Source organism: Odocoileus virginianus, chromosome 29 (genome assembly GCF_023699985.2).
Source record: "Odocoileus virginianus isolate 20LAN1187 ecotype Illinois chromosome 29, Ovbor_1.2, whole genome shotgun sequence".
NCBI classification, from domain to species: Eukaryota; Metazoa; Chordata; class Mammalia; order Artiodactyla; family Cervidae; genus Odocoileus; species Odocoileus virginianus.
Window position 1 is genome coordinate 4,312,615 of NC_069702.1, and position 144,179 is coordinate 4,456,793.

The following is a 144,179-nucleotide window of genomic DNA, read 5'->3' on the forward strand; positions in this document are numbered from 1 at the left end:
CAATTTGCCTTTTCCTCAAAAAGCAAAACACATAATTACTCAACAACCCAGCAATTTTCCTCCTAGGAATATACCCAGAGGAATTGAAAGCAGGGATTTGAATAGATGTCTGTACACCAATGTTCATTGCAGCATCATTCACAGTAGTCAGAAGATGAAAGCAGCCCAAGTATGCATCAACAAATGAATGGATAAACAAAATGTGGTATATTCACACAGTGGAATATTATTTTGCCATACAACATGGATGAATACTGAAAATATGTGAAGTGAAATAAGCCTGTCACAAAATGACAAATATTACATGATTCCACTTATATGAAATACCTAGAACAGGCAAAATTAGAGACAGAAATTAGGTTAGAGATTGTCAGGGGCTGGGAGGAAGAAGGAAGGGGATGTTACTGCTGAACAGTTATAGCGTTTCTTTTTGTGATGATGAAAAAGTTTTGGAGAGAGATGGTGGTAATGGTACACAACATTGTAAATGTAGTTAATGTTAATGAATTATATCTTTTAAAATGATTAAAATGGCTAATTTAGTGTTATACTTTAGTTTTTAGAAATAACAATGTAATGTGCTAAGAAAAATCCAATTATACACTTTAAATGGGTGAGTTTTATGGTGTGTGAATTACACATCAATAAAACTGTTAGAAAAAAAGAACTACTTTAAGTCTACTAGAAGAAAACATGGGTGAATTTTTTTTATAAACGAAGAGTGGGGGAAACTCCTAGCTATCAGTCAAATTCAGGAAAAAAAGAAAAAAATGATTAACCACATAAATCAAAACCAAACTGAGATGTCACTTCCCACCAGTTAGGATGACTACCAAAAAGACAGGAAATAGCAAGTGTTGAGGAGGATGTGAAGAAAAGGTAACCCTCATGCCCTGTTGGTGGGAATGTAAACTGGCACAAACATTATGGAAGTTTCTCAAAAAGCTAAAAATATAACCAACATATGATCCAGCAATTCCACTTCTGGACATTTAATTACCCAGAAAATGAAAACACAATCACAAAAAGATATATATACCCCCATGTTCACTGCAGCATTATTTGTAATAGTAAAGATATGAAAACAACTATCAATAAACGAATGGATAAAGAAAATGCAAATACATGCACACACACACACACACACAAGTGGAATATTATTCACATAAAAAAAGAGACGAAACCTTGCCATTTGCTACAACATGGATGGTTCTCAAGGGCATTATTCTCAGTGAAATAAATCAGACACAGAAAGACAGATACCAGATGATCTCTCTTATAGGTGGAATCTTAAAAAAGGAAGAAAGAAGATATAGAAAATAGATTGATGGTTGCCAGTGGTGTGGAGTGGCTGATAGTGGGAGAAATGGGTGAAGGGGGTCAAAGGTAAAAAGAAAAAATAATTACGATACAGTAGATAAAAATGAAAAGTTTATAAAATAAGATCAGCTTTCTGAGTCAGGTAAAGGGAAGGAAAACAAAGGGGAAAAAAATTTAAGGTATGCATGAAAGTGAAAGTGTTAGTTGCTGCTCATTTGTGTCCAACTCTTTTGAGACCCCATTTTGTATAATTTCTTGCCTTAATTGACTTTTTCAATTATATGGATAGCTGTGAAGAAAGGATCTGTCCCAGGCACCTCTCTTTGGGTTGTAGATAGCTGTCTTCTCCCTGTGTCTTCACATGATCGTCCCTCTTTGCATGTAACTCCATCCAAATTTCCTCTTTTTATGAAGATAACAGTCATATTGGGTTAGAGCCCACATTAATGACCTCATTTTAATTTGATTACCTCTATGAAGAGTTTGGGCTTCCCTGGTGGCTCAGACGCAAAGCGTCTGCCCACAATGCCAGAGACCTGGGTTCGATCCCTGGGTTGGGAAGACCTCCTGGAGAAGGGAATGGCAATCCACTCCAGTATTCTTGCCTGGAAAATCCCATGGACAGAGAACCCTGGTAGGTTACAGTCCTTGGGGTCGCAAAGAGTCGGACATGACTGAGTAACTTCACTTATGAAGAGTTTATCTCCAAGTAAGTCACTTTCTGACATACTGGGGGTTGGAACTTCAACACATGAGTTGGAGAAGGTGGCAGCAGGTGGGGGGGTCTGGGGCACAATTCAACCCATAACACTGAGGAGCTGACTGGAAGACACCTAAGGGGACATAACAACTAAATGCAATGTGCAGTCCTGGATTGGAAACTACAACAGAGAAAGGTTGTTGGTGGGAAAATTGAACAAAGCTAAATCAGATGAGTTAGCTGCATCTCACTCCCTGAAACCAGCTCAACTGTTCAGTTGTGTTTAAAATGGGAAATGCCCTATAGTTAGGACAACAGGGAAAAACACCTTTTATCAAAGTAGGCAGTTCAAATGACAACATGTTTGAAAAATCTCCATCCTATGCCAAGTCTTGCTTTGCCCTCTCCAACTAACAAAAAACTATCAATGTAGCTCATGTGTTTGCTTCTCAGGTAAAAAGTGCAGAATGTAGTCAACAAAAGTGACCGCTTCCCATATTGGAGTGATCTCTTTAATGATCTCTTTAAAGAGAGACTAAAAATAGTCTTATGTTTGGATTATACACTGCAGGCACTAAAGATTTGTTTTCTTGACATGTTATTCTTACTAAAGAAATCAGACCTTTTAGGTTCAGTTCAGTTCAGGTTCAGTTCATTCGCTCAGTTGTGTCCAACTCTTCATGACTCCATGGACCACAACACGCCAGGCCTCCCTGTCCATCACCAGCTCCCTAAGCCTGCTCAAACTCATCTCCATTTAGGCAGTGATGCCATCCAACCATCTCATCCTTTGTCGTTCTCTTCTCCTCTTGCCGTCAATCTTTTCCAGCATCAGGGTCTTTTCAAATAAGTCAGCTCTTCACATCGGGTGACCAAAGAACTGGAGTTTCAGCTTCAGCATCAGTCCTTCCAATGAACACTCAGGACTGATCTCATTTAGGATGGGCTGGTTGGATCTCCTTGCAGTACAAGGGACTCTCAAGAGTCTTCTGCAACACCACAGTTCAAAAGCATCAATTCTTCGGCGCTCAGCTTTCTTTATAGTCCAACTCTCACATCCATACATGACCACCGGAAAAATCATAGCCTTGATGAGGCAGATCTTTGTTGGCAAAGTAATGTCTCTGCTTTTTAATATGCTGTCTAGGTTGGTCATAACTTTCCTTCCAAGGAGTAAGCGTCTTTTAATTTCATGGCTACACTCACCATCTGCAGTGATTTTGGAGCCCAGAAAAATAAAGTCAGCCACTGTTTCCATTGTTCCCCCATTTTTTGCCATCAAGTGATGGGACCAGATGCCATGATCTTAATTTTCTGAATGTTGAGCTTTAAGCAAACTTTTTCTCTCTCCTCTTTCACTTTCATCAAGAGGCTCTTTAGTTCTTCTTCACTTTCTGCCATAAGGGTGGTGTCATCTGCATATCTGAGGTTATTGATATTTCTCCTGGCAATCTTGATTCCAGCTGTGCTTCCTCCAGCTCAGCATTTCTCATGATGTACTCTGCATATAAGTTAAATAAGCAGGGTGACAATATACAACCTTGATGTAATCCTTTTCCTATTTGGAACCAGTCTGTTGTTCCATGTCTAGTTCTAATTGCTGCTTCCTGACCAGCATACAGATTTCTCAAGAGGCAGATCAGGTGGTCTGATATTCCCATCTCTTGAACAATTTTCCACAGTTTATTGTGATCCACACAGTCAAAGGCTTTGGCATAGTCAATAAAGCAGAAATAGATGCTTTTCTGGAACTCTCTTGCTTCTTCAATGATCCAGTGAATGTTGGCAATTTGATCTCTGGTTCCTCTGCCTTTTCTAAAACCAGCTTGAACATCTGGAAGTTCACAGTTCATGTACAGCTGAAGCCTGGCTTGGAGAATTTTGAACATTACTTTACTAGCATGTGAGACGAGTGCAATTGTGTGGTAGTTTGAGCATTCTTTGGGATTGCCTTTCTTTGGGATTAGAAATTGACCTTTTCTAGTCCTGGGGCCACTGCTGAGTTTTCCAAATTTGCTGGCATATTGAGTGCAGCACGTTCACAGCATCGCCTTTTAGGATTTGAAATAGCTCAACTGGAATCCCATCACCTCCACTAGCTTTGTTTGTAGTGATGTTTCCTAAGGTCCACTTGACTTTACATTCCAGGATGTGTGGCTCTAGGTGAGTGATCACACCATCATGATTAACTGGGTTGTGGAGATCTTTTTTGTACAGTTCTTCTGTGTATTCTTGCCACCTCTTCTTAATATCTTCTGCTTCGATTAGGTCCATACCATATCTGTCTTTTATTGAGCCCATCTTGGCATGAAATATTCCCTTGGTATCTCTAATTTTTTTTGAAAGAGATCTCTAGTCTTTCCCATTCTATTGTTTTCCTCTATTTCTTTGCACTGATCACTGAGGAAGGCTTTCTCATCTCTCCTTGGTATTCTTTGGAACTCTGCATTCAAATGGGTATATCTTTCCTTTCCTCCTTTGCTTTTTACTTTTCTTCTTTTCACAGCTATTTGTAAGGCCTCCTCAGACAGCCATTTTGCTTTCTTGTGTTTCTTTTTCTTGGGGATGGTCTTGATCCCTGTCTCCTGTAAAATGTCATGAACCTCTCCCCATAGTTCATCAGGCACTCTGTCTATCAGATCTAGTCCCTTAAATCTATTTCTCACTTCCACTGTATAATTATAAGGGATTTGATTTAGGTCATATCTGAATGGACTAATGGTTTCCCCTGCTTTCTTCATTTTAAGTCTGAATTTGGCAATAAGAAGTTCATGATCTGAGCCATAGTCTTGTTTTTGCTGACTGTGGAAAGCATATCCATCTTCGGCTCCAAAGAATATAATCAATCTGATTTCAGTGTCGACCACCTGGTGATGTCTATGTGTAGAGTCTTCTCTTGTGTTGTTGGAAGAGGGTGTTTGCTCTGACCAGTTCGTTCTCTTGGCAGAACTCTGTTAGCCTTTGCCTGGCTTCATTCTGTACTCCAAGGCCAAATTTGCCTATTACTCCAGGTGTTTCTTGACTTCCTACTCTTGCATTCTAGTCCCATATAATGAAAAGGACATCTTTTTTGGGTGTTAGTTTTCAAAGGTCTTGTAGGTCTTCACGCTGCTGCTGCTGCTGCTAAGTCGCTTCAGTCGTGTCTGACTCTGTGGGACCCCATGGACGGCAGCCCACCAGGCTCCCACGTCCCCAGGATTCTCCAGGCAAGAACACTGGAGTGGGTTGCCATTTCCTTCTCCAGTAGGTCTTCCTAGAACCATTCAATTTCAGCTTCTTCAGCTAATGCTGAAGTAATCTGGTCGAGGAATAGACTTGGATTACCGTGATATTGAATGGTTTGCCTTGGAAACGAACAGAGATCATTCTGTCGTTTTTGAGATTGCATCCAAGTACTGCATTTCAGACTCTTTTGTTGACTATGATGGCTACTCCATTTCTTCTAAGGGATTCTTGCCCACAGTAGTAGATATAATGGTCATCTGAGTTAAATTCACCCATTCCAGCCCATTTTAGTTCACTGATACCTAAAATGTCAATGTTCACTCTTGCCATCTCCTGTTTGACCACTTCCAATTTGCCTTGATTCATGGACCTAACATTCCAGGTTTCTATGCAATATTGCTCTTTACAGCATTGAACCTTGCTTCTATCACCAGTCACATCCACAACTGGGTGTTGTTTTTGCTTTGGCTCCATCCCATCATTTTTTCTGGAGCTATTTCTCTACTGATCTCCAGTAGCATATTGAGCACCTACCGACCTGGGGAGTTCATCTTTCAGTGTCCTTTTTGCCTTTGCATACTGTTCATGGGGTTCTCAAGGCAAAAATACTGAAGTGGTTTGCCATTCCCTTTTCCAGTGGACCACATTTTGTCAGAACTCTCCACCATGACCCGTCCGTCTTGGATGGCCCCACACGGCATGGCTTAGCTTCATTGAGTTAGAGAAGGCTGTGGTCCATGTGATCAGATCGGTTAGTTTTCTGTGATTGTGGTTTCACTCTGTCTGCCCTCTGAAGTCCTCTCTCAGTGCCTACTGTCTTACTGGGATTTCTCTCACCTTGGACGTGGGGTATCTACTCAAGGCTGCCACTACTGACCTTGGACGTAGGGTATCTCCTCTGGGCTGCTTGCCACCTCTTTAGGTACTTACTGAAAATTGGATCACATTACCATTATGTTATGCTTCTTCTCTCTCTGCCTTTGCCTTCTCTTTTTTTCCCCTATTCTTTTAAAGTTTAATTCATCTTCAAGCCAAAATGTCTAGCTACTGCAGTTTGAAATTCCTAGCACCTAGTTGCCAATACTAGCAGAATCAGGCATCCAGGCATTCAAGTTGTATACCACACAGGAGGATCATATCTAAAAGATAAACCTTGAAAAAATTAACTGAGATGACAATTTACAGGTGAAATCCATAATTTGAGGTCACTCAGTTGTGGAATGACTGGGGAGAGCTCCCTCCTTCACGAACTTCTGTCTGCACTCATGGAGAGTACCAGTGAACTAGCATACACTCTAGCAATTGTCCACACTCCCACTGGACTACAGTCTGAGCATTTCTTTGTATCACCTGCCTATTTTCACAAAATGCCATGTAACAAACAACTCTGAGTGGCTTATAAACAACAAGCTTTTAGCTCTTGCTCATGTATCTTTAGGTTTGCTGGAATATGGTTGATCTAGGCTGAGCTGGGCGGACTGGGCTGGGCTAGGCTCCGAGCTTCCGATTGAATTCAGGTTTGCTCCACATCTCTCTTCCACCTTTAACCAGTTACTACTCAAATTCTTCATTCTTATGGTCAAATACAGGAACACAAAGGGCAAATCCGACCGTGCAAGCATATTTCAAACATCTGTCCACATCAGGTTCACTAACAACCCACTGGTCAAAATAAGTCACTACGCCAAGTCCAAAGGCAAAGTGCAGGGAAGTAGATTCCATGCACTGTGAAGTCTTATCAAGGATGTGAATGTGTATTAGGAACACAAGAGACCAACAACTCAGTCTGTTAACAACAAACTCCTCACGTTGCTTTTCTTGCTCTCCTGCTACTCTCAGGAGTCTGAGTCCTCTGACTTTGTCTCCTCACCTAGATGGAGCTGGGAGTTTGGCTGTCTGCCTAGGCTCTGGAAATCTCCCTTAGGGGGAGTTATTCAGGTTGTGTAATAATATACTACCAACTTTTTTTAACTTTAAAAAAGGCATGCTTCTTTAAAATTCATATCAAGGTATTGCATAGGCAAGGAATTGACAGCCCCACAGAGGGGATATGTCCACAGTCACCAGCTTTCATTCCAAGGTCCTCGATTGTATATTTACTAGTCAACCATAAAAGAGAAAGAAATATTGCTATTTGCAGCAACGTAGATGGACCTAGAGAATACTATACTAAGTAAATTAGACAAAGAAAGACAAATACTATATCACTTGCAGGTGTAATCTAAAAAAATAATACAAATGAATCTATGTACAAAACAGAAACAGACTCAGACATAGAAAAAATTTATGGTTACCAAAGGGAAAAGGGAGAAGAGGAGGAATAAATCAGGAGTATGGGATTAACAGAAACAAACTACTGTGCATAAAATAGATTAGCAACAAGGATTTACTGTATAGCACAGGGGACTATACTCAAAATCTTGTAATAAACTACAATGGGAAATAATCTAAAGATAGATAGATAGATAGATATAAAACTTCCATCTTTCAGTCCCTTGTAGCACATACTATAGTACCTGCCCTAATAGATGTCTTAGAAATATAAAGATGAGATGTTTAGCAGACCAGATTTTTTTTTGTAACAAAGAGAACTTTTAAGCAAGTAGCAAATGTGTCTATGATCCTATAAGCCCACTGACTCGCTGACCATGAAGTCTGGTTGTGGGAGAAGCTTACAAGCTTACAACCTGGGGATAAGCAGAGCCCAGTACTGATAAAGGAGAACTGATGGAACACAGACTAATTTTTTCCCCACAACCTCTGAGAAAAGCTTATTCGTGAGCCAAGAGCAACCATTTGTCCCTTCTTGGGGAAATTTGAGCCAAACAATTATAAATTCATTATTTCCCAGATACTATAGGGATGCTTAAAAACAATTTTTAAAAATCTTATGTGATGTCTTTTAATCATCTCATTCTCTACCCCTAAAATCCTACTTAAAGAAAACTTCACTGCAAGTAGTGTGGTGATTGTCAGGGACTGGGAGAGGGAAAATGAGGATTTATTGTTGAACAAGTTTCAGTTTTGCAACTTTTAATATTTTGCCTGAAGATTCTAGAGAAAAACAGGTAACAGGCTTATGCAGAAGTACCAGAGTTAATGCACAATTCTAGGGGGAAAAATAATCTTGGGGACTCTCCTAGAAAGCCCTTGACACTCAAGGACCTTCATCATTGGTACAAATTACTTATCTATACTGTTCGTCACTAAGTAACAGTAACACCAACGAAACCTTATCTTTGTACAGTCTAAATGCCACTTATCAGAAAGTTACTTACTGACTGGTGTTTGAACATTGATTTTCCATAAAAACAAACACAGTCAAGCTATTTAGTATTTATCTTGATTTGCTTACACTTGTAGGGTGCATGTCTAGGCTTGCCAACAGCATTGCTGCTAAATTCCTCAAGTGCAGAGAGGAGAGAAATATTGTGTCCAGGACCTGACCTGAGTATTAGCGAAGTCACCCTGAGCATCATTAACCTCTACTTCAAGCCAAAACATGTGGTGTATTTTTGTCCATAAAAGTGGTCAATTCCCAGAAGAGATTCCAAATTAGATGAGAGATATCTCTGCAGTTCTGAGAGAATCTCTGTGAATGTAAATAGGGAGCTTAGCCCTGTGCCTTTTATTTTAATATCACCCTATAATACATATGTTGAATAAGGCAACTGCATAAAAAAAGCTTGATGATACAATGTGATTCTGCAAGCCAACTTCTGCCTTCCTTATGGTATTTGTATGTCTTTTTTATTATTTTCCTATCTTGTTCAAATGTGCATCTATATCTGGTTAATACCTATTTTTAGTATTTATTTAATGAATGGCAATACAGATACCTACCATCCTCATTTAGTGTCTACCTGACTTCCTTCTCCAAGGCTGTAAAGAAGTGGAAAGTATCCTGTGGGGATACTTACATCTGTTTCTCATAAAAAAACAACACAAGCAGTGACTGCTTTTTGTGTATTCCAGCAGAAGCTCTTCTCTCACACTGTCACTGTTGAGGCCATTTATAAAGAAAGAAACTGGAAAATGGAGTGCTAGAATCCTCATTGCCCCAAAATAATTTTCTTGGTATTCTTTGTGTTAATACCAATGGTCTGACATCTCTGAAAAATTGTTCTTCCTTCATTAGACAGGTATGTGCATAATGAGCTACAAGAAAACAAAGCTAAGAAATAGAAAAGAGAAATATCAAAGTAACAGATGTAGTAAAAATCCCCAAAATTAGGAATAAGAAAAAAAAAATTACATAAACCCATATGATTTCTTCAAATGTATAAAGACTCCTTGACCTAATACCCAAAGTCAATAACTCAAATTAAGGGTCAGTTAGGACTGCAAAAGTGTATTATCCCTCAGTCTGCTTCTGTGAGATCTACGGAGTTTTCCACCAAAGTCCACAAAGCCCACCCATTTGTACTTCACCAGGCAGAGTCCTGGATTTAGCAGGACATGTCTTTCCTTCTTCCTCAGGGCTCACAACCTGAGAAAAAGGGGCTCCCCCTCTCCCACCAAAAGGGGTGAAATGAGTGCGGGTTACTCTGAGGGCTCTGAAATCAAGTCTCCACAAGCTTCATACCTCTGCTTTACTGGTGCAGATATTGAGAATGATTTCTCTGAGGAAATGATTAAATTTCTGCCAATATTATTAGGTAATTTTGCCTATATTGTTCAAATATCAATATTCACTTTTCTCAGAGACTTCCCTCGGAGTGCAGTGGCCAAGACTCTGTGTTCCTAATGCAGGGGTCCCAGGCTCCATCCCTGGTCAGGGAACTTGAACCTGCATGCTACAACAAAGATTGAAGTTTCTGCATGCTGTAACTAAGAACGGGTGCCGCCAAATAAATAAATACTTTTTTTAAAAAAGAAAATAAACTTGTAAAAAATATTTGCTACTCTTGATCATTTATAAAAAACTTTTCCCTTGGAACTCATTAACAACAAAAAGTTTATTTCATGCTATCCAAATACAAGATTGCATCCTACATGATCATGTTAATATATGTGGCCTTTGGCCTATGAAAGGGAAGCAGGACCTCAGGGCCTGAGGGACTATTTTTACGTCTTTTGAGAACATAAATCTACCCAATTTAATTTTCTAAACAACTTGAATGTAACTACCATTTGTTATGTGCCAAGTAAAGTGCAAGAGCTTTACATGAAATATATCTCAGCAAATTGTAGGACAGTCCAAAAAGATGGTGATTATTATCTTAAACTTACAGACAGTAAACTAAAGCTCAGAAGAGTTATTTGCCTGTTGTCACTGAACTAATAAAGACCAGATTGGAACCCAGGTCTGCATGACCCCAGCAACCATATACTTTCCACTATCTCATGATGCTTCCCAAATCTACTTTATGCAGAGGACTATAGCAATATGAAGAGAATATGAATATTCACTGATATATTACTATGTGTCCTTGGGCTAAATAATTAAACTTTGTCTTCATTTTCTAATCTTTAAAATAAGGATAATAAAGAGTCCTACCTCATTAATTATTACTAGTTATTACTTGTAAAGTGAGATGAGTGCAATTGTGCGGTAGTTTGAGCAGTCTTTGAGATTACCTTTCTTTGGGATTGGAATGAAAACTGACCTTTCCCAGTCCTGTGGCCACTGCTGAGTTTTCCAAATTTGCTGGCATAATGAGTGCAGCACATTCACAGCATCACCTTTTAGGATTTGAAATAGCTCAACTGGAATTCCATCATCTCCACTGGTTTTGTTCGTAGTGATTCTTCCTAAGGCCCACTTGACTTCACATTCCAAGATATCTGGCTCTAGGTGAATGATCACACCATCATGATTAACTGGGTTGTGGAGATCCTTTTTGTACAGTTCTTCTGTGTATTCTTGCCACCTCGTCTTAATATCTTCTGCTTCGGTTAGGTCCATACCATATCTGTCCTTTATTGAGCCCATCTTGGCATGAAATGTTCCCTTGGTATCTCTAATTTTCTTCAAGAGATCTGTAGTCTGTCCCATTCTGTTGTTTTCCTCTATTTCTTTGTACTGATCACTGAGGAAGGCTTTCTTATCTCTCCTTGCTATTCTTTGGAACTCTGCATTCAAATGGGTATATCTTTCCTTTCCTCCTTTGCTTTTCACTTTTCGTCTTTTCACAGCTATTTGTAAGGCCTCCTCAGACAGCCATTTTGCTTTCTTGCATTTCTTTTTCTTGGGGATGGTCTTGATCCCTGTCTCCTGTACAATATCACGAACCTCTGCTCGTGGTTCATCAGGCACTCTGTCTATCAGATCTAGTCCCTTAAATCTATTTCTCACTTCCACTGTATAATTATAAGGGATTTGATTTAGGTCATACCTGAATGGACTAGTGGTTTTCTCTGCTTTCTTCAATTTAAGTCTAAATTTGGCAATAAGGAGTTCATGATCTGAGCCACAGTCAGCTCCCAGTCTTGTTTTTTGCTGACTGTAGAGAGCTTATCCATCTTTGGCTCCAAAGAATTTAATCAATCTGATTTCAGTGTTGGCCATCTGGTGATGTCCATGTGTAGAGTATTCTCAAGTGTTATTGGAAGAGGGTGTTTGTTATGACCAGTGAGTTCTCTTGCACTCATCTCACACGCTAGTAAAGTAACGTTCAAAATTCTCCAAGTCAGGCTTCAGCAATATGTGAACCATGAACTTCCAGATGTTCAAGCTGGTTTGAGAAAAGGCAGAGGAACCAGAGATCAAATTGCCAACATCTGCTGGATCATTAAAAAAGCAAGAGAGTTCCAGAAAAACATCTATTTTTGCTTTATTGACTATGCTGAAGCGGTTGACTATGTGGATCACAATAAACTATGGAAAATTCTGACAGAGATGGGAGTAACAGACCACCTGACCTACCTTTTGAGAAATGTGAATGCAGGTCAGGAAGCAACAGTTAGAACTGGACATGGAAAAACAGATTGATTCCAAATAGGAAAAGGATTACATCAAGGCTGTATATTGTCACCCTGCTTATTTAACTTTTATGCAGAGTACATCATGAGAAATGCTGGGCTGGAGGAAGCACAAGCTGGAATCAGGATTGCCAGGAGAAATATCAATAAGCTCAGATATGCAGATGACACCACCCTTATGGCAGAAAGTGAAGAAGAACTAAAGAGCCTCTTGATGAAAGTGAAAGAGGAGAGTGAAAAAGTTGGCTTAAAGCTCAACATTCAGAAAACTAAGATCATGGCATCTGGTCCCATCACTTGATGGCAAAAAATGGGGGAGCAGTGGAAACAGTGGCTGACTTTATTTTTCTGGGCTCCAAGATCACTGCAGATGGTGACTGCAGCCATGAAATTAAAAGACGCTTACTCCTTGGAAGGAAAGTTATGACCAACCTAGACAGCATATTAAAAAGCAGAGACATTACTTTGCCAACAAAGATCCGTCTAGTCAAGGCTATTGTTTTTCCAGTGTTCATGTACGGATGTGAGAGTTGGACTGTGAAGAAAGCTGAGCACCAAAGAATTGATGCTTTTGAGCTGTGTTGTTGGAGAAGACTTTTGAGAATCCCTTGGACTGCAAGGAAATCCAACCAGTCCATCCTAAAGGAAGTGTGTTCATTGGAAGGCCCGATGCTGAAGCTGAAACTCCAATACTTTGGCCACCTGAAGAGCTGACTCGTTTGAAAAGACCCTGATGTTGGGAAAGATTGAAGGTGGGAGGAGAAAGGGATGACAGAGAATGAGATGGTTGGATGGCATCACTGGCTCAATGGACATGAGTTTCAGTAAACTCCAGGAGTTGGTGATGGACAGGGAGGCCTGGTGTGCTGCAGTCAATGGAGTCACAAAGAGTAAGACATGACTGAGGGACTAAACTGAACAGAATTGAACATGTAAACTACATATAATACTACATAGAACATAATAAGTGAGTTGATATGAGTACTAGGAACTGGAAATGTATCAGCAAATGAGACATAAATCCTTGTCTTCATAAAATTTCATTCTGGAGAAAGGGAAAGAACAAGTAGACAAATCAACAAATAACATGTATATATCTGATGTAATACCATAGTATTTCAGGATGTAACAAGAACCACAAAGAAATACTAAGGAAAAATGGGAGATACGAATACTAGATTGGAGCACTATTTTAAATAGGGCCTTCATGGAAGGCTTCGTTGAGGTAACCTTAAGCAGCAACATGAAAAGGATACAGTAGTTAGCCGTGCATATATTTAATGGTAAAATTTCCACGCAAGGGAAAAGCAAGAACAAAGGATCAGTTTGCCTGAACTTTTTTTAAACTTTTTATTTTATTTATTAAAAAATTTTTTATTTTGTATTGGGGTGTAGCTGAATAACAATGCTGTGATAGTTTCAGGCGAACAGCAAATAGATTCAGCCATACACATACATGTATCCATTCTTCCCCACACTCCCCTCCCATTGCCTGGACTTTTCAAGGAACAACAAGGAGGTCTAAGGAGCTAGAGAAGAGTGCCCAAGGAGAGTGGTAGAAGATGAAGTCCTGGTGAGTGGGGAAAGGGGGAGATTGTGCATGATTTCATAGGTCATTGTAAGAAATTTGAGGGTTCTGAGCAAGGGGTAACATTATATGGCTCATGTTTTTAAAAGGGTCCCTCAGGCAGCTGTGTTAGGAATACACCGTAGAGAAAGCAGCAGTAATTCAGGAGAGACAAGATCTTAACAATAATCAAGGAAAGACTACCAGTGGAGATGGTAAGCAGTGGTCAGATTCTGGAAATACTCTAAATGTAGAGCCCCGAAGATTTCTTGAGAGATTGAATGTAGAATGTGAGTGGAAGACAGGCGTCAAGGACTGGCCTAAGCAGCTGAGATGACAGAGATAACATTAACTCAAACGGAGAAAACTCGGGAGAAACTGTGTTTAGAAATCTTCTGCATATCATTTTAAATCCTTTCAGCCTCACCATAGTCCAGGTGTTGCTGCAGTGATCAATTTTGTGCAGGCATCAATCTGAAGATCATCTCTCAAGAGCACTATTCTATCCAGCATCTTCCTTCCCTCCCTTCCTGCCTCTAATGTGAGATACGGCAGAAACTAGCCCTCCATACACATGTGCAGTTAGAAGCATGCGGTGCTTCTGACCAATGGCAGACAGGAGCCAATGGATAAATGCTTCCTCTTTGTTCTTCTTCACTTTAGTAGAGTATTCTGAGACACGTTTCATAAGGATTCTCAGAAAATTCCACAGTATCAATCAACACATGGCATTTGTTAACTCAATAATGCGTCCTTGTATTGGCTTTTTGTGCCTTCTTTATTTTGTTTCCCCTGAGCCCCTTATTCTATTCCCTGGACTCATATTCCACAAGCAACCACCAACACATAAGCCTTTGTTTAGGGCTCTGCTTTCAGGGGAGCGCTTCCATGTGGCTCAGCTGGTAAAGAATCCGCCAGCAATGCGGGACACCTGGGTTTGATCCCTGGGTTGGGAAGATCCCCTGGAGAAGGGAAAGGGTACTCACTCCAGTATTCTGGCCAGGAGAATTCTATGGACTGTATAGTCTATGGGGTCTCAAAGAGTCAGACACGACTGAGAGACTTTCACTTTCATTTTCAGGGGAGCCCTGGGCATCAAAAGTAACCCCTAAAAGCAAAGCCTCAGTATGAGATTTTGGAGGCAGATATTACAACACTGATCACAAGACAATAAGGACCCCTGCTGGTGGTTAAGTGGTTGTTGATAAATTGCAAGTGGTGACAACTCCTGGCATAAGGTAGTAGCAAAGCTAATTACCAAGACTTTACTATAGTAGATTAGAATGAAGAGCAGACAGAAAATGAAGCATTGAATTACCGGTGGCTATGATACTTGGGCATTGTGGAAGCAATGATATCATCTATGGGCTAACAATGATAGGGCTGCTGCTGCTAAGTCACTTCAGTCATGTCTGACTCTGTGCGACCCCATAGATGGCAGCCCACCTGGCTCCCCCATCCCTGGGATTCTCCAGGCAAGAACACTGGAGTGGGTTGCCATTTCCTTCTCCAATGCATGAAAGTGGAAAGTGAAAGTGAAGTCGCTCAGTCGTGTCCAACTCTTCGCGACCCCATGGACTGCAGCCCACCAGGCTCCTCTGCCCATAGGATTTTCCAGGCAAGAGTACTGGAGTGGGTTGCCATTGCCTTCTCCGAATGATAGGGCTAACAATAATCAAATCATGGCCCATTGTGAAAGCCAGAAGCCTCTAGGGCACAGTAACCAGCAAGCAGACTGTGCTAAAAACAAGCTTCAGTATATAATCCTAAGGGTGGCAGAGCTGCAAAGCAGTCTAAATGCACAGCCTTGAAATATCACCCATGTCAAAACTACAGCCCTAGTAGGAAAACAATGAGGTCTTGAGATCTAGAATGGCAATATTTGTGTGCCGATGTCTTATAATCTTAAAATCTCAGATTTTTTTGTCATCATCTCTGTCAACAGTCTCCTTTCTTTTGATAAAGGAAAGCAGCCGCTCCTTGTCAGGAAATACCGCAAAGAGTATATCTGAGGCAAGTGCCTTATATATGACCTTATTTTCCCCAATATCCTCCCAACTGCCACTGCTTCAAGCCTGTAACCAGTGTCAGATCTCAGCACAACCTACATGGGGATTACAATCCCTGCTCCAGGGAGAATCAGACCACAATTATTCAATCTCGGTACTAGTGACATTTGGGGCTGGATAATTCTTTGTTGTGGAGGCTGTCCTGTGTATTGTAGATGTTTAGCAGCATCCCTGGCCTCTACTCATTAGATGTTAGTAGAACTCTCTCAGTAATGACAATCAAAAATGTTTCCAGACAGTACCAAATGTCCCTTGGGCATCAAAATCACCCCATGAGAATCACTGAGCTATAGATAAAGACCTGCAAAACTGTCTAATATAACCAATAGAAACCAGGGGATTATATGCAAGAGTAAATATTTAGAGTGTTAAAACACAGGAATCAAGTTTTAAGGCTAGGTAGGAGGGAATTTCGGAGAAGGCAATGGCACCCCACTCCAGTACTCTTGCCTGGAAAATCCCATGAACGGAGGAGCCTGGTGGGCTGCAGTCCATGGGGTCGCTCAGAGTCAGACACGACTGAGGGACTTCACTTTCACTTTTCACTTTTATGCATTGGAGAAGAAAATGGCAACCCACTCCAGTGTTGTTGCCTGGAGAATCCCAGGGATGGCAGAACCTGGTGGGCTGCCATCTATGGGGTCACAGAGAGTCAGACACGACTGAAGTGACTTAGCAGCAGCAGCAGCAGCAGCAGGAAAGAATTTATGACATGGGGCCATTTACTTGTGATTCTGGATTTAAAGTTTGACAAGGATGCCTGGAGTCAGTCCTAATACAATCCCTTCATGCCTCCTTAAAGCTTGGCTATGCTGATGGCCTGTGCTAAATGAGATGTTAGAACAACTCTGAATGAGTATTGAGAAAGGAATCAGAAGACTCAGGGGAGCAGGAGTGTTAGAATGAATTTATTATGTGAGACAAAAGAGCCACCAGAATATGTTTCCCAGAAGTAAGGATGTTGAAACAAACTTATTGTAAAACTAAAGTACCTATCAGCTGGCTATGTTGCCCAGAAGGGCCATGATGCACGTTGCCTAATGCTCCGACTATTTGTTCCTGCAGATCTAATGGTACTTGAGGGATCTGTGATGGATAAGAGCCCTGTGTGAAATTTCTGGAAAGCTCCCAGTAAGAGAGCTGCAGCACAGAACCTGAGTATTTTGAAAGGCCATGCGTGAGCCAGAAAACTATTCCCCACTGGGAACACTAGTGCTGTCTATCATGAGCTGGATGTTATCTGATCCACGAAGTCGTAAGTGCATGAGTACAGCCGCAATTCGTTGAAGAATATAAACAGTGTAGGACTGAGCCTGAACAGGTCCAGAAGACACAAGTCAATTACATGAAAGGGTGACTCAGACTTCCATGGAACTTCCATAGCACTGGCGCCTCTTCTTCAACGCACTCCTCTGCCCTCCTGGGGCTCCCTACAACTCCCCATCTCAAAATGAAAAGTTTAAGTGTGGTTCACAGATGTGTTGGTGTGTAGGAAAAACTGAACTGTGGCTGTGCAAAGCCCCACTCAGGGATGGCTTTAAAGAACAAAGGTGAAGGAAAATCTTGCCAGTTGGCAGACCTCAGGGCGGTATGCTTCATCGCACGTTTTTAGAGAGAAGTGGCCTGATGTACAAACATTCAGAGACTCCTAGGTTTGTCTTTCTTGCCTGAAGTGACTCTGCCAACTTTCACAATCACCAGAATTATAGCACTCCTGATTGCTACCCTAACCGAGGAATATATTTTACAGCCATAACAAAAAGTGACAATACACACATGACCATAGACTCCACTGATATGGTCATATCCCTCATCACTCAGAAGCAGCCAGCTTCTGATGTGGTAAATGCTTCCAATTAACCAATAAAGATATAGCTAAAGACATGGCTCTGGAAAGCCTGGAATGGGAGCAGGATTGGCCCATTTTATCATCACTCCCAGTGACTCACAGAATTTGTGTTTCCTGCCTCTCAAATCCAGGCTTTGCTGGATTATATTAATTAGCTCTCCAGGGGCTGGGTGGGGGCTTCCCTGGTGGCTCAGTGGTTAAGAATTCTCCTGCCAATGCAGGAGACGTGGGTTTGATCCCTGGGTCAGTAAGATCCCCTGGAGAAGGAAACAGCGACTCATTCTAGTATTCTTGCCAGGGAAATCCCACGGACAGAGGAGCCTGGTGGGCTAGAGTTTGCAAAAGAGTCACAAAACAGTTGGACACGACTTAGCAATTGAACACCAACACAAGCACGAGGGGCTGGGTGGAGGAGGCTTCACTGAACTTGAAACTCCCTATCATTTGGTTGCTTTGAGTTTCTCATGATAGTAGTCCAGCCAGCAACGGAGGAGTGACTGCTGGTGGGAGTAATCGACTATGACTAGCAAAGGATCTGGGATTGTTGCTATACAATAGCAGTAGGGAGGGTAAGTCTGGAATCCAAAGAGTTCAACAGAAGCAAAGGGCTTCCCTGGTGGCTCAGAGGTTAAAGCGTCTGCCTGCAGTGCAGGAGACCCGGGTTCAATCCCTGAGTCAGGAAGATCCCCTGGAGAAGGAAATGGCAACCCACTCCAGTATGCTTGCCCGGAGAATCCCATGGAGGGAGGAGCCTAGTAGGCTACAGTCCATGGAGTCGCAAAGAGTCGGACACGACTGAGTGACTTCACTTTATCTTGGGATAAGTTGAACAGGCAATCACACAATCATGGCCCAATAAGAGGGAGGGAAACAACGGCTGAAGGTTCCGCTTGCCTCACATCAGGTGATGTGCTGGCTAAGGGTGAAGGGAGGTAAGGATGGGGAGTAGAGCGGGGAGCCCATGAGAACAAGTACAGTCTTGGCATCAGCGAAGCAGCAAGGACTGAGGCTTATTCCACCAACTCTCTTATATTAAGTCTTGGCAGAGGTTGCAGGTATCCCTTACCTTGAAGGGGACTGTAAAGGACCGAACTTAACAAACGGCCAAGCAGATATGAATGGTACAAGGACTGGACTGAAATGGACACCATCTGTGTATCTTCTGTCACCGTATCACATCCTTCAACCTCTCATTCCAACCACTGCTGAAGCAACCTGCTCTAAACAGTCCGATGAACTGTGGGCAAGTACACCATGGCAGCGCATCTCCTCCTCCTTCCTGTCTCAGGACTTCTCTGCTGCGGGAGTCAGCCTGACCTTCACAACTGTGCATTTGGGAAGTGTGGAGTACTTAACGGCTAGGGGCCTTCATGTTTGATCAAAGGTAGACCGGAGCTGACAGATAAATGCTTCTCCCACTCTTGGTTTCAGTGGACAGTTTTGAGACTCACCTCATGACTTTTCCAGACAGACATGGTGGTGACCAACTGAACAAACATCCTTACACCGCCTCTCTCCCTTGTTTTACTTCCCCTCCCTCATCTCTCACTCTTGTTGCCTGGGATCAAAACCCCAGATAAAATACTGTGCCTCCACTCTGAGAGGACTCCAGGAGAGGAAGTGAGAAATGGCAATTCACTTCCCAACTCTGAAGAGAGCTGTAAACATACAAGTTAAAATAATAATAATAATAGGACAAAATAGCACGTGCAATTATCACATAAAGAGTGATCACAGAGTAAGTGTTCTGGGCCTGAACAGGAAGGACCCAAGAGGCCTTTTTAAAGATGAGATCCTGCTCTTAAAAGGGAAGTCATTCAATGAAACTGAAAAGTATTTCAAGTAGTATTGACCAGAGTATATTGATCTCAGTAGCAAACAGGTCCCTACTATTTCTGCAGACTTTTCCACCAAATTATATCTTCAGATTCACACTGAAAGATACTTTGCATATCTCATTTTGTCTCTTTCTCAGTGAACCCATCTTTAAAGAGTGAGTTACACACTCTTTTGCATTTCCATGGTGTTTCATCTTTTTTTTCTACTTTTATTGTTTGGTTTACCACACTAGACTGTAATTTATCCATCTATTTAATTCTGTCTCTCCCATGACAGTGGGAGAGACAGGCCCCCTTCTCAGTGGGATCCCCGACTTTGTATCTCCAATCCCTGGCACTTAGGTGTCTCTGTTTCTCAAATAAACAAATGCTTGCACCAAAGGGTTCCTGCAGAACCCTTGCAAAGGATGGTACTGAGCTGAAGTAAAGAAATCACTCCTTTGAAATACCAACACGTATCTGGCCTGTATCTCTCCTTGGTCATTTATTTTATGTGTATTTATATGTATATCTTATTTGGCCCTACCATACCATGAACCTCTTCAGGGTAAGAGTCATATCAAATCACCCCCACACCTCCATCAGAGTACCTGGCATAAAACAAGTGCTAGGAACATGAACTGAATAAATCACTTGCCTTGCAACCAACAACATTGGCATTATCTGTGCTTCCTAAACTTACACCTGCATAGGTGTCATCCTGTTAAGACACAGATTACCATTCAGTAGATCCGAAGTAAGCCTGAGAGCTGCATTTTCTAAAGAACTTCCAGATGATCCTCAAGAAGCTGCTCTACACACCAATTTTAAAATGTCAACATCACTACATCAGTGGATCTCTACAGCATATGAGACTCTTCCTGAAAGATATTAAATACGCTGGTGGGGACTTCCCTGGTGGTCCAGTGGTTAAGACTCCATGCTTCCACTCCAGGGGGTACAGGTTCCTTCCCGGATTGGAGAAGGAAGATCCTGCATACTGTGGGGCCTAAAAAAATTAAGAGAGAAAGAAGAAGAAAAAAGTGCTGGTATCTTGGCCCCAGCAAGATACGTCCTGCCCCCTCCCCCATTCTGATTTAACTCATTTAAACTCTCCATGCTATAATCTGCAAGTATATAGATTTAGATTTAAAGCAAGAGAATTTGAGGAAAACATCTACTTCTGCTTTATTGACTACACCAAAGCCTTTGACTGTGTGGATCCCAGCAAACTGGAAAATTCTTCGAGAGATGGGAATATCAAACCATGTTACCTGACTCCTGAAAACCTGTATACAGGTCAAGAAGCAACAGTTAGAACCGGACATAGAACAACAGACTGGTTCCAAATTGGGAAAGGAATGTGTCAAGTCTGTATATTATCACCCTGCTTATTTAACTTATATGCAGAGTAGATCATGCAAAATGCCAGGCTAGATGAAGCACAAGCTGGAATCAAGATTGTCAGGAGAAATATCAATAACCTCAGATATGCAGATGACACCACCCTTAAAGCAGAAAGTGAAGAACTAAAGAGCCTCTTGATGAAAGTGAAAGAGAAGAATGAAAAAAGCTGGCTTAAAGCTCAACATTCAGAAAACTAAGATCATGGCATCCAGTCCCATCACTTGATGGCACATAGATGGGGAAACAGTGGAAACAGTGGCTGACTTTATTTTTCTGGGCTCCAAAATCACTGCAGATGGTGACTGCAGCCATGAAATTAAAAGACACTTACTCCTTGGAAGGAAAGTTATGACCAGCCTAGACAGCATATTAAAAAGCAGAGACATTACTTTGTCAACAAAGATCCCTCTCATCAAGGCTATGGTTTTTCCAGTGGTCATGTATGGATGTGAGAGTTGGACTATAAAGAAAGCTGAGTGCTGAGGAATTGATGCTTTTGAACTGTGGTGTTGGAGAAGACTCTTGAGAGTCCCTTGGACTGCAAGGAGATCGCACCTAAAGGAAACCAGTCCTGAATGTTCAGTGGAAGGACTGATGTTGAAGCTGAAACTCCAGTACTTTGGCACCTGATGCGAGGAACTGACTCACTGGAAAAGACCCTGTTGCTGGGAGAGATTGAAGGCAGGAGAAGAAGGGGATGACAGAGGATGAGATGGTTGGATGGCATCACCGACTCGAAGGACATGCATTTGAGCAAGCTTATAGGAGTTGGTGATGGACAGGGAAGCCTGGTGAGCAGCAGTCCATGGGGTCGCAAAGTCCACAGGGACACGACTGAGCGGCTGAACTGATCTAGATTTAACTGAACTTTACGCGTGCAATAAAGAAAACATTTGATCAGATCTTTTCTTAAGTGAACTGTTGAAAATAGCTTAATAAATAAGTCTTCTAGAGAAAGGAATACGCACGCCAAATCCCCCAGGTCGGGAGTCATTCTCCAGCGACAAGGCCCGCCCCGGCCTGTCATAGACACGCCCCTCCGGGGAGACCTGACCACACCCCCTCGCCAAAGCCCACAGCCGCGACTGCTTCCGTCTCAGCCCAACCGACTTCCGGCGGGGAGGTGTGTCACGTGCCCGGATATGGGAAGTGGTGGCCGGACGGCTGCTTCCAGTTCACTGCTTAACTGGGGGGTTCATCCTAGTAACGGTGGCCGCCCCAGTCCTGTCCGGTCTCCGTCTTGGAGGACCCGCCTCGGCACAGCCGGGCTCGGTCCGGCCTTGCGGTAAGCCTTCGGCCGCGGCTGCCGGGCGGTCCTGGCGGCGGCGGACAAATGAACGGAGGAGGGGTGGACGCCAAGGTCTGAGGCGGCTCCTCAGTCCCGCTGCTGGCTCAGCGCCGGGGGCTGGGTACTGCTTCCTCCGCCGTCAAGGCCCCCTTCTCTTCCCAGCCTTTCTGGCTAAGGCGGAGAGGCCGGTGGGAGGATCCCGTTTACCCCTTGTTATCCTAGGGGCTGGGAGGGCAGCCCAGACATCCTTTTCCGGTTCCGCCCATGAAAATCAGATTTCATCGTAAGAAACGGTCTTCAACAGTTTGTTCTTTGGCTTGGACCAGGAGAGGAGGGCGTGGCAGTACCTTCCCCTTCTTTGTCTTCATTTTCTTCTAAGTCTCCTAAGTGCCTTTCCCTTTTGCCATGCAGTGGCGTGTTCTCTTCAGGGCTCCATGTACTAAGGTGTCTGGATAGCAGACACGGTACTGCCCACATACACTCACTCACGTGACACTGCTAGTTACAAGTTATCTGTCACATCCTGTAGTGATCCGGCTGCATTTAAGGAAACAAGGACTGAGATAGAGTATTGTGGCCGACTGCCTCTGGAACGTGGTCAGACATGGGTTCTTATACCTGGGAAATAGTTCTAAAGAACGTCCAATGATTTATTCACTGACTTAAGCAAAAAAGTACTATAAACACTGGAGAGTTACTCACGCCATCTTTATAAGGTAGATGCCGTGGAAGGCAAGAATCTTCCTGTCTTCGTGGATATGTCTGTCATATTCACCAATGTAACCTAGAATTTTGCCTGACACTTAGTAGACATCAGTGTTTGCTGAATGTGTAGTGCTTTTCATTCTGCCTAACTCCTTCATCAACTGTGCCTAGTTCCTCTCTTGTTTTTACCATTTACCATACTGTCAGTCCTTGCTTTTGACCAAAGAGGGGCTGGGTGATAGATGCTAACCACTAATAGTCATTCATTCATTTAACCAGTTTTTATAATTCAGCTGAGATTTCCTCAAGAGGTATTTGTTTAGTACCTACTAAGAAAGAACATGAAACTGTTAAAACACCTCCTCCCCCAGCCATCCCCCTGCCCCTGGATCTTGAGATCCAGGAATTTGTGACTATGAACCAGTTGGACAGTAAGTGCTAGATGTTTAACAAATGCAGTAAGTGGTATAGCAGTTGAGAGGAGAGATCAATTTGCATTAAGGTCTGTATTGAATCAGTTCAGTTTATTCGCTCAGTCCTGTTCAGCTCTGTGACCGCCATGGACTGCAGCATGCAAGGATTCCCTGTCCATCACCAACTCCCAGAGCTTGCTCAGACTTATCTCCATCAAGTCAGTGATGCCATCCAACCATCTCATCCTCTGTCATCCACTTCTCCCTTCAACCTTTCTCAGCATCAGGTCTTTTTCAAGGAGTTCTTTGCATCAGATGGCCAAAGTGTTGGAGTTTCAGCTTAGCATCAGCCCTTCCACTGAACATTCAGGACTGATTTCCTTTAGGATTGTCTGTATTGAATCAAGTTCATGTAAATTATGGAATGTAGTTAGGATTTGGGTAGATGATACCCTCTGCATAGAAAATCTCCTAAGCAAAGATTTAAAGGCTGGAATGATCAGAGGGCTTGGAGTGAAAGTTTTGTCTTTGGGAGTATTAGGAAAGGGTTGAGCAAGGGCATATTATGATGAAAGGTATGTTTTAATATTATTTGCCGAGTGTTTTGGGGTTATGGAAGCTTGCAAAGAGGTAACCAGATGCCATGGTGTTAAACAGATGTAGTTGGTGTGAACCTGGATTGTACCTTGCCAGTAGGACCAGAAAGGATAAATTATGTGTGAAGTGAAGTGAAGTTGCTCAGTCGTGTCTGACTCTTTGGGACCCCATGGACTGTAGCCTACTGGGCTCCGCCGTCCATGGGGTCCAGGCAAGAGTACTGGAGTGGGTAAATGATGTGTAGATGAAGGAAAATTAGCAAAATGCTTTAGCTGTCAGGTTATTTTGTGCCTTTATTTTGGTGAATTTATTAACTGTCTGCTATGTCTTTGCCAAGTTCTGGGAATATAAGGATGAATAAGACACAGGCCTTGCCTGCGAGGAAATGTTCTTGATGGGGAAAAGTATACAACTAACTGGACAATATGGTTTGTAAGTGCTGTGTTAGCAGACTAGAGGGGAAATGTTAGAGAAGTAGGAAAGGGATTTTTTTTTTTTTTTGGCGTGTGTGACTATTTCACAAAAGAGGTCATATTTTAGCAGAATGAATTGGAATTTCCCAGGGAGAAAAGAATTTGAGAAAAATGAAATTGCATGAACAAGAGCCTGGAGATAGAAAAGCAAACTGGTGGCTTTGGCAAAGGATAGAGTTGAGCTTTTAGCATATGTGTAGGATCTAGAACATGTGAAGAGATAGTAACGTAGACATTTTATAATGGGTGCAATGGAGGTTAAAATGGAATGTAGAAAGATGGAGAAGAAAGCAGTTGGGGAAACTTGCTCTTCATGGTTTTATATTCTCTCCAGGGTAGATGGTGAAGTCATCTGCAGAGAGGGAGTAGACTGACAGAGTTGGGGGTTGAAGGAGAAAAAGAAGGATTTGCAACACTGATGGAATAGGAGGAGAGATCATCAAAGGAAGTGTTAAGGAATTGCTGAGCAGCGTTGAAAGTTTAGCATTGGTTGGATTTAAAAGTTGTAATGAGTACAGTGGGCATGGATATGAGACCTTCTTAAGTGCTAGATGGTAGCCCAGGAGAAGGAGAGAAAAAAGACAGTTTATGGAGGTTGATGAGCAGGGTGAACTGGCCTACAAATGGAGCAAGATCATTGAAAGGAATGGTGTGGGTGTATGGAAATAAACACTGCCTCCAGGCTAGACTGGGAAGGAAATTAAGGTTGGAGAGGCCAGATGGTCTAAGAGAACAGGATGAAAGGGGAGATCAGAAGACTGGAGGCTGAGATGAGGGGGAATAGGGATGGAAGTGGGAAGATGTGGTTTTTCTGAGAAAAGCAGTTTTTTTGAGTTGGAGCAGAGATAGAAATGTTACAGATTGAGTAAAATAGAGGAGTTTTCAAAAGAGTCATTGTATTATAAAAATACATTTAAAGTCACTTATTTAAAACTCATAATTCCTTCATTTTCCCACAGAAACAGTGTTAGAAGTTAATTTCCTAAGCCAGCTCACATGTATTAAATACTATACACCTGCATTGGAAATAGTAATACACACATACATACACACAAATATGTATTCAGTACATTTAACAAATAAAATTAAAAATATTTAGATTGATATTTGAAAAAAGACACTGAATTAGATGAGAAAAGGAAGACGAGTGGAAAACTGTTTTCTAACAACAGCTTTTTAAAGATATAATTAATATACCATAAAATTCACCCTTTTTGAATATATAATTCAGTGGTTTTCAGTATATTCACAGTGTTATGCATCCATCAATACTGTCTGATTGAAGGACATATTCATTATCCCCAAAAGAAGCCCCTTACACATTAGCAGTCACTCCTTATGCCTGCTTGCCACCCACCCCTGGCAACCAGAAATCAGTCTGTCTGTGTGGATTTGTCTACTCTGGACATTTCATATAAATGGAATCATGAAATATGTGGCCCTTTGCAACTGATTTCTTTCACTTAACATAATGTCTTTAGGATTCATCTGTGTGTCGGTAGTATGTATCAGTACTTTGCTCCTTTTTATGGCCAAATAATATGCCACTATATGGATGTATTTCATTTTGCTGTTTCCCAGGACATTTGAGATGTTTCCACTTTTGGCTATTGTGAATAATGCTGCAGTGGATGTTTATGGGCATGTTTTTGTGTGGACAGACATTTTCAGTTCTCTTGAGTGTATACCTAGGAGTGGAATTACTGGGTCATGTGGTAAATTCACATTTAACTGTTTGAGGAACCACCAAATTATTTTCCAGAGCAGCTGCAGTATTTTACAATCATCAGGAGTATATGAGAGTTCCCTTACCAACACTTGCCTTTCTAATTTTAGCCATCTTAGCAGGTGTAAATTGGTAGGTATCTCATTGTTTTAATTTATGATTCCCTAATGGCTAATGATGTTGAGCATCTTTCCATGTCATTTTTAACCATTCATATGTCTTCTTGGAGAGATGTCTCCCAAACCCTTTGCTCAGTTTTTAATTGGGTTATTTGTTTTTTTGTTGTTGAGTTGTAAAAGTTATTTATATAGGAAATTTATATTTAAATATTGGGAATGGGCCTTTTAATTTTTCTTAAATCTTTTTAAAATATATTTAATATTTGGTGAGCACTTCCAAAGATCTTAGAGTGATAATACTGGTTCTCTAATTTCTTTTCCAAACACAGTGTCTTGTCTTTATGATGTTAGTGTACAAATGTATGAAATTACTCCCCCATGCTTATTAACCATAAATAAGGTCTTTGCCTAATCCTAAATGGAACAATATAAGAAGGATGATTTTGACAAGTGTACTATCTATACTCTGAATTTTTCAGCTGAGTAAAGATGACAGCAATCAAGCATGCATTACAAAGAGACATTTTTACTCCGAATGACGAACGCCTGCTGAGTATTGTCAATGTCTGCAAGGCAGGAAAAAAGAAAAAGAACTGCTTTTTATGTGCCACAGGTGAGTATTTAATAAGGAAAGATTTCTTTTATTCCTTGGAGACATTTCCTGGTTGTTTGTAAAATATTCTCATTGTCTCTATGATTGGAAAAACTGTTGGGCCAGCAAATTCATTTTTTTCAGTTGTCTTTAATTAAATATTAAAAATATACAAAAGCACTTCCATAACTTATAAAGGTATGAACACTTGTGTAGCCACCATCCAGAATAAAAGAAATATTACCGTTACCTTTGAAGTCGCTTGTGTACCCTGCCCTGCTCCCATTCCCTTCCCTCCCTCATCAAGAGGTAACAAGTATCCTGAGTTTTGATTTACTATTTCCTTGCTTTTCTTTATCATTTTGCCATATATGTTTGTAATCTCAAATAATATATTGTCAGATTTGCTTTAAACTGAGCATAAGTTGAATTGTAACACATGTGTTCATTTGTGACTTCCACTCATCCGTAGGTTCGTGTTAGTGAGTGTTACCTCTGTTTTTCTCCCGTGGCTGTAAGTCTTTTATTTCCACTGCTATGTAGTGTTCTATTCTGAGAGTACAGCTGTTTACTTACCCATCCTACTAGTGATGACCAGGAGATTTGTCTCCAGGTTTTGCTCTTCAGGCAACAAAACATGTTTGTCCTTGTCTGCCAGTGTATAGGCAAGAATTTTCTGGGGTAGATAGCTAAGTATGAGATTGCTGGGTCATGGGCATGTGAATGTTCAACACTATAATAACAAATTATTTTCAAAAGTAGTTGTACTGATTGTACTCCCACAGGCAGTGTGTATTTTGGGTTCTCCACATCCTAGTCTAAACTTGGTTTTGACCCTGGGTTTTGACAGACTGTCAATTGTTTCCAATCTGGCGAGTGTGAAATAGAATCTCATTGTGGTTTTAAACTGTATTTTCCTAAATAAAAACGAGATTACGTCTCTGTTCATGAATTTGTCAGTCATTTATTGCCTAAAATTTGCCTGTTTAAGCCTTCTGTTCATTTTTCTACTGTGTTGGTTGTCCTTTTCGGTTGGTTGATTCTTTGAGGTCTTTATATAATGTGGGTGCTAATTTGTTGGTTATATGCATCCTGGTTTGTGGCTTGTGGTTTCACTTTTTAAGATGCCTTTTGATGACATTCATAATTTTAATGAAATCAGATTAGTCAATCTGATCGTTTATCTGACCACTTACAGCCTTTTTGTCTCTTGTTTAAGATGTCCTTCCCTCCCCTGTCATGTGTCATGTCGTGTGTGAGTTGCTCGGTCGTGTCTGACTCTTTGTGACCCCGTGCATTGTAGCTCTCTAGGCTCCTCCATCCATGGGATTCTCCAGGCAAGAATACTGGAGTGGGTTGCCACTCTCTTCTCCGGGGGATCTTCCCTACCGAGGGATGAAACCCAGGTCACCTGCATTGCAGGCGGATTCTTTACCGTCTAAGCCACCAGGGAAGCTCTTAAAAGTATTCTCCTGTATTACCGTCTACAAGTTTTATAATTTTACCTTTCATATTTCAGTCTGATTTACCTGTGTCCATGTTTGTAGTGATGAGTGTTTGTTTTTTTCTGGGCCCTTTATTATATCTGGTTTTTATGTTGTCTTGTGGGTATTTTGTTGTTTTATCTAAATTTTATAATCAACCTGTCATGTTCCAAATTTTGTTAGGATTTTTATTGGAATTGTTTTGGAATCTATAGTTCACTTTGGAGAGAACGTCCATTTTTATATAAAATCTTCTTGTTCATGCATATGGTGTGGTTCTCTTGGTCTTCTTTAATGCCTTTCAACAAGGATTATAGTTTAAAAGACTTTCAGTAAGTTTTATAATTTTAAAGGCTTTTGCACATGTGTTGTATTTACTCCTAGGTATTTATTTATTCCTAGATTTTTTTATACTATCATAAATGATAATTCTTGTTAGCATCAATACATTTTAAGACTTTATTATTTTTTTTGAGCAGTTTTAGGTTTACAAGAATATTGAGAGAAAGGTACAGAGAATTCCCATTTATACCTTTACCCTTACATGCATAGCTTTTGTCTACCACTCACCACAGTGGTACATTTGTTACCAAGAATAAACCTACATTAACAAATTATAATCACCCGAAGTCCATAGTTTACCTTAGGGTTCAGTCTTGGTGTTGGTTTGGACAAATGGGTAATGACATATATCTGTCACTATAATGTCGTAGAGTATTGTCACTGCCCTAAAAATTGTCTCTGCTCTGCATGTTCATCTCTTCCCCAATTCCTGGTGACCACTGATCTTTTTACTGTCCCCATAGTTTGGCCTTTTCCAGAAGACCAAATAGTAATTGGAATCAAATAGTATGTAGCGTTCTCAGACTGGTTTCTTTCATCTAGTAATATGCATTTAAGTTACTGCCACTGGTTTTCATGGCTTACAGCTTACTTGTTTTTAGCACCACATAACATTCCATTGTCCGGATATACCACAATTTACTTATCCATTCACCTACTGAAGGACATCTTGGTTGCTTCCAAGTTGTCACTTTTGAGTTAAGCAACTATAAACATCTGTGTGCAGGTTTTTGTGTGGACATGTTTTCAGATTCTTTTGGTAAATACTATGGGACATGATTGCTAGACTGTATGGTATGAGTATATTTAGTTTTGTTAGGAAATTGTCAAACTGTCTTCCAAAGCAACTATACCATTTTCAGTTCCCACCATCAGCGAGTGACAGTATATGTTGCTGTACATCCTCACAAGTGTTTGGTCTTGTCAGTGCTCTGGATTTTGGCCATTCTAAGAAGGAAATGACCTCCCACTCCAGTATTCTTGCCTGGGAAATCCCATGGACAGAGGAGCCTGGCGGGCTACAGGCTGTGGGATCACATAGAGTCAGACACGACTTAGTGACTAAGCAACAGTAGGTGTGTAGTGGTATCTCCCTATTGTTTTAATTTGCATTTTCCCCATGAGAAATGATGTGGAGCATCTTTTCATATGTTTATGTACCATCTGTATATTTTCTTTGGCTGGATGTCTGTCAAGGTCTTTGGCCCTTTTTTTAATCAGAATATTTTTTCTTATTGTTGAGTTTTAAGAGTTTTACTTCTTAAGGAATCGCCCTCTGACCCTATAGTCTGATTTAGATTCTTCTTTTAGTAATCTGTGTATTCCTCAGTCATAGCATTTGTTATGAAATACTATTCCTGCTTTAGTATCGTGTGGTGGCAGTAAAGAATCTGCCTGCCAATTCAGGAGACACAGATTCAATCCCTGCATCAGGAAGATCCCCTGAAGAAATAAATGGCAACCTACTCAAGTATTCTTGCCCAGGACATCCCATGGTCAGAGGAGCCTGGCAGGCTACAGTCCATGAGGGTCGCAGAGAGTCAGAGACCGCTTAGCGACTAAACACCTCCAGGCATTTGACAGCTGTTTGCAATGAATGAATGAATGAAGAATGAGGAAATGAATAAAGTCTCTAATGAAAGTGTATGTTTTATTCAACAGTGACAACTGAACGCCCTGTACAGGTGAAGGTGGTCAAAGTCAAGAAATCTGATAAAGGAGATTTCTACAAAAGGCAGATTGCTTGGGCCCTTCGAGACCTGGCTGTGGTAGATGCCAAGGATGCTGTTAAAGTATGTTTTTCTTTTTTTCTTTGACATGCCTTTCATTTTAGAACATAGTATGTTGACTTCTAAGATGATCTAAACTTATTTTGTGACCCAGTGGCTCACCACCTAACCTTGAATTAGTCTTCAGTGTATGGTCCAGCTTTCCATTCTCCCACTTCTCAGTCTCAGGCTACTGAAAATAAGTAAATATGTAAACTTGTTTCATTGTTTATGGGTTTTTTTGAGCTGCAGTTACGTTTGTTCATAAGCTATATAATTAGAGCAAAATAACTTTGACAGTACATTTCTTTGTTTAGATTAGGAATACTTAATATAGAATCCATGAATTAGTATGGATTTTAAGGTGGTTTGTAGTGTGAGTTTTTAAAAAAAATCATTGTTTTGGTAAAACCTTATTCAAAATCACATAAAAAAAGAAAAAAGAAAAAAAAAATCACATAAAATATAATCAAAGTGAATCTTCCTCAGGTAGCCCTCACAAATTAATGCAGAATCATTGGCTGAGGCAGCTGAGCTGGCCCTGTGAAGCTATGGTTTGAACATTGTGGCTCAAGTGATGGTGCTGAGTTACACCCCTTATTCTAAGGACTTTAAAGAGTACAGTTGTTGTTGTTAGGTCACCAAGTCGTGCCCAACTCTTCTGCGACTCCATGGACTGTAGCCCACCAGGCTCCTCTGTCCATGGGATTTTCCAGGCAACAATACTGAAGTGGGCTGCCATTTCCTTCTCCAGAAAGAATAAAATATAAGATATTAAAGAAATAAGATATCACACCTTTTGCTTAAGTCACTCAAATTCCAAGAAGGTTGAATAATACAATCATGATAAAGGAGCACCTTTATTCCTGACAGTTCAAGGCTTTTCACAGCAGTACCCCTTAAATTAAAAAAAAAGGAAATCAAGTAGAGCTCTTCAGGTTAAAGCATGTGCCTCCTCCTCCTCAGCCTCTCCAACCCTGCCCTCATCTTTCTCTGCAGCCCTCGGGCCCTTCCAGAGGTGCTTTGCAGCATATCCTCCGTACTGTGGATGGGGCTGTAAGCAAGCCTACAGTACTGTAACTGCAGGTGCCCTTTGAGTGAGCTCTTCAAGTCTTTACATTGATTCACAAGGCACAGAGAAGTGAAAAGCTCTACCTTTGTAGAGCAGTCTGATAAAATAAAAGTCTGGTTTTAGGCTGACCCTGATTCAGACCTCTGAGGATCTAAAAGCTGGACAGAATGACGAGCAGTTGAGTCAGGTGCAAACAGAAATTTTTTAAAGAAACAAAAACAAGTTTAGGCGAGTCCTGCATATCTGTAGAGTTGTGATTTCTTTCAAAGTGGAGAGAATGCCTTTTCTTTAAGTATTTTAGGGATACTGGGCCTTTGTTGATTCCTACAAAGCACCCAATTTTCAAAAAAATGTGGACTGTGGAAAACGGGGTCTGACAGATGCTTTGAGTGTGGGTGCATGTGTATGTATTTGAAAAGAACATGAAAATGAGAATTTTAAAAACACTTTGCATTATATAATAATTTCTGTTATTATGGGAAGGATCAAGAGGAAACATTTTCTGTTTAAGACAAAATACTTTAAGGGCTTTTTAGAAACTCACCTTTATTAAAAAGCTTTCTTCTCTTCAATAGTTTTACATTTCATAAGCCCATTGACTTGTGTAATTCACTAACATTGCTGAATGCTTATTTGAATGCGTTCTTCAGCTGACACCTCATTGCTGACTTGCTTAATGGATTTTTTTTTTCATTTTATGCAAGCACCTTCGTATGTGTATGCTATATATGGATATAAAACATAAAAGTTTTATACATAGCCTAATAGCCATTTAGCATCACACAGTGATTTGTGTGAGTGTTGCTGCTGGAGCACTCAGCTTCTTTTATGGCATTGTGGGAAATATTCCCAGGGAAGAGATCATTTCCCATCAAGTTTCCTGTTGGTTGCCAAGACTGGTAGATTTCTTTATAGATACTAATGCAATTACCTTTTTTTTAAAGTGTATTTTACTGAAGTACCGTTGATTTACAATGTTGTGTTAATTTCTGCTCTACAGCAAAGGGATTCAGTTAGACATATATATATATTCTTTTCCATTATAGTTTATCACAGGATATTGAATATAGTTCCCTGTGCTATACAGTTGGACCTGTTTAATCATTCTCTCTCTCTCTCTCTCTCTATATATATATATATATATATATAGTTTGCATCTGCTGATCCCAGACTCCCAACATGTCCCTCCCCCACTTTTCCTCCCCCTTGGCAACCCCAACTTTGTTCTCTTTGTCTGTGAGTCTCTTTCTCTTTTGCAGATAAGTTCACTTGTGTCATGTTTTGTATTCCATATATAGGTGATATATGGTATTTGTCCTTCTCTGACTTTCTTCACTTAGTATGACAATCTCTAGTTGCATCCATTTGTTGTAAATGGCATTGTCTCATTCTTTTCTATGGCTGTGTAGTATTTCAGTGTATATATGTACCATATCATCTTTATCCATTCATTTGTTGGTGGACATTTAGGTTGTCTCTATGTCTTGACTATTGTAAATAGTGCTGCAAAGGACATTGGGATGCATGTATCTTTTCAGATTATAGTTTTGTCCAGTACATGCCCAGGAATGGGATTGCTAGATCATATGGCAACTCTGTTTTTAGTCTTTTGAGGAACCTCCATACTGTTTTTCATAGTGACTGCAACAATTTATTACAATTACTTTTTCATTGTAAATGAAAGTTTTTAATCTCTTGTCATTTTAGTTCTGCTTATTGAGCTATAAATTAATTAATACAACCATCCTACTGTGATATGTCAAGTCTTAATCATTAAATTATCTCAGATCTTCATAATAAAAGTCTGGTATCACTTTTCTTTCATGTTTGTGGTCTTTATTTATATTTTACCCCCCTAAACAACACTTTAAACTAATGGAATGTATGATTAGCCTTCTACAGAACATTAAAAACATTTGAGACTATTTTTTAATTCCTTAGATGTGAAGAAAAGTATACATCTATGTGTTTTCATTTTTTATATAGTAAGCAAGTAGTTCTGCATTCAAGGGAGAATATCAAGGCATGAAATTATTTCTGTAATAATTCTTCTGCAGTTCTCTCATATCAATTGAACTTCTTTTTCATTAAAAAAAGGCCACCAGTATTTTTTACTTTTGAAACACTCTTAATTATTCTGTGTTTTCAGAATTGAAAACAGGAGCAGTCCCTGCTTTCCACCTCATGTGTTCTTGGAAACAACACTCGGATATAGATTGTATTTTTTCTCATATAAGGAATTAGTGTCAAATCACAGTTACGAATAATAGCACATTATTAAAGAAAAGTGTAACTCTGAAACCCCAAAAGGCAACTTGAAAAGAAGAATCAAAACTCAACACCATTGTCATCTTATAGATTACGAAGCTGAAACACATGCCGTTAAGTAGACATCCTGTACTTTCATGTATAGACCTAAGGGATATAAAAGGGAAATTGCCAACTGTGTTGTTTTTAATTCAGCTTCTTTTGGGAGGCAAATAAATTTTTGCTATAAGTTGAATTTTCTGAACTATTTTCTACAAGTTACTTAGTTGAATTTTAATGGTGATTTTTGTTTCCAACAACAGCTTCAGCTTCTTTTTGTTTTATTGAATTATAGATATCTATTGTGTATTTTTATTGCAGGAAAATCCTGAATTTGATTTACATTTTGAAAAAATATATAAATGGGTTGCCAGCAGCACTGCTGAAAAGAATGCATTTATTTCATGCATTTGGAAATTGAATCAGCGATATCTTCGGAAGAAAATTGATTTTGTCAACGTTAGCTCACAGCTTCTAGAAGGTAAAGTTAAATAAAAATGTATATGTAAAATAAAGTATATCTGTAAGTGAATATATAATTTGGCATTCTTCAAAGTAATTAAAACTCTGAAATATCTTTTTTTAAAAATAATTTTCGTTATGCAGAAGTGATGCTTATTTGTTATAGAAAATTGATTCAGTCACTTAATAAACTTAATCCTGAAATATAACTACTGTTAACATTTTGTTAGATGTTCTTCTGGTCTTTTTTTCTATGCATATTTAAATACTTGTTTTTAAATATATTTACGTTGTTGCCTCCCACTCTTTTTCATATAATGTGTCGTGAACATTTTCCATGTTATTAAACATTTACTGAACAGTATTTTTAATGGCACCATAGTATTTCATTGTATTGGACACATAATGTATTGGATATTTTTTAAGTAGTCACTTTTTAGAAGTCTTACAATCTTATTTTAAACAACTCTGAGATGAATATCTTTATAGCTGTATTTTTGTGTAGTGTATAGGTGTAGTATTTAAGAATACAAGTCTGGAGTCAGACTGCCTGGATTCAAATCTTGGTTTTGTCCCTTACTATAATTTTGTGACCTTGGTTTACTCTTTGTTTCAATTTCTCTTATCTCAGAAACAGAGATAATAGTATCAACTCCATAAGATTATTGTAAGGATTAAATTACTTAATATATGAACATGATGAGAACAGTGCCAAAGCTGTGTAAGTACTCAATTGTATATTAGTGATTATTATTCTGTTACATAGGGTAAAGTCCTTAGACATGAAGTAAATTAAGGTATTTTAGATCATACATCTTCAGGAGTATCACTAGGGATTATTTTGTGTTATAAGACAAAAACTCTACTGTTATTGAAAATGTACAATGAGGTTTTTTTTCCTGTATCTTTAAAATTTCTTTTATAAGGGCACACGTGTTGTGAGAAGATGCTTCTGTGTGCCTTGCAGATACAATTTGTTGTATTCCCTCATCTCAAAGAAAGTAGTTGAAGTAGCACCAGGTGGACAGAGTTGTAGCCCCTCTTTACTAAGGGGAAGAAAATAAGTAGATTTGTCCTAAGTTATATGTTAGAAAGATTTGTCCTAAGCTGTATATTAGTATTTAAAAATAGAGGCTTCTGTTCTGTCAAGTTGAAACATCTGAAATTGTCAATATTCAACCATTCTGACCTATAAAAGTCAACTTCAGGTGCTTCAGACTGTTCTTTGTGCTGGCCTCTGTCCTTTCTCCATTTTGTTTTACTTAATTCCTTTGCTGCTCGGCCGCCTTCCTCTCCTTAAGTGTAGCCTTCTTGTCCATCACTTGTTAATTGGTGTGCCCGTTACAGCTTCGGGCTTGAGGCGTGGAACCGGCGGGGGCCCTGCGCTCCTCCCTGCGGTGGGGCTGCCATCTTGCCAGCGTTAGCCTCTGGTGACCTTTAAGGAATTTATGGTGATTTTCCATGCCTTGAATAACAGCTTAATGTGCTCTGAGTGAAAGTGAAAGTCATTTAGTCGTGTCCAACTCTTTGCAACCGCATGGACCATACAGTCCATGGAATTCTCCAGGCAGAATACTGGAGTGGGTGGCCGTTCCCTTCTCCAGGGGATCCTCCCACCGCCGGGATCAGACCCAGGTCTCCCGCATTGCAGGCAGATTCTTTACTAGCTGAGCCACCAAGGAAGCCCAAGAATACTGAAGTGGGTAGCCTATCCCTTCTCCAGCAGATCTTGCTGACTCAGGAATCAAACCGGGGTCTCTGGCATTGCAGGCAGATTCTTTACCAGCTGAGCTGTTTTAATTTTTTTTTTTTCTTTTTCAGCATTTCAGGATTGAACATTCTGATCAGTGAATGATCCATAAGCTTTCTGTTCCATTTTCAAATATTATATATTTCAAGTTGTTACTTATTGCCTAAAATGTATTTTAAACCAGTATATTTTGTTTAGTTAACAATATGGGAAAATACATACCCTACCTGTATTTATCTCATTGAGGAATAGGACCAAAGTCAATAAAAAAGAGTATTGCTGTTTTTTAAGAATAAGGTGACTAGCTTTAAAAAAAGAAAAGACATTTAATTTTTCAGAGCCTTAAGCAAAGGTGTAGACATTTTTATTAACATTAACCTAATTGAGATCAATTTTAAGAATACTAAGATCCTTAAGTATCTCATTTTGAAAATCACTTTCTAGATATCAGTAGCTACTGCTTTGATTTAATGGAGTTTATATAGTAGTTTTATTAATGACTATAAACTAGTTTAATGTTTTACTGGACTTTAAAATAATGGCCACTAATTGTGTTTTTTTTTTAAGTCTCTAAGCTTTGGGTTGTGTTAGAAAACAAATGAGAAATTATCACCATTTCCTTTTAAGAGCTAAATAATCATTCAAGTAAGACTGTTCATTGCAGTAACAGCTTTAGTGGTTTTCATTGGTGACAACTGAATGTTCATGCTAGTAACTGGGGCTTCTTGGTAGAATAATATTTTTAAAACAGGGCTTTGTTAACAGGTTAAGTTAGAAGATTTTGTTTGGCCTTTTCCTTTTCATTCTTACGGCCAGATTTTTTTTTTATCTTTGACTTGAATTCTTAAAAGCCAGCTTGAACTGATACCTTGTGTGTTTTTCTAAACTGCTTCCATCTTGTCCTTTCTAGCAATGTTTTATGACTAATCCATGTGAGGGGGTGTCTGGGTAAAGGTTTTGGGTCTTGAGTGAAAATAACTAGACTAAATGCATGAGTCACAACTGACCTAAAAATAATCCCCAGAAAGTAATCTGTTTTCCAGTTTTCTCCTCCAAGGTCTCAGCAGTACTGTATGTTACTAAGAGAAAATAGAAAGATAAACGCATTTTTAGTCACTGTCAGAAAATGAATAAGAAAAATGAACTCTGGAAATTTAGCTTCTTGTGAATATTTCCAATTGGTAGTTGTATTTGACATTGTCTTTTAAGCTTTAATTTAGTATGAAGTTTAAATGAGATGTGGGTAGTATTTTTAATATTTAAACCTGTGTACATTTCTACCCAGCTAATATTCTTTGCTTACTTTCCTCTGCTTTTCTCATACCTTTTTACTCTCCAGAACTGCCTAAGGTTACAGAAGGTGCGTAACACCTTTTCTTCTTATTCTGTTCCATATAGTTTTTATTACTTGCCATTGTTCTTTACTATTGGTTGCATATTTTATGAAATTGTGTGCAGGGAAAAATGTATTAGAACAAAATCCATATGCTAATAAAAATTAATGATAGTATTCATTATTGACTTCCAAAGAACTGTTTTATGGAAGAGAAAATAGTTCTGAAACAATCAGGATCACTTGAAGTGTTTGTTTATTCTAAGTGTTTACTTGTGTGAGGAGCTGTGCAGAATGACCTGGGCGTCCCGCGCCGCCTAGTGGCTACAAAGTGCACAGCTGACACGTAGCTTCTCCAGAGTGACTCGGAAAGGGCTGGGAGCTGGGAGACGCCGCTCTAAGGGGCTTGTGTCTGTGTACTGCAGTCTGTAATTGCCCCTCCTTTTCTTCTGGTGTGTTATCTAAACCTGCCTAATTAGCATTCTTAAGAGTAGACCATTTGTTACTTTGAATTATATGTTTTGTTCAAGGACAAGTTAACATATGTCAAGTCATGCTGAATGTAGATTCTCATTTTCATACAAAATAATGAATATTTAAAACACTTGGAAATTGTGTTTTAAATCATGTCCTGTGAATTGTTGAAAATCAGTAACTGTTTTGAGGTTTATTTAAAGGTAAAATTATTTTTTTCATTTTATCTCTCTTGATCTCAAGGTTTATATAAAATCCCATATGCTGAGTGTATTCTTTCCAGAAAGTGAACTGAGACATTTATCTAGAAAACATCTCAGTTCTGACCTCCTGGTCTTTTGTTTTGAAGCAGGAAGACAGTTGAAATTTTTGTAGTTTTACACAGCCATGATGTTGTTCTTACTATACAGATATTGAGGAAGTTTCTATTAGCTGATCCTTAGACATTTTATAAACACATGTGAAAAATTTTTACAGAGAGAAATGGAAAGTTCAGTTAATATTTTCATTGCCCAAAATAAATTATGAATTGTAGATGCATTTTTAAAATTTCAATTGAAAGTTATTTGGAGGGAAACACAAAACATAACAAAGACAAAAAGAACAAAAATAACAGAAGAAGGTGTTACCTGGGAAAAAAAAGGAAAGCAAATTGTTTCTCATGTGTCCTGAATTCATAAGCATTATTGTATTAAAGCAACAGTTATCTCAGGTAGGAAAATAAAAAGGTTAGGCTTGTACATGTGTTTCGTTTCCGGTTTTATATTTGTTTTATAGTTTAATTATGTTTTGGTAAAGTGTGACTAAGGCCTGTTTTAACACAAGTCAATAAATCAGACTGCATGCTTTTGTTATAATAGACATTATGTTAACATATGCGGTTCTTCATAAAAATAAGGTTTTTTTCATATATTTTGAATCATTTTTTTCCTATTTTTCAGCCACTAAATGTGACCTGTGCTTATAACTGACCTTACCTATCAGTACAGTGCTGTTGTCCTTCCTAGTTTTTTACTACTTTATTTTAAATTTTTACCCTCTTTTAAGAATCTGTTCCAAGTGGAGAAAACCAGAGTGTGACAGGAGGTGACGAAGAGGCAGTGGATGAATACCAAGAGTTAAATGCAAGAGAAGAGCAGGATATTGAGATAATGATGGAAGGCTGTGAATATGCAATTTCCAATGCCGAGGCCTTTGCAGAAAGGTTGTCCAGAGAGCTGCAGGTGTTGGATGGGGTAAGTCTTTCCTGTAACGTGTGACTAGTGATATGTGGTAAACTGAGGAGAGTTCATATTCTACTGCCTCTGCCTTTAAGCCTAGATAGTGTGATTATTGCTGTCTTTCCCTAGAAGTGCTTTACCAGCTGCCCTCCCTCCGTCTTTCACTGTTCTTGGTCCAAAGACAGAACCATTCCTATTAGGCCAGTGAAGGCAGTTGGCTGAGGTTCTGGATTTGGGGAGGTTCTTGATATGAAGTGATGGAAGTAGAAAGTAGCCAACCTGAAACCACCCTGGGTTGATTCCCCCAGCCTCTGAAACACTTCAGAAGAGTTCAGGGCAAGAGAATAACAATTTTTGTGGTTTGGGGGGGAAAAAATAGGTACAAGTTAGAAGGAGAAAGAGTGAGCTTAAAGAAAATCCTTTACCCAAAGAGAGCAAAATAGTGTAGTGAAAACAGGAGAGCCAGGGCAAAAGGATGTTTGACTCCTTCTCTGAACTGCTTTGGAATAGATCCTGTTTATTTGTATGCACATATCTGAGCTTGTATCTAAATGTACATTTTTAGGAAGTAAAAAGCTACAAGTAGTACCTCTCTTATGAGAAAAATCTAAAATGAGAGTGTTTTGTAGGTGGGTGTCCTTTTGTTAGGCAAAGTATGCATTTACAAAAAACTCTGAGAGAATAAGGAATGTTTTAAAGACTTAAAAGAGTGTTGGCATTTTATACATGAAAGGTACAGAAGTTGTAAGGTTGAACTGAGGTCCAGAGATTACACCAATAGCCCAAGCTTACAAATGTGTAAGACTCTCTGGAAGTAAAGCCTAGAAGAGACGTCAAGATGTTGCAGTGAAAATTGTCCTGGATCAGTTCAAGTCACAGCTCTGCTGCTTAAGATTCAGTGGGTCAGAGCTCTGCTGCTTTACTGTTGGGCTGCACCTTCAAGGGAGTTATTATGAATAGTATATAAAATAACATGTGAAATTTTAGCATCACCCATACAATGATATTATTTTAGTTCTTTTTCCATATTTTTTCCTCATATCATGTTATCTGCCTTCTTAATGCGGCTTTGTGGTTTGTATTTTCTAGTTAATGTTGCATCTGTGTTCCAAGTCATCATATTACTTTGCAGTTTAATTTTGGATTTGAAAGCTTCCATATTTCAGGGAATTCAGAATCAATAGAGTCTTTAGAAAATATTAATAAGGGGTTGGTGGTTTGTTGCTGCTTTGTCTGGGGGAAAAAAGTAGTTGCAAGTGAAAGAGAAAAGAAAGAATATTGTAGAAGGAGCTATCTTATGGCAATAGGCTCTTCCACATCCTATTAGTACAAATCATGCTACAGTTATAAATTAGTTCCATGTATCTGTTAAAGACTGGCATGCTACTGCTACCCTCTTAACTGAGGTATTAGCATAGGTGATTATTATGCTTTTGTTTAGGGTTTTACATAAATTTTGCAGATTATAGAAAATGTCTATAGTTGATAGAGCTGGGAGCAGTGTCAGAGATGGTATAACCTAACGCCACTAAGCTTACAGAAATGAGAGTCCACCATTGCTGATGATACATCATGGCGCATGCCCTAAATATGCGGTATTGAGATCTGGTCCCTAACCTCCATGTAAAGGGACGTGTGCTTCCCTGAAATACTATGTGAAAAAGTGGGGTGTAAACACAAAGCAGCAAATTAAAGTAGACGTGTGGATATGTATGTCAGCCTTTGTTGCCACTGCTGCTGAGTCACTCTGCTGTCACAGAGATTTATGGATATTTTATTTGAAGAATATGAAGTATTACTTCTCTTTTTAACTGTGTAGGCCAACATCCAGTCTATCATGGCCTCCGAAAAGCAAGTCAACATCCTAATGAAGTTACTGGATGAGGCTCTCAAGGAGGTGGATCAGATTGAATTGAAACTGAGCAGTTATGAGGAAATGCTCCAAAGTGTAAAAGAACAGATGGATCAGATCTCCGAAAGCAACCACCTCATTCATCTCAGTAACACTAATAACGTAAAACTTCTGTCTGAGATAGAGTTCCTTGTGGTAAGCATGGTTATAAACTACTAACAACAATAAAAAAAAAAAAAACTAATGATCTCTAAAGTCCATTTGCCAATATTTTCTAATTTCCTTAGGAGAGCAAGATTTAAAAATACTGAAGTTTCAAACACATGGTAATAGGATTGCGTAGCATCTTACCTGTAAACTTCCTAAGAGTACACAGACAAATGGTGTGTTTATTTACATTCCAGAACCACATGGACCTGGCCAAAGGTCATATAAAGGCACTTCAGGAAGGAGATCTTTCTTCTTCCAGGGGCATTGAGGCCTGCACCAATGCTGCAGATGCCCTGCTGCAGTGCATGAATGTAGCTCTTCGACCAGGTATGACCATAAAATCTGCCCAAGAACTTGGGACTAAGCTTCTGACTTAGTGTAAAGCTTTTGACAAGAAGTCCATGAGGCAGGTGGTTTAGGGTTAGATTATTAGCTATTGAAACAAGTTTCACTTACTATCAAACATAATTTATATTGGCATGAAGAACTTCATTTCGGTACCTTCTGATTGACCATCAGTGACTCTCCGTTAACATCAGGATTTTTCTTCAGTGCTGTTCACAGGAACTAGCACAAAGTAGATGCCATAAGGCTTTGCTGGACCAGCGGTTCCTAAACTTGAGCTTGCATCGGGATCACTGCTCAGGGCTACCACAGGAGCAGTAGGTCTGCTCTGAGGCCTTAGAATCCATGCTTCTGACCGCTGCCAGGTGATGCTGAGGCAAGACCACAGCATGAGGATCGCTGAGTTATACTGTTTTTCCCCCTTACCTTTCTTTTATAAACACACGAATAAACCAGTAAAAGTTTGAGTTCTTCAGAACTGAAATACGGCTTCTGTTATAAATGCACTCATTAGACATCCGGGAGCTCTTTAACACGTTAAATAAGCTGTCACGATTTCAGGCCATGACATGCTTCTGGCAGTTGAGCAGCAGCAGCAGCGTTTCAGTAAGTTGCGAGAGAATTTTGCCCGGAGACTGGCCAGTCACCTCAACAATGTTTTTGTTCAACAGGTAATTTTATTTTATTATAATACTGTCATGTTCCTGTAGCTTGAAATGAAATTGTCCCAGAAAAAAATTTTAATGTATTTAATTGGGAGCACAATATGTTCCTTTATATATTTATTTGATTTTAATATTTTTAGATATGTGTGTATTTGCTCATAGATGTTTTTGGGGCCTCAGTGGTCTCCTATGAAGACAGTTCATTTTAGCCAAAATTCCCTAAGTTTTAAATAATTATGCTTGCATATTACATATACCCCATTTAGACAATCTTGTTTATAAAAATAAGTCCAAACTTGTTACGTGTTTAATGTTTGGCCTGTTTTATTTTTCAATATTTTCAAGTGAGAACAGGGACTTGATTCCATGTTTTCAGTGTTTCATTGGCTCCATATACTTATAAATATGAGAAAAATGACTAACTCAATTGTAAATTCTAGTTGATTTAATCTCATAGAAAACCTTTGTCTCTATTTTTATGTGGAAAGGGTGTTATCATTAAGGTTGTGGCAATGATATAAATGTTACTATTAAGTATACCTTAGAGGGGCTTGACTAGAAGGTGTTTTATTTAACAAATAATAAATTAGACTTAATATTTCTTGAGTAAATTAGGTGTCATAAATTAGATTTTGTGTATTTATCATCTCTTTAATAGGGATTTGGGGCCAAAAAAAAAGTTGAGTGAAATTTTGTTCATCAAGAAATGCTGACTGATATTCTCGGTTCTTATTTTGTTTTCACTTTGTAGTATTCTGAAACAATTGTATTTACTCTATTTTATTTCTGATTAGTTTACTCAGGCCCTCCTTCAACTCTATAACAGGTCCTACTTTCTTTCCGTGCCTGTGAGTACATCAACTTTGGCTCCAGCTTCTCTGATTCTTTTTTTTTTTCCCCTGTAAAGTTTACTAAGCTTAATAGCAGCAGAATCTTTATAGTTATAATTTACTGATTTGAGCTACCTGTTAACCATATTTGTAGCAGTTTTTTTAATGTCCCATAACAGAAAGTTTATTTAGATCCAAAAGGCATTTAATCTCATTCTGCTTGCCTTTCTTTCTGTCATTCTTTCATTCACTCACTCACTCCTTTATTTGGAAGTCATTTGCCAAGTGATTAAAGATGCATTCCAGACATTTCATTGGAATAGATGAGAGGCTGATTCTTTCCTCTAGTTGCTCACAATCTAGAGAAGGGAGACAGATAGACTGAGAGAGGGTATATGTTATTGTGGTACCATGGGAATAAAGGAAGACCAGCTAACTAAGCGTGCAAGGGGGAAACAGGGGAAGACTCTCTTAACATTCCACTTGACTTGAAAAGCTTCAGGAAAAAAGTAAACCTCGGAATCACATAGGAAATACTAATGCACACTTTTCTTACACTATTATTTCAATAATATCTATTTTTACACAGTTCTCTAGTTTTTTAAAATAATCCTGTTGGCAGGGTGTAGTCCACATTTGTAGATGGTACGGAAAATACCAGTCAGTAAACGATAATCCTTTCTCCACCCTTAATTGTTTGTTATAACATGCTATTATTTGTGATTTTGCTTCCTTGCCTTATAAACTAATGGCTTTGTTTAAAATTAATACATCCCAGTTCTGAAAATCTAATATGCGTTGTTACATGTGAGTAATGCATGTTAAAAACCAGAATGTTGCAACAACCTGGAATGTGCTGAAGAAGATGAAAGACAGTGTCCTAAATACAGAAAAGAGATTTTCTGTGTGTTAAATTTAATACTTCGTGTCCCCTAGCAAAGAGTTGGGAAACAAGGGGATTTCTGTTCCTGGTTGTGGGACACAGTGGGAAGATTTGATTAGCGCATTGGGTTACATGTCTTTGTTCATCATCAAATTTTGATTGTGTGTCTGATTTGTGTGTTACATTGTGTGACAGTACTCACTGTCCTCCATATGTAAGAGTAAGAAATGGTTCCTACCCTCGAGATGCTTGTGAGGATGTGGTAAAAGTAATGTACTTACAACTCTACAGCAGTGTATACGGGCTACCTTAGAGACACCACAATGAAGTGAGTGTGTCAGTAAAGCAAGTCACACAAATTTTTTGGTTTCCCAGTGCATAAAAAAGCTATGTTTACACAGTATTGTAGCCTATTGTGTGCAATAGCATTATGTCTAACAGAAGAATGTACACATTTATTTTAAAAATACTTCATTACTAAAAATTGCTAACCACCATCTGAGCCTACCATCTGAGTCATCATCTTTTTGCTGGTGGAGGGTCTTTCCTCAATGTTGAAGGTGCTGGGGGACCAAGGCAGTGATTGCTGAAGATTGGGGTAGCTATGGCAGTTTTTTAAAATAAGACAAGAGTGAAGGTTGCTGTAATGATCAACTTTTCCATTCTCAGACAATTTCTCTGTAGCATGCAATGCTGTTTGATAGCATTTTACCCACAGTAGAACTTCTTTCAAAATTGGAGTCAGTCTTCTCAAATCCTGCCACTTGCTTTATCAACTAAGTTTATGTATTAATTAGAGTCTAAATCCTTTGTTTTCATTTCAGTAGCCTTCACAGCATCTTCACCAGTAGATTCTCTTTCAAGAGACCAGTTTCTTTGTTCATCCATAAGAAACAACTTCTCATCCATTATATATCTGTTAAATGAGATTATAACAGTTCAGTCACATCTTTAGACTCCACTTCTAATTCTAGTTCTGCTTTCTACCACATCTATAGTTACTTCCTGTACTGAAGTCTTACACCCCTCAAAGTCATTCATGAGGGTTGAAATCAGCTTCCAAAACTCCTGTTAATGTTGATATTTTGACCTCTTCTCATGAATTATGGTGTTCTTAAAGGCATCTAGAATGGCCAGTCCTTTTCAAAAGGTTTTCAGTTATCATTACTAATTTATGTATCTATAATAAGAAACTTTAAACAGTGTCTTAATTTTTAAAGTATACAAAGAGTAAAATTCTTAGCACAGTTGAATTCTAGATATGATAGTTATCTATATTATTGATTGAATTAAGCAATTTAAGTATTTGATTTTCCTCCTTCCTATATATTTTGAAACCAGTTTCTCTTAAAATCTTTCTGTTAACACTAACAATATTTAATATATCTTAATAGTCTGAAGGTAATAATGTTTTTATATCAGTGAATTTTCACATGATGGTGATCTGAAAATGCTACTTACAGTAGGAAGTTTTGAATAGTAATATATGTAGAAGAGCTTTGTAAACCGTAAAATTCTCTATAAATGTTGGTTCTTCCATTTTGCAGGAGAGATGAAGGCTTTTAATTGAAGAGCTTTCCTGACATTAAATTAAATAATATAACTTAACATGCAGTGACCTGAGTAAACAGCTATAGAAGAACATAAACCATGATTTTGAGTCTTGAATTATTGAAAAAATTAATGAGGAAGGATAATGGAAATATATCTAATATTATTATTAATAAGGGCAAAATATTTGAAAAACATTTATCAGCAATAACAAGTTTGTCAAATACTTCTTCCTTTTAGTTAGTGTAACTTAATTAAGACACAGTTTGGAGACATTAGCAGACTTAAAACTAATCTCTATCTGTGTACAGTATCTAATATCTGTGATTCAGTGGAATCTCAGTCATCCTTCTGATGTGGTAAACATTTCTGAAATGTTTGTAATGACCTTCAGCAGTTTTTGAGTCTGGTTAAAATGATTTTGTTTGGCATGTTTTTAAAAGAAAACAGAAGTGAGACTCACATGACTAAGGTTCAGATTCTAGCCTTCCTCCTGTGTGACCTGTGTAAATCATTTAACCCTTTGAATTTCAGTTTGTTCTGTTGGATCAACTGATCTGCTGGATCCATATACTCTAAAACAAAAGTCAGGATGCATCATCTGTCTCAGGCTGATTGAAAACCTACTAATTTATATAAGTCATGTCAAGGATTAAAAACTAAATTATATAGTTGCTTCTGTAGAAAATTAATGGAAAAATTAAAATTACATTATTGTTAGGGGTTATCCTGGAAAGGGCTTCCCAGGTGGCTCAGTGGTAAAGAATCCACCTGCAGTGCAGAAGACATAGGTTCAGTCCCTGGGTGGGGAAGATCCCCTGGAGGAGGAAATGGCAACCTACACAGTTCTCTTGCTGGGAAATCCCATGGACAGAGGAGCCCGGCAGGCTACAGACAGTCTATAGGATTAGCAAAGAATAGGACATGACCCAGCAGCTGAGCACTGAGCACTGTCCAGGAAAGCCCAGGAAGCAGTCATCTGTAGTCCTTCCTCGTTCTGAAATTCTGTGTCCTGTGCGTTTTCACCTGCTGTTTAAATATCGTAGACTCCAATGGAAATATCATAGATGTAGACAATTTGTTTTGAATGACTTCCCCTGTTTGGTGTGTGTTTCTTAGTTTATATCATGGTATTTATTTGCTTAGTCAATTGTAAAATGTTATGGGAGAGGTAAAGTTGATTAAAACATTCATTTCTCAACTACTCTAAAAGATAAAATGAGTCGATTTATCAGAGAGTCATTCTTGTGTGTTTATGACTATTTTATGGTGGTGGTGTTCAGTTTGTATACACAGGATGATAAAGACAAGTAAGTACTCAGTTCTTACATTTCTATGTTCTGTTGTTTTTGCTTGGCCATGCTTGATCATTATTAAGGATATTTAGTTACAACAATGTTTCTTTATACTGTCAGTGATATTTATGTACTTATTTATTCACTCTAGGGTCATGATCAGAGTTCAACTCTTGCTCAGCACTCTGTTGAACTGACTTTACCTAATCATCATCCATTTCATAGAGACTTACTCCGATATGCCAAGCTGATGGAGTGGCTAAAGAGTACCGATTATCAAAAATATGAGGGACTAACAAAGGTATGGATTTGACGTCAGTTACTCACTGAATATAGAGCATTATCTTTTAGAATCGAGAGGTCATGTGTTCAGTTCCACAACTGACATTTGAAGCACTGTTGTATATTCTTAAAAAAGCAGCAAGTAGTTGATTTCTTAGTGCTCATTAGCTAAGGAGAACATTTTTTTTTCTTTTTCTTTTTTCCATTTATTTTTATTCGTTGGAGGCTAATTACTTTCCATTATTGTAGTGGTTTTTGCCATACATTGACATGAATCAGCCATGGATTTACATGTGCTCCCCATCCCGATCCCCCCTCCCGCCTCCCTCTCCATCCCATCCCTCTGGGTCTTCCCAGTGCACCAGCCCTGAGCACCCATCTCATGCATCCAGCCTGGGCTGGTGATCTGTTTCACCCTTGATAGTATACTTGTTTCAATGCTGTTCTCTCTGAACATCCCACCCTCGCCTTCTCCCACAGAATCTAAAAGTCTGGAGAACATTTATTTTCTTTACTTAGATGGAGAATAGCTAAATTTTGAACTTCAATATAGTATTAGGCCATACTGCAGCTTGAAGCATCATTTAGTTTAGTTAAATAATTATTTCCTGAGTTGCTTTATGTGCAATATAAAAACTAGAGAGTATGAAGTTATATTTTCAATGAGGCATTTGCTTTATAAGAATCTGTAATCTGTTCTTTTAAGCACATGCAGTGTGCCTCTTTATTAAGCAACCATTCCACTGTTCCAGGCACACAGAAACATGGGTATTTCTGTTCCTGATTGTGGGACACACTAGCTGGAAAAATTGGATTATCATATTATGGTACATCTCTTCACTGTGTGCCTCTCTTGTACTCACTAATCCATATGTAAGAATAAGAAGTGGCTCCCACACATGCTCCTACTTCCAGAGAGCGTCAGGTCTGCCCGGGAATAGCAATTATCCTTAAAACAGCTGGCCAGAGTTAAGTGCTGAACTGGATATGAGTTTAAATGTATAGCATGTTAGAGAAAGGAAATTCATGACCTGTAGCCACAGGAGAAAACTTCATAGAAAACATTGGACTTGACTCTTTTCCCGGGACTTTAAGAAGGCCAGCCTGACTGAAGCTGAAATTCCATATTCTAGAAGAGTGAGAAGTTAGGTTAAAAAATCTGAATCGTGAGTCCTAACAGCATTCTTCACACATAGGAAGAGACTTGATAGGGGAATCTAATTAAGAACCTAATACAATAATGAACTGAAATGAAATCTTGAACGAAGAAGATGATAGTAGGAATAGAGATTATAAATCACAAGAGAGAATCCAAAAACAAGGGACAGGATGGTGCCAGACTTGTGAGACGTAGAGATTAAAACAGTGATAAATACCACTTGGGCTTCCCAGGTGGCTCAATGATTAAAAAAAATCCACCTGTCAATGTAGGAGATGCAGGTTTGATCCCTGGGTTGGAAAGATCCCCGGGAGAAGGAAATGGCAACCGACTGCAGTACTATTGCCTGGAGAATCCCGTGGAGAGAGGAGCCTGGTGGCCACAGTCCATGGGGTCACAGAGAGTGGGACACGACTGGGTGACTGAGCGCACACACACACAGGTGGCCACAGCCGGACAAGAAAGAGCCATTCACACGTTCACTTAGCAAACGTTGAGCATCTGCTGTGTGCTGACACTGTTGTATGCACGAAAGGTAACAGCGCTGAAGGAGACAGGCGAATACTTGCCTGCTCAGAGTACATATTCCAGTGAAGAAGGACCAACATAAAAGTCAATTTCGTAGTCTGCTGGAAGGTACTGCTGAGAGCTCTAGAGAAAATAAAGCTGGGAATGCTAGGACATCAGAAAGGTTGCGGTTTCAAAAAGGATGGTCAGAGAAGGCAACATTTGAGCACAAATTTTAAAGATAAGCAGGGGTGCGCAGTGGGAATTTCCGAGGAAAGCTTTCCCAGCACAGCACAAGTGCCCCAAGGCAAGAGCAACTTGGAGCACTGGAGGAGCAACCAGGCCGTGGTGGTGGGAGCACAGCGAGTCAGGTTCCGGATGGGAGGGCGGGCGTGAGAGGTGGGGGAGCGGGGGGCAGGGCAGATCTGGAAGGGACTGCACACCGTTATTGAGAGTTTGGTTTTTACTTGCAGAGAGATGAGGGAGGGGTGTTGATGCGCTTTGAGTAGCAGAATGACATGCTCTCATTTAGTAAACGGCCATTGTAGCAGGAACCCATGGGTTCAGGACTCCACTATTGTGTTGTATTCTGATTTGTTTTGAGTCAGCAGAATTCTGATTTGGAGATAGCTTACAGAAGAATATTTGCATGACTGGAATCTTTGCCTTCTGAAGTTTTAAGAGGATTAATACTGTATTTTGAATGATTAAATATTGTTACATCTTAAGAGTTTTGTGCCAACAAGTGCTTTGTCCCCTAGTGAATATTCAAATGAGTAAAATAATCAATAAGCTTTTTGCCTGATTGTGTTCTCAGTGAGTATTATTGCCATATCTTTATATATATGTAGCTTCATGAATGTAATTTAAAGTGAAGAAGCAAGACAGTAGCCAGTCTAGTGCTGAAGTATGGAATCATTCTCTGCTCATGGTATATTTTCAATTGACAATATTGATGTGCTTTTTTAAATGAAATTATCTTATTTCCAAAGAATCTTACTTTATCTTGTGTTTGAACTTGTGACAGACCATGCAGTTTTATGCCTGATAATCTAATTTGATTGCTCAAGTGTTTTCAAAAATAGGAATCTTATTAATATGACAAAGAAAGGAATGAAAGGAAATGGAAAGAAAGAAATGGAAAAAGGAACCTGACAAATCAGTGTTTCTTTGGTAAGAAATAATAATTAAATCCAGATACTATTTGTACTTCACACTTCCCAGGTAGTGTGTGCTAGTGGTAAAGAACCCGCCTGCCAATGCAGGGGACATAGGAGATTGAGCTTCAGTCTCTGGTTCAGGAAGATCCCCTGGAGAAGGAAATGGCAACCCACTCCAGTATTCTTGCCTGGAGAATTCCATGGATAGAGGAGCCTGGTGAGCTATAGTCCATAGGGTTGCAAAGAGTTGAACCTGATTGAAGTGACTTAGCACTCACCTTTGTACTTAGTTATTTGTACCCAGCTCACACTTTTTGGCAGGACCAGGAAAAGCGTGTCTTCATTTCTTTAGGGAAAAGAATAACTAGGCCCTGCCCCAACTCTACTTGTGGCTGAATCTAACCAAACCCCTAATTTGGGGTGTATGTAATTAGAGCCTAAGGAAAATAGAGGTGCGTTGGGCATGTAATAAGCTCGGCTGCCCAGAAGCCCTTCTGCCTAGCTGGGGCTCTGCGTTATGCATGTAGAGCAGTTGAGCAGGGAGATGGTCTATCCTTGTTTAGGTAGGAACAATCTTTCCTCTCCTAATAGCCCCTTGAGGCCGACAGTCTTTAAGACTCTCATCATCTCTCAGCCTCAGTCCTATATTTGTAAATATAGAAAATAAAACATGGTGTTATCTGTAAGACTCTAAAGTGAGCACAAAATAAAGTTGGAAATACTGCCTGAGATAACAGTATTTAAGCTCAAGATAGTTGGATTTTAAGTTAGGCGCTGTATACAGGGTGCTGAGGAAAATACTCCCAGTGAGAAGCTTCTCTCTGAACTCAGTAAGTGAATGAACTGGGAGGCACGCCTGTCTGTGGGCTTTCCCACCCGTGGGTTCTGTTGAGAACCTGGGGGAAGGTGTTCAGTCATTTGAAGTGTATTGAAAAAGAAGGTGATTTTCGGTAGTCTGCTCAAATCACTGTTTTAAAAATAGCAAAATAGCTGTTTTGAGACTTTAAATTGCTTGGGTAGTAGTGTGCACTTAATTTGGGTATTGGAATGCAGTCTGTTATATTGAGTGAGTTGAGTAGAAATCTAATGAAGATTTTATGAATTGTAAGTTGGTCAGTCATTTACATTGATTTCCAGTGATCAGTGTTTTTGTGATAATTTAAAATTCAAAGAATGAGATTCTGAAAAGTAAAATAGCTCAATGAAATAGGAATAATTTTAGTGTCTGTTTAGCTTTAGATTTGCTTTTAAAGTTACACACAAAGGTCACAGGAAAAATTTTCCTATTTAACTTTCCTTACGGAGAATCTGTGGGAAATGTATGTGGCAAACAAATTGGAAAAAAGAAGGCTCTATATTATGTTTCATCCAAAAATTTTTTATAAGGACATATCTATCTATAAAATATCTAAATATATATAAATATATCTAATATGTTTATATATATTTATAAAATAACTTAAAAATCAATAATGAACTATGAGTCAGTATACAAATAATTTAAGTGATATACCTTTGAAAGTTACATCTGATGTTTAAAGCAAAGTAAACTGTTCTAAAACTGGATGTGTTTGAAATTGAAGTGTAGATTTCATGACAAATTTAAAAGAATAACTAGGCATAGGAGTTTTTCTGCTGTGGATTTATTTAAATTTAGTGAAACTCTACATAAGACATTTAACATAGGATTTGGAAAAATACATGGTCTCCCACTGTTGATTCTTCCGTAAGGGTATAAAATATTTTTGTATGATAGTAAGCATAGATGATGAGGGAATGAGTTTGCATGTTAAATAATAGATGTTTTCGTTTAAACTAGAATAAATTTTGTTTTTTAAAAATAAATTATTTGATTATGAAAACTGTAAGATGTAGTAATTAAATTCTTATGAGAGTAACCTATTTTGGGCTAATTTAATACCCCATGCTGGCAAGGTATGATAAAACTCAGTGTCCTACTTCAATGTCATTGATCCTGTCTATTGGTATAATAATTTTTGAAACAGCATGGCTTTATGGAAGATGAGTTAAAAGATTCCCTTATTCTTTAGCACTGTAATTTTACCCTTAGGAAATTATTCCAAGGAAGCAGTTCATTAGAGATGAAAAGCTTATTGTAACATTGTCTATCACAGCAAAACATCAAAACCACTTATGTAGTGTGTGTTAGGAGGTTGGTTTACTAAATTGTGAACATCAGCAGAGCATAATACTGTGCAGTCATTAGCATATGACACTGGAAAAGCGCGATTGTGCTGACCCAAACACCCAGTATAGTATGAATGCAGCTATGTTTAAAATACATGAAAGGTAATGTGTAAATTACCGTTGGATCATTGAAAAAGCAAGAGAGTTCCAGAAAAACATCTACTGCTGCTTTATTGACTATGCCAAAGCCTTTGACTGTGTGGATTACCACAAACTGTGAAAAATTCTTCAAGAGATGGAAATACCAGACCACTTGACCTGCCTATTGAGAAACCTGTATGCAGGTCAGGAAGCAACAGTTAGAACTGAACATGGAGCAACAGACTGGTTCCAAATTGGGAAAGGAGTACGTCAAGGTTGTATACTGTCACCCTGCTTGTTTAACTTATATGCAGAGTACATCGTTTGAAATGCTGGGCTGCATGAAGCACAAACTGGAATCAGGATTGCCAGGAGAAATATCAAAAACCTCAGATAAGCAGATGACACCACCCTTATGGCAGAAAGTGAAGAACTAAAGAGCCTCTTGATGAAAGTGAAAGAGGAGAGTGAAAAAGTTGGCTTTAAACTCAACATTCAGAAAATGAAGATTATGGCATCCAGTCCCATCACTTCGTGGCAAATAGATGGGGAGACAGTGGAAACAGTGAGAGACTTTATTTTTGGGGGCTCCAAAATCACTGCAGGTGGTGATTGCAGCCATGAAATTAAAAGAGGCTTGCTCCTTGGGAGAAAAGCTATGACCAACCTAGACAGCATATTAAAAAAACTGAGACATTACTTTGCCAACAGATGTCCATTTAGTCAAGGCTATGGCTTTTCCAGTAGTTATGTATGAGTATTGGACTCATACATATGAGAGTTGGTATGAGAGTTGGACTGTAAAGGAAGCTGAGCACCGAAGAATTGCTGCTTTTGAACTGTGGTGATGGAGAAGACTCTTGAGAGTCCCTCGTACAGCAAGGAGATCCAACCAGTCCATCCTAAAGGAGATCAGTCCTGAATATTCATTGAAACGACTGATACTGAAGCTGAAACTCTAATACTTTGGCCACCTGATGTGTAGAAGTGACTCATTTGAAAAGACCCTGATGCTGGTAAAGATTGAAGACTGGAGGAGAAGGGGACAACAGAAGATGAGATGACTGGATGGCATCACCGACTCAATGGACATGAGTTTGAGCAGGCTTCGGGAGTTGGTGATGGACAGGGAAGCCTGGCATGCTGCAGTCCATGGGGTTGCAAAGAGTCGTACATGACTGAGCAACTGAACTGAACTGAATGTATAAAAGTGAAAATGTGAGTGTGATTATTCAACTTCATATTTTTACAAATTGTTAATATTATGATTCCAGTTCAGTTTTTTTAAAAGATGGAAATAGCCTTTTTGTGTCCTATGAAGTGCATCAAATATTTTAAGACCACAAAATTCAAAACAAGCACAAAGGATATGGGGGGATTGAGAAATGGAAATTGTTATATTTGTTTTATTAATGAGTATGTGTTGTTTTCACTTTTAAGAATTACATGGATTATTTATCACGACTCTATGAGAGAGAAATTAAAGATTTCTTTGAAGTTGCAAAGATCAAGATGACTGGCACAACTAAAGAAAGCAAGAAGTTTGGTAAGCTTAGGCACCTCAGTCCCCTTGTTTTCTCTTCTATTAAAAATTATTTTATTTGTGACACATAATTTTAAGACTTTTAGGCAAGGTGGAAGGAGATACAATAGAATTAGTAAAAGAATAAATCTAATGCATTGGTTTGATTTATAAGTTTTTCATGGAACAAGTGTGTCTCTAAATCCTTATTTTTACTAATTAAAATTCTGCAGTATGTGAACTTGACAGCAATTGTATATACATGCCATGTCTAATAAAAGTACAGTGCACCTCATATCCGCAGACGCGGAACCCACAAATATGGAGGACCAACCATGGGACTTGAGCATCCATGGATTTTGGTATCCACGACTGGTGCTGGAACCAACCCTGCACAGATACCAGGGACAACTGTGTACAGTCATAGAAGCAGCAGTTGGCCAGAGAATGAAGTGCAGTCTGGAGAGAAAGTACTAGATTAAGAGACAGATGTTGGAAGTTCAGTTTCTGATTTCCTAAAAGACCTTTTATAACAGTTGGAGGCAAGTCTGTGATCTCTTAAGTCATTGCACTCCACAGGGAAGTGAAGTGATTCCTGGCTTCTTACTTGTCACTGGCTATTTTGAATCAAAAAGAAAGTTGCTAAGTGTTTTCTCCCCTGTGAAGGGGCTATAAAAATGTCACCAAAATTTCTCCTGTAATTATACTTTATTTTTCCAAAGAGTTATTTTTGAAACAAGAGGGGTTTTTGTTGCTTCTGAATATGTTAAATAAACAAAAAACTTGATTTAAAAGGATAACCAGTGAAAGTATCAAGTTGCAAGGAAATGATTTGCCGAGGCCACATTCTGCTCTTGCATGTACCCATCTCTGGACTTCTTTTTGGATGGAGTTCTGTGCCTATTGGAGTCAAAACCTGGCCTTAAATGGCTACAGTGTGTCCTCTGTGTCTGCATAGTTCCCCTTTAGAACCATGAGTTTAGCATTTGCTTGTTGAAAGGAGCCTGTGCCCTGATTGAAATTGATAGCTCATCTTTCCATTCTTTTCTTTAGGACAAAGAAGACTATCTTTAGTAGTGGGTAATTAATTATTTTGTGATTCACTGGTTTGTGGTTGTTTTTTTTTTTTTTTAATACAACACTAATATATTGGTGATACTAGTTCAGATTTTTTAAATGGTTTGAATCTGTGTATTACACTTTGGTAAAGATACTGATAAAAATATTGGGACAATAGGCTTTTGGAAACAAAAATGCTAACTCATCCTAAAGGTTACTTGTTCTTAAACGGTGTGTTTATATCCTTGTTAATGTTTCACCATGGATATGTTAAATCAGTTTTTCTTTTTAGTAAACAACATATTAATACAGTTACATGTTTAATGTTTTCATTTAGTATATTTGTCATCACTTGTTACTGCAGTTAAAGGGAAATCTTTCTAAAACTACCTCCTTGGGAGGTTATTAATGCCACTATCATAATATTAATTTATCAAGCTTAAGATTCTCATTGAGATAAATGACATAATTGGAATATAATTTAAATCAAGTACAATACTATCTTAATGTTATCATTGCATTAACCTAAAACCTTAATTTTTTTTCTTATTCCTTGAAGTTCTTAAATTATCTTGTTAAAAAATTTTTAATTAACCTAAGACAAGTTTAGAAGATACTTTTAAAACAGGGTTAAAATTACATCTCTCATATGTATCTATTAAGTAGTAAGAAATAGGAGAGTAACCAAAAAATTATAGTTTCTATTACTTTGATGTTATCAGTTACAAGAAAAGAAAAACTAAATAATAAACAATTCAGAGGATAAAAACTATTTTGTTCATCTTTGAAAATGTAGCTTGTTGGTCAACATTTAAAAATAAATTTCAAGTTAAATACAAATGACTTCAGAAGTTCTAAATAGGTAGAATGTAAACTTTTTAAAGATACCTTTTCAAGGATTCAAATTATGTTTAAATCAGTTCTTAATAGTAATTACAGTTAAAAGAGAAACCTAAAACTTGGGGAAGATAACTTTTCAATGGATCAAAATTAAGTAATTATGAATAAAATTTTAAATTTGTTTTGTTTTTTCCTTGCTCTAAAAATGCTGCATCCGAGATACTAATAAGAATAGAAAGTCAGCGGCGGGCAGTAAAAAAAAAAAAAAAAAAAATAGAAAGTCAGATTGAATGTATTTTACAAAAGGAAATTGTGTATAGTCATAGAGATTCAGGGGAATTCTCTCTTTTTGAACCATTCTTTACTCAAGTCTTTAACATCTACTTAGTTTAGATAATTTAAAATAATGTTAAAATACCAGTAAAGTACTTTTTCTTTGTGGTAAGGTTTTTATAAAATCTTTGCCTTTTTAAGGTCAGAAGGTTTACCCTGATATTTTCAGAGGTGTGGAATTGTCCTCCCAAGATTGATACTTCGGTGTTCTGTTTTTCTTTTGTATTCCTCAGATGTACTTAATGAAAAGACAGGCAAAGGATATTTAGTAATAATTTTTTAAATTGCCCATTTTTTTTCTTTTTACTACTAAGATAAGACACACAACTATTAGTTGAGTCCATTTACATAATAACTTTCTTATCTTTAGTAATCCAAAACTTAAAAAATGATACATCAAACACATTTTTTTCAGTGTTTCTCCACTGAAATTAAGAAATCTTGTTGACTCCAAAGGGAGTCTTGAACACAAGACTAAATTCAGTCCTGAGTGGAAGATTCCTTCAGTAAATGTTTATTAATTACCTATTACATGATAATCGCTGCTCGATACTGAGAATGCAGCAGTGAGCAAAGACCCTACCCTCTTGATGCTTATACTCTAGCAGGAATTGTTTAAGGATATTTAAAATTTACCGAAATATTGTTACTTCTTGCTGATAAATAATATAGACTTTTTTATGAGCCCAAATAGGGCACTAGTAGTATTTATTAACTACTTTAAAAAAAGAAAAATATATGCAGAATTGGGCATTGCTCTGAAACTGGTGAACTTAGTAGAGTGACACCTTAAGACCGCCAGAAGGTACTGTTCAGATTGACAAGCTAGTAGCTCCAGTGCATCCCTCCCTCCTGGTTGCTGTAATGTCCAGCCTTATCATTTCATATTCCTTTAAACTTCAGGCAGACAAGGCTGGGAAAATTTACACGTTTTTGGTGTGGCAAATTAGTAGTTTATACTCGAGCTTTTGCCTAGCAATAGCAACTATCACTATCCCTGTTTGGCAGGAGTTGACACCTTGTTTTCTATTTCTTAAATAGTTCTAGAGTTATATTCATTAGTTTTCTGTTTTATTCTATAATTTCTTTCTTTGCCATTCAAATTAGATTCTCATTTGGGTTTAGAATGTTTCACAAAACGATCTCTACAATTAATCTAACAAATACTAAAGAGAGGTTTTAGATAAAGGAAATACCAAATGACCCTGAAAGAGCTCCAATTCCCACATTAGACCTGTCTCTCAGCTTTACCCTTCTACCTACCCATCTCCCATTAATTAGTATTTTGATACATATGTTTTATTCTCAGTGTTCACAGAGCCAGCTAAGTTACTAAACAGTTTAGCTTATTATTTCTAAAATGGTTTAAAAACTCCACTCATAATTTTTTTTATCAGAGGGAGTATAAAGTTATTTAGTACAGTGGAGATTCCTTCCAAGAGCTTTCAGTGAATACAGGATTGTTAATGCATTTAATGTATAAATGTGCAACTTCATTCTACGAAATTTTCACTGTATTAAATTATTTACTTGAACTCTGTTTTCTTCAGAAATCAGAACTTGGAAGTATAGTCTTTAAATTTAAGTACATCAGCTTAGGAGACTTAAAAACATCATTTAAAAGTGTGGGGGAGTTTTACAAATGTAGATATTTTTACCTGAATATTTGCATAAAATAGTACATTAAAAGACTAGTAAAGTTTTTTCTGTCATGTAATTTCTCAAGCAGTAGCTGACCAACTAAACATATGTTGCATCTCTTGTTACTTGATGCTCATGGTTCTTTGCATGTGTCTTTTAAACTAGAGCTTTAACTTCCTCTTGTGCATGGTTTGTGCAAATTGCAGTTTATTAACTTGTCTTTGTCTTTGATGCTTGCAACCTAATCCATCACAGCTACACTGCCTCGAAAAGAAAGTGCTGTCAAACAGGAAACAGAGAGTGAGTATGCTTAGTGTATTAGTAGGTATTCTCAATGCATGTTTGTTTAATGTCTTAGAAACTAGTTATTTATCTTGAAAAAAGTTACACCAGAAATATTGATTGCTCTGGGTTGCCAGGTTTTGGCCAGAAAGAAAACCAACAGAAAGGAAGTGGTATGACTACATCCAAGAAATATGTGGTATGGTTAAACATGTATGGTGGGTAGTCAGAAATTTATAAAAAGTCTTAACCATTATACTTCTGTTTTCAGGCTGTGTTTAGAAACTATAAAATTTCTTGTACGTATGGTCAGATTTTGCATAATGAAACCAAAGTTTGTCTCTTACTAACTGTATATCATACTTTTTTTTATCACTTATTATTTGTCCCTTCTGACCATCAGCGAATAATACAGGTTTAGCTGAGAAATAGTCAAGAAGAATAAAAATGTTTTACTGTTTAAATTTAATTCTGAATAAAAACATCACATTTTCTTGTAAAAATAGAATCCTTTAATAGTTTGATGTATGTAGGATATTGTCCAGACATATTGTTCTCATTTTTCCTCATAGCTATGATAGATACCTGTGTTTATATACCTAAACTCAGATGTCCCATATTAATATAGTTAACTATGTATGTGTTATGTTAGTTGTATTTTAAATACAGCAAGTATTCAGGGTTTTGTTTTTGTTTTTTTTCCTTTTCATTTTGTTTAGTTTTTAAAAGAACTCTAATCAATTCACTTGCTGAAAAAACAAGAGTGTCTCGAGTTCAGGAATGTATTGAGTCATGTGTAATTGACGTTTTTAGTAGGACAAGAATAATTGAGTGTTAGTAGTTTCATATGGTTCAGCCTAATATGTTGATTTAATGTAGAGGCAAATAATATTGGAATATGGCAGTTTTTTTCTAGAAATACAATCATTATGTTAGCTAGTATTCTAGGGGGTCGTTGACTTTCATCCATAGTCATGTCTTCTGAGTGGAAAAGAAATCCTCATCTACTTTAGAAAAATCATCGGACAACTGTGATGAGACTGGGCAGGGCACAGTGTGATCTTTAAGATCCCTTTCAATCTTATTCTGTGATTCTGTATGATTTCACCTATCTTTACATAGGCTCAGAAGTAGAACACAAATCTTAATGAAAGAGAAAGACACTCTACATCCTCTTCATGTGGCAGAGTTGTGCCCTAACCCATATGAGCCTCAGAAGAGCAGGACAGCAGAAGGGAGCCCTGATTTATGCCATGAACCTTTTATTCGTGAAGGTCACAGCTTTTAAAGGTTTATCATTTCCCAGGTCTTCACGGGAGTTCCGGGAAATTAACCGGATCTACTTCCAGTCTAAATAAGCTCAGTGTTCAGAGCTCCGGGAACCGCAGGTCTCAGTCATCTTCCTTGCTGGACATGGGAAACATGTCGGCCTCTGATCTCGATGTCGCCGACAGAGCCAGATTTGATAAGGTAAAATAAAATGACGCATGTTTCTTAAACATTACTGTCAGTTTTCTAGCACCAGTTTGTTATTGCTTTAATTGTGTTCAAAGATTTGGGCTCTATTGGCCCTTTTAATTAACCATGTCTTACTTTCCATTTCTAAATCTGAAAAAAAAAAAAAAATACTGGTCAAATGGCAACTGAAATGTGATTCATCAATTAAATGACATAACAGCTTTATTAAAATTTGTTATAAATCATAAAGAGCTTGCATTGTCAATCCAGTTATTTGAGTGACTACAAAGAGGAAACAACTTTTATGAAGCTAAATTGTTTAAATAAAAAGTTTTATTGCTATGTTCCTCTTTCCAGATTCCAAGTGAATAATTTTTGTCAGTTTTGTTTTAGGTATGTTCTGACCCTGTTATGTCTCATTAATACTGCATTGTCCTGTCAATCTTGGAAGTATTTGTTTGGGGGATTCTATTAAGATTATAGATAAAGCTTCCCTGGTTGCTGCAGAAAAGTGATTAAATGTGGAATGTTATTTTAAGCATTTTGTTCAGTTCTTTGTAGAATCATTTTGGTTTTCTTCAGATCTTTGAACAGGTACTGAGTGAACTGGAGCCCCTGTGTCTGGCAGAACAAGACTTCATAAGTAAATTTTTCAAACTACAGCAACATCAGAGTATGCCTGGAACTGTGGTATGGGTGACATTTACTTACTAGCTCATATTTATGATCTATATCATAATTAGCCTAATCAGTATGTTGTCATAATTTCAATATCAGAACAGAAAGAATTTACATTGAAGGATTTTTAAAATAATTTTATCATATAAGATAATAAAAAAAAAGGATAGGGTTTGGGCATCTAATCTAATATCCTAGACTATCTTAGGCCTAAACATTCTCCAAATTGATGAGTGGGGGAAATGTCTGAGTTTACTTGGCAAAAAATATTTTTAAAAAGCAAATTTATTGTTTTAGTGATCAAGAAAAAGTAAATAGAAATAAAAAATTAAAAAATGATGTTTTCATGTATATTTGTTGTTATTTAGTCACTAAGTCATGTCTGACTCTTTGCGACCCCGTGGACTGCAGCCCACCAGGTTTCTCTATCCATGGGATTTCCCAGGCAAGAATACTAGAGTGGATTGCCAGTTCCTTCACCAGGGGATCTTCTCAACCCAGGAATTGAACCCGTGGCTCCTGCATTGGCAGGGAGATTTCTTTACTGCTGAGCCACCAGGGAAGCCCCCATGGTCTTAAAAAATAAATGAAAGCAAGCAAGAAAAATATGGTGAGGCCTCATATCAGAATCTTTCTTATGGCTCTCTTACCATGAGACCATAAGCTAATTATTTAGTCCCTATTTTTCCTCATCTGTGTAATGGGTATAATAATGCCTGTTGAACATGGCTCTCTGGTGGCATAAATGTAAGAAAATAAAATGAGACATTTGCTAGAGTATTTTAAAGAACTTAAAAGCACAATGCAAATCGAGTGTTTTTTTTAAAATTAAGATGATCTTTAAAAGAACTAACATATAAAAACAGTGCTCAAATGACTGAGAAATTAAGTCTTTCAGATGGTTAGGGGATTTGTTCTTGTAGATGGTATTGCTAGTAAATTTGTTAGTTTCTGTAAGAACTTCTGACAGCATTTTTTATGCTCAGGTTTTATTAGAATGATTGATTTTATTAGAATGATTTTAATTTTCAAAATTCTCCCTTGAACATGTCCCTAGATACTTTCAGCTTTTTGTTAAACTGTCCCCTCGCTCCTGCACTCCCTCTGAGTCTGCTCTACCTTTCTCTCCCGCCCCACCCCCACACGTGCTCACAAGCAAACACAACCTCTCATTCTGAGATAAAATCTGAAAACAAAGCTTCTCCTGAACATTCTGAAACAACATATTAAATTATATGGTTTCATTGATAATACTACCTTTAAAAATTATTATTTCTCATCATACATTCTCTCCTAAGAATTTTAAGACTGAGCAGGCTATTGCTATATAAACTAAACTAGTCAATTTGTTAGTCTTTTATTATGTAAAGTACCTGAATAATTTTTGCAGACTGAAGCAGAGGACACAGATGGAGGAACGTTGTCACGGCAACATAATGCTGGCACACCGCTGCCTGTTTCATCTGAGTATGTGTTTGTTACTATCTGTTGTTTATTGTGAAAAAAAAGTAAACTTTCAATTGAGCAGGAAGGAATGTTGCCCAGTGAGGAGTCCACATTGCTGTCCATAGCTGACAACACTCAGAGCACCGATCTGTGTGCCCAGTGTGTTATAGAACTTCTCAGTGAAGTAAACTTGGTCCCCTTTATGGCTCTTCAGCTTTTCTTTGCTCTTGTAATCACACAAATGCAGTCAATTTTGATGTTTGCTGGTAGGAAGTAGCATTTGAATTGTGGTGTATTTCTCAGAAATCATAAAGCACATTTCAGGACCCAGTTCTACAAAGGACGTTATTTTGAGTGATAAAAGTGCAACCTCAAAAAAATATGTTTATATTGGAAAGCATTCTGGAATAATTAACTATTTGGACAGTGTTAGTTGATATATCAAATTTTAGTCATTTGTGTATACCGATTGGATTAAAGTTAAAGGTGAATACACCTGAAGCTTGTACTAACTTTTCTGTTTTGTATTTCTAAACAGGAAAGATATGATCCGCCAAATGATGATTAAAATATTTCGCTGCATTGAGCCAGAACTGAACAACTTGATTGCATTAGGAGACAAAATCGATAGCTTTAACTCCCTTTACATGCTGGTCAAAATGAGTCATCATGTGTGGACTGCACAAAACGTGGACCCCGCTTCTTTTCTGAGTACTACATTGGGAAATGTTTTGGTGACTGTCAAAAGGAACTTTGACAAATGTATTGTAAGTTGGGTATTTTTTTTTCAGTAACTAGAACTCTTAACCATTGCAAAGTATGTGTGTGTGTGTGTGTGTGTGTGTGTTTAAAAGACTTCTGGCTTTCCACCGGGGGATCTACTGTTCATATCCCCCAAGCCTTGCAGCAGGGTATTGGCTGCAATATACAGGAGCAGGTTAGTTGGATGGTGCTGTGCCAAGTTGTGTCCCGTCTACACTGAATCATGGCCAGTCCTGGAGTAGCTGACACAGAGGCAGCAGCGATTACACTCGAGACCCACTAAGTAACTGAAATCCCAGTTGACCAATTAGTGACCATAGGTTTAATGAAACAACTGAAACTTGAATTTATTGTTCTTCTTCTTTTAATATTACAATAGGATAATTAATATTTGGATTATTTTAATTGATTAAAGTATTTTTTTCAATTTAATAGCTTTAATCATATTGCTTTAAGAATAAATTGTTCTAATGACAACTTTTGGCAGTTATCATTTTTCTCCTTCTAATAGGGAAAAAATCATTAACTTTACTTTTTCTGTTAGGTTTTAGTAAGCTCATAGATATGAACAGGATTGGGCCAGGTTCTAAAAACAGTTTCATTTTATTAATATATTTAGTATTAATATGTAAAAATAGATATTCATCATCTGAATTATTCTACTATGTAACCTCTAAGTTAAATCCAGTGCTTGAATAGGCATAGAATAATGAATGAGTGAAAGTTGCTCAGTCATGTTTGAGTCTTTGTGACCCCATGGTCTGTAGCTTGCCAGACTCCTCTATCCATGGAATTATCCAGGCAAGAATACTGGAGTGGGTAGCCATTCCCTCCAGGGGATCTTCCCAACCCAGGGATCAAACCCAGGTCTCTCGCTTTGCAGGCAGATTCTTTACTGGCTGAGCCACCAGGGAAGCCCATAGAATAATGAGAGAATAATAAAAATATTAAGGGTAATTAAAATCCACATCATCTTTTATACTTTTAAAAATAATACTTACTGATTTCTGAAAGTTTAAAAGCCATCCATAGAAACATAAATGTCACCTCAACAGACTTTTTAACCCTCCTTCCCCACCAAATGATTGCACTGGCATTTGAAATATTATGGAATTTGGCCACTTATCCTCTTCCCTGCCCAGCTTTCTTCAGAAGTGATGATAAACCTGTAAGGTCTGATTGTAAGCTGATTGCCAAAAGAAAATAAAGAATTACTAAAGTCTAAGATAATGAGTCCCATGTGACATAGAATAAGAATAGCTAGAACATTAACCATGAGAACACTGTACGTTTTTAGAATATGAAGATTTTCTTGCTCTTATCAGTGAATAAAACTAGTATATAAAACTTTAATATAATACCTCTCAATCCAGTTGAATGTAGTTGTTATAAGTGTAAGATATAATAGTGTCAGGGAGATGTAGACATGGGTTCAAATGAAGTGCTTAGCACATTGCCTGGTGCAGAATAAGAGCTTGTCATTAATTGCTTGTAATGGTGATGGTGATGATGATGACGACAGTAATGAAAGTGAAGTCGCTTAGTCATGTCCGACTCTTTGCGACCCCATGGACTGCAGCCTACCATGCTCCTCCGTCCATGGGATTTTTCCAGGCAAGAGTACTGGACTGGGTTGCCATTTCCTTCTCCAGATGATCATCCCGACCCAGGGATCGAACCCAGGTTTCCCACATTGTAGGCAGATGCTTTACCATCTGAGTCACCAGGGAATAATAGTAGTAATTAGTAATAGTTTGCTGAAGAATGTTCATATTACTCTCAAAACTGGGAAGTGAAGAAATTTAGTAAAATTAACCTAGACAAAGGTATAAAGTCATGTTTTTTTCCTGAATTGCATGTATTTCTAAAAGATGGACCTTTTGTCACTAAAGGGAGAAGGATGGTTCCTTCTGTTGGTTGTCATCAATCTGTTTCTTAATTTAAATCAAGTCTTTTCACAGTTCTGTGTGTGCTCAGTAAGTGTTACATGTTTTGGTACTTGGGACAAGATCTGGACCTAAAGCATACCTTGAAAAAGTAGTGAATGGTTCTCTGTGTATTGAGCCAAAGAATGAATGTCAGACGACTGCAAAAAGTGGAATAGATGGCATCTGAGTTTAGTACTTTCATTTGGTGGCCAAGCCCAAAGTGTTCTTCAAGGAACAGGGCTAAAAAGATTGGCCTGCCAAGAACTAGGGATAAAATTAGAAACATATCAAGTACTACCAACCTGGACACTGCACTCCAGTACATTTCTTACCTGCATTTACTTTGCTCTTCAGGATTCTTCACACTATAGTGATGTGGTTTTGTACCCTTTAACCTTTGAAAATGGTATGGTCTGGGTGTCTTTTCCTCATTGTATATTCTTGCCTTCTTTGTCATAGATTAATTAACTGTATAAGGATGGGTTTATTCCTGGGTGCTCTGTTCTGTTAATCTACATGTCTGTTTTTGTACCAGTACCATATTGTTTGATGACTATAACTTTGTAGTATAGTTTGAAATCAGGGAGCATAATACCTCTGATATTGTTCTTCTTTCTGAGCTTGCTTTGGCTATTACGATCTTTTGTGTTTCTATACAGGTTTTAGAATTATTTGTCCAATTTGGATTCCTTTTATTTATTTTTCCTGTCTGATTGCTATGTCTAGGACTTCCAATACCATATTGAACAAAAGAACGGTTACTTTTCTAATTTCTACATGTCATATGGTTTTCAGGTTATACCCCCAGAATCTCAGCACAATGAAATTTTAGGTAGGAGTTGAAAATGATGCAACACTTTGGCAATGTACTTCTTACTGGGAATAGAACTAGATCCCCTGGAAGTACACAGAATCATAATTGATTATTTTGAACCAAAGGGTCTATATTCTGTCTATATGTCTATTTGTTACTTTGTATCCATCTTACACAAGTACTTTGCTATACTGATTTAGAGTAAATGACTAATAGGTACATGGAAAACTATATAATGCAAATCCACAGTAGAAGTATCTGTTCTCCTCTGTTCTCATACCCCCAAAACATAGAACTTCTCTATCCAAACAAATTTTAGGCTGATGAGATTTGGAAATGGTTGTGGTTCTCAACTTGACTATATAGACACCAACCAGAAATAATCTTGAGATCCTGTGTGTGCTCTGGTATCTGCTCTGCCGCAAAATGGGCAATCATTATATACTTACCTTTTATAAATGATAGAAGTGTTCATTGGTTGTTTTTACTTTAAACAAAGACCTGAGGTTCACAAGCTTTGAATGCATTTTGTTTTGAATAATTTGGATTTTTTTCCTTGATTTTAGTTTCTTAAATAATATATATGTACTTTTTAACCTATAAATGATAGAAGTGTTCATTGGTTGTTTTTACTTTAAACAAAGACCTGAGGTTCACAAGCTTTGAATGCATTTTGTTTTGAATAATTTGGATTTTTTTCCTTGATTTTAGTTTCTTAAATAATATATATGTACTTTTTAACCTCTAGAAATAGTTTTTCTTAGTTATCCATATTGTATTAATCTTTGATTAGTAACTGTCCAAAATGTTCTAGGTATTAAATTACATCATGCCTTTGTGGTATATATATTTACTTTTAATTGTATATTGTCTCTAAGTTGCTTAGCTATTTTTTTCCCTTGCTTTCTGCCTAACTTTAGAGTAACCAGATAAGGCAAATGGAAGAAGTAAAAATCTCAAAGAAGAGCAAAGTAGGAATTCTCCCGTTTGTTGCTGAATTTGAAGAATTTGCTGGACTTGCAGAATCAATCTTTAAAAATGCTGAGCGACGTGGAGATCTAGATAAAGCATATACTAAACTTATCAGAGGAGTATTTGTTAATGGTAAGCTTTTGTTATATTATGAAGAAGTTTTTGGTGGTGGGTTTCCTTATTTCTGGTATTTTTGGTCAGTTGTTTTCATTATTTCTGATTAAGTTAGAAGTTGGGGACAGATGTGTTCATTATTTTCCATAGTCTATAGTCTTTTTTAAAAGTTTTCTGAAATTAAAGATTTCTTAAATTTGGGAGTTCTCTGGTGGTCCAGTGGCTAAGACTCCACCTTCCCAATGCAGAGAATCTGGGTTCAATCCCTGGTCAGGGAACTAGATCCCACATGCAGCAGTGAAGACCTGGCACAAGTAAATAAAAAAAATATATATTAAAAATAATAATAATAATAAATATTTCTTAAATTTGAAAAACAGTATGTAAAACCCTTTTGTATTTACCAGGAACTACTTATATTTTAGGGTTCATATGGGCTATCAGTATGAAAAATTGAAATTCATTTTTTAAACACAAAAGTGACCTTGTGGCTTACATTCGCATTTTAGCAAGAGTCTTCTTGAGCTGATCAACAGTGATGTCTGCATGTGTGCGTGCTTAGTCACTCAGTCATGTCCGACTCTTTGCAACACCATGAACTGTAGCCCACCAGGCTCCTCTGTCCATGGGATTCTCCAGGCAAGAATACTGGCACGGGTTGCCATGCAATCAGCCAGGGGATCTTCCCAACCCTGGGATCAAACCCAGGCCTCCCACATTGCAGGTGGTTTCTTTACCGTCTGAGCCACCAGGGAAACTCAAGAATCCTGGAGTGGGAGCCAGTCCCTTCCCCAGGGGAGCTTCCCGAGCCAGTTATTGAATCTGGTCTCCTGCATTGCAGGCCAATTCTTTACCAGCTGAGCTACCAGGGAAGCCCAAATTAATGCTAAGATAGTGTAATTCATCATCTTCCTATGTCAGATCACACAGTTAAGTTACAGAAACAGTGTGGATGTGTTTAATTTGAAATAAATGACCTGACTGCATCAATTCAGGAATTTTTAAAACTAAAAAAAATGACAAAAGTAGAATTATCTCAACAGTTATAGATAATGCATTTTTGGTGGAAACAGGTTTAGGTGAAAGATGATAAATTATATGATTGAATGTTTACATGGTTGATATTTCTTTTAAAATTCAAAGTAGCTTTGCTTTGTCTGATTGTAAAGTAGTATAGGCTCATTACATACCCCCCAATATCAGCAAACTGACTTTAAAAATCAAGAAGAAAGTAAAGGTAATTTGTAATCTCATCATACAAAGGTAACATTTAATTTTTACCTGTGTGAACTTTTCAGTATCTCTCTCTCCCTGGCATATATGCCCATATTGTGTGTTCTGTAATTTAAAATGTTTTTCACGCCTTACACCCTGTTTGGAACCTGCTAGACTCTGTGATTCTAGTGTTTGTCCTTGTCTCCTGATACAGATAACCGTATTCACTTTTAATGATTACATAGAATTCCATCTATCATTGCTTATTTAGCAGATCTTCTGTTAACAGGCATTTGGTTTGTTTCCAGTTTTCTGTATATTTCTGTATATTGTCCAATCATTTCCTTAGGATCAATTATTAGAAATAATTACTGGGTCAGAAGTTTTGTGTCTGTTGAGTTTCTGCCAAATAACCACACAGAAAGATTATACCTGTTTGGTCCTTTGAGCGTTTGGTGAAAGTTTCTGTCACATCTGCCTCGAGACCCAGTATTTCTCAGTATTATCAGTCTTGTTATCCTTTGTTAACCTAGAAGGATATACATCAGTTTTCCTTATGGTATGTTTTACTGTGTAAGTGCTTCCAAATTATATGTTAAGTTTATTCATCTCTCTCTTTATGACTTCTAAGTTTTGGGCCATTCTTAGAAAGTTCATACTACCACAGAATTATTTCTTTAATTAGGTTTATTTTTCTTAGTACTTACAATTGCATTCATTTATTTGCCTTTGACATTTTAAGCACTTGAACAATTTAGAATTTGTTTGGCTAAAAGATGTGAAATAGGAATCCAAATTTAGCCATATATATATATATATATATATATATATATATGACTGTTTTAGAATGATTTTTTATTTAGGTTTAGGTAGATCCTTCAATACAGTGTGTTTTATTTGATTAAGTCCAGAAATGTGCTTATTTCTTAAACTTATAAATGAAAAAAATCATGTAATTTTTCCATAGCTAAATGTGGTCATATTCATACCAGGTCATCGTCACATTTTTTCCATTTTTGTTTTAGTGGAGAAAGTAGCAAACGAAAGCCAGAAGACCCCCAGGGATGTCGTCATGATGGAAAACTTCCACCATATTTTTGCAACACTTTCTCGTTTGAAAATCTCATGTCTAGAAGCTGAAAAAAAAGAAGCCAAACAAAAATACACAGATCACCTTCAGTCTTATGTCATATACTCTTTAGGACAACCTCTTGAAAAACTAAATGTAAGCATATTTTCATTCAGTATATTTTTTCTGGTTTTGAACCTGCGTTTAGATGTGAGTAACACAACAGACATTTAAGTTTGCTCATTCATTGGTGCAGGAGGATAAGGAAGGATGGACTGGGATATTGAAGCTGCTCAGACACTGCTAGATGTTTTATATACATTATTTCTTTTAATTCTTGTAAACGATGATGTGGGGTAAGATAGTATTATCCTTGTTTTACAAATGAAGAAACTGAAAGTAAATAAAAAGTTGTAATAATGGACAGGTAGCAAAGCAAGGGGATTAACCATAGGTTTAACCTTTTCCGTTACACCAGCATTCCATTTCTTACCTTGTAAATGGCTAACCTTTATCCCTAGCTCAGATGAAGATTTTGAAAATTCTATCAAGATAAAAAGAAAATAAAAAATTGTTTTATTCATTGCCTTTTCTTTATCCTTCCTTTCTTGACTTGTCATTCCCCAGAGCAAATCTGATCTTTAAACATGAGAAATGGTAGTTTTAGAGAACTTTGCAACATGGTAGAAGCTTAAATGGACCCTTATAACAAATTATGTCCACAGTGTGAGTAGTCATCTATGTTTTGAAGTTAGAGTCAAATAAAAATTGTCTATCTGTTGTCAGAAATTCAAATGCAGGACCAGTGCCTTGTAAACTGAAGAACAGACAGATATTCCTGTAGGGTAAAGGGTCTGTCTCAGACCTAAAGCCTGCATGATACGTAACTGCAACATAAAGGAACTTCCTTTGAAATCAAATTTAGAGTAGAAACATTGATAAATCCTTTATTATTTAACATTGTTATAGAAGCTCTAGCCAATGCAGTAAGACCAAAACATAAAGATATATGAAAAGAGAATCATACTGGAGTGGACTGCCATTTCCTTCTCCAGGGAATCTTACCAACCCAGGGATCAAATCCGGGTCTCTTGTGTCTCCTGCGTTGGCAGGCGGAGTCTTTGTGACTGCGCCACCTGGGAAGCCCTCAGGGTTATAATTACCTGTATGTAATATGTTGAGGTTATTTTATCTGGTAAAGTAAAATAGGTTTTTTAACCTAGTCAAGATATATATATCAAAAAACAATTTGTTTCCTATATGTTATAATAACCAATTAAAAATCTGTGTAGAAAAAAAATAAAAAATTTAAATCTGTGTAGAAAAAAATTTTAAATATCCGGAACAGATTTATCTAGAAAATTATTATTAAAAATGTAATAATTTAATGAAGAATAAATAAATAATTGCTAAGAAAATTTTAGAGAATAGTAGAGAAGGGATTTGACTTGTCAGTATTAAATCATGTTGTGCTCAAGTAAAGACTTGCCAATATGCATGTTAAAAAACCAATTACACTTAAAAGGCAACCTGAGAAGAATATTTATAATGGCACAACAGTCAATATACTTAATATAAAAGATCTTTTTAAAATCAATCAGGAAAGCAGTAAGATCCCAATATATAAATGGGTATGGGTTCTGAATGTACTTACTGAGCATATGAAAAGCAGATAAACTTCATTTCTAGCTGAAGAATATTGAAATAAAATGACAAATAAACCTTTCTTACCTTTTTTTTTTTGGCTACACCACTTGGCATGTGGGATCTTAGTTCCCCCTCCCCGTCCGTCCACCGGGGATCCAATCCATGCCCTCTGCATTGGAAGGGCAGAGTCTTAACCACTGGATTGCCAGGAAAGTCCCCCTTTTTCACTTTTTCGAAATGACAAAGTTTTTTTTTAATTATGATAATGCTGATGATAGTATGATAAGATAAAATAGTGTCATATACTGCTGACAGAAATATAAAGTAATTGAACTTTTCTGGGAAGCAATTTATGTATATGAAGAATCTTCAGAATACTTAACAATTACACTCCTCAACTGAGGAATTATAGTCCTAGAAATTTATGCTGGACAGTCATCAATAATGTGGGTAAATACCTATGTATGAAAGTTATTTATAGCTGTATTTATAATAGATTTTGTTTTTGATGAATAGATTTTGCCAACTTCAAGAGAAAAAAATAAAAAATATTAAACACTTAATACTGGAGGAATGAATAAACATAGTATAGTCATTGGATGGAACATGATGCAGCCATTAAAATTTATACTTTGGGAAAAACATAAAATACTAAATGAAAAATATAGCATACAAAATCAATCTCATTTTCATACTCACACATCAAAAGACTAGAGGGAATTCTAGTCTTTTGACAGTGCTTATCTCTGAGTAGTGTGATAATAGCTGATTATTACTTTATCCTTTATATTTTCACACACTGTCTGATTTTTACACTGGATATATACAATTTTATATCAGATTTTTTTTTTAATTTAAGTGGTAATGAGAGCCATTCTTAGCCATTGTTTCTTCTCATTTCCTTGAAGCATTTCTTTGAAGGTGTGGAAGCTCGGGTAGCGCAGGGCATAAGAGAGGAGGAAGTGAGCTATCAACTTGCGTTTAACAAACAAGAACTCCGAAAAGTTATTAAAGAGTATCCTGGAAAAGAAGTGAAAAAAGGTCTCGATAACCTCTACAAGAAGGTTGATAAACATTTATGTGAAGAGGAGAACTTACTTCAGGTATGCTTTAGTTCTCTTAACCTACCTAGATTGCACATCCTTATATATATCTATTTTCCCCTAAATATTCCTCTAGAAATGCTATACATTTTCTAATTTTAGTGCAGGAGGAAAGCGCCATATAAAATGCAGACAAGATTAGTAAATTGTGAGGAAGAAAGGAATATTTATACAAGTTTATATGGCTATCTCTGTATTTTATATTTCTGTTGTATCGTTTTGAGACATTAAGTTGTTTGCTTTTGTTTGGGGATGGGTTTTTCATTACTTTCTGTGTTTTGTTTTAGTTTGGAGGGTAGTAAGGGGATGGGATGTGGAGTGATTCTGAGCGTGGGAGCCTGGATATGGGTTCATAATCTGCCTCCAGGTAAAACTGCCTGGTTTGGAGCACGTTAGTTCACCTCTCTGAGCCTCAGTTTCCTTATTTGAAAAGCAGAAATAATACCTGTACTCTGTAGGTGGGCACTAATATTATTGCCATTGCCATTTTATACATGTGAAAATCAGAGCTTGGAGAGGTAGAGTAATGTGACCATGATCCCATAGCTAATGTATGATAGAGTCAGGTTTAAACCTCAGCTAGAGATGAGTAAGAATTACTCTTGATTTTAGCATCATGGAAGGCTTCATGAAGGAAAGCATTTATGTTAGTCTCTGGAAGTCAGGTACTAACTTAACAGATAAAATAGAAGTGGCATTCCCAGTGGAAGAAATACTGTGAGCTAAAAGATGAGAAGCAAAAAGTGTAAGTAAAGCTGTTTAGTAAAATAGTCTTAAGCTGACATTAGGAATTTAAGATTTGTGACATTTAGGATTTACAAGGAAAAATCCTAGAAGAAGGCACTCTTTGAACTGGCAGATAGAAATGGTGTTCATTCATAGTACCCACCCTCACCAGGTTGTCGTGAGACTTAAATAGAATAATACATACATAAAGCACTTTGTACTGTGCTGATATGAAATAAGTCGAATAAATGTAACCTATTGATATTACTAATATGTCAGTGTGTGTGTGTCAAATTCTGTCTTGATAGTTGTCTAAAATTTATTTTCTTCTGGGACTGTTCATTCGTTTACTTTTTTTTTACTGAAGTATAGTTAATTTACAGTGTTGTGTTGATTTCTGCTTATATCTGTCAGCATTTTAGTTTCCACTTCTAAATTATAGATTCCTTTGATTGCTCATGGTTAGTCTGACTCTTGTTGGTGTCCTCCATGTCATCAAGAAGTGTTTTGCATCCTTAATTTTAGATAAATTAAACTTTCATCTGCTGTGAAATTTCATTTAATCCTTAGTCTTATTTCATACATGGTAGTGCATAGCCACATCTATGTTAGATATTGGAACAGATATAATGTCAGCTAAAATGTAATAAACATTACTGTGTCAAACACTGTTCTGAGCACTTTACACACATTCACTCATTTAATCTCATTTGAACCTGTGAGGAAGGTATTATCACTACCCAGTTTACAGATAAGGGCCTTGAGGCACAGAAGAGTGGTGTAACATACTCAAGGTCACTCAGAGTTACGAATCTTGCTTCAGGATGTACATTCTTAACTGTTGTTGTTCAGTCACTCAGACCTGACTCTCTGACCCTATGGACTGCAGCACACCAGGCTTCCCTGTCCTTCACTCTCTCCCAGTTCAGTTCAGTCGCTCAGTCGTGTCTGACTCTTTGCGACCCCATGGACTGCCCAGAGTTTGCTCAAATTCATGTCCATTGAGTCGATGATGTTACCTAACCATCTCATCCTCTGCCACCGTCTTCTCTTCCCACCCTCAATCTTTCCCAGCATCAGGGTCTTTTCCAGTGAGTCGGCTCTTCACATTAGGTGTCCAAAATATTGGATCCTTAACTTCAGCATCAGTCCTTCCAATGAATATTCAGGGTTGATTTCCTTTAGGATTGACTGGTTGGATCTCCTTGCAGTCCAAGGGACTCAAGAATCTTCTCCAGCACAGTTCGAAAACATCAGTTTTTTGGCACTCAGCCCTCTTTATGGTCCAAGTCTCACATCTGTACATGACTACTAGAAAAACCATAGTTTTGACTCTACAGACCTTTGTCAGCAAAGTGAAGTTTTTGCTATTTAATATGTTGTCTAGGTTTGTCATAGCTTTTCTTCCAAGGAGCAAGCATCTTTTAATTTCATGGCTGCAGTCACCATCCACAGTGATTAATTATTATGCTATCCTGCTGCTAAGTCACTTCAGTCCTGTCCGACCCTGTGCGACCCCATAGACGGCAGCCCACCAGGCTCCCCCGTCTCGGGGATTCTCCAGGCAAGAACACTGGAGTGGGTTGCCATTTCCTTCTCCAATGTGTGAAAGTGAATTAAGCTATCCTAAATGCTTAGAATATGTCTTGACAGTATTTCTACATTCTTGTTATATATTGTTTCCAGTTGTAGTTTAGTGACTCTCATTTTCATTTTGTAGGTGGTGTGGCACTCCATGCAGGATGAATTCATTCGCCAGTACAAGCATTTTGAAGGTTTGATAGCTCGCTGTTATCCTGGATCTGGTGTTACAATGGAATTTACTATTCAGGACATTCTGGACTATTGCTCCAGCATTGCACAGTCCCACTAAACCTTATAAAAGAAGAAAAGATAAATGAAAAGAAACACTCTGAGTACACCAGACACTATTCAAAAATACCAAGCAACCATTTTGAGAACTCAGATTTGAATTTTTATGTATTAATGTCAGATAATTGGGTAATGTGTGCATGCTCAGTTGTGTCTGACTCTTTGCAACCCCATGGACTGTAGCCCACCAGGTTCCTCTGTCCATGGAATTTTCCACGAAGAATACTGGAGTGGGTTGCCATTTTCTTCTCCAAAATGGATAATACCATACCACTTATATTCAAGAGCAAAACTACCAACCAGTGTGGCAGTTTTATTCGCCCAGTAGGTTGTGTACTAACTTAAAGCATTTATCTCATCATAAATGCCTTTATCATTTTTCTATGACTAAACAGAAAATTTTCCTTTATTGTCTCGCTTCTTGTATTTGAGAGTGGTTATCCTATATGTAATTCATTGAGAGTTCTTCAGCTTTCAGTAATTCAGTATTGGTTACAAATCATGTAACTACTAAAATACTGTATCAAATTTTTCCTTCTGAATAACTAATGTGTATATGGATAAGGCTCTTGTGAAGATCAGTTGTAAACTTGAATTTTGAGGATCATGTGATTCTGTGTAACAGTCTGAAATACATTTTCCAAAAAGTTGAAATGTGGTAATATTATTCTTAAATTTATCATGTGCTGTCATTTGTGTGAAAGCAAGTCCTTATAAAATCAATATAGAAGAATTATTACATGTCATTTATCATAAAACATAGTCAGTGGTACTCAGTGAGGACTGAATCACTGCCATAAAGAGACTCGTGTCCTTAATGCATAAACACAAAGACCCTGTCAGTGCAGCGGCTTCACTTTTTTGACGTTTATTTTACTTTTGGTTACATCAGGAGCCTCACTGCAGCCTGTGGGCTTCTCTCTAGTTGTGGTGCTCAGGCTCAGGTCCCAGGCATATGGGATCCCAGTTCCTGGGCTAGCGATCAACCCGCATTCCCTGCACTGGAAGGCGGATTCTTAGCCACTGGGCCGCTAGAAATATCCCTCAGTACAGTTTTAATAGCAAAAAATAAGTCAGTCACGGAATATATATCATATGATTCTATTAATATAAAAGTTCAAAATAAACAGTATTTACAGTTACAAGTGTGGTATAACTGAGAAAAAGCAAGGAAATGATTATAAAATTCTAGAGTGATTAGGGAGCAGGAAGGGAAGATTATGGTATCTAGCAGGGGCAGGATTTTAAAGGTATGTTATTTTACTGAAACTGGGCAGCGGCTACATGGATTTCATTGTACTATGATACTTGATACCTTACATATACCTTATAAATCTTATTTTATGTTACCTCAACGTTTAATTTAAAAACAAAATCAAACTCATATGTGTGTGTATATATTCTTTATTGACATAGGAAAAAACCTTAACATTTGTAGATGATCTGGAGACAAAGAAGATCCGAGGTTGGTTGGATTGCTCGAGGTTCAAGCCAAGTATTTTCAGAGCTGATATTCCACACAACAGTGACCTCCCTCTCAAGAATGTTACAGATATAGATATATTTAAACATCTAAAGACCAAACACTGTCTAATGTTTCTGTTAACAGACCAAGGTTAATTTTACCTGAGGTGGTATGGCTCTTATTTAAAGAAAAGGCAGCTAGCAAAATACTTATTAGAAAAGAATCCAAAAAAGTAAGCACCTCACATAACAAAATTATCTAAATAACTGGATAGAAATTTTGAGAAAGTAAGATGTACATGAGTCCTATTAAAGATATACATTGGTTAATTAATATGTCTCAGTTTATATTTGTGTTAGTATCTGTTTATTCTAAGGAATTAGAAACTAACAGTTTAATACAGCTTTTCAAAATTAAATAAGATATTTTGAATGAAGAAAGAAAAGGTAGTGGATGACTGATCAGCTACAATTTTCTAGATCTTAGAGATATGTAATATTTTGTGCTACAGATGGAATGAGAAAAGAGCAACACACGATAACTTAGAGAATATAAAGAAATGAAAAAGTGCTGAGAAAGCAAAAATGGCTATGCCAAGAAGGTTAAATATACAATGGTGTCTAAGAAGTAAGATTATTAATTCTCATAACTCTATGTTCTGGGATCCTCTGCATCTGCAAGTCCCCAACTTTAATGTACATATGAAACAACCAGGAATCTTATTGAAATGCAGGTTTTGTGTGATCTAAGACTGCATTTCTAGCAAGATCCCAGGTAATATCAATGCTACAGGCCTATAACCCACAGCTGAAATTGCAAAGTTTTATAGTGGTGTCAGTTCAATTCAGTCGCTCAGTCATGTCTGACTCTGCGACCCCATGGACTGCAGCACACCAGGCCTCCCTGTCCATCGCCAACTCCTGGAGTTTACTCAAACTTATGTCCATTGAGTCGGTGATACCATCCAACTATCTCATCCTCTGTCTCCCACTTCTCCCACCCTCAGTCTTTCCCAGCATTAGAGTCTTCTCCAATGAGTCAGTTCTTTGCCAGGGTGGCCAAAGTATTGGAGTTTCAGCTTCATCAGTCCTTAAAATGAACACCCAGGACTGATCTACTTTAGGATGGACTGGTTGGATCTTGCAGTCCAAGGGATTCTCAAAAGTCTTCTCCAATACTACAGTTCAAAAGCATCAATTCTTCGGCTCTCAGCTTTCTTCACAGTCCAACTCTCACATCCATACATGACCACTGGAAATACCATAGCCTTGACTAGACGGACCTTTGTTGGCAAAGTAATGTCTCTGCTTTTTAATATGCTGTCTAGATTGGTCATAACTTTCCTTCCAAGGAGCAAGCATCTTTTAATTTCATGGCTGCAATCACCATGTGCAGTGAATTTGGAACCCAAAAAACAAGTCTGCCACTGTTTCCACTGTTTCTCCATCTATTTGCCGTGAAGTGATGGGACTGGATGCCATGATCTTTGTTTTCTGAATGTTGAGCTTTAAGCCAACTTTTCCACTCTCCTCTTTCACTTTCATCAAGAGGCTCTTTTTTTTTTTTTTAAATGGTTATCAAAGGGGAAAGACAAATAGTTTTGGGGTTTTTTTTCCATTTATTTTTATTAGTTGGAGGCTAATTACTTTACAATATTGTAGTGGTTTTTGCCATACATTGACATGAATCAGCCATGGATTTACATGTGTTCCCCATCCTGAACCCCCCTCCCACCTCCCTCCCCATCCCACCCCTCTGGGTCTTCCCAGTGCACCAGCCCTGAGCACTTGTCTCATGCATCCAACCTGGACTGGCGATCTGTTTCACACTTGATAATGTACATGTTTCGATGCTGTTCTCTCAGATCATCCCACCCTTGCCTTCTCCCTTAGAGTCCAAAAGTCTGTTCCATACATCTGTGTCTCTTTTTCTGTCTTGCATATAGGGTTATTGTTAGCCATCTTTCTAAATTCCATATATATGTGTTAGTATACTGTATTGGTCTTTATCTTTCTGGCTTACTTCACTCTGTATGATGGGCTCCAGTTTTATCCATCTCATTAGAACTGATTCAAATGTATTCTTTTTAATGGCTGAGTAATATTCTATTGTGTATATGTACCATAGCTTCCTTATCCATTTGTCTGCTGATGGCATCTAGGTTGCTTCCATGTCCTGGCTATTATAAACAGTGCTGTGATGAACATTGGGGTGCAAGTGTCTCTTTCAGATCTGGTTTCCTTGGTGTGTATGCCCAGGAGTGGGATTGCTGGGTCATATGGCAGTTCTATTTCCAGTTTTTTGAGGAATCTCCACCCTGTTCTCCATAGTGGCTGTACTAGTTTGCATTCCCACCAACAGTGTAAGAGGGTTCCCTTTTCTGCACACCCTCTCCAGCATTTATTGCTTGTAGACTTTTGGATAGCAGCCATCCTGACTGGCATGTAATGGTACCTCATTGAGGTTTTGATTTGCATTTCTCTGGTAATGAGTGATGTTGAGCATCTTTTCATATGTTTGTTAGCCATCTGTATGTCTTCTTTGGAGAAATGTCTGTTTAGTTCTTTGGCCCATTTTTTGATTGGGTCATTTATTTTTCTGGAATTGAGCTGCAGGAGTTGCTTGTATATTTTTGAGATTAATCCTTTGTTTCTTCCTTTGCTATTATTTTCTCCCATTCTTAAGGCTATCTTTTCACCTTGCTCATAGTTTCCTTTGTTGTGCAAAAGCTTTTAAGTTTCATTAGGTCCCATTGGTTTATTTTTACTTTTATTTCGAATATTCTGGGAGGTGGGTCATAGAGGATCCTGCTGTGATTTATGTCGGAGAGTGTTTTGCCTATGTTCTCCTCTAGGAGTTTTATAGTTTCTGGTCTTACATTTAGATCTTTAATCCATTTTGAGTTTATTTTTGTGTATGGTATTAGAAAGTGTTCTAGTTTCACTCTTTTACAAGTGGTTGACCAGTTTTCCTAGCACCGCTTGTTAAAGAGGTTGTCTTTTTTCCATTGTATATCCTTGCCTCCTTTGTCCAAGATAAGGTGTCCATAGGTACGTGGATTTATCTCTGGGCTTTCTATTCTGTTCCATTGATCTATATTTCTGTCTTTGTGGCAGTACCATACTGTCTCAATGACTGTGGCTTTGTAGTAGAGCCTGAAGTCAGGCAGGTTGATTCCTCCAGTTCCATTCTTCTTTCTCAAGATTGCTTTGGCTATTCAAGGTTTTTTGTATTTCCACACAAATTGTGAAATTATTTGTTCTAGTTCTGTGAAGAATACCATTGGTAGCTTGATAGGGATTGCATTGAATCTATAGATTGCTTTGGGTAGTATACTCATTTTGACAATATTGATTCTTCCAATCCATGAACACGGTATGTTTCTCCATCTGTTTGTGTCCTCTTTGATTTCTTTCATCAGTGTTTTATAGTTTTCTATGTATAGGTCTTTTGTTTCTTTAGGTAGATATACTCCTAAGTATTTTATTCTTTTTGTTGCAATGGTGAATGGTATTGTTTCCTTAATTTCTCTTTCTGTTTTCTCATTGTTAGTGTATAGGAATGCAAGAATTTCTGTGTGTTAATTTTATATTCTGCAACTTTACTATATTCATTGATTAGCTCTAGTAATTTTCTGGTAGAGTCTTTAGGGTTTTCTATGTAGAGGATCATGTCATCTGCAAACAGTGAGAATTTTACTTCTTCTTTTCCTATCTGGATTCCTTTTATTTCTTTTTCTGCTCTGATTGCTGTGGCCAAAACTTCCAAAACTATGTTGAATAATAGTGGTGAAAATGGGCACCCTTGTCTTGTTCCTGACTTTAGGGGAAATGCTTTCAATTTTTCACCATTGAGGGTCATGCTTGCTGTGGGTTTGTCATATATAGCTTTTATTATGTTGAGGTATGTTCCTTCTATTCCTGCTTTCTGGAGAGTTTTAATCATAAATGGATGTTGAATTTTGTCAAAGGCTTTTTCTGCATCTATTGAGATAATCATGTGGTTTTTATCTTTCAACCTGTTAATGTGGTGTATTACATTGATTGATTTGCAGATATTAAAGAATCCTTGCGTTCCTGGGATAAAGCCCACTTGGTCATGATGTATGCTCTTTTTAATATGCTGTTGGATTCTGTTTGCTAGAATTTTGTTAAGGATTTTTGCATTTATGTTCATCAGTGATATTGGCCTGTAGTTTTCTTTTTTTGTGGCATTTTTGTCTGGTTTTGGAATTAGGGTGATGGTGGCCTCATAGAATGAGTTTGGAAGTTTACCTTCTGCAATTTTCTGGAAGAGTTTGAGTAAAATAGGTGTTAGCTCTTCTCTAAATTTTTGGTAGAATTCATCTGTGAAGCCATCTGGTCCTGGGCTTTTGTTTGCTGGAAGATTTCTGATTACAGTTTTGATTTCCTTGCTTGTGATGGGTCTGTTAAGATCTTCATTTTCTTCCTGGTTCAGTTTGGAAAGTTATACTTTTCTAAGAATTTGTCCATTTCTTCCAAGTTGTCCATTTTATTAGCATATAGCTGCTGGTAGTAGTCTCTTATGATCCTTTGTATTTCAGTGTTGTCTGTTGTGATCTCTCCATTTTCATTTCTAATTTTGTTGATTTGGTTCTTCTCCCTTTGTTTCTTGATGAGTCTGGCCAACAGTTTGTCAATTTTGTTTACCTTTTCAAAAACCAGCTTTTAGCTTTGTTGATTTTTGCTATGGTCTCTGTTGTTTCTTTTGCATTTATTTCTGCCCTAATTTTTAAGATTTCTTTCCTTCTACTAACCCTGGCGTTCTTCATTTCTTCCTTCTCTAATTGCTTTAGGTGTGGAGTTAGGTTATTTATTTGACTTTTTTCTTGTTTCTTGAGGTAAGCTTGTATTGCTATGAATCTTCCCCTTAGCACTGCTTTTACAGTGTCCCATAAGTTTTGGGTTGTTTTCATTTTCATTCGTTTCTGTATCAAGAGGCTTTTTAGTTCCTCACTGCTTTCTGCCACAAGGGTGGTGTCATCTGCATATCTGAGGTTATTGATATTTCTCCCAGCAATCTTGATTCCAGCTTGTGCTTCATCCACCCCAGCATTTCTCATGATGTACTCTGCATATAAGTTAATAAGCACAGTGACAAAATACAGCCTTGACATACTCCTTTTCCTATTTGGAACCAGTCTGTTGTTTCATGTACAGTTCTAACTGTTGCTTCCTGATCCGCATACAGATTTCTCAAGAGGCAGGTCATGTGGTCTGGTATTCCCATCTCTTTCAGAATTTTCCACAGTTTATTGTTATCCACACAGTCAAAGGCTTTGGCATAGTCAATTACATCATGTACATCAAGGCTACATCATTCATACCTCTGAACAAATTAATATAATTTGGGTTTTTTTTTATTGTTGTTGTTTTGTCTTTTGGAAGACAGCTCACATGTGTGCTTGTGGCTCTAAGAGTTCTCAGCTTTTAATATTTGGCAGCACCATGATATGGTATGCTGGTATGCATAGGTGTTTAGTTGTGTCCATCTCTTTGCAACCCCATGGGCTGTAGCCTACCAGGCTTCTCTGTCCATGGGACTTTCCAGGCAAGAATACTGGAGTGGGTTGCCATTTCCTTCTCCAGTGCGTGTAAGTGAAAAGTGAAAGTGAAATTGCTCAGTCGTGTCCGACTCAGCGACCCCATGGACTGCAGCCTACCAGGCTCCTCCGTCCATGGGATTTTCCAGGCAAGAGTACTGGAGTGGGGTACCATTGCCTTCTCCGAGTACTAAGTGCATTTAGGAGTAATTTCATATTTTGAAAAGAGGAAGACAAAAGACAGTGGGGTGGATGAAAAGGGGGAGAGGAATATATGAAAAAAAGGGAAATCAGGTGATAAGAAACAATGGAGAATATAGCAAGCAAGACAAACATGAGTCTAGGAGCACATGTCTTGCCCAAAAAATCTTGAGAAAGCAGCTTCTCTGAGATAACATCTCGATCAATTTCACTTGCAAGATGGTGAGTCTTTCAAGAAGTTCCAGCATAGTCAGAGGAGAAGGTAGTGAAAAAGAAATTAAGAAATTGAAGGAATGTGCTTTAATCTGAATTTAAATTTGTCTCCATCTCACTTTAAACAGTTAGCCTTTCTGGATCTCCTTTCATTTCAATTATGTTGCCCTGCAACTCTCTCATAAGAGCCTATTCTTTTCCTTCATGGCACTTAACTATAATATGAAATATGTTTGTCTTTCTACTTCTTTAGTATATCTCCCCTGTATCTAAGCCTGCAGTCTTTATGACTAGGATTATTTTGTGTAACAGTGTCTGTCTGTTATTTTGTGTAACAGTAACATGTTAGAACATGTATGTACTTAAATATTGAGTTTAAACAGTAGAAAGTGAACAGGCAGCCTTGAATTGTTAACTCATGGAAGGAGGAAACCATTGCATGTATTTCTTTACAATTCTCTTCAATGTTTAGAGCACAACTGTATTCTTGAAAGTAAGTTGCATTAGGGCAGAATCTCTGTTCTCTGCTTGAACCTAGCACCTAATGTAACTAGATGTGGATCTCATTCTAGGTGCTGAGTGAAGGTTGTTACAAGGAAATTGGACTTACCAGATAAAGTGTACTCTACTCCTAGTTTTTACCTTATACATATACAGGGTCTTCACAGTGGTATACATTCTATAAAGATTGATGAATTAAATTCATGAGGGGCCTAAATGAACAACGTCTTCTGTAGATTTCAGATATGCTCTCTTAGGGAGGCCGTTTACCTGATCTACTATCAGCTCCTCTGGTGGACACTGTGAGCTGTGGGGTCTGCCTGCTCCTCCTGCTAATAGAGCTCTGCTTTTTACAGAGTAGGAACAGGCCAGACAAAAGTGAAAAATCAAAGCTGGCATAGACTCCTGGATCCCGACCTGCTGCATATTAGAGTTGTTGTGGAAATGTTTAAAAATCCTGATATCTGCACCCTACTCTAGCCAAACAAATATGAATCTCTGAAGATGGGGCCCAGGTTCTTACAAGCCTGCCAAACCATAATGGGCAGCATGCTTGGCCTGGTCTCAGCAGGCCATGACAGTCCAGCTCTCCTTTGCCTATGCTTGATTGAGGAGTACATATTTGTGTAAACCCAGCTCTAGTCAGTGAGATCTAGGAGGAAGTCTGCTAAGAGATCTCGAAAGAGATTGTCCATCCTGAAAAAAAAAAAAAAAGAAAGTTCATAAGGGTCTTGAGCCTCTATATCTTCCTTCTTGGTATGTTGTGATAGGAGATAATAAGCCATGGCTGCTGTGATCATGAAGGAGGATTACCAGAACCACCAAAGAAAAAGGTAAAACATAGAATGACATATGTGTATTAAAACATGCAAGCATGTCAAAAAATACGTATATAAACAGAGTAGGCGCAATTGTTTGAAAATTTAGGGTATTGAATGTGGTTTCTTTAATGATTATCCATGTTACTATTAATCTTTAGAGGTTTCTATTTAATTTTCATTACACAAACATGATCCTTATGGTTTTGCAGATGATTTAAAAATATGTGCAGAAAGATCTGAGAGTTGTTTGGAAGAAATTTTGTATTGTTTTGTTAGACTATATGCATTTGCTATAGTTTAAAAGAACCCTTTATCGTGGGTTGTCTTTCTGGACTGACAGCTCTTATCTGACCCTCCCAGTCTTTGCCAAGCTGTAGCTAAGCCCACATTGATCCTCTGCAACTACTTTGAGGTCAGGTTGACCAGTCAATACTGTAGCACTTAGGGAAAGACAACTTTCTAAAAGGATTTCTAAGTAGTGGAATAATACAAAATTTAATCCAAAACACCACCTGCTTTCCTAAGGCAGTTTGTAGGCCCTCCCAGAATTTAAATTTGAAAAAAAAAAAAAAATCTTGAAGTGGTTTGTATTAAAATGCACTCATTATAATTTTACTTAGCTTTTTTAAAGCCAAGTTTATTTAGCTACAGCTATAAATGAAATGAACTACATCTAACTTGTGTTCATAAAAATTCATTTCCATATTTGTTTATTCAGGAGGAGTAACCTGCTGTAAGATTGCTCAAACTATAAAATTTATCACAGGGAACAGTTCTGTAAGTAGAAGAGAACAGAGGTACAGCTAAAAGAGTATAATAGATGAATACTTTAACTTTTACTGATGGAGGCTGAAATTATGTGCCTCTTCCTAGGGCATCATCATTCTAAGAATTGTGATTTCTCTGCTTATTCTCTGGGTCCTTTGTCTTAATAATTTCCTGCCTCTTAGCCTTGTCTTTGTACCATAGATTGTCTTTTCCGCCTGAAAAATTATAATATTGCATCAGGGGATATAAAATTAATCACAATAATCTAGACATGGATTGTGTCTCTTCCCATATCACAGTAGGATCATTTGGATCCTGTAAGATTATCCATCACAGTCCCCATGCTCTGCAAAGATTAGGCAGATGATTGGTCTAACTGGGCCAATCAGACTCTCCATCTCTGCCAGGAGTGTGAATCTTGGGCAGGCGACACTGCTTGAATGAAGGGACTTTGAGTTAAATCATCCCTGTTTCACACCAAAAGAGAATACCCATAAATGTCTTCTATAAAGATCTCCAAAGTTGCCCTTGTTTGTGATCTTCCCAAGATCAAGTGGTTCTCTTTTCTTCTGATTTTGTGAATCACCCAATATTCTTCCCATATTGCAGTCAGGGAGTAGTAGGGAGCCCTTAAGTTAGTTGAAGTTAGTTTCTGAGCTTGCAACCAAAGATCCCCGATTAATGCAGACTAAAATATGTTTATACACAGAATCAAATAAACTGTATAAGACAATAAATGGTATTTGCCAAATGAATGATACAGACAGTGTTGTAATAGCTCAGAGGAGTTAGATATATCTATAGTCTGATAAAGTCAATGAATTGAGACATGCATCACTGAGTTACTGCCACCCACCCATTGGGCAGCACCCGTGAAGATCAGTTAACAGTGTAACCTGAGCTAAGAGTTCAGACTCTGAAGTTAGCACAGGCCTCACACCCTGCCTCTCTCGGGCTGTCTGATCTTGTGCAGGTAAGTTAGTTCTGGGCCTCAGGATCCTAATTTGTAAAGGGGAAAGAGTAGTGCTTCTCTCATAGTTTCATTGTAAGGATTAAATCAGATGATGTTTGTAAAATGTTTAGCACGGTGCTAATAAGCATTCAATTTTAAGAAAAAATGAATCAACGACGCATTTCTGAGCAATGGTTGAGCAATCAGACTCTGCTCTCCAGGGTGAGTGGATGAAATGGAGCAACATCCTTGGGCCGAAAGATGACAACACCTTACAGGGGTCCATTCCTCACCCTGATCCAGTCACCCACCAGGCAGGCGCACACACGTTTTCCCAGGATAGAGGAAGTCTATCAAGGCCTTTGATTGTGAAGCCATTACCGACAAAGTCCTTAGAAACTTGCTAATGTTGTTTCATTAGCCTTTCAAAATCCTGTGAGGCAAAGCAGAGAAGAAGGCTTTGAGCCTCAACCAGCCTTCTAAGAAATGTTAATAAGGTTAATATCTTAGACTTCTTCAACAAATTTTGCTAAATGACCTGGGAAAGAACCTCATTCACTGAACCTGAAAACTAGATATGAACGAGGTCCTGTTTCTTACTCATAACACCAGTAATCTATTCACTAGGTTGGTATGTCTCTTCCTTCATTTTAATCAGACTGCCAAAGTTATGTCTTTTTTAATTTAGAATTATATTACTACTTTTTAAAACATTGACAAATCCAAATGATCAATCACCACAGTTCATTTTACTTGAGCACATTAGATAGCAGAGTATGTATTGACTATGCTTTATAACATATCGAAAATAAAATAAGCCATGAAAATTGTGGGCATTACTGCTACGAGATCAGATAGTCACATTAAAACACAAAAGCCTTAATGAATTACCCTGTCATCATCCAAACTTCTCATTCTATTACTCAGTAGAAGGTACCTGAAGCATCATGGTAAGCATTTAAAAGAAAACTGTAAACAAAACATCATAATTAAATTGCTGTTATATTTGAATCACATGTAATCCTATGAAGAAAGTCCAAAAAGTAACTAAAGTAGCATCCTAACAAGTTTACATAACAATACATTTTAAAGATATTTCATTTACTTATATTATCTGGTAATTCATTATTCAATAATTTATTCATTCATCAAATGCTAATGACCTGTGGGGCTACAAAGACAAGATCAAAAACTTATTGTGTGATGGTAGAGATGGGCAAGTAAAAATACCCAGCCAAAATGCTACAGTCATTGTTTTTAGAGAAATGTGTAAAATAGCAGAACAGAACAAATGAAATTTTAAAATTTTATTGGGACTTTTCTATTTGTAATCTCCTATATAGTTTTAATTCCTCTACAAGCATATACTAGTTGATAATTTTGAACTATGGTAAAATGAAATGTTAATAAGGTTAATATCTTAGACATTATCAACATAATTTTTCTCTTTTGCTTTTCCTAGCACATATTCTTCTATGTGTTGGCCAAAGACATCAACCAGTCTCAGGATACTAACAGATTACAGAATGAGAATATTGATTGCTTACGAGGCACCAGGCACTGCTCTAAGCAATTTACATATAATGCAAAGAGAAAGACATAATTAACACTCAGTTTCTGACCTTAAGGGGAGTCCAGGTGGCACTGGTGATAAAGAACCCACCAGCCAGTGCAGGAGACCTAAGAGACGCATGTTCGATCCCTGCATTGGGAAGATCCCCTGGAGAAGGAAATGGCAACCCACTCCAATATTCTTCCCTGGAGAATCCCATGGACAGAGGGGCACAGGGTCGCAAAGAGTCAGACACAACTGAAGTGACTTAGCGTGCATGCACAACCTTCAAAATAAGATTATGCAGCTAAACAATAGTTTAAAAGCCAGGCTATTATATTGGGAGGGGGTTTTCTAAATTCTTTTATCTGCTTTCATCCTCCATTCATTCGATACTAAGCCTAGATGACATGGCTCAGTCATTTCTCTCCTGGAGTGGAAGTGAGGTGTGTTTCAGAAGAACAGAGAGGAAAGCCATTAATCTTCAGCCCCAGGACTGTGGGAAGGAAAGAGCAACAGAGGAACAGAGCTGCCAGACACAGCCTGGGCACGTGATGTGAAATTGGGGAAGACATCTAAGGTGGAAGGAAGTTCTTATCTCCACTCCCCATTTGAGACTCTGAGAAGAGGCCTCATTCTAGGCTGCTTCATATCAACCCTAGAGGGTCCAGCATGACCAGACAGAGGGAGGTCATAAGGTTTAACTTTAGAATCGGCTACACTCTCTTCACTGGGTCGTGACGGAGACTCTGAGAATCTGGTGGGGATCCCCAGGGCCAGTGAGGTGGGTGAGGGCCTGTAGGATGGGCTGGGATGAGGTGGGAGTCACAGCCAGAAGTCAGAGGAACAGGTTGTTTTGGGAGAAGCCCTGAGCAGGCAGAGAGAGTCAGAGAGGGCCAACTAGGAACAGAAAGAGACCCAGACATCACACCAGACACAGGCGTCAGCTGCAATGCCAGAGACACCAGGAACAACCAGGCAGGCCTAGAAGAGGCTCCCGTGGAGCACAGTCTTCCCTCAGCTACAAGGTCAGGCAGCCTTCCACCCCCACATGCACACATCCTGTTCCCATCGCAGTGCCCCGGGTGAGAAATCTGACAGACTGTGCTCTTACCTTCCGGAACATTCTAACATCCCTCATGAAATGTATTTCAATCACTCAGTTGCTGCTGCTGCAAAGTCACTTCAGTCGTGTCCGACTCTGTGCGACCCCAAAGAACTCAGCCCACAAGGCTGCCCCGTCCCTGGGATTCTCCAGGCAAGAACACAGGAGTGGGTTGCCATTTCCTTCTCCAATGCGTGAAAGTGAAAAGTGAAGTCGCTTAGTCGTGTCCGACTCTTAGCGACCCCATGGACTGCAGCCCACCAGGCTCCTCCATCCATGGGATTTTCCAGGCAAGAGTACTGGAGCGGGGTGCCATTGCCTTCTCCAATTACTCGGTTAAATTTAGTTAATTGTTTTTACTCCTTACCAGCAGGTAGGGATGGGGGAAGAAGGCTGAACTAGTTAACAAGGGACCACACTTGCTCCAAACTTCTGAGGTGTGATGTGAGTTAAATTTGCAGTCCTGCTAAGTAAGTCTAAAAATCAATTATGATTCAGCTCCATATGGGAGCTCTGTGCACAGAAATAATTAATGTATCAGATCGGACCCACAGAGTAGCCCCCCAGGACTTGGTCCTCCCAGTGAAATCAACGCATGTGTTCTGAGGGGCTGAGAGAGAGAGCATGGTTGATTTTGACTGGGCATTTCATCAACTGGAGACTTAAGGGTATTCCTTAAAATATCACTGGTTTGGCTTCCATTGATTTCTAAGACTCTCCTTGAGCAGTTTTTCCCTTGAACATTTTTATACATCAAAAGAAATCTGAGCACTGAAGAATTGATGCTTTCCAACTGTGGTGCTAAAGAAGACTCTTGAGAGTCCCTTGGACAGCAAAGAGATTCAATCAGTCAATCCTAAAGGAAATCAACCCTGAATATTCATTGGAAAGACCGATGCTGAAGCTGAAACTCTAATACTTTGGCCACTTAATGCAAAGAACCTTGATGCTGGGAAAGAATGAGGACAGGAGGAAAAGGAGAAGGGGACAGAGGAGAAGGGGGCGAAGAGGATGAGATGGTTGGATGGCATCAGTAACTCAATGGACGTGAACGTGAAAGTGAAAGTTGCTCAGTGGTGTTTGACTCTTTGCGACCCCATGGACTATATAGTCCATGGGGTTCTCCAGGTCAGAATACAGGAGTGGGTAGCCATTTCCATCTCTAGGGGATCTTCCCAACCCAGGGATCAAACCCAGACCTCCAGCATTGCAGGTGGATTCTTTTCCATCTGAGCCACCAGGGAAGCCCAAGATTACTGGAGTGGGTACCCTATCCCTCTCCAGAGGATCTTCCCGACCCAAGAATTGAACTGCAGTCTCCTGCATTGCAAGTGGATTCTTTATCATCTGAGCTACCAGGGAAGCCATGAGTTTGAGTAAACTCCAAGAGACAGTGAAGGACAGGAAAGCCTGGCATGCTGCAGTCCATGGGGCCGCAAAGAGTTGGACAGGACTTAGCAACTGAACAACAACAGTAATGCTTCTTTGAGCCCCTAAATCTCTGTAGAGGATATTCCTGAAGGTTCTGTTCACTATCACCCAATTTTGGTGAGTTAGGAAGAGTGAGGTAAGGCAGGTTCTCTGTGTATGAGAAACTTCCTCTTCACATGATTTCTCCTGACTTTGAGGGAAAAAAAAGCCAAAAGAAGTCACCATTCTTATTTATATCAGAGGTTTAGATAAGAAGTATATAGTTTGCTCCAAAGGGCTTAAAATATGTGTTATTTCCTCACATCCAGTTCTTCTTCTTGTCCCTGGATAGTAACTGAGGCAGAACCCGTGAATTTTTTGGTGTCTGTGAAGTGGACTAAGTCCCTGGGCAGTCACTGAAACGCCTCTGGCCATTCCCTGTCATAAGCAGAGCTCAAAACATGGCTCAGAAGTCAGTGTTCTCAGCCTTTCCAGCGTGGGCTCAACGTGGGCAGAGAAAGAAGGAGAAGTGACCTTTGCTTTCTCTTTCTCCAGGCCTACTTCTACTCCTCCTCTTCCCAAACTGCTAAGGAGGGCGAGGAGGGAAGAGGCTGGGACGTTCTTATCTGACCAGCATTTCTGGGCACCAGCGTCTGCTCTCAGGTGTTTAGACTTGACTCTTCATTGGAGACACTCCTCCCTTCCCTGAGTGTCTGCCACCTGCAGCTCACCTACCAGAAGTCAATGCATCTCACTGGTCTCTTACTCCTTCCTCTGGCCCTGGACTGGCAGCAGCCCCAGCTTCCCTCAGCACAAGACTCCTAGTCTTCCTGCAGACCTTCTGAGACAGGACATTTTTCTGTTAGGGTTTAGTTGCAGGCCAGGGAAAGCTCTCTAGATCTCATTTCAATGGAAATGGACTTAAAACCAGGTTGTAAGACACTTACAAAATTTTATGCAAAGGTTGGAAGAACAGGCTCTAGGAAAAGCTTCTATAAACAGCTCTCACTCCCAAGATCACATCTCCTTCACAGTCAGGCAATCCTAAAGGAAATCAATCCTGAATATTCTTTGGAAGGACTGATGCTGAAGCTGAAGCTCCAATACTTTGGCCATCTGATATGAAGATTCATTGGAAAAGACCCTGATGCTGGGAAAGATTGAAGGCAGGGGAAGGGGACGACAGACGATGAGATTGTTGGATGACAACACCAACACAAAGGACATGAGTTTGAGCAGACTCCAGGAGGTGGTGAAGGACAGGGAAGCCAGGTGAGCTGCAGTCCATGGGATCGCACAGAGTCAGACATGCCTGAGCGATTGAATGGCAGTGCTGCCAGCAGGGCCTGGAGCCACCTCCCCCACCGCCCGTCCAGCCAAGTGGGTGCCTCCACCCCACGCTCTTCCTCCTTCATCCGCTTCCTAAGGTGCGTCTCACATGACTGCATGATGGCGCGACCACGGCTGAAGGCAGTCCTGGAAACACAACCCTCAGCTTTCCAGCCTCTCGGACATGTCAGGAGCCTGGAGTGGATGCCAAGCGACCCAATCCACAGGATCTGGTACAGGAACCAAGATCTCACATCTTGTGTGGAAGTGAAGTGAAGGGAAGTCGCTCAGTTGTGTCTGACTCTGCAACCCCATGGACTGTAGCCTACAAGGCTCCTCTGTCCATGGAATTCTCCAGGCAAGAGTACTGGAGTGAGTTGCCATTTCCTTCTCTAGGAGATCTTCCCGACCCAGGGGTTGAACTTGGGTCTCCCGCATTGCAGGCAGACGCTTTACCGTCTGAGCCACCAGGGAAACCCTTGTGTGGAAAAGGTTCCACAACGTCTGAGGGGGAAGCCTCAGACTTAACTGAGGGTTCTCTCCTCTGTTCAGGGGGCACAAATTTACGTCTTTGCTCTCTTGATTTGAGATGGAGAGAGTGCTCCAAAAATTCATGGATCACTTCTTACACTTGTTAATAGAACCCTAGCTTGGTGGGAGGCCATGTCACAACCGATTCACATTTCTTTGCAGAGACTGCTCTAGGAAACTCCACCAGTTGCTGCTGGGAGACATTTCTCTTTGATGAGAAAGAGGCCTATGAGGAAAAAACCTTGTCATGAAATCCCTGTTGCTGGCCCTCACTTCTGGTTTTGGGTGCTGATACATGCAGACCTGTTTCTTAAACTTGTGGCAGCTATCTTGTGACCATGGGGCAAAAGGTCCCAGGATGAAAGTCACTTACTGAGAAGAAAGAATGGAAGCATGACAGCTGTTGGGTCCTTGATGACTCCATCGAACTGCAAACCAAACCAGGACTGGCTACTGTATTAAACTATACTCGCTACTGTACAAAATACTGTAGGTATTTTGTTAAGTGGGCTTCCCTGTTGTCTCAGATGGTAAAGCAATGCAGGAGACCCAGGTTCAATCCCTAGGTCTGGAAGATCCCCTGGAGAAGGAAATGGCAACCCACTCCAGTATTCTTGCCTGGAGAATTCCATGGACAGAGGAGCCTTGTAGGCTACAGTCCATGGGGTCGCAAAGAGTCGGACATGACTGAGCGACTTCACTTCACTTCACTTCACTTCACTTCTTCATTTTGTCGAGCGAGACCACGAAATGCTTTTATTACCTAACCACTTCTTAGTCAGGCATTCTGATCCTTAGTCAAATGCATGTTGACTGGTGAAAAGTGAAGGTGTTAGTCACTCAGTCATGTTTGACTCTTTGTGACCCCACAAACTAATAGCCCGCCAATCTCCCCTGCCCATGGAATTTCCCAGGCAAGAATCCTAGAGTGGGTTGCCGTTCCATTCTCCAGGAGATCTTCCTAACCCAGGGGTCAAACCCTGGTCCCCTGCACTGAAAGCAGATTCTTTACTTTCTGAGCCTCCGGGGAAGCCCATATTGATTGGTACTCAGGCTGAATCCCTGGAAGCCATGAGAGGTGACAGAGTGACAAAGAGACAGAAAGAAAGAGAGACAGATTTGGAGTCCAAGTCAGCAAGTGAGTATTTCACATTTCTGCACAGTTAGGACTTTCCAAGCAAGTTTTACCAGAACCTGGGCTTAACAAGCATTGGAAGTTAAATTATGACTATGACAGAATAGATAGTGAGACGATTCTGGAAAGATTTACCTCCCTGGAGGTATGTGTTTACATTTCAAATGGGGGGAAAATCTGGAATCAGGACCTGTAGACCAGAGAGGCTTCACTTGTCTTCCTTCCCCCAGAGACATCTATTTATATTCCAGAAGGTAAGAGCACCGGAACTTTCCCTTATCTTCCCAAGGAAAATTAGTGTTAATTAGGCAGAAGAGCTTTCCCTCCCTTTCTCGTGAGATGAAGAAGGGAGCTCTTCCTCTCATATATAAATTTTGAGATTCTTATTGGGGTAGAGACTCTGTACTCTCCTGCAGGACAGAGTTGGGAACATACAGGGGAGCATCTGACTCCATTCAGCTTACCCTGGGCAAAGATAGCAATTGATGTAATAAGAACTGATCTCTGCTCCAGAAACCCCATATTTGCATTCAGGATAATACAAATAAATATAGATATTAAAAACCGATCAGCTGTAGAAAGAGGCTCATGCATGGTTCTTCACTGGAGAATGTGACTCAGTGATACTAGGACACATTGGAATAGGTTGAAAATACTGTGCAGATATAGCAAAGGGGATAGATATATCCCTGGCCTCAGTCCTAATCTGATTCAATCATTTCTGGGTACATTTCAATAAGAAAACTGAGAAACTAGAGTATTTCTAATCTAAAGGAGATAGCTGGAGAAGTGATGGACTTGGAACCATATCATGTGAGCAAAGGTGGAAGAATCTTAGTAGGTCATCCTACTCATAGGTCATCCTGGTAGGTCATCCCACAGATAACCGGAGATTCACTTTCTTTTGACTGCTCACATACAAGAAGAGGCATATTTTAGCATCATATAAAGAAGACTTTTTCTAACAGAGATTTCAGCAACACAATGAGCTGTTTTGAAAAGTCGTGAGTCCTCTTGTCATTGGAAATAGTCAGGTGGCAGCTGTGATGGCCATCTGTTGAAGGATTTGCAGAAGAAATTTGCATTTGATTTAGAAAGTTGGTCTGTTTGAGATTTTAGGACCCTGACAATTCTATATATCCACCAAGTTTAACTGATCATCATCTGAATATTCTCTTTCTAGCCATTATCCTGTAGAGTTCTCTTCCTTGATAGTCTGCCAAATTCAGAGTTGTTTTAACTTCTGGAGTTGAAGTTAAGACTTTATCACTTACATTGTGATTTCTAGTAAATTATTTAATCTTGTCTGTAAAAGGTGGATATCAATACTTCCTATTTTATTGGGTTATTATGGTGATTAAATTAAATAATACCTGTAAAGCATGCATAGCACTTAGAACAGAACCTAGCAAGCACTCAATACCCAATGGTTATTACTAGTTTATTAGCCTCTTCACTCCATCTTTCATTTAGCTACCTACTCATCCTTCACATGTCTATTGGTTTAATTTATATCTCTTACTTTCAGTGAGTCTCTCTTGTCACATGATTAAAGAACCACTTGAGCAATTGAATTTTCATACCTTTCCCATTTAAAAATCATTTTCCTGATATAGTCTATCATGTTAGTCATTTTACTATCAATTTATAGGAGTTTTTTATATATTAGATCTATGGAAATAGTTGTAACATTTCCCCCAGCTTATCCTTTGTCTTTTGGCCATAGAACTATTGAAGATTCTTTTGAAAGTTAGAGCATGTAGAATATTTTCAAAATATATAATGTTTATCAATCTTTTTATTCATGCAGAGCCCCCACTTTTATCTTTACTCTTACTGACTCCAAAAGGGAATTTTAAAATATATATATATATTTTTATTGTAGTTGATTTACAATGTTTCAGGTTCACAGCAAGGTGATTCAGTTATACAAATACACATTTACTATTTTTTAAATCATTTTCCATCATAGGTTATTACAAGATATTGACTATAGTTCCCTATGCTATACAGTAAACCTTTGTTGCTTGATGCATATCTACAAAAGGGGATTAAAAGAAGTAGCTCCTTGCATTAACATTATGAAATGAGCATTCTGATGTCTTTATAGATACATAAAATAAAGTATTCCATCATCAAGATGCTTTGGCATCATGCTTTTAAAAGGGGCTCACCCTTCTTGACAGTCATTTTCCCAGTGTCTCTGCTGCTAAAGAATAGCTTTTCTTAACATTTTGTAGCTAAGTCACTACGGTTCACTGCAAGTCTCCAGACAGACTGCAGAACCCGAGGCCTCCCTGTCCATCACCAACTCCTGGAGTTTAAGCAAACTCATATCCATCGAGTCAGTGATGCCATCCAACCATCTCACCCTCTGTTGCCCACTTCTCCTCCTGGCTTCAGTCTTTCCCAGCATCAGGGTCTTTTCTAATGAGTCAGTTCTTTGCATCAGGTGGCCAAAGTATTGGAGCTTCAGCATCAGTTCTTCCAATGAATATTCAGGACTGATTTCCTTTAGGATTGACTGGTTTAATCTCCTTGCAGTCCAAGGAACTCTCAAGAGTCTTCTCCAACACCACAGTTCAAAAGCATCAATTCTTCGGCACTCAGCTTTCTTTGTGGTCCAACATTCACATTCATACATGTCTACTGGAAAAACCATAGCTTTGACTATATGGACCTTTGTCAGCAAAGTAATATCTCTGCTTTTTAATATGCTGTCTAGGTTGGTAATAACTTTCCTTCCAAGGAGCAAGCGTCTTTTAATTTTATGGCTGCAGTCACCATGTGCAGTGATTTTGGAGACCAGAAAATTAAAGTCTCTCACTGTTTCCATTGTTTCCCCATCTATGTGCCATCAAGTGATGGGACCAGATGCCATAATCTTCATTTTTTGACTGCTGAGTTTTAAGCCAGTTTTTTCACTCTCCTCTTTCACCTTCATCAAGAGGCTCTTTAGTTCCTCTTCGCTTTTTGCCATAAGGGTGGTATCATGTGCATATCTGAGGTTATTGACATTTCTTGTTAAGTACCATTATCCTTAACTGCCATTAAATGATCAGATTGCCAGCCAAACCTACACTTGTGGCAACAGGAAAATTAAGTCCCTGCTGCTTAAACAAAAGGACCTGAATTAGTTAGCAGTAATGCTGATATTTTTTAGCCCCATCTTCGGGCCAGTCCCTGAAAGGAGGCAGCTGTGCTAAATGCTGGACTTGTATCAAGGCCAGGTTCACCCAGTTCCATTCAGTTCTGTTCAATTCAATTCATACTTCCTGATCTCTCATTAAGTGCCAGACACTCTGCTGAGTTACGGACGCAAAGAAGAACCCGTTAGTCTTCTGTATACTGTCAGGAGCCCACAGTCTAAAAGGGGAAACAGAATAATCCGTGACAACATTAGAATCAGAAACATCCAGATATAAAGAACATGTTTCGAACATATAGAGCAGAAACCTGAAAGAGAAGCCTCAGTTTACTTCTAGATTTCTCCTTAATGTTACCTGCATACAGCCAATTCTTTCCTGGTGAGTTATCTTTACTCACAACATTTTAAACACCAAATGCAACTTTGTTTTTTGGGTTTTTTTTCCTCCTCCTAACATCCAAATACATGGTATCTTTTCCAAAACCACATCTCCAACTCTCTGGAAACCAACTGGTCCAAAATTCAATGTCAATTCTGACATTAACTACTTGGAGTTAGTACAGACTCCACAGGTTAAGGGCTCAGTCCTACAGGACAGTCCTACTTCAGATGCCTGTCACAAGTTCTGGGGCCCGCATACCTTTCACTGACTAGCTATAAATTGGGGGTTCCCATAACCCCTCAGGTTAGATAATTTATTAGAACAGAACTCAGGAAGACATTCCTTACTATACCAGTTCATTAGCAAGGATACACTTCAGGAACAGGCAAAATGGGAAAGATGGCAAGGAAGGAGGGAAGGGGCAGGGGGAGCCCAAGGCATCTCCCGGAACTCCACCCTTCCTGTTCCTGATGTGTTCACCAACCTAGAGGCTTTCTGATTTCCGAAGTGTTGGGTTGTTACAGATTTCCAGTAGACAGGCATGATTGCTTGAATCATTGGCTCTTGGTGGTTAAGTCACTCTCCAGCCCCTCTCTCATTTTTAGAGACTAGGGGTGGGGCTGAAAATTCCAAGCATCTAATCAAATCTTGGCCTTTCTGGTGGCCAGACCCATCCTGCAGCTGTGGAGTCATCTCATTCGAACAAAGTTGCTCCTGTTACCCTGTCACTCAAGAGGTTCTAAGAATTTTAGATGTCCTGTTCCAGGACTGAGGAAAAAGACCAAACATCTTTGTTATTGTGCCATGCCAGGACATTTTTTGCAATACATTGAGCCTCTTACCTCCCAGACCACACTTACCATCCACCTCTTACCCCTTTCCTGCCCCAACACATTTCTTTTTCTAAAAGATTGATTGATTTTATTTTATTTATTTATTTTTTTTGGCTGTGGTAGGTCTTTGCTGCATGAGGACTTTCTCTAGATGAGGTGAGTCAGGGCTACTCCTCATTGCAGTGGCTTCTGCTGTTGCAGCTCACGGGCTCAGAGATTGTGGCACACAGGCCTTATTTGTCGCCCCACAACATTTGGGATTTTCCCAGACCAGGGAATCTAAACTGTGTCCCTTGCATTGCAATGCAGATTCTTAACGACTAGACCACCAAGGAAGCTCCCCATCACATCTCAAGGTGGCCTCCTGACTCTGCACCCAGGGGGCTGCACAACAGCACATTCTTCAGTCTCTGAAACTCAAAACCGTAACATTTGCCTGGATTCCTTCCACTACTTCTCTTCGAGAGGCTGACCCCTCACTGTTCCCGGCCCACTCTTTCTTTGTAGTATGTCTCAGTCTTCCCTCAGGCCTTAATCTCATTGTTAAAATAACCTCTTGTCCTTGATAATATTGTTCTCTGCACCATTCACCCTTCGATTTTTCTACTACTCAGATTCACTTTCCCTAGACTAACTTCATCTTGCAATTTTCAGTTTAAAACATGTTGAAAAATTCTCCACTGTATATTGGATAAAATTCAAGCTCTGAAATCCATCCACAACAGTGAAATGGACAGGAAGGGTAGGGGAAATTCCATATGGATGGAGAGGAAGAGAAGCTTAAGGAAAGTACTGGCAGTCTCTGCTTTTCCATTCAGAATGGATGGAGCTGGGCCACTCATGGCACTAAGACAGGAAGGGTGTTTAAAATACGTGTAATAGTGAAAAGATGCTTATAATGGACACCTGAACATGTACGTCCTCTAGGCTCTGTAGGACATCCTCATGGCTGATCCCTAGGGGAGCAGAGGATGGCCGCACCCAGGTGGGAAGAGATGGGATCCACCTTCAGGTAAAGGGTCCTGAGCCCCAGTCCTGAGTGACCTGGTCACAGGCAGCTCACCACACAGCTCGCCCCTTATTCTCTACAGCATCCCACCACTCTCCTGGTTCCACATGAAAATCACCTTTGGTCTGGGCTTCGGGTTTTTGCTTTGCTTTGTTTTAACATTAAGATAGAGAGTATTTGGGGGTACACTGGAGCAAGAATGGATATTCTGTGCTAAATTCACCGGATTCTCTAATTTTGCAGTGTCCAGGGATTTTGGTTTTAAGCACTGGCAAGCACTCCCTTTGGAAATTTCATTCTGGCCAAATGACTATCCAGCATTACAGCATCTCTCTGCCAGCCTCCCACTCAGAAAGGTGGCAGGGTGAGAGCTTTGGCTTTGTTTTGTTTTAATGAAAATATAGTTGATTTACAATATTTTGTTAGCTTCAGGTGTACACCAAAGTTATCTGTTTTTATATATATATGAATCCACATTTCCCTAATTCTTTTGCACTATAGTTTGTTACAAGATATTGAATATAGTTCCCCGTGCTACACAATAAACCCTTCTGTTTAATTTATATATGGTAGTTAGCATCTACCAATCCTATGCTCCCAACTTATCCCCCCTCCCCCACCTTTCCTCTTTGGTAACCGGAAGTTTCCTTGCTATGTCTGTGAGTCTGTTTCTGTTTTGTAAATAAATTCATTTTTACTATTTTTTAGATCCTGCATGTAAGTGATATTAGGGAGTGTTTGTCTCTGACTTACTTCACTTAGTATAATAATCTCTATCCATCTATGTTGCTGAAAATGGCATGATTGCATTCTTTTTCATGGCTGAGTCAGGATGAGAGTTTAAACACCCCAGGAACTGTGTTTCTGCTTGGTAACACTTTCCACGGGGCATTCATGCCCAGTAGTTTGGCAGGGCCGCACCCCAGACTGTCTGAATCGAGCCTCAAAAGACTCCTAAATCCAAGCTGTGTCAGAAGAGATTCATCTCCAGAACCAGCCCAGAGGGAGGAATTTAAACTCCAGAGTTTGGGGAAGTGACGTGAATGATTATTTGAAAAACCAAGAATGTGTCAGTCATCCTCAGAATCTTCAGTAAGAAGTGTCTGTGAGAAAGACTGCTTCAAGGAACTCCAATACGAGACGGAGAAGCTGGAACTAGAACCAGAAATGCCCCTAGGGTAGAAGCATTCTGAAGAACCATGACCCAACAGCTTCAAGATCTAATTTTATCTTCTATTAAAAAGTGAGAGGAAAAATAAATAAATAAATAAAAAGTGAGAGGTAAGGGATGGGGGCGTATAATCACACTCCCTTCAAAATCCAGATAGAAACTACCCTCTTAAAGAAACAATGCTTCTTTAAAAAAAAAAAAAAAATTTCTTTATTTGGCCGTGCCACATCTTCATTGCAGCATGCAGCATGTGAACCCTTAGTTTCAGCATGAAGCCACATGTGGAATCTAGTTCTCTGACCAGGAATTGAACCCCGGCCCTCTGCATTGGGAGTGCAAAGCCAATGGACCACCAGGGAAGTCCCTTAAATTTTGTGTTTTTCAATTTTTCGGCCTCACTGTGCAGCATATGGGATCTTTAGTTTCCTGCCCAGGAATCCAACCCTTACCCTCTACGTTGGAAGGACAGAGTCTTAACCACTGGATCATCAATGCTTCTTTTTTATACTTCATTTATTATCAATGTATCACTGAACCACAATGTATTAATAACTGTTGTACAGGAAAGTAACTCAGTCACACACATATATTCTTTTTCACGTTCTTTTCCATTATGGTTTATCACAGGATAGTGAATATAGTTCCCTGTGCTATACAGTAGGACTCTATTGTCCATCCATTCCATATTTACCAGTCCTCATCTTCTAATCCCAAACTCCTACTTCTACCCTCTCTCACCCACTTCCTCCTTGGAAACCACCAGTCTATTCTCTATGTTCTTGACTCTACTTCTGTTTCACAGATTCATTTGGATCATAGTTTAGAGTTCTCATATACGTGACATCCTAGGGTATTTGTCTTTCTCTTTCTGACTTACTTCAAAACAATGCTTCTTTAAAACAAACGCTAGCCTCTCCCAGATGTCACAGTGGGTAAGTGATTAGGTTTCACAGATTAATAAGTAGCTATGCATATGCATGCTGTCCAGAAATGTGCCAGGAAGGGGAAGTTCCAAACCAGATAGAGAAAGGCAGTGGACCTTTTCTCTAAAAGGGAATGTAAACAGCCAAGACTCTTGATACCCCATGAAGCATCAGAGATGGGGAGAATGGAAAAAGATTTTCTTTCTGGGGTTCGCTGCCAACATAATGAGCCCCTGACACCAGCTGCTTTGATTCAAAGCAGACATTCATTCTGCACTAGCTAAACTATGGACTTTGGGGGGAAGCTGCCAGAGCTAGCAGCCTGCTTTCTAATGGAAATATTTGAACTGGGACAGTAAATTCTGAGAGTCCCCAAAAGCTGGTAACCCAAACAGCAAAAATAGAAAGACTATCTATTCATTTGAAAGTGCTTTAAAGATGAGTTCCTGACTTGTGGAAGTTACTTTTCTTTCTTTTTTTAAAAAATTTTAATAAGATGCTTCAGCAGCAGTGTTTCTTTCTTTCTTTTTTTTAGTAGCTCAGTCATGTCCGACTCTTTGCGACCCCATGGATTGGCTCCTGCGTCCACGGGATTTTCCAGGCAAGGGTACTGGAGTGGGTTGCCATTTCTTTCTCCAAGCAGTGTTTCTTATTCAAGTATTTTCTAAAGCAAGCAAGGCTATAGATAAGGCTACTATGGTAGAAGAGGCAGAGAGTCAATCCAAACAGAAGTGTACATCTTTAGGATGTCTGAAGTCTCTAAAAACTTGGTTGGTCATGGGAGCCAGAAATACAGGAGACATACACTAAGAATGTGTTGAAACGACAGGCCTCATCTAAGTTTCTCTTGAGAGTGAAGAACATATTTTCCACAGGAAGTCCAAGGCAAGGAGGACCCACCTGCATACTGGATTTAAAGAAGCAATCAAGCACAGACAGTCATTTCTAATTCCCAGATGTTCCCTACTTTTTTGAGAAGTGGTTTCTCAGATGGGAGCACCGGCTCAAGATTGTTTAAGCTAATGCGGCTGGAGGGACGACGTACCCAGCATTGATTCTGGTGGGGATCTGAATTCCAGATACTCTCATCTATTTTACCCTGAATCCGAACTGTGAACTCTTCTTCAGCCCAGTAACCTAATAGCTAATTTGCATTTTCTCCCTTTGCATGACAATCCTGACCCCAGTTAAATTGGTGCTAGTGCTTCAGGTGTGATGGTGCTCAGTCACTCGTTTGTAAACCCATGGACTGCAGCCCACCAGGCTCCTCTGTCCATGGGGTTTCCCAGGCAAGCATACTGGAGCGGGTGGCCATGCTTTTCTCCCGGGGATCTCCCTGACACAGGGATCAAGCCCACGCCGCCAGTGTTTCCTGCACTGGCAGGTGGAGTCTTCACCCCTGAACCACCGGGAAAGCCTGCTCCTTGTGCCTTCGTATTGTCTTTTCTCTGCATGTGTCTGTTTCTCTTCACACAGTGTATTTTTTTATCAGTATACCAGGCATACTGAATACGCATACAGGTCCATCCTATACCAGTGTGGCTTCATCGTAATCAGTGACACCTGCAATGACTCTATTTCCAAATAAGATCACACTCTGAGGGGCTTGGACTTCAACATATGAATTTCGGGGAGGATCTAATTCAACCCATAACACTGCATAGAGTTCTATCACAAAGCACTCATTTAAATTCATTGACATGCTCTCAGCAAAGAACTATAAAAATAAGAAGAAAGGAAAAACACAATTTGAATAATCTGGGCAGTTTTGCCCACTATTTTACATTATGCTACCCAGGGGAGACTGAGATGGAAGATGAGATTCTTCTGTTCACTCAGTCAGATGCAATTTCCTTTAACCTCTTGGGAACTCAGCATGAAGTCACTCAGAATATGATCTAGTGTTTAAAAATACGTATTTGATAATATGTGATATTTTCCCTAGAGGCTGGCTTTATTATTTCACTTTGGATGAGAGGCTATTTCGTATTTTGCTGGGCTGCTCTAGTTTGCTCTACAGGGATGGTAGGAAAATGCTTTTATACTTCATTGATTTCTTTCACTTTTACCTAGACTGCCCCCTCCATCCCTCTCTCACTTCAGCCATAACTAAACAAATAAGCAAAGGTGGAAAGCTCTCAGCTTTTCAGTGAAACAAAGAGGGAGTGAAGATGGAAAAAAAGGATACAAAAAATGAAAAACCTTTATGCAAGTGTAAGGCTCTATAGGCTATATGACACAGTCTTTTGTCTTCCTGCTTACCCAGACTAAATAAAAAGGTCAAAAACTAGGGGAATGTGTGGTGGGATGAATGGTTGCCGCCCCCCCCTCCCAAGAGATATGTCCACATCCTAATCCCCAGAACAAGTAAATGTTACCTTATTTGGAAAAAGGATCTTAGTAGATGTAATTAAGTTAAAGACCTTGAGGTGAAGAGATTACCTGAATTATCTGGGTGGGTCCTAAACCCAGTGATAAGTGTCTTTATAAATACCACCCTTATGGCAGAAAGCAAAGAAGAACTAAAGAGCCTCTTGATGAAAGCGAAAGGTGAAAAAACTGGTTTAAAACTCAACATTCAAAAAACTAAGATCATGGCATCCAGTCCCATCACTTCATGACAAATACGTGGGGAAACAATGGAAACAGTGACAGACTTTATTTTTCTGGGCTCTAAAATCACTTCCCATGGTGACTGCAGCCATGAAATTAAAAGATGCTTACTCCTTGGAAGAAAAGCTATGACCAACCTAGAAAGCATATTAAAAAGGACAGACATTACTTTGCCAACGAAGCTCTATCTAGTCAAAGCTATGGTTTTTCCAGTAGTCATGTATGGATGTGAGAGTTGGACCATAAAGAATTGGTGCTGAAGAATTGATGCTTTTGAATTGTGGTGTTGGAGAAGACTCTTGAGAGTCCCTTGGACTGCAAGGAGATCCAACCAGTCCATCCTAAAGGAAATCAGTCCTGAATACTCATTGGAAGGACTGATGATGAAGCTGAAACTCCAAAGCTGAAATTTCAGTCACCTGATGTGAAGAACTGACTCATTGGAAAAGACCCTGATGTTGGGAAAGACTGAAGGCATGAGAGAAGGGGACGGCTGCAGATGAGATGGTTGGATGGCATCACCGACTTGATGGACATAAGCTTGAGCAAGCTCATGGGAGTTGGTGATGGACAGGGAAGCCTGGCAAGCTGCAGTCCATGGGGTGGCAAAGAGTTGGACACGACTGAGCAACTAAACTAACTAACAGAGGATTTCCCTGATGGTCCAGTGGTTAAAACTGAGCCTTCCAATGCAAGGAGTGCAGGTTCGAGCCCTGGCTGGGGAACTAAGATCCCACATGCCTCAGGGCCAAAAAACCAAAACAGAAAACAGAAACAATATTGTAACAAATTCGATAAAGACTTTAAAAATGGTCCACATCAAAAAACATTTTAAATCTTCTTAAAAAAAAAAAAAACCAAAAAGACATGCGGGAGATTGGAAGATACAGAGAAGAAAAGGTGGAGGCAGAAATGCGAGTGAGGTTGTCACAGACTAAGGAAGCCAGAGAATGCCAACAGCCACCATGAACTGGACGAGGGAGGGAAGGACTCCCCTCCAGAAACTCTAGAGGGAGCACGCACAGCCCTGACAACCTGCTGATTTCAGACATCTGCTCTCCAGACCCCTGAGAGGCTGCGTTTCTGTTGTGGTAAGCCACCTAGTTGGTGATCGTGTATAAGGGCAGCCATGGGCTTCCCAGGTGGTGCTGATGGTAAAGAACCCGCCTGCCGATGCAGGAGACACAGGAGACGTGGGTTCGATCCCTGGGTAGGGAAGATCCCCTGGAGGAGAGCATGGCAACTCATCCAGTATTCTTGTCTGGAGAGTCTCATGGGCAGAGGAGCCTGGTGAGCTACAATCCATAGAGTTGCAAAAAGTCAGACACAACTGAAGTGACTTAGCACGCTCGCATGCACATAACAGCAGCTGAGGAAGCTAATACAGGGAGTAAAAGTATGGAAGGACAAAATGGACTTAATAGAATCAGTGTCAAAGCCCAGAGTCTAGGAAATCCCTATCTTCCATACCCCACACACCAAGTATGTGTATCCCGTGTCCAGAAGTTTTCTCAGCCATCTTTCTCCTTACTACTTGGAGAGGCCCACAGCAGTCAGTAAATAACTTGCCGATGTCCAGTATGAATAACGCCTGTTTGTTTTACCCACAGAGTTTGCTTAGCCTGCAACTGATCCGTCCTGCTGGCAGACAGGTAATGAAGTAACAAAGTTCAGGAGGCAAAGCCTCTACTCCAGGAGGAGGTGAAACCACACAAAAGCAGCTCTGGATGGTCTAGGGAGCAAGACAGCAGGAAGCATTCTACCAAAAACAGCTGTGCTGCTGTTAGCTCCAGCAGGGTACCTGGTGTCACCAGACCCTGGGCCTTTGAGGTTTCTGCAGAATAGTTAGGTGGCTTCTTCACTTTCGCCACTGCTGGTTGGGATTCAAAATTTTCAAGGCTGAGAAGTCAGTTTCCTGCTGCCCATCTGCTTGCCAGCCCCGAAACTTTATTGATCTCGTCTCCACTGCTGTTCTGTTTGTTCTAAAGCCTTTTAAAAAGTATCTTTAAAATTCCTTTATCATCATTCTAGAAGGATGAAGGAGGGAGGGACAGAGAGAAGGAAGCAATGAGGGAGGGAGGAAGGGAGAGAGGCTAAAGTTAATGTATACGTTTAATCTTCCACCTTTAACTAGAATGATGCAAATTTTTCATCTGAAGATGTGTACCTTGATTCAGTTCTGGAAGATTCTTAGCTATTATCTCTTCAAATCTTGCTTCTCTGCTGAGTTGTTTTTTCTCTTCCTACAGTAAGAAGTCACATAAACATAGCAGCTTAAGACAACGCAAATTTATTATCTCATAGTTCTGTAGGTCGGAAGTCCAAGTGGGCTCTGCCGTCAAAATCAAGGTGTCAGCAGTCTGAGTTTTTACCTGGAGGTAAGGAAATAGAGGAAGAAATCTGCTTCCTCGTCCATTCCAGTTGTTGGCAGGCACTCAGTTCCCTGTTCCTGGGGCTGAGGTTCACGAGTCCCTGCGGGCTGTTAGCCTCCTTCAGCTCTCCTAGGATCCCCACACTCATTGCAAGCACCCACCATCTTCAGACCTCCAGTGGCTGTCAAGTCCTGTTCACACCTGTTTGCTTTTAAGGGTTTGTGCAAATACATTGGGCCCACCTGAAAAATTCAGGACGATCTGCCTATTTTTAGGCTTTTAACGACCTTAACTACATCTGTAAATTCCCTCTTGCCAAGTAATATAACATATTCATAGGTATCAGAAATTTGGGTGTGGACATCTTTGGTGGGGAGGTCTGCCTGCCATAGCTGCTATTCCCTTCTGTGCCTCTTTAGAGTCTCTCAAGCTAGTATTTGTATTTCTTAATTGTGTTCTAAATATATTTGTCTGCAAAGAAATGGGTTCTAGGTAAATTCTCTGATTCTTTTAACTATAATCTACATTTCATTTCACTTAATAATGTAAAGTTTTTGATGACTATAATTTTAATTTCCAGATTTTCTGACTGGTTCCCTCTCATATGTATCTGTTCTTGTTTCATTTAACAATTCTTGTTCTTTCTAATGGAAGTTACTTCTTCCGTCTATCTACACCAGTGGTTCTCATCCAGGAGTGGTTTTGCCTCCCAGGGGACAGTCGGCAGTATCTGGAGAGATCTTTGATTGTCACAACTTGGTGGGTGGTACTGGCATCTCGTGGACAGAAGCCAGGAAAGGTACTCGACATTTCTACAGCGCCTAGGACAGGCCCTCTGAAACAAAGAATTATTCAGCCCAAAATGTCCAAAATGCCAACGTTGAAAAACTTTGATCCAGATCACCTTACATATATGCATTTTTAAAGCTTCATTATCCTGTTTCATCTAGAGAGAATTCATGGGTTTTTGAATTTTTATTTATTTATTGTTGGCTGTGCTGGGTCTTGGCTGCCATGCAGACTTTTCTCTAGTTGCGGCGAGTGAGGGCTGCTCTCTAGCTGCTGTTTGCGCTTCTCGCTGATGTGGCTTCTCCCGCTGGGGAGCACAGGCTTGAGGACACGCGGGCTTCAACAGCCAGGGCACACGGGCTCAGTGGTTGCATCTCCCAGGCTCCCGAGCACAGGCTTAGCAGCTGTCGCGCATGGGCTTAGTTGCTCTGGGGTATGTGGAATCTTCCTGGATCGGGGATTGGACCATGTCTCCTGCCCTAGCAGGCAGATTCTTTACCACTGAGCTACCAGGGAAACTCAAGAATTCACGTTTTGATGTTTTATTTTGTTGGCTTTGTTAGCATCAGATTTCTTGATTGTTTTTGGTTGGCAAGCTCATTTTCAGTGAAAGGTTCTTCTTCTCTGGGGCTTCCCTGGTAGCTCAGCTGGTAAAGAATCCACCTGCAATGCAGGAGACTGACCCCCTCTGGATTCCTGGGTCAGGAAGTTCCCCCAGAGAAGGGATAGGCTACCCACTCCAGTATTCCTGGGCTTCCCTGGTAGCTCAGATGGTAAAGAATCTGCCTGCAATTCGGGTCCGATCTAGCTCTACCTCCTCCTAATTATCAATTTTGAGGGTAGGCCTACCAGGATTGACCCCCAATTCAGGGCTCCCGTCCCCTGGTGGTCTGGGGAGAGCCCAGAGCAAGCTCAGTTTCTACTTCCTTCTGCTTCCCTAGCCCTGCTGCTCCCCTAAGCCTAGGACCTGGGTGGCCAGCAGCAACAACTTTGGGTGTGCACCAGGGACCCTGACCTCAGGCCTTGCAGTCCAACAGTGAACTTGCTCTGGTCTTCCATGTCACCTGGAGCAAAACTGGCCTATAACTTCAGTATCCCACTTACCTTTTAAAATTTCTTTGATTTTGGTTCTTACATTTTCTAACTGCTATGCATTTGGGACAAAGAGTTATCTGGACTGGATGGCCACTGCATAGTCATTTTGCTGTGATTTAAAAAAAAATATTTGTTGTTCAGGAAAAAAAAAATGTATTTAAAGGTACATCTTCAAGACTACAAAAGCCAGCTACAGAACCTAACTCACTTCCTCTTAGAAATGCCACAAAACAACTTTTAAAGCATGCTGGAAGGCAGACAAGACACGACAGAAATGGCTAAAACAATACATGAAGGGTACAAAGTATTCACAACCCACAAAGCAGTTAGGTAATATGCAAAGACAATACATTTTCAGAATGAAAGTCCTACTTGCCAGAGCAGTAATCAGCAAGGAGAAAATGAGCTCGTCTCTGATCATCTAGAAGTTTTCATGCGAGAAATAGAATTCTACAATTTGACCATGTGTTTTCTGTTTATGAACAAGCTCTCTAAACCGAGTTGATTTGAATTTAATTCCATTCACAAATGTTTATTGTGGTTAGTGCCAGAGAAACATAACTGAGTAAAATAATCTCTGACTTCAGGAATTCACAACTGGGGACGTCAGGGAGAGACATACAAACAAATAATTACGTTTTGAGGGGATGAGTTATAACTCACGGGATTAAAACATCATGATGTTATATCATCATAGCGGGTTGAGTAAATTATAAGGGTCTACGCATCTGGGCATGGGTGTGGGAGCAACAGTTAATTGTGTCAGGTGGCTGACACGGAAAGTTGCAATTGTGCCTGTCGTTGGAGATTAGGCGAAGGCGTCCCCCTAACGGGTGAAGGCTAATCCGCGGCAGGGACCAGGGCAGGGCAGGATTTTGACCCCGCGCCGAGAAGGTCAAGCGAGGCACGCGATCGACTTGGAGGAGTCCTATCGCCGGCCCCCGCTGAGGTTAGGGGTTCGCCGGCCGCCAGGGGGCGCCGCGGCCTCGCGCCGTGCGGGCCGTTGCGTTTCCGGGCACCGGGGCCCAGCGCCGCCATCCCGGTCGGGCGCGTCCCCGCTGCGCGCGGCGAAACGTCGGCCGCTCCCGTTACCGAGGCAACCGCGGCACCTCCTCCGCGCCGGCCCTGATCGTCTCTCCGCGCCATTTTCAAACTGTCCTAGCGCCGGAGCCGGTGTCTGGGCGGAAGGAGCCAGCGAGGGAGGCGAGGCGCGAGGGGAGATGCGACCGCAGGCGGAGGGAGCGGCGGCCGGGGCTGCGGGTGAGCGCGGCGCGGGGCGGGACGGCTGGGCAGGGCGGCGCCTCCGCCTCCCGGGCCGTCCCCGCGGGCCGGGCCCGGGCGCTGCCGGGAGGGAGGCCGCGCGGCCTCGGGAGGAAGCGGGCCCCGGGCGGGCGGGGCGCGGAGCCCCTGTCGCCTCGCCGCGGACACCCGCTTCCCTTCAGTGCTCGACAGCGGAACTGCGGCAGGTCGGCCTGGGGTTGCCAGGGTTCCCGGTTCCTCCGGCCCCGCTCGCCGCGCGTCTGTGCGGTTCCAGCAGATCCGCCTCCTACCGTCTGATGGGTTGATTTAAAAGTTAAAATACCCTTTCGTATAAGAATCGTACAGGCTCTTTGTAAAACAGAAGTGCCCCAAAGCCTAGGACGAGTCATTTATTAACCTTTGTCCCGCACCTTAGTAAACATCCTCTCTTCCACTCTCTACTGTTTTTAGTTCAGTGAGGGAGGATTCGCGAGATAACCTAGTTAATGATGGTTTGTTTTTCTAGCCCTTGTGCATATATATTATATACACAGGAGATTATATATATATATATATATATGCACACACACACATGCACAGGATACTTTTGTAAAAATAAGATGCACTGGCTTTCAGACGTGAGCTCCCTAGAGTTAAGGAAGTGGGTAGTTCCAAACACGTAGGCATGGAGGACCGCCAAACCTTACCTTTTATGTTGTTCTGCTGGAGAACTTTCAGTATGGCCGCAGTGTTTGGATGATGTAGACGGGCGCGTTGTGTTGGTGATGAAGGACAGCAGCCCATGCATGGGTGGAGAAAGCCTAATACATGTGTTTTTGTCCTTCCTGAGAGGATTTTAATCTTTTTCATCTGTCGTATGTGTTGATGATTTTTCTTTTTTATTTTTTTTTTCCATTTATTTTTATTAGTTGGAGGCTAATTACTTTACATCATTGCAGTGGTTTTTGTCATACATTGACATGAATTAGACATGGATTTACATGTATTCCCCATCCCGGTCCCCCCTCCCACTTCCCTCTCCACCCGATCCCTCTGGGTCTTCCCAGTCCACCAGGCCCAAGCACTTGTCTCATGCACCCAACCTGGGCTGGTGATCTGTTTCACCCTAGATAATATACATGTTTTGATGCTGTTCTCTTGAAATATCCCACCCTCGCCTTCTCCCAGAGTCCACAAGTCTGTACTATACGTCTGAGTCTCTTTTTCTGTTTTGCATATAGGGTTATCATTACCATCTTTCTAAATTCCATATATATGTGTTAGTATACTGTAAAAAAAATATGGAACGCTTCACGAATTTGCGTGTCATCCTTGCGCAGGGGCCATGCTAATCTTCTCTGTATCGTTCCAACTTTAGTATATGTGCTGCCGAAGCGAGCACGATTTTTCTTTTTTAATACTTACTCATAGTGTCTCTCAGAAGGATGTGAGGATGTATTCTTTCTGGGTGTCCAAAGTTGATACCAGACAAAAAGGAGGCATGTTTGAATTGTGAGGCCCTGCTGACTCTTGGTCTGACAGGTGCACTTCTGACTTCTTCAGGACTTTTTCTAGAACACCTGCCATCAGTCAGGTCCCTCTTGTGGAAGGAACCTAGAAAGAACCTAGCATAGAATGGGGACGTCATTCAGAAAAAAGGCTAACAAGAATGTGGAGAAGGAGAGATCTGTAGGAAGGCGTTATCAAGGAGCAGCACTTACTTAGGAGTCATCTAGTAAGTTGAGGCGGCATAATGCAGAAACCCGAGCGCTGGGTCAGGACTCGGGAGACCTGACTGCCCGCCTACTTGGTGACCTTGTGATTTAGAAAAAGTTACTGTCTCTAGGCAGCCTTTCCTCATCTTTGAATGTGGAGGGTGTCCTTGACCCTTTTTCCCTCATACTAGTTGTGAGGATTAAATTTTGCATATATTCATATCCATGCATGTTTTATATAAATTGTGAAAAGCAATATAGATGTAAAACAAAGTTTTTGTTTGATTTAGAAATATGAGTACTAGGACCACATTTACCTGGCAAAGGTTAGAAAAGAGAGCATGTTTTTTTAAAGAAGTGATCTTTGGATAACTCCATTTTAGGGCAGTTTGATAGATGATATATTCATAGATATTTAAAAAGACAAGGATAAAAAGATGTCCAGAGATACTTACATGTTGGGGTCTTTCTTTTTTAATCTCAGTAAACTTTACATATGCTATTTGAAAAGCTTTGATAAATGTACACATTGGTGTGATGTCTGTCCCCATTGCCACAATATTTTCATTACCTAAGAAAACTCCCTCACCCCTTCCAGTCAGGCTCATCACCCCCATCACCCTAGGTGACAACTGTTTTAATTTCTATGTACATAGTTTATTTTGCCTGTTTTGAACTTCATATGATCATGGCTTCTATTGCTCAGATGTTTTTAAATTCATCCATACTGTTGACATGTACCAGTTCTGTTTTATTCTTGAGTGATATTACATTGTTTAAGTATAGTGTCCTTATCCTTCTTCTGTATAGTTTGTTTCCAGTTTGAAGCTACTATGAATAAAGATGCTTCAAGTATTCTTGTAGAGTCTCTTTGTAGATGTTTATTTTCATTTTCTTGAGTAAATACCTTGGAGTAGAATTACACAGTCATAGGCTAGAAGTATGTTTAACTTTATAAGAAACTGCCACACTTTAAAATTTATTTTTAAATGGGGGATAATTGCTTTACAAGTTTGTGTTGGCTTTTGCTATACTACAACGTGACTCAGTTATGAGGACTTATATATCCTGTCCCTCTTGAGCCTCCCTCCCACAGACTTTTTCCACAGTGATTTCACACTCCTGTAGCAATGTGAAAATTCCTGTTACTCCAAGTCCTTGAAGATATTTGGTATTGTACCTTTAATTTTAGCCATTCTAGTATGGACAAAATTATATTTCATTGTGGTTTTATTATGTATTTCTCTGATGTCTAGTGGTGTTAAGCATCTTTTCATATGATTATTCTCATTCAGATATCTTTTGGAAATCTTAGCCTTGCATTTCTTATTGGGTTATATTTATTATTGAATTGTCAGGGTTCTTTCTGTATTTTATATACAAATCCTTTGTTAGATATTATGAATATGTTTCTCCTACTCTTCTAAGTTTTTGTTTTGTCAAATAAAAGGATATATTTTGATGAGCAGACATTTTTAATTTGAAGAAATCCAATTTATCAAGTTTCTCTTTTATATTTAAAAGAAAAACTTAAAAGAGGCTTCTCTAAGTATTCTCTGCCTGTCTCAGGCTTGAAAAAATATTCTTCTTTCTTTTTTCTAGAGGTTTTATTGTTTTAACTTCTGTGTATTAAGTTTATGAGGGGATATTTATTTTAATGCAGCAACATGGATATCATTAGCATTGGATTTAAATCAATCTAAATATTCTAGAGAGCTGTCTGCCTGAAAAGAAACAGAAAAATAATTGCTTCATATTAAAAGAATCTTTTTTTTAAACATTAAACAATAATAATAGCTGATAATAGAATGATGTTTTCACTCTTTTCTTACAGGATTTTAATTTTTGGAAGTGAATAAACCTAGTTTGGAACACAAGATGACTACAGCTGCAGAAAGAAAGTATCTTAATATTAGGAAAAGATTGGATCAGTTGGGATACCGCCAGACTTTGACAGTGGACTGTTTACCTTTGGTAGAAAAACTTTTCAGGTAAAGATGGAGACACTACTGCAAACTTGTGTGACCCTGAATCCCATTTGTCTAGTTTCATGTTGAGCTTCGTGCTTTAGTACAGAAATGGGTAGACTTTTAAAGTCCTTAAATCGTCTGAAGCTTCTCTCTTCTCCATGTCGCAAAACTCCAGGGTCTCCGTGCACTCTGTACTGTTTAGAGTAAATGTTTCTGAGGGTTTTGTCTGTGAGTAAAAGTACAGTTTTTAATGTGATTTTCTGATCTAGTTAGGAGTTCTATAGCTGCTTTATTCATTGGTTTTTATTTTATTGAAATGCAGTTGACATGATATTATGTTAGTCACTGGTCTCTAATTGCTTCGCTTTTATAATACTTCTCTAAGGTGGTTGATCATGACTTTAGCTGTTAACATGTTAATTTAACTGAAAGATTCTTTGTGATTTTTATTCTTTTCCACATAAATCCTATTACTGTGATTTGAGACTGACTAGAGCAGAGAAATGGTCTAGGAAGTTTTTGCAGTAGGACTGTAGTGATAATGATGAAAAGAAGAGAGTGGATGAAAGATACTTTGTGGTCTCTAGTATGGCCTCCAGAATCCTTCGTGATCTAGTTCTAGGTCAGCAATTTAGAATTATAGGGTGGGAGTATGTTTAACTTTCGAAGAAACTGACACACATTTTCCCCAGTGATTTTACACTCCCTTCATCTTCCCTGCACCAACCACCTGAAGCTCCTGAACATGTGTTCACTCTCGCCCTTGGTCTCTCCGTATGCTGTTCTGTCTGCCTGTAAAGTCTCTTTCTCCTCTCCTTCCTGCTTTGTCTTTATGCTCAGTTAGCTATATGGCCTGCAGCTCTCTGTCACATATACTGCATGTTACCTTAGCTGTTATTATTGTGGGAAATTTGTTTTACCTTCCCGTTAGAATGCAGACTTCCAAGAAACTAGAGACTGATTGTTTCACCACCATACCTAGGACAGGATGAACGCAAGGTCGGCACTGAAATATGAGTTTATCACATAGTACTGTAACTTTTGACAAATGATATAAGCTCCATGTCAGTGGGTTCTTTACCATGTTCCCTGCCCAGTAAATGTTGATATAGTGAATATTCTGTTCATCTGTGTTCTTAGAGGTAGGTAACTGATCCGTGTTTGTTGCATCCCTGACACTTACCATGTAGCAGGCATTCAGTAAATGTTAAATGACCAAGTAAGGTTCACAGATTCCACGGGATCAGGTGACTAATTAGACATGGGGGGGTGAGTGAGACCAGGTTTAAAGATGGTTCTGCCTATGTGTATATGTTTTATAACTTAATTACGACAGGAAAGTTTTGAGACCTTCCTAGTATCTTGAAAGACCTCTAGTGTTTGTTTTTGTATGTTTGATTTACGATTTGATAGCATGTTAGTATTAACATTTAAGTCCTTTTAGAAGTCTGTTTTTAGTTATTAAAAGTTAATAGGATGTTTCCTTGTATTTGCATTTTCCGTTCTTTAATATTAGTGATCTAGTTCATACAACAGAAAGTCTTCGGAAATCAAAATTATCTGCTGTGAAAGCTGAAAAAGAGAGTGCCAATTTTGATTTTGTATTGGAACCTTATAAACTTGAAAATGCAAGGTTGAGTAAAGAAAATAATGAATTATACCTGGAATTAATGAAACTGAGAGAACAATCAGGTCAACATATTAAAGGTAAATTTTTGTGACTTTTGAAATTTTTGCCCTTTTCATTTTATATGTGGGAAATCCTACTCTACCTTTGAAACTACTGATTAGAAAATGTGATAGTCTTCCTACTGATACTTCCTGAAATACTGTAGGGTGTGTTGAAGAGTTTCCAAAAGAAAAATAAATTTGCATTCCACAACTATATTCATCTTCACTGAATGTGGATTACATTTTTAGAATTAAAATTGCTGTAATGGTGGTGGTGTGCGCTCAGTTGTGTTTGACTCTTTGTGAACCTGTGAACTGTAACCCACCAATCTCCTCTGTCCATGGAGTTTTCCAGGCAAGAATACTGGAGTGGGTTGCCTTTTACTTCACCAGGGGATCTTCCCAAACCAGGGATTGAACCCGCGTCTCTTATGTCTCCTGCATTGGCAGGCAGATTCTTTACCAACTGTGGCATCTGGGAAGCCCAAAAGTTGCTGTAGAAAATACTAAATGCTGGTACTGAAGAAAAATTTTCTTGTAACAACTTCTGTGTTTCTGAGAAAAAGTTGTATGTCTATTGTTCTGATTCTTTTATACCCCGTTTTTGATCTGGAAGATAGAATGATTTCAGAGGTACTAGGCAAAGGGTAAATTATGTGGCTAACTTATTATAAAATCTTCTTGTACTTAGTAGAAAGCCCTGGCTAATACTTGGCATGAATTGATAATCCCTTAGCTTCATATCCAATTTACTGGATCAAAAGCTCATATTAGTCTCATCACAGAAGAAAAATATAATTCCTTTTTGTGCTTAGTGACTTATTTGCAGTTTTGTTAATAGTGGTAGAAAAGTTACAACCTTCTAACAAAGCATATAAGAATCAGGTGGAACCTTTCAAATTATTGTGGTTTTTTTGTTTTATGAAATGAAAGAACTTCTTGATGTATAAAATACTCTTTAAATCTTTTTCATTTTAAGAGTTGAAAACCACATTGAAAAAGTGTGCACGTGAAACAGCTGATCTGAAATTTCTAAATAATCAGTATGTTCATAAACTCAAACTTATGGAGAAAGAAAGTAAAGCTAAGAATGAAAAAATTCAACAGCTTCAAGAAAAGAATTTGCAAGCTGTAGTTCAAACTCCAGGTGAATCTGTTCCCTCTCAAAACAAATTATATACATCTAATCTTTTAAAGATGTTAAAACTGTTGACTGAAGTGGGACTTTGGGTATTCATGCTTTAGACTTTAGTATTTGAAAAGATGTATTTGGATAGTCACAAAACCTTTAAAATTGATTTCTGAAGACCCAGCTTATATTCTATGCATGTGCTTAGAAACTTATATAACAGTAAACTTCTTAGGTATAAGTAGTCTATCCTCAGTGCCTAGGGTTTTATTTCCTTTATTATTAATTTGAATTCTTTTTTCTATTATTATTATCATCATTATTAATTATAAAAATAATTCATACTCTAAAGACTTTGAAAATGATATACTTTGTTGTTTCTTAGTTTATTTTAGGCTTCTTAGCCTATTGCTCAGTAGTTACCAGAGAAGAAAAAAGAAATGATGGGGCATATGCAGCGTTAGTGGTTGTCCAGGCTCAAAGTTGATGGAAGAATCTCCAGTAGTAGTAACCAGATCATGGAGGTGTCTGAACCATGAGATTAAGGTCATGGAAGTAAATGAGGTGAGGGCAGGTGCTGAATTATGAGACTTGGTAGAGACTGAGGGATTAAAGAACATGGTGAGGACCAGTAGTAATTTGGTCAGAATGAAGGTTGCCTCAGAAGAGAGTTGAAGATCTGGAAGCTGGCTCAGTTCTATCTGGTAACACAGTCCAGGCTTAATCATGTTACTGTGTGCCTATAGCTGAGTGAAGAGAGACTCTGAGAATTGAAGAATTGCAAACTGGGAGGCCAGGATCAGGGAGGAATCCATGGGACTTGAAATGGCAGAAAATAAGCTGGGAGAGAGAGGACCATGAGCCAAAGGCAGAAAAGATGCGGAAATGTGGGGGAAGACCTCAGAAGCAACTAAAAGATTAAGAAAACTAAAAAAGGAGGATAATTAGATTTTCTGAGAAAAGAGTGGGCCTAAATCAAGGGTGATTTAGAGGTGTAATCTCTAAAATTTAGTGATGGATAAATTTAGTAAACTTGGGATGTAGAGGAATTTCCAAATTTCTGTTTGAAGTGAATGAGGGGATGAATAAGGATATTAATACTATTTCTATCTTTTTTTTGGCTGCACCATGGGGCATGTGGGATGTTAGTTCCTTAACCAGTGATCAAACCTGCGCCCCTAGTCTTAACCACAAGACCACCAAGGATGTCCTGGTACTATTTCTTAAGATAGGGAATATGGAAAACAGAACAGAAGTCCACCATCTACAAAGAGCTTGTTGAGTATGTTATATCCACAGGACATTCACATTGAAACTTCTAGTATGCAGGGGAATATGTAGATCTGTCCTCAGAAATATGGTCCTAGATGGAGAGTCACATTTGGAAATCATTGGAATATCCTGAGAACTGAAGCTTTGAATGTGGTAGGAGTTACTAGTGAGATTATGTAGATTGGAAAGAGAGGAGAACCAAAGACAGACCCTAGGAATTGTCATTTAAGGCACCGGTGGAAGAAGAGGGTCTCTGAGAGATAAGGAGCAGCCGAGGAGGAAAACCAGGAGATGAGGGGAGAAGAACGTGGTTTGCGTGTTCAGGTGTGTTAACTACAAGCAGGTCACCTAAATACTCTTGACCTGGTTTCTTCATCCTCAAAACAAGAGGTCAGGAGTATAGAAAACTTGTTAGGATTCCGAGGAAGACAGAGTTGTGGGTTGTGTTTGTTCTTTGTGAGGGTCAGTTAGTTTTTCAAGTACGTGTCTAATCTTGGCCAGGTACTGGAAAAGGTGAATTATCCTTGTGGTTTGGACCAAGATGGGGTATATCTAGCCATCAAAAGAAATTACTCCTGCTGGTTTTAAGGATAATTAAGAAAATTCCCCATTAATTCAGGATACATATTCTGCTATATACTGATTTTGGTTCTTAAAGTTTCAGTTATCTGCTCCTTTGGCCTTGTTTAATAAACGTGTTTATTTTAGTTATCATTGCCTTCAGCTTCTCATTGGACAGTTTTCTGCTGGTGATGACTTCTTGAGCTCTGTTATGTACCACAAGGCACACTCAACTTTTAGTCTTGCCAGAGTTTGGTCCCCATCTCATGAAGGGACACATTAAATCTGGGCATATATACCAAGCATGCAGGAAAAAAAAGGTTGCTTTCTAACCATGTCTTGTTGAGGTTTGCAGAAATGAGTTGTTCAGTTAAAGATCAGGTAGGTGTTTATATGGAAGGGAGGAAACATTTGACCTGGCTCTTATGTAATAAGAGCCAGAGACATACTTTATAACAAAAAGGCTAGCCTTCTGAAGTATTTAATTCTAAGACAGTGTTTTGTTTTCAGCTTTTTGAAATACACATTTGCTTTTTCTTTAGGTGGCAAGAAAAGAAATATTGCTTTCAGGCGCCAGCGCATGCAGATTGATGAACCAGTCCCTCCCTCTGAAATCAGTTCATATCCGGTTCCTCAGCCGGATGACCCTTACATCGCAGACCTCCTGCACGTGGCTGATGACAGGTGCGTTAAAGAATCCTCTGTTGGCTTTAGTTACCTCATCACTTGGTTAGCCCTAAGTTTCTTGATAGTAGGGTTTTGTCTTCTTAACTAGCCTGTCTCTGGTGTGTAGCATAGAACTTTGCACAAGCATTCAGTAAATGCTTTCTGAATATTGAAGGTTTTCACTTGTTTTGAAATTTGATTTCAAGTAAATCATATATCTGAGGTTTCTGTCTATATTTGCCTTAAAACAATTTAGTGCCACCTAGAGCCTATTTCAGTAGAGTTGCTTTGACATTCAGCTTTATCACCCAAGTAAATCTTCTACAGACTCTCTGTTACTTCAGATTTTTCTCAAATGCCAGTAGCATGAGTAGACTTGTAACTGGCTGTGAAAGTCTTGCTTCATGATTCTCTAACTCTGTATGTTGGTGTTTCCTTAACTTGGAACCAGATGTAAATTCTATTTTAATTATAATTTCAATTAACTCTTTGGAAAAGGCTATGTAAGTGTTCTCGGGGTATAAAGATGCAACTTTTGAGAAACTTACAACCCAGTAAGAAGGTGAGACAAGGGGAAATACACAAAATGCCATTAAGAACATCTCAGAAGGTGCAGAGGGGTAGGAGAGTGCCAGGGTCAGCCTCTCGGGTCTCGGCTGCAGAAGCAGTTTAAGTGCAGAATATGCTAGTGGGAATGGCTAGTGCAGCTGGCTTTTTACTTGTAGATCATGTAGACAGTATGAGAGAGTTTTCTACTCTATTATTAATCTCTATAGCAATTAAAAACAAAGACATTGGTTGGGGGACTAATTAGGGTCTTTAGCTCAGTTATTCTCACACAATGTTATGTACCTGTATTTATACACTTACTTGACTTTACCCATGAAATATTTTGTGTTTTATGTTTCTGGTACTTATAAATTAGGACTTAGACAATATGTTAGTATTATTTACCGAGTTTTAGATGGCTCCGTATGTATTTGATTCAATGGACATGAACTTGGGCAAATTCTGGGAGATGGTGAGGAACAGCGAGGCCTGGGATGCTGCAGTCCATGGGGTCGCAAAGAGTTGGACACAACTTAGTGACTGGACAACAACATGTGTATCATTTTCTGTTTCTTTCTTTGCCTTAACATTCTTCTTTTCTATCAAGCCATCATAGGTAGCGTTAGTCTCTTGATTATCTTGTTTGTTTTACTTTGCACATGCACTGTATTTAGAGTCATTCATGCATATATGAGTGCGGTTGCATACATACTGCTCTCCTCCTAGATTAGTGGGTGGTGTTGGTTCTAGTAATACTAACAGCAGGTACAAGCAGTGTTCAGCCGTATTCTGCCTATCCTATGGAAAATCTCTCTTAAAATAAAACCTGGCTTCAGGCTTTATTTTTCCAGTATGAAAGTGATTATGTCCTGTTTTGTTAATGCTTGGCAAAGTTTGATGTAGTACAGTACATTTAGGCATTCATACAACTCAGATGATTTAGACAAATCTTGATTCTCTTGGAGTTAACAAGTTCCAGGAAAGAGTAGGTTTTTCTTTTTTTGCTGTAGTTACCTGGAAAATTGGTATTTTTCAGTATTTTTCTTCTAAGATTGCAAGATAGTTCGTTAGAAAATACAGGGTCATGTGGGGTCAGAAAACATTTAGTCCCTTATTTCACTTAATAGTATTGTGAGTTTTAGACTTGATGCTTAGTTCCCTGAACCTAAGAATTGGCAACAGTACCCAGAAGAATTTGTCTTAAGGATCAAAATGCAGTAGGAGACATAATGATTCTGAATTTCAGATTATTTACCACTCAGTTTTGTATCTGTTCTTACAAAATTAAATCTCTAAGATGATGTACTCTGTGCTGTGGCCTGGGAACCCTTTGGCCCAGCACCTACTACCTCACTGAGAAACAAAAAGTTGAGGGTTTTTAAAAGAAGGCATCTAATTTCACTTTTGTAATTTTGTATTTCATATCAAAAATATATTGACATTACTTATAAATGTGTTTCAGAATTGAAGAACTTCAACAGGAAGTCTGCCAGTTACAAGAGAAATTAGCGATGATGGAAAGTGGACTGAGAGATTATAACAAGCAGGTAGGATTTTGTATTTATCTAGTTGGGATTGAGGTGAGTGCACTGTGACTGTAAATAGAATTGGGTCATGTTTAATATTTCTGATACCTGAGTTTTTAATACAGCTTTTCTTTTTAGTAAATTCGTTAATAGAATTAATAGGTGGATTGGCTTAGATGGCTTCAGAGCCTTCAGTCCATTCCCTGCACTATGCAGTGAGGTGAATAGTAGTTTTTTTTTTTTTTTTAAGGTGAATCATCTATCTCCCCAAATATTATAACCATATTAACTGTTTCCATCTTAAGAGGTATTTTATTGAAGTGTATTATGCTTTATAATAGTATTTTTAAAAACTTGTTTTACCTTTTCTGTAGATTTTCTCATTTTGAGTATGTCTTTGAAAGTTACTCTTCTGAGTGGCCACGCTTGTTGAATGTTTTCTCTATACGCATTGGTGCTCCGTAAAGAAGCAAGGGAGTGAACAGATTCAGGGTTATATGAAAACTTTCTCTATAAGCATCAGTACCCCATAAGACGGTTTTCTAAAGAAGCAAGGGAGTGAATAGATTCGGGGTTACATGAAAACTTTGAACAACCTTTGTTCTTTTATACTTTCTTTTTGTGTCTTGGCTAAATTCTGATTTGGGTAATTATAGGCTTTCTTTCTTAATATGCTTACTGAAGTTTAAATCAGGTAACATGTTTTTCATATTCTGCACATAACTATGTTTTTTTGGAGTAAAGAATTCTGCACATACCAATATAGATGTAACCTATGTATTGGTATAAGTGTTAAGTTTATAAAGTACTTTGAAGATCACTTGGATAAATGGAGTTAAAAGGGATTGTAGTAATGTCATCCAAAAAACTTACTTTATGGAGAGATGTTGAACATATCAAATATGCATATGAGATGAATATTAATTGATATTTTAAAATTTATATTCAGTCATTCTTTCATCACATTTTTTTTCTAAGTACTTTATGAACATAAACTGACCAGTCTTTATTGTCTTCGTGAGGTGGCTGAGGCGTTTGAAGAAAATAGCCTGACCGTTCTGATTGAAATCACCAATTTCATGTGGTTATCAGTCTTGATTGAGTCTGCTCTATCAGTTTTTTTTTTTTGGTGGGAGTTTGCTCTGTTCTCAGCATATATTCCAGATTTTACAGTTCTCTTCAAGCTCTTTCCATGGCCTGTAACACCCTCTTTCTCAGCACATCAGCTTCTTTTTCATTTTCCTATCTCTGCCTTTCAAATGAGCAATATTCACAGGTTCTCGTTAAGACTTAATGGTTAGGATGGTATTCTTACTGTTTTGTGCACTTGACCCCATTCCCTCTCTTCTCCTTAGGATATTGCTTTAATCAGTTATTCTTTAACAAACTTATATGGCCATTTTAATGGCTATACATTTTTTCATTACTGTGAGGAGATGCTTAACATCATCACTAATACCCCTTAAAAAATCTTTTAATTACCTTTCCCCTCTTGCTAACTAAGGCCTTCTCCTTCACGCGTACTTCTCTGAAAGTAAAAGTGAAGTTGCTCAGTCATGTCCGACTCTTTGAGACTCCCTGGACGGTAGCCCACCAGGCTCCGTGGTCCTTGGGATTTTCCAGGCAAGAATACTGGAGTGGGCTGCCACTTCCTTCTCCAGGGGCTCTTCCCAACCCAGGGATTGAACCCGGGTCTCCTGCATTGCAGACAGACGCTTTACTGTCTGAGCCAGTCTAAAGGGTGTCTTATTATTCTTTCTCTAGTTCTTCACTTCCTGTTCACTTCTTAACCTTCTGTTGGCCTCTGTCCCCCACTGTATAAGTTGGTCTAGTTACTGTTACCATTGACATTAGTTGCTGCATCCATAAGGATACTTTTAAGTCTTCATTTTCCTCAATCACTCTGCAGTATTTGACATTAATGATCATTTCTCTTTGAAACTCTTCTGTAGCTTCATTTTCTTTTTGTTTTTCTTTTCTTGCCTTTTTTTTTTTAGCCTCTTATAATATCGTCTTTGCTGTCTTGTCTGCCTGCTCCCTAAAATATCACCAATCCCCAAGATTCTTTGACTTCTCCTCTCCATGTTTTCTCAGATAGTCTCATCTACTCTCTTAGTTTATTTCCTGAATATTGATGACTCCCCAGTCTCTCAGGCTGATACTTCTCTGCTGAGTTCCATTCTGATATGCCCAGCTTGACACTGGCATTTCCATTTAGATGAATGCTGTCTATACACATATGCCTAGTGCTGAACTTTCCAGCTTCTGTCTGACATTTGTTTCTCCTCCTATATTCTCAACTTTGGTTGGAAGCTTCAGCATCCACCCAAGCCAGCATTCTGTAGTCTTTATATGTCTCATTCTCTGCCTGTCACATACCACTTGCCAAGTTCTATCAGTTCTTAAACTTACGTATTCTGTTCTGTCCTGTCCCACTGTTTCTTAGGCTCTAATCATTTCTCATATGTTCCTACAGTAGGTCTCCTTGCTTCTGGTCCTATTCTTATCTCATTCACCCTTTAGTCCTGAGTAATATTTCTCCTTAGTGAAGTATACAGTGCTTATCATAATTAGTTCCTGCCTAATTCTTTGGCCTCATCTCCAACTGTTAATTCCCCTTGCGTGTTGTAATTCAGTCACACTGAGTCACTTCTGCTCCTTTAAACATAGCGTGTTACCTGTGCTTCTTTGTCACTGCCTGGAATATCCCTCCTTTCTTCTCTGCTTAGCATATTTTATAACTTTTTTGGACTTATTTGTTCCCTTGACTACTTTGGTACTATATACCTATTTCTATTATTGTATCATTGAACAACATATTAAAGCAATTATTGGTTTACTTTATTGCTTTTCCTGTAAAGCTGTGTGTTCCTGAAAGTAATGGGTCATGTTTTATTCATCTTTGTGTATTTAGAACTATGCTCAATAATTGTTTGTTAAATTGAATGCTTGGTTTTTGTTTTCAATTTTTTTTTTTTGAAAAGAAAACCAAAGTTTGAAAGTGTGTGTGTTTTTTTAGATTCTTGCATGTGAATTCATGGTTGGTAGTGATGTTTTTGATTGTATGTCTGTTTTTTTCTACGTAATAGATAGTAAAGCAAATTCATTCCGGCCTTATATCCTTTTTAATAATGAGTTTCAGTAGCAAATCACTTTCCTTTTTGTTTTATATTCATTTGTTTATCTCCCATTTATTTCACCAGGCACTGAAGTAGTTCAGACTCAGTTCCAGGACTTAGTTTCTTTTTGTATAAACATTGCCTAATCTTAGAGGAGGGAAAAAACAAAACATAAAATTAGAAAGAATCTCTTCAATAAAAATACTTATGAAACCTGTGTTGACAATTCTTAGGTTGAGATTTTCTGTGTATATTTTTGCTCTGTGTAAATGGATCTCATAATACTATTTATGTGTCAGTAACATATATGAATGTTAATCTTTTGTGTACATTGTGGGACATAAGAAAAATGGAAGTATATTCAAATAAACATTTGTGCAGTGTTAATCATTTCAGTTCAAAACCATATCTTTAAAAATGATAGCACAACTTTATGTTTTCAGATTGAACTTAGAGAACGAGAGATAGAACGACTGTCGATTGCATTGGATGGGGGTCGCTCTTCTGATATCCTTTCTCTGGAGACTAGAAATAAAGCCAATGAAAAGCTTATTGCTCATTTAAATATTCAGGTAACAACTTTTATGATTATTTCACTGAGCGTATAAAGTTGTAAGTGTTTTTAACAGTCTTTGGGTTTGTAAAGGTGGAAGGGTTTTTTATTTGGGTATTATCTACAGCAGAAAAAATTTCATAGAGTCAGAGTATCCAAAATTGGGTACAGCTGTTGAAAAATCCTGTTTTTATATTTAATGTCTTTATATTTAATGAGGTGTAGGAATTGATATACCATAGTATTACGTGTTTAAAAGAAGAGAATAAACTATAGGTAAAAAGTAATCCTCAATTTGCTTTAAAAATTGTGTATATACATTCAGAAAGAGAAAACACTAGAAGAAACTACGCCAAAATACACTAATAAAGGTTTATCTTTGTGTGGTGAGATAGTCTTCTTTATGATTTTCTCCATTTTCAAAATTTTTATTTCTTTTATAATATTACAAATATTATTTTTAAAAATAAATATAAAAAGTAAACATACAGTTTTTATTTAACTACGTAGTGGTTTGCCTTGCCATGCATTTGACCTAAGAGTGAAAGAACAAGAGACTTCGTGAAACATGACAAATGACCTTTAGGAATTTTTTTTTAACTGAAGTACAGCTGAGTCACAGTGTGTGTTACTCTCTGGCATGCAGCAAGTGACTCAGTTATCCGTATTGTATCAGTGTTATTTTTCATATTCTTTTCCATTGTATCTCTTTGTTTTTAACTGCACTGGGTCTCCTGTGCTGCACATGGGCTTTGGTTCCAACGGCCAGGGCCACTCTAGTTGCGGCACACAGGCGTCTTGCGGAGGTGGCTTCTCTTCTTGCCAAGCTTGAGCTCCAGGGCCCAGTCTTTAGCAGTTGCAGCGGGCGGGCTCGGTAGTTGCATTTTTCAGCCTTAGTTGCCCCGTGGCCTGTGGGATCCTAGTTTCTGGATGAGGGATTGAGCTCATGTCCCCTGCTTTGGCAGCTGGATTCCTAACTACTGGACCACTAGGGAAGTCCTTCCATTATGTTTTATTACATGTTATTGAATATAGTTCCCTGTGCTATATGGTAGGACCTTGTTTATTTTATATACAAGAGTTTGTATCTGCTGATCCCAAACTGCTCTAATTTATCCCTCCCCAACCCCCTCTCCCCTTTGGTACCCATAAATTTGTTTTCTGTGTCTTCGAGTCTGTTTCTGTTTTGTAAGTAAGTTCATTTGTATTTATTTTTATTCCACACATAAGTGATATCACCTGGTATTTGTCTTCTTTCTGACTTCATTTAGTATGATAATCTCTAGGTCCGCCCATGTGTCTGTCAATGGCTTTATTCCCTTTTTATGGCTGAATAATACTCTGTTGTGCCTGAATAATACTCTGTTGTGCGCGCGCACACACACACTCTCTCTCTGTCTCTCTCTCTCTCCATCATCTTTATCCATTCATCTGTCACGGACATCAGGTTGTTTCCATACGATTTTTAGAAATTTAGATATCGGGACTTCCCTGGTGGTCCAGTGGTTGAGAATCTGCCCTTCAATGTAGGGGACTCAGGTTCAGTCCCTGGTCAGGGAACTAAGATCCCACATGCTTCAGGACATCTGAGCCTATGAGCTGCAACTAGAGCCCCAATGCCAAGCTACAGCTAAGACCTGTTGAAGCCAAAAATAAATAAATATATGGAAAAAAAAAAAGAAAGAAATTTAGATATCACTGCTGCCTGGACTGCAGCCACAGTAGATTAAGTCCCAAATATTAGCATAGCTCTTGAGCAGTGCTGTTCAGTAGAAATAGGGTATGAGCCACAGATGTCATTTAAAATTTCCTAGTAGGCAGATTTAAAAAAGTAAAAACAAGTGAAATTAATTTTAATAATGTATCTACTTAAACATATCCAAAATGTTATCATTTCAACATGTAGTCGGTGTTGTCAAATATCTTTGGCATATTGTACTATTTTTTTGTACTGAGTCTTTGGACTCCTCTTTGTATTTATAGCACACCTGGACTAGCCACATTTTAAGTGCTTAGCAGCCATATGCAAATGCTAGTGGCTACTGTATGGTACGGCACTCCAAACTAATATCATCATAGTGGTAATCTTATCATATATTTAGAACTCTATATTGGGAAAAAGTTCACACAAATTTCTTACTTATCCTTTGCTTCCGTGCTTGAAAACTGAAGACATATATATATTTTTACGAAACCACTCATCAGCAGTTTTACAGATCAAAACAATATAAATTTGAAAATGTAAAGTAGCTGGAGTTTTAAGTTTCAGTATTTTAAAAAACATAGTATTTTGAAAGTTCAGTATTTGATAATTTTCCAATTTATTAACTTATGAATTACAAATTCCATTTAGGTTGACTTTCTTCAGCAAGCTAATAAAGACCTGGAAAAGCATATACAAGAGCTTATGGAAACCAAGGAAACAGTAACATCTGAAGTTGTTAATTTAAGTAACAAAAATGAAAAACTCTGCCAGGAATTAACTGAAATAGACCAGTTAGCACAGCAGTTGGAAAGACATAAAGAAGAAGTGCTCAAGACTGCCGACAAAGAACTTGAGGAAGCAAAGGTACGTCTAGGCTGTGGGGGCACTCGTTAATTCTCCTGGAGTGGAGTGAGCTTGAGTTCTTTTGATATCCCATCCAGGTCTTTTGGTTTGTTTTGTAATTCAGGCTTTTTTAAAGTGTTATTTACATGCTCTAAATGTTTGCACTTTCTCCAGTTGTTCGCGTGTCTTTCTGAAGCACATCTGTTCTTATGGCAATTCTCCAGATTCCTTCCTCTTTTCACTCAAGATTTTCATCTGTCCTTTCTCTGCATTATGAGCAGACTTCTGAAGTTTGTCCTCTAGGGCATTATGTGCTCATGAACCCTTTAAAGGTATTTTTTGAAACTGTGTATGTCCTTGCACATTTTTAAGTTGGTAGCTAATATTTTTCATCTTTAAATAGATGCAAAGGATGTAATTTCTAATCATTTGTAAACATTGAGCTCTTAAAATTGTCATATTGTTCTTATAAATATAGCCAGTAGAATCCAAATGACCCTTCTTGAAATCCCCACAAAATTGTATCTTATTGTAACATATTTTATGCTTGAATATCTTTTTATGATAACTATCAAATGTCTGTGCAATTAAAAACATACATGAATTGAAATTTATTTAATTTAAAAATGTCCTGTGACTGTAAGGTTCAGAATGTTAGCATTTTCCTGTAAAAAGTGTTATCATTATAATTATTAGTAGTCAATGGATCAAAGTGACAGATGTAGCACAAATGTTGGTACTTATCAGATAAAAAAGTAAAATTGTACTGAAAATACATCTTTTAGTAAGATATAATGGGAGAAAATAGCATCTTAATAAAAGGCTTTGACCAGCCGCAACATTTCAGGTGTTGTCTTGTACTTCAGAAGTTTTTTATATGTAGAGATATTATAGTATGAAATTAGAAGCTTGCCTTTCTTTTGAAAAGTGGGCAAAAGGCAATTGTGGGAGGGTAGGTGGAAAAGAAGAATTCACATGATACCTAGACCACAGGTTTTCAGATAGATAATTTTTAAGAAAGATATTTGCAAATTAAGAATCCAGGTATTGATTTTATAAAACTGTACGTATATGGTAGTTTTGCATAATACTTGGATAATCTTTATATTATCCCACGTATGAGTATAATCTATTAATAGTTTTAAGGTCACTACTTTACATCAAACTAAAATGAATTAATCTTATACAGTGTCATCGCCATTAATTAGTAGAATAGGAAGAAACTACGTCAACATAATAAAGGCCATATGTGAAAAGCCCACAGCTAACACCATACCCAGTGGTGAAAGACTGAAACCTTTTCTTCTAAGATGAGAAACAAGACTAGGATGTCCATTCTCTCTACTTCTGTTCAACATAGTACTGGAAGTCTTGGCCAGAGGAATTAGGCGAGAAAAAGAAGTAAAAGGCATTCAAATTGGAAATAAAGAAGTAAAATTTTGTTTCCAGATGAGATGATATTATGTGCAGAAAACCGGGAAGATGCCAATAAAAAAAAAACAGAACTAATAAATTCAGCAAACTTGCAGGATACAAAATCATTGCATAGGAATCTGAGTGCATTTCTATATTAAAATCCAAAAAGAAAATTAAGAAAATAATCCTGTTTACAATAGCATCAAAAAGAATAAAGATCTTAGGGATAAACTTAACCAAGGAGGCAAAAGACTTATATACTGAAAACTATAAAACACTGCTGAAAGAATTTAGAGACAGAAATAAATGGAAAGATATCCGATGTTCATGGATTGGAAGACTTTATTATTTGAATGTCCCCACTACCCAAAATAATCTGCAGATTCAGTGTGATCCCTCTCCAAATCCCAGGGATTTTTTTTTTTACGTAAAAACAGGAAAAAGTCCAAAAATTTTTGGATCTCAAGGGACCCAGAATAGCCAAAACAACCTTGAAAATGAAAAAAAGATAATTAGTGTGATTTAAAAAAATTGTTTATTTCACCAGTTTTACTTGGCACGTGGGATCAAGTTCCCTGACTGGGGATCAAACCTGGGCCCCCTGTGTTGGGAGCATGGAGTCTTAGCCATTGGGCCAACAGGGAAGTCTCGATTAGTGCAGTTTTAATTTTGCTTTTGTGACTTTGGTTTCTTTGCAGTATTTCTGTATCTCGTTGCTCTCCTTTTCTACTTTCTTTGCATATTCTCTCATGTGTGCACAACATACTGAATAGTTTCACATGTCACATGGGCAGTAGTTGAGAATGACAACTTGGCTGAGTAAAAGATTCCTGTTAGGTCATAATATTTTAACCTTGGCATTCAGCACTCTTAATTGCCATTTAGAGGGTCCAGGTTGATTGTCTCCTGGATGAGGGCATGGCAACCCTCTTCAGCATTCTTGCCTGGAGAATTCCATGGACAGAGGAGTGTGGTGGGCTACAGTCCTTGGGGTAGCCAAGAGCTGGACACAGCTGAGCGCTGAGCACAAGCCCAGGTTGATAGTAGTGGGTGGTGGAAGAGCAAATAGGGTAGGAAAGTCAGGAAATGACAGGGCCGTAAGAGGAATCCTAAACATCAAGGCTCGAGAAGAGTCCTACGAGTACACAGACAGAAGATTTCAAGTGGCTCTCTTGTTGCACATGTTACAAATAGGTCCCTATAAGCATTCAGGATACCAGAAATTAAAGAGAAAGCTAAACTTTGCGTCCTCTTCATGGAAACTGAGGCCTAGAGCTGGCTGAAGCTTTGGCTCTCACTGATGGCAGGGAACATGAATTACTCAAAAATGACTTGGCCTCATCTTCACTGTCACCTAGCGTTAAGTATTCTTGACTTTTAGGTATGTACCTAATAAGCTTTTTATTCCTAGAAAGAGATTAAAAAAAACCTTTCTGAAATGCGGAATCTTGAAGAAACGATGGGAAAACTTCAACTGGTGAGTAGGTTTTGTATTGAATTGCTAGAATTTTCATTACAAATTTTATGTTTTATTTTACATTTTTTGGCTAAATATAATTTATCTATCATATTTACTGTTTTAAGTGTACAGCAGTTTTGGTTTAGATACAAAGTAGTGCAGCCATCACTACTAATTCCAGAACATGTTAATCACTCCAAAAAGAAACCTCATACCCGTTAGCAGTCAGTCCTCATTTTCCTGCGCTCAACCTCTGACAGCTGCTGCTAATCTGCTTTCTGTCTCTGTAATCTATAATTTACCTATTCTAGATATTCTATGTAAATGAAATTATATAATATGTAAACCTTTTATGTGTGATTTACACTTAATGCATTGTTTTCAATGTTTATGCATATCATAGCATGTATCATTACTTCTTTTTTATGGCCAGTAATATCCCATTGTATTATATATTTGGTTTTTTATATTATTTTTTATATTATTATTTTATATTTATATTATTTATATTTCTAGAAATTAAAAAAAGTTTATTGTAATAGAGTTGATTTGCAATGTTGTGTTAGTTTTAGATACACAGCAAAGTGAGTGAGTTATAATATACATATATTCACTCTTTTTTTACAGATTCTTTTATGTATAGAGGCCATTACAGAGTATTCAGTAGAGTTCCTTGAGCTATACAGGGGGTCCTTATTAATTTTCTGTTTTACATATAGCAGTGTGTATATACAGGGGGTCCTTATTAAGTTCCTGTTTTACATATAGCAGTGTGTATATACAGGGGGTCCTTATTAAGTTCCTGTTTTACATATAGCAGTGTGTATATACAGGGGGTCCTTATTAAGTTCCTGTTTTACATACAGCAGTGTGTATATACAGGGGGTCCTTATTAAGTTCCTATTTTACATACAGCAGTGTGTATATACAGGGGGTCCTTATTAATTTCCTGTTTTACATACAGCAGTGTGTATATACAGGGGGTCCTTATTAATTTCCTGTTTTACATACAGCAGTGTGTATATACAGGGGGTCCTTATTAATTTCCTGTTTTACATACAGCAGTGTGTATATACAGGGGGTCCTTATTAATTTCCTGTTTTACATACAGCAGTGTGTATATACAGGGGGTCCTTATTAATTTCCTGTTTTACATATAGCAGTGTGTATATACAGGGGGTCCTTATTAATTTCCTGTTTTACATATAGCAGTGTGTATATACAGGGGGTCCTTATTAATTTCCTGTTTTACATACAGCAGTGTGTATATACAGGGGGTCCTTATTAATTTCCTGTTTTACATATAGCAGTGTGTATATACAGGGGGTCCTTATTAATTTCCTGTTTTACATACAGCAGTGTGTATATACAGGGGGTCCTTATTAATTTCCCGTTTTACATATAGCAGTGTGTATATACAGGGGGTCCTTATTAATTTCCTGTTTTACATACAGCAGTGTGTATATACAGGGGGTCCTTATTAATTTCCTGTTTTACATATAGCAGTGTGTATATACAGGGGGTCCTTATTAATTTCCTATTTTACATACAGCAGTGTGTATATACAGGGGGTCCTTATTAATTTCCCGTTTTACATATAGCAGTGTGTATATACAGGGGGTCCTTATTAATTTCCTGTTTTACATATAGCAGTGTGTATATACAGGGGGTCCTTATTAATTTCCTATTTTACATACAGCAGTGTGTATATACAGGGGGTCCTTATTAATTTCCTATTTTACATATAGCAGTGTGTATATACAGGGGGTCCTTATTAATTTCCTATTTTACATACAGCAGTGTGTACATGTCACTCCCAGTCTCCACTTTATGCCTCTCCCTGCTCACCCCCGGCTAACTGTCAGTTTGTTTACTGCATCTATAACTGTATATCTGTTTTGTAGATAAATTCATTTGTACCCATTTTTTAGATTCCATACATAAGAAATACCATATGATATTTGTCTTTTTCTGACTTATTTCAGTCAGTATGTATATTTGTATACTTCCTTTAATCTCATATATAATAGGTAGCAAGTTACACTCAAATTTGGAAAGCCTGTTAGGAATTTTATATTACTTAAATGACTTCATGACTCATCATTTTACTAATATTAAAAGTAAAAACTGATAATTACTTGATAAAATTGTTGACCTTTATTAAAAAGAACTCAGTTTTCTTTTAATTATTTTTCTTGGAAGTACAAACCATCTGGTGGTCTTCAAATGAGACAACTAGTAATCATCCCAGCATAAACCTGGATGTAGCCTAACCTAGATATAATCTTATAGCTTAGAACCGGCAGAAAGAATGTCTTGTGTACAAGTAGAAATTCCTAGGTGGTCACCTGATAGATGACCTATTTTTTAATAGCCTGCTAAATTGGATGAGTCTCCATTAATGTTGGAAACAAAGACTAATACTACCTTCTAAGTTTTCTCATTACTACACTCTTTTTACAGTCTAGTAGTAATACTCTGTGGCAGTCATGAGGCAAATTAAAAAATGAAGCCTTTTGTGATACACTGGCTCATAGTAGGTGTTCAGATACTTAACTGGTTTTTCACTATGTTATGTTCATTATGAACAGCATATCACAATGACTTTCTGTTTTATCCAACTAGTTTATCAGGTAGTCAGTTCAGCTGAACACTGAATAATTAGCTAAACCTGCTAGATGTTGTCCACTTTTGAGTTTCATAGATATGTAAAATTGTCCCATGAAGTCAGGAAATGTAAAGTAGATGTTTTGATGATGTTTTCACTATAGTGTAAGCTCCGTGAGGACAGGGAATTTTGCTGTTTGTTATGCACACTGTTTGCAGTTGTAGGTGATTTATAATATTGTCTCAGAACTGTGACCAAGTTTCAATATTGTTGCCTGACAGCAAGATGTAGTTACTTTCTGACCTTTCTTATTTTTTCCATTGGTATTACATTTTATGTATTTTTAAGATAAATGCTAACAGTATTATTAGCTAACATTTATTAAGTACTTGCCATGTGTTAGACACTGTACAGAGTGTTTCACACTCATAGAATCATCCATAGATGGATCTGTAGATGAATCATTCATAGATGACTCCTCGGTGTCCAGGTGCTGGTCTTACCCCCATTGTGTAGGTGAAACTGAGAATAACCCCGTACTTATGTATACCCGTGGTGGTCTCAGAGCACCGTCTTCGCTTACGTATACCTGTGGTGGTCTCAGAGCACCGTCTTCGCTTACGTATACCCGTGGTGGTCTCAGAGCACCGTCTTCGCTTACATATACCGGTGGTGGTCTCAGAGCACCGTCTGTGCTTACATATACCTGTGGTCTCAGAGCACTGTCTTTACTTTCGATTTTCTTTAAACATAAAAACGCTTTAAAATTTTTTATTGAGCAAGTCATATTCACTTTTTTGAAAGACAATATGCTAAACAAATTAAAAGAAAATAAAATCCAATAATTCTACTACTTTAGAAGGGAGCACTGTTGAGTTTGGGTTTTATGATGCTTTTAGCCTCAATTGAGAATTAACTTTAATTGAAATGGTATATATTTGACTGACTAAAAGTGTGTGTATGTGAATTACTCTTAAATAAGTGTGCTTTCATGTTTGTAAAGTTTCTAGAAATCTTAATTTTAGTGTTAAAATTTTCAGGAATTAAGCTTATGTCATAAAGAAAAGGAGAGGCTGAATGATGAACTCCTTATAAAATCAGACCTGGAAACTGTTGTTCATCAGCTTGAACAAGAAAAGCAAAGACTTAACAAAAAAATTGAAAGTTTTGCAGTTACAGGTAAAATATAAAATGTTAATAACTTAAAAAGTGTGATTTCCTCTTAATGTTTTGTTTTTAGTAGTAGATGATGTTTCTTTTTCATTCATTCATTCAATAAATATTTGTTGAATGTTTGCGGTGTATCAGAAACTAGACTAGGCACTGAGATACAGAAGAAAATCTCTCTCCCTCAAGGACCTTACAGGAACCTTTTATATTCTAACTAGTTGGTACAGGGAACCCTGGTTGAATATTTCCCAATGAAAATTTATCTTTCTTTGAGACACAGGATAATAGAATTAAGACTATGAGGAAGACCATTATGAAATAGTGGGAAATTGAAGTACAGAATCTTTTTAAGTAAATGCAGTTTTATCACCTTCAGGTACACACACACACATACACACACACACATGCACACACTTACATACTTGAAATAGGCTAACTTTCTGCCAGGTACCTTATCCTAAATGAATTGGTTTAAGGAACATGTAAGAATTCATTCATTCATTCATTTGACAAATGTTTATGAGCCTGTAGTGCTGGGATATATAAAGGTAAACAAGATACACAGCCCCACTGCTCTTGTGGAGGCTTTAATCTAGTTACGGAGACAAACTGGTAGCACATAAGTGAAGGAATTAATTTCAGATGGTAAGGGTATTAAATAAAATGGGAGGATATGCTAGAGATCATCTGATCAAAGGGCTTAGTGATGGACACCAAGCCATATGACAATCTGGGGCAATCTTCCAGGCAGAGGGGATGGCAAGTGCAGAATCCTGGTGCCATCAAACTCCATGTGTCTGAGGAAGTGAAGGAAAGCCAGTGTGCTATTTTAAGAAGATTCTGTATCCTAGGCTCTTCAGCGTCCATGGGGATAATCTCTCTGACCCCTTGTCTGCTTAACCAGCTGTTTGACTTGAGCATGTTACTTAATATTGCTTCAGTTTCCCTATCTCTGTGATTAAGATGGCACCTAACCCAAAAGGTTGTTATGAGGATTAAATGAGTTCATATATTATTAAAGTGCTTAGGCCTACATATGAAAGTTTGCAATTTTACTTCCTTTCATGCTATCTCTATCTTGCCGTTTCAGCATAATCTTTCAGATACCTGAAACTCCCTTGTTTCTCTGTGTTTTGAATGCATCCTTCTACCCAAAATCCAGCCGTAGATCCGCTAAAATATTTACATGTGAGCAGCTAAGCCCTGCTTGCCTGTGCCCCATTTGAGTTCAGTTCAGTCGCTCAGTTGTCTCCTACTCTTTGCGACCCCATGGACTGCAGCACATCAGGCCTCCCTGTCCACTCCAGCTCCCAGAGATTACTCAAACTCATGTCCATTGAGTCAGTGATGCCATCCAGCCATCTCATCCTCTGCCGTCCCCTTCTTCTCCCGCCTTCAATCTTTCCCAGCATCAGGGGCTTTTCCAGTTAGTCAGCTCTTTGCATCAGGTGGCCAAAGTAGGAATTTCAGCTTCAACATCAGTCCTTCCAATGAATATTCAGGACTGATTTCCTCTAGGATGGACTGGTTGGATCTCCTTGCAGTCCAAGAGACTCTCAAGAGTCTTCTCCATCACCACAGTTCAAAAGCATCAATTCTGCACTCAAGCTTTCTTCACAGTCCAACTCTCACACCCATACATAACTACTGGAAAAGCCATAGCTTTGACTAAATGGACCTTTGTTGGCAAAGTTATGTCTCTGCTTTTTAATATGCTGTCTAGGTTGGTCATAACTTTTCTTCCTAGGAGCAAGCGTGTGCCCCAGACAGTAGCAATAGCACTGGAAGTTACATGGCCCCAAACCACAGCGCCCCCTTCAGTGAGGTATGGAGATCTTACTCTATGTTCCTTACTGCTTGATCTCCCATTCTGCGGGAACATATTCAAGTGTTTTTCATTCTCAGTAAACCCATTCTGAGTAGATGATCTTACCTCCAGTTTTCCTAAAAGAACAGAAGCCATCAGGGAGGCATTCCATGTTTCCTGTCCCCAGATCTTGAACCTGTCCATCCTTATCTTCCCTGTTAGAGTGGAGCCATTTGGCTTTTATGATGGGCCACTGCCTCCATCTGTTCTCTAGGTCCCATTCTCTCTCACTTTAAAATGCTACGTATTATCTCTTTTTGATGTTAGCCTTTGTACTGTTTTTTCCCCATTGGTATTCAAACATGCTTTTCCCTTTTCCCATTCTAAAGCAAAGGCTGTGTGACCCATCCCTATCCAGCTACTCTTTCCTCCTCATTATAGCTTTTACATCTTGAAAAGTCATTCATCCCTGCTTTTCTGCTTGATCACTTTCTATCTTTTAGCACCTCTGCTGCTGCTGCTGCTAAGTTGCTTCAGTCGTGTCTAACTCTGTGTGACCCCATAGACGGCCCACCAGGCTCCTCTGTCCACGGAACTCTCCAGGCAAGAATACTGGGGTGGGTTGCCATTTCCTTCTTCATTTAGCACCTCAGTCCACTCCAGTTTGCTTCTGTCCTCTACTTCACCAGGACAACTGCTCTCGTTAAGGTCACCAGTCACCTCCATTATGCTAAATACAGTGGACACTTTTCATTCGTCAGTTTATTTGACTTACCGTTTAAGACATTTGCCCGTTCCTTCAGCTCTCTTGCTTTCTTAACCTCTCTGGTCACTCCTTAGAATGAATTCTGCTATTCATCCTCTGGATTGTATTGCATACTGTTCTTTTGTGACTCTTGTCCTGCTACAATTAGAATAATTATTTGACCTTGGACATGTTTTTCATACTTGTATTCTTAGCTCATGCTGGACGTACAGTAAATGCTCAATAATTATCTGTCAAATGAATGAAAGAAGATGGTAAGTGAATTGGAATATGTCTTGAAAATCACTTCATGCTTTTGAATTGTAAAAAAGCACCAGTTAAATTAGATTGAACTATACAAAATTGCCAATATTAGGCAATTTTGGCTTCCCAGGTGGTCCTAGAGGTGAAGTACCTGCCTGCCAGTGCAGGAGACATGAATGATGGGGGTTCCATCCCTGGGTTGGTAAGATCCCCTGGAGCAGGGCATGGCTCCCCACTGCAGAATTCTTGCCTGGAGAATCCCGTGGACAGAGGAGCCTGGTGGGCTACATACAGTCCATGGGGTCGCCTAGAGTCAGACACGACTGAAGCAACTTAGCATACATGCATGCACAGGCTACTTCTGACTCCTGAAAATGTCATTTCTATGGTAAAAGTTAATAATTATGCTTGTGTGAGGAAAGGCTAGTTGTTCTGTGTATATTATGTTAAATTTAAGCTTCATATTAAAGTCACGCATATTATAACCAGTTTTAACAGGTAAATTTTCTTTTAGTGCATTTTCAGGTCATCAGAGAGTAAGTACCATGTGATAGTTTATTGTTCACTGTGTAGTACTGAATAATACCCAGACTTGTATATGACAAAAGCAGGACTTATTGGATTTTATTTAAACTTTTAATATAATTTTTTTTTAATCTTTTCCTTTCAGCGTGTACCTCTTTGATATTTGGCAGTTGTAGGTGATATGCAAAACAGCTATGATTTTTAGTAGCTTTCATTGTAAAAATTATTGTTATAGTTTATTTGGCTGATTATACATTTTATATGCAATATTGTTTTAAGATTTTATTACTTTAATTTGCAGAAAGAGAACTTACTGTGGAAATTGAGAGGATGAGACTAGAACACGGAATAAAAAGACGAGACAAGTCACCTTCTCGTTTAGATACGTTTCTGAAAGGTATAGAAGATGAACGAGATTTTTATAAGAAAGAACTAGAAAAACTCCAACATATAATACAGCGAAGATCTTGCTCTAGAAGTCATTCTACATGTGAAAAAATTCCAGTATTTAAAACACTAGAAAAGGTAATATCTCTTTGTGAGAGTGTTTGATAAGGCATAAAAGAGCTTTATGAGCAAACTTTTGGTTTATTATTGTAATAATGTAATGTTATTCATACTTATTTTTAAGAAGTCTTTCTTAATTTTCATTTTTGTAGTCTTCTGTGACCTTTTTGTAGTCTGTGACTTTAGGAACACTGCATTAATTAGGAAAACTACTTAAGAACAAAGTGTAAGGTACTGATTCCTGGAAATTAAGGGAGATTGAATAGCTCATTATATATCTGGGAAGAGTGCAGGGGCATCTGAGCTTCCAGAAACTGGATCCAGGAACTCATGCTGCTGGACAATTCCTCTCTTTCTAATCTTTACTTTTGGTATCATCTGCATTTTCTCTCTTTAAGTAGAATGGCTTTGTCTCCATGGCAGGCTACATGGCTTCAGGCCATTCCCATGCTTGGACCAGTCAGAAGGGCAGGCCGCATTGTACAGACCAGGCATCTTCTATGATAACTGTGCAATAGGAAGGGGTAAAAAATGGCAGTGAGCACTGGACAGATCATCCCCTTTGTCCACTACAGTCACGTTTGCAACTTGATGGTCTAAAGATGTATAAGGTTAACGATGATGAATAAAAACATGAGAATAAAAACATGTCCTCATTTTAGGTCTTAGTTATTTTCAAAATTTTATGACTATCATTTGGGTTCTTTAGAGTTTTCTTTCTTTCTTTTTTCATTTATTTTTATTAGTTGGAGGCTAATTTCTTTTTGTAGTGGTTTTTGCCATACATTGACATGAATCAGCCATGGATTTACATGTGTTCCCCATCCTGATCCCCACACCCACCTCCCTCCCCATCCCATCCCTCTGGGTCATCCCAGTATACCAGCCCTGAGCACTTGTCTCATGCATCCAGCCTTGGCTGGCAATCTGTTTCACACTTGATAGTATACATGTTTCAATGCTATTCTCTCAGATCATCCCACCCTCGCCTTTTCCCTTAGAGTCCAAAAGTCTCTTCTATACATCTGTGTCTCTTTTTCTGTCCTGCATATAGGGTTATCGTTACCATCTTTGTAAATTCCATATATATGCGTTAGTATACTGTATTGGTCTTTATCTTTCTGGCTTACTTCACTCTGTATAATGGGCTCCAGTTTCATCCATCTCATTAGAACTGATTCAAATGTATTCTTTTTAATGGCTGAGTAATATTCCATTGTATATATGTACCATAGCTTTCTTATCCATTCATCTGCTGATGGACATCTAGGTTGCTTCCATGTCCTGGCTATTATAAACAGTTCTGCGATGAACATTGGGGTACACGTGTCTCTTTCAGATCTGGTTTCCTTGCTGTTTATGCCCAGGAGTGGGATTGCTGGGTCATATGGCAGTTCAATTTCCAGTTTTTTAAGGAATCTCCACACTGTTCTCCATAGTGGCTGCACTAGTTTGCATTTTCACCAACAGTGTAAGAGGGTTCCCTTTTCTGCACACCCTCTCCAGCATTTATTGCTTGTAGACTTTTGGATAGCAGCCATTCTGACTGGTGTGTACCTCATTGTGGTTTTGATTTGCATTTCTCTGATAATGAGTGATGTTGAGCATCTTTTCATGTGTTTGTTAGCCATCTGTATGTCTTCTTTGGAGAAATGTCTGTTTAGATCTTTGGCCCATTTTTTGATTGGGTCATTTAGTTTTCTGGAATTGAGCTGCAGGAGTTGCTTGTATTTTTTGAGATTAATCCTTTGTCTTTTTCTTCATTTTCTATTATTTTCTCCCATCCTGAAGTGTGTCTTTTCACTTTGCTTATAGTTTCCTTTGTTGTGCAAAAGCTTTTAAGTTTAATTAGGTCCCATTTATTTATTTTTGCTTTTATTTCGAATATTCTGGGAGGTGGGTCATAAAGGATCTTGCTTTGATTTATATCAGAGAGTGTTTTGCCTATGTTCTCCTCTAGGAGTTTTATAGTTTCTGGTCTTACATTTAGATCTTTAATCCATTTTGAGTTTATTTTTGTGTATGGTGTTAGAAAGTGTTCTAGTTTCATTCTTTTACAAGTGGTTGACCAGTTTTCCCAGCACCACTTGTTAAAGAGGTTGTCTTTTTTCCATTGTATATCTTTGCCTCCTTTGTCGAAGATAAGGTGTCCATAGGTACATGGATTTATCTCTGGGCTTTCTATTTTGTTCCACTGATCTGTATTTCTGTCTTTGTGCCAGTACCATACTGTCTTGATGACTGTGGCTTTGTTGTAGAATCTGAAGTCAGGCAGGTTGATTCCTCCAGTTCTATCTTCTTTCTCAAGATTGCTTTGGCTATTTGAGGTTTTTTGAATTTCCATACAAATTGTGAAATTATTTGTTCTAGTTCTGTGAAAAATACCATTGGTAGCTTGATAGGGATTGCATTGAATCTATAGATTGCTTTGGGTAGTATACTCATTTTCACAATACTGATTCTTCCAATCCATGAACAGGGTATATTTCTCCATCTGTTTGTGCCTCTTAGATTTCTTTCATCAGTGATTTATAGTTTTCTATATATAGGTCTTTTGTTTCTTTAGGCAGATATACTCCTATGTATTTTATTCCTTTTGTTGCAATGGTGAGTGGTATTGTTTCCTTAATTTCTCTTTCTGTTTTCTCATTGGTAGTGTATAGGAATGCAAGAATTTCTGTGTGTTAATTTTATATCCTGCAACATTACTGTATTTATTGATTAGCTCTAATAATTTTCTGGTAGAGTCTTTAGGGTTTTCTATGTAGAGGATCATGTCATCTGCAAACAGTGAGAGTTTTACTTCTTCTTTTCCTATCTGGATTCCTTTTATTTCTTTTTCTGCTCTGATTGCTGTGGCCAACACTTCCAAAACTATATTGAATAGTTATGGTGAGGGTGGGCACCCTTGTCTTGTTCCTGACTTTAAGGGAAATGCTTTCAATTTTCATCATTGAGGATAAGTTTGCTGTGGGTTTGTCATATATAGCTTTTATTATTATGTTGAGGTATGTTCCTTCTATTCCTGCTTCCTGGAGAGTTTTTATCATAAGTGGATGTTGAATTTTGTCAAAGGCTTTTTCTGCATCTATTGAGATAATCATGTGGTTTTTATCTTTCAATTTGTTAATGTGGTGTATTGCATTGATTGATTTGTGGATATTAAAGAATCCTTGCATTCCTGGGATAAAGCCCACTTGGTCATGATGTATGATCTTTTTAATATGCTGTTGAATTCTGTTTGCTAGAGTTTTGTTAAGGATTTTTGCATCTATGTTCATCAGTGATATTGGCCTGTAGTTTTCTTTTTTTGTGACATCTTTGTCTGGTTTTGGAATTAGGGTGATGGTGGCCTTATAGAATGAGTTTGGAAGTTTACCTTCTTCTGCAGTTTTCTGGAAGAGTTTGAATAAGATAGGTGTTAGCTCTTCTCTAAATTTTTGGTAGAATTCAGCTGTGAAGCTGTCTGGTCCTGGGCTTTTGTTTGCTGGAAGATTTCTGATTACAGTTTCGATTTCTGTGCTTGTGATGGGTCTGTTAAGACCTTCTATTTCTTCCTGGTTCAGTTTTCGAAAGTTATACTTCTCTAAGAATTTGTCCATTTCTTCCAAGTTGTCCATTTTATTGGCATATGGCTGCTGGCGGTAGTCTCTTATGATCCTTTGTATTTCAGTGTTGTCTGTTGTGATCTCTCCATTTTCATTTCTAATTTTGTTGATTTGGTTCTTCTTCCTTTGTTTCTTGATGAGTCTGGCTAACGGTTTGTCAATTTTGTTTACCTTTTCAAAAACCCAGCTTTTAGCTCTGTTGATTTTTGCTATGGTCTCTTTAGTTTCTTTTGCATTTATTTCTGCCCTAATTTTTAAGATTTCTTTCCTTCTACTAACCCTGGCGTTCTTCATTTCTTCCTTCTCTAGTTTCTTTAGGTGTAGAGTGAGGCTATTTATTTGACTTTTTTCTTGTTTCTTGAGGTAAACCTGTATTGCTATGAACCTTCCCCTTAGCACTGCTTTTACCGTGTCCAGATTCTTCTTTCTTTTAAACGTTGGAGTCAGAGGATTCCTGGAGGCTTCTATGACCCTCACATTATCTACATACTGGATTAAATTAGAGAAGTTGGAAGTACAGTCATTAAAACTCAGTACATTTGATTTTAGACTTGGCTGCATTTACCAACTCTGTCATCTTTTTCTTGAAGATCTTCTGCCTACTGCCAAATGGTTTTGAGACATTTTCTGATTAGACTGTTTTTTAACCTCATTGGCTCGTGACTGAATTTGATTTAGAGTGTTAGTTTAAACACTGTGCTTTGTTACCTGTTAAGAGCACAATGAATTGGTGGGAACATACAGTGTAAGTTAATTTATGTGTACTGAGTTGTTTTTTAAGCTCCATATATACTTAGGAATCAAGAAAAAGAAATCACTGAATTGATCACCTTCATTGTGTGGGACAGTCTTCTTCAAAAATGTTGATTAGTTTAATCAACTTATTAAGTAGAACTGAGGGTAAGTGTCTCAATACTTTTAAATATTGGATTTGTTTGCTTGGTGTGAATTCATGGTTGAAAGGCAAGTTGAGATACGGGTAAGGTACTGGTAAAATTAGGAGGGGCCTTCCCCCCTTCATCTTATTTAGTTTCTTGAAATGTTCTAATGATACCTGACATGATTCATTTTGTAAAGTTTAGAAAGTTGGGACCTTGGTAGCATTTTAGAGTCCCAGTAGTAAATTTCAGGTGTGGTAGGGAATAATGGGTGATGTACATGAGTGTAATGGGTGGAGTGTAAGACAGTTGTGAGTGCTGTGAACTAAGGAGTAAATTCCAGTCTAAAACTGGGTGTTTTAAACTTGTTTAGAAACAGTTGTTGGCAGACAGCATAGACCTCTCTCAAGCTCAATTTGGTACAGGCTGTGTTTTCAACCCCTGGTTTTTATAGCAAATTGTTGGGCAGAATTTCCTGGGATTGCTGCAACTCAGAAAAAATACTGACTTTTTTTTGTAGCGGTAATTTTTTTTTTTCATTTATTTTTATTAGTTGGAGGCTAATTACTTTACATTATTGTAGTGGTTTTTGCCATACAGTGACATGAATCAGCCATAGATTTACATGTGTTCCCCATCCCGATCCCCTCTCCCGCCTCCCTCTCCATCCCATCCCTCTGGGTCTTCCCAGTGCACCAGCCCTGAGCACTTGTCTCATGCATCCAACCTTGGCTGGTGATCTGTTTCACTCTTGATAGTATACTTGTTTCAATGCTCTTCTCTCAGGACATCCCACCCTCGCTTTCTCCCACAGAGTCTAAAAGTCTGTTCTGTATGTCTGTGTCTCTTTTTCTGTTTTGCATATAGGGTTATCATTCTCTGTTGTCTATGTAGGGACAGCACTGGTCTCTTTGACCTTGTACTCACCAGATTTCCAAATGTGAGTTTTGGGTATAGTGTAATGGGAAATGCTTTGGAGTTGGAAACCTTATTAGAAGCTTCAACTCCAGACACTGGCTTTATGACCTTAGACAAGTTACCTAACTCATGGAGCCCTGGCTTCCTCATTTGCAAAGTGAGGAATGTATCTACAACCTCTTATGAAGATTACATGACATAGTTGTATAAGGGTCTAACATAACATCTAATTCCTAGTAAATGTTTTATTTCTTTATTATTTGCTGGTTTAAAGCACATCTGCTGCTACTGCTAAGTCGCTTCAGTTGTGTCCAACTCTGTGCGACCCCATAGACAGCAGCCCACCAGGCTTCTCCGTCCCTGGGATTCTCCAGGCAGGAATACTGGAGTGGATTGCCGTTTCCTTCTCCCAAGCACATCATGTGTAGATAGAAAGTTAGGTTTAATTCAGTAGATGTGTACTGAGAGCATGCTATGAGTGTGGCATCCAGGTTACAAGATAAAGAAGACCTGTTTCCTATCTTCAGTCTAGCATTGTGTGTATGTGTACATGAGTTTGTATATGTGTGCATGTGTGTTTAGGAAAAACAGAGTGATAAAAGGGAATTATTAACACTCATACATACATACCAGACACATTTAGCTAAGTGGGGAATTCATTCATTTTACTAAATTACATGCTAAGTACTGCAGGTGTGGTGAGAAGGACCTCCTGTGACTCTGAGGGCACTTGCGCTTTAGTGTTGGTGGTGGTACAGTCTGTAAGTCACGTCTGACTCTCTGCGGCCCCATGGACTGCAGCACACCAGGCTTCCCTGTCCTTCCCCATCTTCTTGAGCTTTCTCAAACTCATGTCTGTTGAGTCAGTGATGCCATCCAGCCATCTCGTCTTCTGTCGTCCCCTTCTCCTCCTGCCTTCTGTCTTTCCCGGCATCAGGGTCTTTTCCAATGAGTTTGCTTTTCACACCAGGTGGCCAAAGTATTGGAGCTTCAGCTTCAGCATCAGTCCTTCCAGTGATTATTCAGGGTTGATTTCCTTTAGAATTGAGTGGTTGGATCTCTTTGCTGTCCAGGGGATTCTCAAGAGTCTTCTCCAGCATCACAATTTGAAAGCAGCAATTCCTGGGCTCTCAGCCCTCTTTTTGGTCCAACTCTCACATCTGTACATGACTACTGGAAAACTGTAGCTTTGTCAGAGAAGTGATATCTCTCTTTGTAGTACTCTGTCTAGGTTTGTCATAGCTTTTCTTCCAGGGAGCAAACATCTTTTAATTTCATGGCTGCAATCACCATCCACAGTGATTTTGGAGCCCAAGAAAATAAAATCTGTCCCTCTTTCCACTTTCTCTGCATCTATTTGCTATAAAGTGATGGGACCAGATGCCATGATCTTAGTTTATTGAATGTTGAGTTTTAAGCCAGCTTTTTCACTTTCCTCTTTCACCGTCATAAAGAGGCTCTTTAGTTCCTCTTCACTCTCTGCCATTAGGATGGTAACATCTGCATGTCTGAGGTTGTTGATATTTCTCCTGGCAGTCTTGATTCCAGCTTGTGAGTCATCCATCCAGGTATTTTGCATGATGTACTCTGCATATAAGTTAAATAAGCAGGGTGACAATATACAAACTTGATGTACTCCTTTCCCAATTTTGAACCAATCCGTTGTTCCATATCCAGTTCTAACTATTGCTTCCTGACCTGCATACAGGTTTCTCAGTAGACAGGTAAGGTGCTGTGGTACTCCCATCTCTTTAAGAATTTTCCACAGTTTGTTGTGATCCATATGATCCATACAATCAAAGGCTTTAACACAGTCAGTGAAGCAGATTCTTTTTTTTTTTTTTTAATTCTCTTGCTCTTCCTACGACCCAGTGGATGTTGGCAATTTGATCTCTGGTTTTAGTGATAAAGACATATTAAACACCCAGTTGTGTAAATAACTTTATAATCTCATTTATAGTAAGTATTAATGAGGAAAGAATACGGGAAGTATTCAGAATGCTATGAGAGTATATAGAGGGAGATCTAAATTAGATTGGAGAATCTGGAAGGACTCCTTACAGAGAGTGGCGTTTAAGCTGAGACCTGGATAATAATGAAAAACAGACTGTCAAATCCTCATTCATTGAGCTCTCCTTTTCTAAAATCTAGGTATACCACCTCATTTCTGTAAAAATATTTTTATTTAAATATGGTTATGTCATAGGTTTTCTTTTATTGTTATTTAAATGTTAATTAAGTCCTTACCCTAATTGCTTTTATCCTGTAATACAGATACATTTTGTCCTTCAAGGTGTCCAGATAGCTAATCTCATTCATTTTCCCTTGACTTTTCTTGCTTAACCAAGAGGATAACTTATTTTCAAGTGGCAGGTGAAGGATACTTCATGGATATTTACCATTTACCAAGTGTACTTTGGACATGGTATGTGCATAATAGATACTGAATAACATAGATCAGGATGCTTTCCAGTGTAGCAAAATACCAGATTGTCACTATCTGGAGCTTCTGCATATAGTACTTGAACAGTAATATGCCATAGACCCCAAGTGTACATTTACCATATTTATTTTCTACAATAACTATGAAGTTAATGGGTTTTTTTTAAGTTGTACTGAAATAATAGGTATAATTTTGTTTTAGGAATGTTGGAAGTACTTGCTTATTCAGTGAATATCCTAATGTACACTATCTGGTAGAAATATTTATATTTATCTGATTGCAGAAAAAATAGAGCTCACATAGGTTTAGTGCTGGGACAGTTGGGGGCTGGTATGCCTGGGAAATTGATCTTGGATTTAGTCTCAGAAAACACTGAGGAATGTGCTAGGCTGTTAAGTTACTTGTGCTGGGTGAGCAGGTTAGCAGGTATTCACATACCTGCTTGATTCCTCCCGTGGAGAGGGCTATGAGCTAGTGATTCCCAGCTCCAAATGAATCAGAATCACTTGGAGGGCTTGATAAACCAGTTACTGGGCCCTGCCCCCATAGTTTCTGATTGAGTAGGTCTAGGATATACCTCAAAATTTGCATGCGTTGCATGTTCCCAGATACTGCATGCTTCCGGTCTGGGGATTATACTTTAGTTACAACAGCAGTATACACAACTGGGGGAGAGTGACACTTGAAGCATCTGATGGGGTCTAATCAAGTAGGATCAGTGGCAGCTGGGTCTCTTGCTGGGAACTCGAAGGCCTGGAAATTTGCCCCAGTATTGCCAGCATTCTCTCTCCTGCTCTCCTTATAGAATAATTGTGTTCCTTAATTACATTAAAGGAAATTGTGTTCTTTTTGTCTGTTAGCATTTTTCAGTCAGTCTCATCATCAGCATCCTTGTGGCAACCATGTGGTGATAATTCTGTCTTGAATTATCTTGAAATAATATTGTCTTGAAATGATAACTTCTGTCTTGAATTATGTTTCAGGGTGATTGCGGCTCAGATATCCATCTCGTCACAAGAGAAAGAGATGAACTTCAGCGTATGCTAGAAAGATTTGAAAAGCACATGGTGGATATACAGTCCAATGTTAAATTATTGACAGCAGAAAGAGATAAACTAAGTGTCTTATATAATGAGGTAAGATATTGATTATGTAATACCAGTTAACTATAATGGAACCAGTATATATCCTTTATATTACTGTAGTATATGGATTTTAGGGATATTCCTTCATAGTAGTTTCTACTATCATCCTGTGCCCAAAGCAGAGATTTCTATTGTTTTTTCATATTTATTTTTCCTCTTTTCTAGCCTATCTATGGGTCAGGTCACTTTGGGATAATTCCCTATTTCTCAAACTACTGAATGGGTCTTAGCCTGACTCTGAGTGAAGTGTTTGCTTGGGATTCAATCATGTTGGGTTATGTGTATCTTCCAGTGGGTGGCACTAACTAATTGGATACGTTGAATATTAAGGACTTAGCTTTGAGGGATAGGGAGGGGAAATTCACTAGGTTGGACCAGTTACAAGCCTCAGTTGTCAGAAGGCAAAGTGAGTCTGAGCAAAGCATCGTGTTTATCACCAAAATTTTCTCATACCAATCTCCCATGAAATCCTATTGTTATTTTGAGAGGAAGAGAAAGATATATGAGTTAAAAGGCCAAGGTGAAGGAGCTTTTCTTACTTTTGTAGTTTTTTTGGGATTCTGCAGTACATATTGATCTTCTTTCTGGGCTTTTCCTGCAGTTGGCTTAGATTTCAGCTTTCTTGGGTCTGCTTACTTAATTAGTAGTTGTCCATCTGCTATTTGGCTTTCAAAATGTTGTGGTTGGCACTTCTCTCCATCTTCTTGTCTTTTTGTTTTAATTATTACTATTATTACTTGAATCCTTTTACTCGTTTTGATGGCATTTGGGAAG

The 144,179-nt window shown here is 38.7% G+C and overlaps 2 protein-coding genes and 1 non-coding gene across 9 annotated transcripts in view; 2 read left to right on the plus strand and 1 right to left on the minus strand.

Moving 5' to 3' along the window:
• The first annotated feature begins 21,987 nt into the window (after nt 1-21,987).
• On the plus strand, nt 21,988-74,897 carry EXOC1 (exocyst complex component 1). Of its 7 annotated transcripts, XM_020892159.2 has the most exons (21): nt 21,988-22,163; nt 26,679-26,812; nt 30,280-30,410; nt 34,087-34,246; nt 37,317-37,337; nt 38,832-39,019; nt 40,824-41,051; nt 41,261-41,393; nt 41,973-42,082; nt 42,871-42,924; nt 46,787-46,936; nt 53,473-53,578; nt 57,683-57,727; nt 59,016-59,179; nt 59,750-59,857; nt 61,236-61,312; nt 61,830-62,058; nt 65,716-65,899; nt 68,122-68,321; nt 70,721-70,915; nt 73,362-74,897. In XM_020892159.2, the coding sequence occupies exons 2-21, from the start codon at nt 26,689-26,691 to the stop codon at nt 73,512-73,514; spliced, it is 2,760 nt and encodes a 919-aa protein (XP_020747818.2). In that variant the 5' UTR covers nt 21,988-22,163; nt 26,679-26,688; the 3' UTR covers nt 73,515-74,897. The 7 variants fall into 7 exon arrangements, with proteins under 7 accessions (XP_020747818.2, XP_020747821.2, XP_020747822.2 ...); XM_020892162.2 differs by lacking the exon at nt 57,683-57,727; XM_020892163.2 differs by lacking the exon at nt 42,871-42,924.
• A 31,541-nt stretch (nt 74,898-106,438) lies between these two features.
• CEP135 (centrosomal protein 135) overlaps nt 106,439-144,179 on the plus strand; it is a 76,703-nt gene continuing 38,962 nt past the window's right edge. The window contains exons 1-12 of the mRNA XM_020892158.2: nt 106,439-106,654; nt 110,183-110,339; nt 111,835-112,025; nt 112,969-113,136; nt 115,494-115,635; nt 117,629-117,713; nt 121,255-121,383; nt 123,718-123,933; nt 126,740-126,805; nt 130,436-130,574; nt 134,208-134,431; nt 143,244-143,396. Of these exons, the coding sequence (XP_020747817.2) occupies nt 110,227-110,339; nt 111,835-112,025; nt 112,969-113,136; nt 115,494-115,635; nt 117,629-117,713; nt 121,255-121,383; nt 123,718-123,933; nt 126,740-126,805; nt 130,436-130,574; nt 134,208-134,431; nt 143,244-143,396 (1,626 nt within the window). The 5' untranslated portion in view covers nt 106,439-106,654; nt 110,183-110,226. The remainder of the gene's footprint in view (nt 106,655-110,182; nt 110,340-111,834; nt 112,026-112,968; nt 113,137-115,493; nt 115,636-117,628; nt 117,714-121,254; nt 121,384-123,717; nt 123,934-126,739; nt 126,806-130,435; nt 130,575-134,207; nt 134,432-143,243; nt 143,397-144,179) is intronic.
• On the minus strand, nt 107,929-108,035 carry LOC139032074 (U6 spliceosomal RNA). The gene has a single exon (XR_011484623.1). It is a non-coding gene; the product is annotated as a U6 spliceosomal RNA (small nuclear RNA).

Coding starts and splice junctions, on each gene's coding strand:
- EXOC1 (XM_020892159.2), top strand. CDS start 26,689: ATGACAGCAATCAAGCATGCATTACAAAGAGACATTTTTACTCCGAAT. Junction 46,937..53,472: donor AATATGAGGGACTAACAAAG/GTATGGATTTGA, acceptor TTCACTTTTAAG/AATTACATGGATTATTTATC. Junction 59,858..61,235: donor AGAGTATGCCTGGAACTGTG/GTATGGGTGACA, acceptor TAATTTTTGCAG/ACTGAAGCAGAGGACACAGA.